Here is a 114,962-nt window from a genome sequence, read left to right on the forward strand (position 1 = left end):
TAGGTGGTGCATCAGCCAGTCATCTCGGTCATTTCAGTCAGTCGACCCGTCGCACCTGGGTCTGCCTCGTGACTTCCTGCCAGCGGGCGTTCGACACTTCACGTGGTCTCAAGGTGTGCATGGCCTGGCACAAGCGTTGTGGTGACGTCACCGCCACTTCGTGGCGAATGGCGGTTGTTGTTGTTGCATGTATGTGTGTGTATGTATGTGTGTGTATGTGTGATTGTGTATGTGTGTATGTGTCTGTGTGCATGTGTCTGTGTGTATGTATGTGTGTGTCTATGTGTGTGTATGTGTGTGTATGTGTCTATGTGTGTATGTATGTATGTGTGTATGTGTGTATGTGTGTGTGTATGTATGTGTGTGTCTGTGCGTATGTATGTGTATGTGTGTATGTATGTGTGTGTCTGTGTGTATGTGTGTGTGTATGTATGTGTATGTGCGTGTATGTGTATGTGTATATCTATGTATGTGTGTGTGTATGTGTGTCTGTGTGTGTGTATGTGTGTGTATGTGTGTTTATGTGTGTCTGTGTGTATGTCTGTGTGTATGTGTTTGTGTATGTATGTGTCTTTGTGTATGTGTGTGTATCTACGTATGTATGTGTGTATGTATATGTGTGTATGTGTGTGTGTGTATGTGTGTGTATATGTGTGTTTCTACGTATGTACGTGTCTGTGTTTGTGTATGTGTCTGTATGTATGTGTATGTATGTGTCTGTGTGTGTATGTATGTGTATGTATGTGTGTATCTGCGTGTATGAATGTCTCTCTGTGCGAGCGAGAGAGAAGGGGGGGGGGTAGAGACATTCCTGCGCGTTCTGTATTTACGTCTCTGTCTCTTTTCCTTCTTTGGACTCTTTCTACAGAGAGGCCACTCTCTCAAATCCATATTAGGGCAATCGCCTCTCTCTCCATTCCTACCACGAGTCTCTCTCTCTTCCCCCTCTCTCTATATACAGACTCTCCCCTCTCTAACCTCTCTCCCTCTATATATACAAACTCCCCCCCCTCCTCTCTCTCTATATACAAACTCTCTCTCCCTCTCTCCCCTCTCTTTATATAAACTCTCTCTCCCCCCCCCCTCTCTCTCTGCCTCTATAACACACACTCTCTCTCTCGTCACCCCCACACTCTCTCTCGATTTAAAAAAAAAACTCTCTCCCTCTCTCGATATAAAAATCTCTCTCTCCACCCACTCTCTCTCCCTCTCTTTGAAATACACTTTCTCTGCTGCCTCTCTCTAACTCACTCTCTCTCGCGCTCCCTCCCTGCCCCTCTCCTCTCTCTATATACAGGCTCTCTTTTTATTTTACGATCAGATGAAACAAGAAGATGCTCGGTGTAGTCGTCACTTTGCTTCGTTCATCATTTCGTTTTTTAATGCTTTGCTTTATGTAACCCTCCCCCCCTTTTTAAATGAAAGATTTCACAAAAGATGTCACGCTCTGCTCTCCTTACCCCTTCCCTCTCTCTCTACCCCCCCTCTCTCTACCCCCCCCTCTCTTTCTACCCCCTCTCTCTCGCCTCTCTTTAAATCTCTTTCTCCCCCCACTCTCTCTCACCCCACTCTCTCTCCCCCCCACTCTCTCTCTCTCTCCAAGCTCCGACTCTCTCTTAACAATAACAACAACATCATAATCACCATCTCATACGCATTCACTCTCCCATGTCCGACTCACTCACTCACTCCAAAGCCAAAGCTCCCCCGTGCAGCCTTGACAGACTATTGGGGCAAGTGCACTGAGGCCCGCAACCATGCCCGGCCGCCTTTGTCTCTCTCTCCTGGCGACCTTTCCTACACACCGTACCGGGTACTCATTTGAGGCTGAGTCGATCTAGGGGAGGCTCAGGACCGGTCTAGATAATCGCTGTTATTGGTGTTGGTGGCCGTGAGCGGTAATCGAACTCGGGTCGCCTCGTTCGATATGCACGTAGCGCTAACCGCTACCACCACCGCTCCTCACAGACACACAGACCCACACACACAATCATACACACACACTCACAAACACCCACACACAGTCATACACGCACACACATACTCACACACACCCGCACACACAATCATACACACACTCACACACACACCCACACACACAATCATACACACACTCACAAACACCCACACACAGTCATACACGCACACACATACTCACACACACCCACACACACAATCATACACACACTCACAAACACCCACACACAGTCATACACGCACACACATACTCGCACACACCCGCACACACAATCATACACACACTCACACACACACCCACACACACAATCATACACACACTCACAAACACCCACACACAGTCATACACGCACACACATACTCACACACACCCACACACACAATCATACACACACTCACAAACACCCACAAACAGTCATACACGCACCCACTCGGGTGGCCGGGTTCGTAGTGCAGCGTAGCGCTAACCGCTACCACCACCGCTCACCGACTTACCATCATCATGAGGATGAGGGGTGGGTGGTTGGGTGAAGTGGGCGGGTGTTTGGGTGAGTGGGTGGTTGAGTGGGTAGGTAGATGGATGGGTGAGTAGGTGAGTGAGTGGGTGGTTGAATGAGTAGGTGGATGAGTGGGTGGGTGAGTGGTAGGGTCGGTGGATGGGTGGTTGAATATGGTGGGTGTGTGAGTGAGTGGGTGAGTGAGTGGGTGGGTAAGTGAGTGGGTAAGTGAATGGGTGGGTGAGTAGGTGGGTGAGTGATTGGGTGAGTGAGTGGGTGGGTGAGTGAATGGGTGGGTAAGTAGGTGGGTGAGTGGGTGGGTGAGTATGTGGGTGAGTGGGTGAGTGAATGGGTGGGTGAGTAGGTGAGTGAGTTGGTGGGTGAGTAGGTAGGTGAGTGGGTGAGTGAATGGGTGGGTAGGTGAGTGAGTGGGTGAGTGAATGGGTGGGTGAGTAGGTGAGTGAGTGGGTGAGTGAGTGAGTGGGTGAGTGAGTAGGTGAGTGAGTGAGTGGGGGAGTGAGTAGGTGAGTGAGTGAGTAGGTGAGTGAGTGGGTGAGTGAGTCGATTCCGACTCGAATGAAGAATTTGCTGCGGTGCGTCGGAAACATCGCCACTGGGATGACAAAGGCGGCCACAGTGGCGCCCTTAATAGGAGCTCGCTGACAGCGCTGGCCCTCCGGGCATCGCCTCCGCTGCGGATCGTTGAGCGCGCGAGCGAGGGTGTTAAATGACCCACGTGACTCCACATTGACGAGTCGATCCTAATCACCAGTCCATTAATGGCGTCACTAATTACTGAACCCTGCAGCGCTGAAGGCGAAGCGCCTCTACTCACCGCCTCCCCCCCCCTACGTGTTGGCCTACAGATGCCCGCGGCCGTCTTTGTATCTCTCTCACGCTCCCCAGTGCTGTGATGGGGTGGGGTTATTTTTTTTCTTCCAGGGTACTTAGTTTAAGGCTGAGTCGACCTAGGGGGGGCAGGACCGGTTTAGACACACACACAGACGCACGTACACACACAGACAGACACACATACCCATGCTCACATACACAGATATAGACTCACAGACACACATACACACACACAGACACACACACATACACACACACACATACAGACTCACAGACACACACACGTACAGAGTCACATACACACACATACCCATAAACACACATACACACACATACACACACACACATACAACAACAACAACAACCGCCATTCGCCACTAAGTGGCGGTGACGTCACCACGACGCTTGTGCCAGGCCATGTGCACCCTGAGGCCACGTGAAGTGTCGAACGCCCGCTGGCAGGAGGTCACGGGGCAGACCCAGGTGCCACGGGTCGACTGACCGAGATGACCACATACACACACAGCATCACATACACATAGACACACAGACATACAGACTCACACACAGACTTACGTACATACACATACAGACTCACAGACACACAAACACACACATACATACCGATACACTCACACACATTCCCACACATACAGACTCACACACACATACCCATGCACTCACACACTCACACACACACTTACACACACTCGCACACAAACCCACACACAAACCCACACACACCCACACACACACTCGCACACAAACCCACACACAAACCCACACACACTCGCACACACACACCCACACACACTCGCACACAAACCGATACACACTCGCACACAAACCCACACACAAACCCACACACACTCGCACACAAACCCACACACACACCCACACACACTCGCACACAAACCCACACACACACACCCACACACACTCGCACACAAACCCACACACTCGCACACAAACCCACACACACACACTCGCACACAAACCCACACACAAACCCACACACACTCGCACACAAACCCACACACACGCACACACACACTCGCACACAAACCCACACACAAACCCACACACACTCGCACACAAACCCACACACAAACCCACACTCGCACACAAACCCACACACAAACCCACACACAAACCCACACACACTCGCACACAAACCCACACACAAAACCACACACACTCGCACACAAACACACACGCACACACACACACACTCGCACACACACACACACACTCGCACACAAACCCACACAAACCCACACACAAACCCACACACACTCGCACACAAACCCACACACACACCCACACACACTCGCACACAAACCCACACACACACCCATACAAACTCGCACACAAACCCACACACACGCACACGGACAATAATTCAATCGCCCACCCACTCTGACTGACGCACGCGCTTAGATCTGAACACAAACTGACGACTGCAGCGCACAGGGAAAGGTCCCCCGTGTAGCCTGTAACAGACTGTAGGGGCAAGTGCTGTTAGCGAGCACCTATGAAGGCCGGAACGGCACACGAGGGGGGTGGGTGACCAACACCACGCCCGGCCGCCTTTGTCTCCCCAGTGGCGATGTTTACATCGTACCAGGTACTCATTTAAGGCTGAGTCGACCTAGGGGAGGCCCGGGACCGGTTCCGATAATCGTCACTGGTCTTGGTCACCGTGAGCGGGAATCGAACTCGGGTCGCCAGGTTCGTAGCACAGCGCTCGCCGCAACACTACCACTCCCCACTCAGAAACACACAGACTCACACACACTCATACACAACAACAACCGCCATTCGCCACTAGGTGACGTCACCGCGACGCTTGTGCCAGGCTATGTGCACCTTGAGGCCACGTGAAGTGTCGAACGCCCGCTGGCAGGAGGTCACGGGGCAGACCCAGGTGCCACAGGTCGACTGACTGAGATGACTGGCCGATGCACCACCTGTGCCCCCTACTGTGCCAACTTGCTGTGCTTTAGCTATACGGCGCTCCGCTCGTTGTTGTGAGCGTCGCTTCCCGCCCTCCGTTGTTGTTGGATAGCGACTGCCTCCAACTGCCCAGTAGCGTCCTTCACGAGCCTCCTCCACAGAGGCCGATCTTGACACCGCTGGTACCAGTCATCAGCAAGTCCACTCAGCTCCACATCCTCCTGTACCACATTACTCCATCTTTTCTCTAGCCCGTGCCGCGCCCGTTTAGCCCCCTCGATCCGGCTGAACAAAAGCTGTTTAGGCATGCGGTGGCTGGGCATGCGGGCTACATGACCCAGCCAACGCAGCCTTGCCTGCCGGAGGAGCTCACCGATGGGACTTTGTCCAGATTTTTCAAGGATTTATGAGCTCCTCACACAATCCATCCTGGTTAAACCTAGGATGGATCGTTGGCAGGCCAGCCTAAATGTTTTTAACCAGCGAAGATGTTCCATTAGGGGGGGGTCCATGTTTCGCAAGCATAGATAAGGGAGGTAATGACTGTAGCCGAGAAGACCTGAAGCTTTGTGCGGAGCGACAGACCAGGTAGCTTCCATACAGCGTCATGCAACCGATTAAAAGAAAATGCCGCTCGACTGATTCAGAGTGAGACCTCTGCTGTTAAACCGGAGCCGGTCATGAGCACACTGCCCAGGTAAGGAAAACTCTCCACTCTCTCCACAACTTCCCTATCACCAATTGGGAGTTGTGGGGGTGGAGTGTCCGATGGTACAAAATACCCAGGCAGGTGCTTAGTTTTGGTGGGGCTGATGGTAAAGGCCCCACCTCTTTGTGGCAAGCTTCAGGTTCAGCAGCAGCGCCTCCAACTCCTCCTCTGAGTGAGCAGATATTACCAAATCATCGGCATACATAACGTGGTTGACTAATAGGGAGCCATCCCTTGATCGCACCCGGGCATCGATCAGCCCCTCATTGTATCTGTACCAGATATAAATTCCTCCGGTACAGCTAATGAAGGCTTCAGGAACTTCGTAGTCGAAATAGATGTTAAATAATGTGGGAGCCAGAGGACATCCCGGTCGGACCCAAAGGTGTACAGGGAATTGCTCCGACTCCCGGCAACGTAGTTTTACCCGGGCCCGCTCACCATCATGAAGTCCCTTAATGATCGTGAGCAGAGGGTCAAGGACTCCGAAAGCACGAAGGACAACCCAGAGGCCAGGCCGACTGATGGTGTCATAGGCCTTGACCAGGTCAATGAAACAGAGATGTATGTCTTGTTGGAATTCCCTACACATCTGTTGTAGCAGACGGACAGAAAATATGGCATCTGTGCAGGACTGCCCTTTCCTGAAACCGTATTGGGGCTCCGCAAGCCTCTGCTCAGCGTGCCTAGCAAGGCGATGTTGAATAATCCTTGCCAGGACCTTTCCCGACACACACTCATACACACACACACACTCATACAGACACACACTCATACACAGACACACACACACTCATACAGACAACAACAACAACCGCCATTCACCACTAAGTGGCGGTGACGTCACCACGACGCTTGTGCCAGGCCAGATGCACCTTGAGGCCACGTGAAGTGTCGAACGCCCGCTGGCAGGAGGTCACGGGGCAGACCCAAGTTGCCACGGGTCGACTGACACACAACCACACACACCCACACTCACACACACACTCATATACACACTCGTACAAAGGTCCCCCGTGTAGCCTCCAACAGGCTGTTGGGGCAAGTGGCTGTTAGTAGCGAGCATCAGCAGCGCCTAAGGTGTAGTAGCTACAACACGTGTAGTAGCTACACGTGTTGTAGCTGCACGTGTAGTAGCTGCACGTGTAGTAGCTACGAGCCCCGCACATTCAAGGGCCCCGCGCTAAATGCTCTCAAGCTATCAATTCCGGTTTCAGTGATTCTGCACTTGCTGTACTACTATAGTACTATACCGCCTTCAACTTTAACGAACGACCGGGTGTTTACGGTTGGCGATTCGTCATATTATCTGTTTACGTAGCAAATGCAATTGCTTTACTATGCAGGTAAAAAAATGTGCGTGTTTTTAATATTCACGTTTATATATTTAGTCAGGGCCCCTTTATAACATTGCTACAGGCCCTGGCACTTCATCCGACACTGGAAAAAAAGGGTGTTCGTAAATGCAGTGGCGGCGCTAACCGCAGCGCCACCGCTCCCCCCACCACATTCTGTCTCTCTCGCGCTCTCTCTCTACTCTCTCCCTCCGTCTCTCTCTATCTCCTCCCACACTCTCTCTCTCCTCCCACACACTCTCTCCTTCTCTCTCTCTCTCACCGAAGCTTCAAATCCTTCCCGCATTCTGAATCTCGCTGTGGTGGGTGATGGTGGTGATGATGATGGTGGTGCTGATGGTGATTTCAGTGTCTCTCAACGTGAGTCCGGCTTTCTCGCTCGCTCTCTGCGTGTACGATTCGTGTCCCTGTCACTCAATGCCTTGAGCCGTAATGAGGTGCCAACTGTTGATCCGCGACTGTAATAGTAGACGTGGTGTGTGTCTCTGTGTGTGGTGTCTCTGTGTGTGTGTGTGTCTGTGTGTGTCTCTGTGTCTGTGTGTGTGTCTGTGTGTATGTCTGTGTGTGTGTCTCTGTGTGGTGTCTGTGTGTTGTCTGTGTGTGTCTCTCACACACACACACAGACACTGTGTGTCTGTGTGTGTGTGTGTGTCTGTGTGTGTCTCTGTGTGTGTGTCTGTGCGTGTGTGTGCTTGTGTGTGCGTGTCTGTGTGTGTCTGTGTGTGTGTCTGTGCGTGTGTGTGCTTGTGTGTGCGTGTATCTGTGGGTGTCTGTGTGTGTGTCTCTGTGTGTGTCTCTGTGTGTGTCTCTGTGTGTGTCTGTGTGTATGTCTGTGTGTGTGTCTCTGTGTGTGGTGTCTGTGTGTTGTCTGTGTGTGTCTCTCACACACACACACAGACACTGTGTGTCTGTGTGACACTGTGTGTCTGTGTGTGTGTGTCTGTGTGTGTCTCTGTGTGTGTGTGTCTGTGCGTGTGTGTGCTTGTGTGTGCGTGTCTGTGTGTGTCTGTGTGTGTGTCTGTGCGTGTGTGTGCTTGTGTGTGCGTGTATCTGTGGGTGTCTGTGTGTGTGTCTCTGTGTGTGTCTCTGTGTGTGTCTCTGTGTGTGTCTCTGTGTGTCTGTGTGTGTCTGTGTGTCTCTGTGTCTGTGTGTTTGTCTCCGTGTGTGGTGTCTCTGTGTGTGTGTGACTCTGTGTGGTGTCTATGTGTGTCTCTGTGTGTGTCTGCGTATAATTGTCTAGGTGGTGTGTTTGTGTGTGTGTCTGTGCGTGTGTGTGCTTGTGTGTGCGTATCTGTGCGTGTCTGTGTGTGTCTGTGCGTGTGTGTGCTTGTGTGTGCTTGTCTGTGTGTTTGTCTGTGCGTGTGTGTGCTTGTATGTGCGTGTATCTGTGGGTGTCTGTGTGTGTGTCTGTGTGTGTCTGCGTATAATTGTCTAGGTGGTGTATCTGTGTGTGTCTGTGTGTGTGTCTGTGCGTGTGTGTGCTTGTATTTGCGTGCATCTGTGGGTGTCTGTGTGTGTGTCTGTGCGTGTGTGTGCTTGTGTGTGCGTGTCTGTGTGTGTATCTGTGGGTCTCTGTGCGTGTGTCTCTGTGTGTGTGTCACTGTGTGTGGTGTCTCTGTGTGTGTGTCTGTATGTGTGTGTGTTTGTGTGTCTGTGTGTGTGTCTCTGTGTGTGTATCTGTGTGTGTCTGTGTGTGTGTCTGTGGGTGTGTCTGTGTGTGTGTATGTGTGTGTGTCTGTGTGTGTGTATGTGTGTGTGTCTGTGTGTCTTTGTGTGTGTGTCTCTGTGTGTGGTGTATATGTGTGTGTCTGTGTGTGTCTGTGTGTGTGTGTCTAGGTGTGTGTCTAGGTGTGTGCCTCTGTGTGTATGTCTCTGTGTGTGGTGTCTCTATGTATGTGTATCTGTGTGTGTCTGTGTGTGTGTCTGGTGTGTGTCTGTGTGTGTGTATGTTTGTGTTGTGTGTCTGTGTGTGTGTCTCTGTGTGTGTCTGTGTGTGTCTGCGTATAATTGTCTAGGTGGTGTGTGTGTCTGTGCGTGTGTGTGTCTGTGCGTGTGTGTGTGCGCGTGCGTGCGTACGTGCGTACGTGCGTGCGTGCGTGTGTGTCTCTGTGTGTGTGACTCTGTGTGTGTGTCTCCGTGTGTGTGTCTCTGTGTGAGTGTCTCTGTGTGTGTGTCTCTGTGTGTGGTGTCTCTGTGTGTGTGTCTGCGTATAAATGTCTAGGTGGTGTGTGTGTGTCTGTGTGTCTCTGTGTGTGTGTCTCTGTGTGTGTGTGTATGTGTGTGTGTAGATATATATCTGTGTGTGTGTCTGTGTGTATCTGTGTCTGTCTCTGTGTGTGTGTCTCTGTGTGTGTGTCAATGTGTGTCTGTGTCTACGTATATCTGTCTATCTACGTGGTGTGTATATGTATATATCTCTTAATGTGATACGTGTGTGTGGGGAGCAGTAGTGTAGTGGTTAGCGCTACGCTGCTCCACAAAACCGGTGACCCGGGTTCGATTTCCGCTCACGGCCAACACCACCAGTGACGATTCTCTGAATAAAGCGTGGGCCTCCCCTCGGTCGACTCAGCCTCAAATGAGTGCCTGGCGCGGTGTGTAGTAAACATCGCCATGAGGGAGACAAAGGCGGCTGGGCGTGGTGCTGGCCACTCCCTCGTGTGCTGTGCCGGCCTTAATGGGTGCTCGCTAACAGCTCTTGGCCAGACAGTTTGTGTGTGTGTAGTGGTAGGTGTGTGTGTAGTGGTAGGTGTGTGTAGTGGTAGGTGTGTAGTGGTAGGTGTGTATGTAGTAGTAGGTGTGTGTGTAGTGGTAGGGGTGTGTCTAGTGGTAGGTGTGTGTGTAGTAGTAGGTGTGTAGTGGTAGGTGTGTGTGCAGTCGTATGTGTGTAGTGGTAGGTGTGTAGTGGTAGGTGTGTGTGTAGTTGTAGGTGTGTAGTTTTAGGTGTGTGTGGAGTGATAGGTGTGTGTATAATGATAGGTGTATGTAGTGGTATGTGTGTGTAGTGGTGTGTATAGTGGTAGGTGTGTGTGTAGTGGTAGTTGTGTATAGTGGTAGATGTGTGTGTAGTGGTTGGTGTGTGTGTAGTGGTAGGTGTGTGTATAGTGGTAGGTTTGTGTATAGTGGTAGGTGTGTGTGTAGTGGTAGGTGTGTGTAGGTGTGTGTGTTGTGGTAGGTGTATAGTGGCAGGTGTGTAGTGGTAGGTGGGTCTGTAGTGGTAGGTGTGTGTATAGTGGTAGGTGTGTGTAGGTGTGTGTGTGTACTGGTAGGTGTGTGTGTAGTGGTGTTTGTAGTGGTAGGTGTGTAGTGGTAGGTGTGTGTATAGTGGTAGGTGTGTGTAGGTGTGTGTGTAGTGGTGTGTGAAGTGGTAGGTGTGTGTGTAGTGGTGTGTGTAGTGTCCGTCTGCTACAGCAGAGGTGTAGGGAATTCCAAAAAGACCTACATCTCTGCTTTATTGACCTGGTCAAGGCCTATGATACCATCAGTAGGACTGGGCTCTGGGTTGTTCTTCGTGCTTTCGGAGTCCCTGACCCTCTGCTCACGATCATTAAGGACCTTCATGATGGTGAGCGGGCCCGGGTAAAACTACGTGGCCGGGAGTCGGAGCCTTTCACTGTACACCTTGGGGTGCGACAGGGATGTCCTCTGGCTCCCACATTATTTAACATCTATTTCGACTGCGTAGTTCGTGAAGCCTTCAATAGCTGTACCGGGGGAATTTCCATTTGGTACAGATATAATGGGAGGCTGATCGACGCCCGGGTGCGATCAAGGGATGGCTCCCTATTGGTCAACCACGTTATGTATGCCGATGATTTGGTAATAGCTGCTCATTCAGAAGAGGAGTTGGAGACGCTGCTGCTGAGACTGGAGCGTGCCACTAAGAGGTGGGGCCTTACCATCAGCCCCACCAAAACTAAGCACCTGCCTGGGTATTTTGTACCATCGGACACTCCACCCCCACAACTCCCAATTGGTGATGGGGCAGTTGTGGAGAGAGTGGAGAGTTTCCCATACCTGGGCAGTGTGCTTATGACCGGCTCCAGTTTATCAGCAGAGGTCTCACTCCGAATCAGTCGAGCGGCAATATCTTTTCATCGGTTGCGTAACGCTGTGTGGAAGCTACCTGGTCTGTCGCTCCGCACGAAGCTTCAGGTCTTTTCGGCCACGGTCATTCCCTCCCTTCTCTACGCTTGCGAAACGTGGACCCCCCTAGTGGAGCATCTTCGCCGGTTGGAAACATTTAGGCTGGCCTGCCTACGATCCATCCTGGGTTTAACCAGGCTGGATTGTGTGAGGAGCTCACAAGTCCTTGAAAGATCTGGGCAAAGTCCCATCAGTGAGCTCCTCCGGCAGGCAAGGCTGCGTTGGCTGGGTCATGTAGCCCGCATGCCCAGCCACCGCATGCCTAAGCAGCTTTTGTTCGGCCGGATCGAGGGGGCTAAACGGGCGCGGCACGGGCTAGAGAAGAGATGGAGTGATGTGGTACAGGAGGACGTGGAGCTGAGTGGACTTGCCGATGACTGGTACCAGCGGTGTCAAGATCGGCCTCAGTGGAGGAGGCTCGTGAAGGACGCTACTGGGCAGTTGGAGGCAGTCGCCCTCCAACAACAACGGAGGGCGGAGGAGCGACGCTCACAACAACGAGCAGAGCGCCGGGTAGCTAAAGCACAGCAAGTTGGCACAGTAGGGGGCACAGGTGGTGCATCAGTCAGTCATCTCGGTCATCTCGGTCAGTCGACCCGTGGCACCTGGGTCTGCCCCGTGACCTGCCAGCGGGCGTTCGACACTTCACGTGGCCTCAAGGTGCACATGGCCTGGCACAAGCGTCGTGGTGACGTCACCGCCACTTAGTGGCGAATGGCGGTTGTTGTTGTTGTTGTAGTGGTAGGTGTGTAGTGGTAGGTGTGTGTGTAGTGGTAGGTGTGTGTGTGTAGTGGTAGGTGTGTGTAGTGTAGTGGTAGGTGTGTGTGTATAGTAGTAGGTGTGTGCAGTGGTATGTGTGTATAGTGGTAGGTGTGTGTAGTGGTAGGTGTGTGTAGTGGTAGGTGTGTGTGTAGTGGTAGGTATGTGTTGGTGTGTGTGTAGTGGTGTGTGAAGTGGTAGGTGTGTGTGTAGTGGTGTGGGTAGTGGTAGGTGTGTAGTGGTAGGTGTGTGTGTAGTGGTAGGTGTGTGTGTAGTGTAGTGGTATGTGTGTGTAGTGGTAGGTGTGTGTAGTGGTAGGTGTGTGTAGTGGTAGGTGTGTGTGTAGTGGTAGGTGTGTGTAGGTGTGTGTAGTGGTAGGTGTGTGTATAGTGGTAGGTGTGTGTAGTGGTAGGTGTGTGTATAGTGGTAGGTGTGTGTGTAGTGGTAGGTGTCTGTAGGTGTGTGTGTAGTGGTAGGTGTGTTTGTAGTGGTAGGTGTGTGTGTAGTGGTAGGTGTGTTTGTCGTGGTAGTTGTGTGTGTAGGTGTGTGAGTAGTGGTAAGTGTGTATAGTGGTAGGTGTGTGTGTAGTGGTAGTTGTGTATAGTGGTAGATGTGTGTGTAGTGGTAGGTGTGTGTGTAGTGGTAGGTCTGTGTATAGTGGTAGGTGTGTGTGTAGTGGTAGGTGTGTGTAGGTCTGTGTGTCGTGGTAGGTGTGTAGTGGCAGATGTGTAGTGGTAGGTGTGTGTATAGTGGTAGGTGTGTGTAAAGTGGTAGGTGTGTGTAGTGGTAGGTGTGTGTGTAGTGGGGTGTGTAGTGGTAGGTGTGTGTGTGTAGTGGTGTGTGTAGTGGTAGGTGTGTAGTGGTAGGTGTGTGTATAGTGGTAGGTGTGTGTAGGTGTGTGTGTAGTTGTGTGTGTAGTGGTAGGTGTGTGTGTAGTGGTGTGTGTAAGTGGTGGCCGGGTGTGGTGCTGGCCACCCACCCCCTCATGTGCTACATTGTCGGTAGCTACTCGCTACTAACAGCCACTTGCCCCAACAGTCTGTTACAGGCTACACGGGGGATCTTTGTATGTGTGTATGTATGTATACGCGAGTGTGTATGTTTGTGTGTGTCTAAATGTGTATGTCTATACGTACAACGTACAGGTAGTCCTCGACTTACGATGGAGATGCGTTACGACGACCCCATCGTAAGTCAAAAATAGATGGCCTATAGCCTACCCAGGAGTCTTAAAGAATGGTGATAATTTAGCAAAACAGAGCAATTTACAGTACCGTACTGTATAAACTATATGCTGTATGTATTTATTAATTACAATACTGTATTGCACAGTAAAATATAAAGTAAAAACAAACAAGGTAAATTCTTAGCCTACCTATATGAACTGCAATTTAATAGAACGTTTTTTTCAGGAAACAATTCTATCTGCTATAAAAACGTTTAACATGCATTGAACGTATCATATCGTGGTAACCCTAAAATGAAATCGCTAAAGCTACGTATCATACATGCATTGCGTTTGCCTGCCGCGCGAAATTTTAAATAGTTTACAATTTTGTCATTTCGCTATCGCCATCGTAAGATATAAATATCGTAATTAGGACCATCGCAACTCGGGGACTGTCTGTACTTACGTAAGTACGTATGTACGTATGTACTTACGTAAGTACAGACAGTCCCCGAGTTCAAAGTACGTATGTACTTTGAACTTCTTTGGCACCGTGCGTAGCAATTGATTATACGACGTGAACGATAGTCGATGATCCGGCCACACGCGTGCCTCAACACGCTCCACCACTCGACCGGGCATGGCCTAAAGTAATTACGCGAGATTTGATGTTTCACGTCACCCACTCACTCATCCACTCACCCACCCAGTCACCCACTCACTCACCCAATCACTCATTCGCCTACCCACTCAACAACTCACCCACCAAGTCACCCACCCACTTTTATCACCTATTCACCCACCCACTCATTCATTCATCCACTCACTCACTGATTCACCGACCCACTCACTCACCCACCACCCACTCACCCACTCACTCACTCACTCACTCACCCACTACTCACCTACTTACTCACCCACTCACTAACTCACCTGCTTACTAACTCACACACCAACTCGCCCAATCACTCACCCACTCGCCAACTCACTCACCTACTCCTCCACTCATTCACTCAACCACCCACTCACTCAGTTACTCACTCGCTCACGCACCACTCAACCACACATCCACTCACTCACCCATACACCCAATGACCCACCCATTCACTCACCCACCTACTCTCTCTCACTCACTCACCCATTCACCTACTCACCCACCCACTCACCTACTTGCTCACCCATCCACTCATCCACTCCCCCACTCACTCACGCACTTACCTACCCACTCACTCATTCACCCACCCATCCACCCAATTACCCACCCCTTCACTCGCTCACCCACCCAATCAACGACTCACTCACCCACCCAATCAACGACTCATTCACCTACTAATCTACTTGCTCACCCACCCACTCACGCACTCACGTACTCACCCACTCACTCAGTCACCCACCAGTCACTCACTCACCCACGTATTCACTCAATCGCTCACCCACCCACACACCCACCCACTCATTCAACCACCCACCCACCACTCACTCACTCACCCACCCACCACTCACCCACCCACCCACCCACCACTCACCCACCCACCCACCACTCACCCACCCACCCACCCACCACTCACCCACCCACCCACCACTCACCCATCTATCCACCCACCCACCACTCACTCACCAAATTACCTACTCACTCTCCCACCCACTCACCCACCCGCCACTCACTCACCCACTCAGCCACTCACTCACCTACTCACCCACCCACTAACGAAATTACTCATGCACACCCTCTCACACACATCTTAATCACTCACTCACCCTCCCACCACTCACTCACCCAATTACCTACTCACTCTCCCACCCACTCACCCACCCGCCACTCACTCACCCACTCAGCCACTCACTCACCTACTCACCCACCCACTAACTAAATTACTCATGCACACCCTCTCACACACATCTCAATCATTCACTCACCCACCCACCCACCACTCACTCACCCACCCACCCACTCACTTACTCACCCACCCATTCACCTACTCACCCACTTACCCACTTACCCACTCACGCATCCACCCACCCACTCACCCACTCATCCATTCACCCATTAGCTCTGTCACTCTCTCACTCACTCAGTCACCCATTCACACACCCACTCACCGACTCACTTCTTTCCCAAATAATTCAGTCACCCATCCACTCATTCACTCACTCATTCACTCACTCATTCACTGGTTGAGTGATGAGGTGAGTTGTTGGGCGAGTAACTGCGCAAATCGGCGAGTGCTCATGCGCAACGTGACAATCCCATTTGTTGTGTGGCTGTGTCGGGTGGTGGAGTGGATCTCAGGACATAGATTTTCGGCCAGATCATTGCATTCCGTGGGCCTAACCCTAATGATGTAGATCTCCTCCGTCTCTCTCCTCTCTTTCTCTCTGTCTACATATCCAAAGTAAAATATAATCTACGCATCTGCTAATGAAGCCAGTGTCCAAAATAAATACATCTCTTCACGATATCATTTCCTGACAGAGCCATTAAACCGAAACACTTTGAATCCACGCGGGTTCAACCAGAAAAGCGACGGAAGTGGTGAGGAAGCAAGAAGAAGCGGAAGCGAATTTCCTAATCGACCGCTGGGTGGCCTCCATTTTGGATGTCTACTCTGCCGCCATCGCCTTCTTCTTCCTCTCAGCGGATTTAACGGTGGGGACGGGGGGGGAGAAGCACTGGAGAAGAGAGGAGTGCAGAACTCTTGCAAAAGTTTTAGGCAGTGCCTAAGAGGAGCGGACGAGGACGGCAAGCGGAGGTGGAGCGGATGGGAAGCCGGAAAGGGAAGCGAATGGAATCGCAGAAAGGAAGATAGAAGTTGAGCGGAAGCAAGTTGAAGTGCAGTGGAGGAGGGGGGCGGCGGTGTGGGGGGGGGCAAAGCCAAAGGGAAGCACAGGATAGCAGAGATTAGCGATGCAGAGCGAAGCGTCGAGAAGCAAGGTGGAGCAGACTGAAGCATCGAGGAGCACGGTGAAGCGAGCCGGAGCTTAACGAAAGCCGAGGTGGAGGCGGCGGGTTTCTGGAGGCGGCACCGAAAAGGCGACGCGGAATTTACATGAAGCGAAGCATCGGAAAGCGCCGAGAAGTGTTAGGGATCAAAGTGAAGCACAGAGAAGCACAGAGAAGCGTTGAGAGGTATACGGGTGTTAGACACCGCAGAGAAGGCTTAGTGAAGTGCTGGGAAGCATTGGAAAACAATCGGTCGCAACTAAAATCATTAAGGAAGCACACCGAAGCATAGCGGATTGGTACCAAGGGACACAAAGCACACAGAAAGCACCGAGAAAGCAAACGTGAAAGCAGCAGGGAGTTGAGTGAAGCAGGGATGCACATTTGTTGTAGGAAAACTCAGGAGAAGTGACGCAAGAAGCACCAGGAAGGAAGCAGCAGGGAAGCAAGGCAAAGGGCCTCAAAGGTAACAGGGTTCAAGGAAAAAGTCCGCTTTGAACCAGGCGACAGGTGGGAACAAATAGCGAGGGCAGTTGGAACACGCGGACAAGAGGAAGGAGGAACGTGCTGCGACGGGGCGACAGTTGGAACTAAAACGCGTGTCTCTTTAACGAAAGGGGCAAATTGGGAACCAAGAGAGTTTCTTTAACGAAAGGGGCAGTTGGAACAAAGTGGTTTATTTAACAAAAGGGGCATTGGAACAAAGGCAGTTTATTTAACAAAAGAGGCAGTTGGAATCAAGGCAGTTTATTTAACAAAAGAGGCAGTTGGAATCAAGGCAGTTTATTTAACAAAAGAGGCAGTTGGAATCAAGGCAGTTTCTATAACAAAAGGGGCATTGGAACAAAGGCAGTTTATTTAACAAAAGGGGAATTGGAACAAAGGCAGTTTATTTAACAAAAGAGGCAGTTGGAATCAAGGCAGTTTATTTAACAAAAGAGGCAGTTGGAATCAAGGCAGTTTCTTTAACAAAAGAGGCAGTTGGAATCAAGGCAGTTTCTTTAACAAAAGGGGCATTGGAACAAAGGAAGTTTATTTAACAAAAGAGGCAGTTGGAATCAAGGCAGTTTATTTAACAAAAGAGGCAGTTGGAATCAAGGCAGTTTCTTCAATGAAAGGGGCAGTTGGAACTTAGCCAGTTCGTTTAAGGGAAGAGGAAGTTGGAACAAAATCAATTTATTTAACAAAAGGTGGCAGTTGGAAGAAAGCAGTTTTCTTTAACAAAAGGTGGCAGTTGGGAACAAAGGCAGTTTCTTAAACGAAAGAGACAGTTGGGAACAAAGGCAGTTTCTTTAACGAAAGGGACAGTTGTAACGAAGCAGTTTTCTTTAACAAAAGGAGCAATTGGACAGGGGAAACCGTGGAACAAATAAACTGTTGCGAAGAAAAGGACTTTCTTTGACAATGGACGGTTGAAACAAATGAGCATTTGGAGCAAAGCGACAGTTGGAACAAGTCAATTGCTGGAACGAAACTAAAAATATTGAAGCAAGGTTAAACTGTTTGAACAATCTAGCTATCGGAACAAGCAAAACGAATTAACAGTTGGAACGATAGGAAACGCTTGGAACAAGGCACTAGTTCGTAGCAACTGTAAGAATATATCTGTTTGTGCACAGGAATAGATAAGGAAACAACGCGACAGTTTGGAACACGGCAACAGTTGGAACACGGCAACAGTTGGAACAAGGCAACAGTTGGAACAAGTCAGCAGTTTGATCAAGGCGACTATTCGATGAGAACATTAATTTGGGGGGTTATACGAATCTTCTTCTGGGCTTTTTGTAGCTAAAGAATATTTGGCAGGAAGGTGTCGTTGGAAAAGACATACAGCTGGAACATTCCAATAGTTTGGAACAAAGTCCGTTTTTGGAACAAGACAACTAACTGTTGGAACACGACGGCCGTTGGAATAAGACAGCCACACTCGTTGTATGAACACAAATATAGGATTTCGACCTTTGTGGGTCTCGTCAGCAAAGTCAGTATATTTTTATAAGCAATCGAACTGTGGACCGGTTATTGCACCTTTGCGGGTCTCATCAGTAGTTGCATCAGAGTCAGCCTCATATCGTTTGAGCAGGAGAGTGAACTGAACGACATTTTTATGCGGATTCAACCTCTGTGGGTTTCCACCAGCAGCATCGGTCAGTTTTGTTTTAAGCACGCAAAGTCTGTACCTGTTTAGAACATTCGTGGGCCTCTCGTCAGCGGCACCAGAGCTGGTGACATCTCGTCCAAGCGGGCAGAAACGAGTAAACTCTGGAGCAGCGTCACCTTCAGTCGGAGCTCGTCGGTGAAACCGTGCTCGACCGAGAGAAGCCTGAAACGGCTTCGACCTTCTGTGGGGGTCTCATCATCAGCGTCGTCTAAATCGTCAATCGAAGTCGGTCGGACCTCTTCCAAGCTCGCGGGCTTCGTTCCCCTCTCGCGCCGCTCATCGTCGTCGTCGTCATCGTCATCAGCGTGGTCGAACCGTCACCGGGCTAAGCAATGGGCACCCTGCGCGACCTGCAGTACGCACTCCAGGCCAAGATCGAGGAGCTGAGGCAACGCGACCAGCTCATCGACGAGCTGGAGCTGGAGCTCGACCAAAAGGACGAGCTCATCCAGAAGCTGCGCAACGAGCTCGACAAGTACCGCTCGGTGCTGCTAAGACCCAGCGGGCTCCACCACCATCACCACCATCATCAGCACCAGCAGCAGCATCAACAGCCTCATCAGCAGCCTCATCAGCAGCAGCAGCAGCAGCCTCTTCAACATCAGCAGCAGCATGATTGTGAAATTCAAAGTGCAAATCAGCTTCACGATATTCATCAGCTTGATCAGCAGCAACAGCAGCAGCAGATGCTTCTGAAGGATTTGAAGTTGGCTTGTGTTGCTGCTGCTGATGATGATGACGTTGACATTGGTGGTTGTGGCGGCGGTGGTGGCATTATTGGTGACCTTGGTAACATTGGAAGTGGTAGTGGTGGCGGCGGCGGCATTGTTGGTGGAGTGATGGGTGGGACACACGAGATGGTCGGGAGAGTCGGTGGAGGGAGTGGGGGAGTAGGACATGAGCCTCAGAGGAGCAAGAGGCAGGCCATCTCTGCCGAGCCCACGGCCATCAACGTCCAGGACATCGGAGGAGTCAAGCTGCCGTCGTTCCCCAAGAGCATTGAGTGAGTTTTATGGTGGCGAGGGTGACGGTGAGTTGGGTGGGTGAGTGACGGCGTCTAGGAGATGTTAACTACATCGCCTGGTATGCAGGAGGTCGTGGGTTCGAACACGACCATGATGCCTGCTGCTGTTTATTTGGAGTTTTCATGTTCTTACCATGGTTGTGTGGATTTAGCTCCGGGTTTTTTTCCTGCCACATTAAGAAACATGCGTTTCGAGTTATTTGGTTGTTGCTTTACATTTTGACGAGTTGATAAGCCATGTCGTAGTTTAACTTGTGATAGCCAGGTCCTTTCTGGCGATCCCGACACTGACGATGCCTGCTGCTGTATATTTGGAGTCTGCGTTTCTCTCTCTCCCTGTGGTCGCGTGGATTTTTATCCGGGTCCTCTGGTTTTTCCCTCCACATTTAGAATCAGAAAATGTATTCAGACTGGAGGAGGAATCCGATGAGCTATGAACATGATAGTCGTACAAAAACGTGAAAATCGCCATGCGTTTTAGAGTGTTTGACTGCTATAAAATTTCACTTGATAAGCTGCTTCATTGAGCTATCATTTGCGATTTCCAAATCACTTCTGAAGAAGATTTACATAGCTCAGTGGGCTTTCCCTAGTACAATAAAAACATAGTTTAGTTGTAAATTGTTTAGTTTGAGTGAGTGAATGAGAGGGTGGGTGAGTTGATGGGTCAGTGGCTATTGTAGAGATTAGCACGCTGCACTACCAACCCAGCCGCTCATGGCCAATATCGGTTGACGAAAGTCTGAACCAGTTCCGGGCCATCCCTAGATCGACTCAGCCTCAAATGAGAACCTGGTGCAGTGTGTAAACATTGCCACTAGGGAGACAAAAAGCAACCCAAGCGTGGTGCTAGCCACCCACCCCCTCGTGGTCTGTGCCCGTCTTCATAGGTGCTGCTACTCACCAACAGCACTTGCCCCAACAGCCATTTAAACCTATAAGGGGGGAATCTTTGTTTTTTTTTGTTATTGGGTGGGTGGGTGGCTTTGGATGGTTGCGAGGGGCTGTTAACCCTTAAACCTTTAAGTAAATTACCAAAGAACCACGTGGTAAAGATTCAACTAAGCTCGTGCCGGAGGCCCCAGGGGGACAGGCGTCTATGACGTCTCCTGGCCATTCCCCATTTGGCAGAGCCAGGAGGCTGACCCTGTACCATCGGGCTTCCTCCAGAAACATCAGGAAACCACTGCAAATGGTCAGGTGGAATGTTCGAACGCTCACTGCATACGAGAGGCTGCTATTCCTCTGTCGGGAGCTGGACTGGTACCGCATAGACCTTTGTCCAATACAGGATGTCTGATGGACTTGTTCTGGTGTGTGTGTAGAATAGAGGGTGGTATCCCTCTGTCGGGAACTGGACAGGTACTGCCTGGAACTCTGTGGAATACAAGAGGTCCGGTGGACTGGTTTTCATTCCAGTTGTTAGCGCACGGGGGTTGGCAGTCCTGCTCCACTCGGGGCAGGAAATTGGGAGGAAAAAAAATTGAGAGAGGGTGGTGTGGGAGCGAGGAGGAGAGGTGTGAGAAGCTGTGAGTCCTGAGGCTTATTGTTGGGCTCGCCTCCCTATCGACGGGAGATGAGGAATGGCGGTGGTGGTTTCCTTAAGCCCCACTCAAGATGAACATCAATGGTGGGATTCAGGCAAGGCTTATGAGTCAGATGCCTTCTACGGCCTCCTGTCACAGGTGCTTGCAAAATTGACCCCTCGGGATATAGCCATCCTGTTGGGCGACTTTAATTCCCGAGTGGGGTCATGACGCAGGCACCTGGGATGGAGTGATTGGAAGGCATGGCCCAGTTCTTCTGTACAGTCCGTGGGCTTGTGATTACCAACCACGGGTATTCCGGCATCGGCGCATCATCCACACAACATCATGGATGCACGCCCCGGTGGTCCAAGCAAGCGCATCTGCTGGACTATATATTGTGACGGATGGGTCAAATATTGGGGTGACCCCACCTGACCGATTGCCGTACCACCCACTGAGCCGATAATGTCGTTCGGGGTGCTGCAGTGGCTAGGAAATATAAACTACCTCAACCGGTATACAGGAGGTCGTGTGTTTCATCCGGATCCTGTGCGTGTCTCTCAATCTCTCTCCCGTGGTCACGTTGATTTTTCTCGAGGCCCTCAGGTTCCCCCCCACATTTAGAATCGACATCTCTACACATTGAGAGTGATTTGGCTGGCTGCCAGAAATTCCCACGCGATGACGATGATTAGCCACTTGGTTGAGTTGCTATCGTCTGCGATTAGCCAGGTCGCTTCTGAAAAAGAGTCACTTAGCTCAGTGGGGCCTAACCCTAACCCTAACCTGTCAAAATACAAAAAAAACGTGGTTTACAAAAAATACGTGGTGTACAAAAAAAACATGGTTTACAAAAAAACATGGTTTACAAAAAAACGTGGTTTACAAAAAAAACGTGGTTTACAAAAAAAACGTGGTTTACAAAAAAACGTGGTTTTCAAAAAAAACGTGATTTACAAAAAAAACGTGGTTTACAAAAAAAACGTGGTTTACAAAAAAAACGTGGTTTACAAAAAAAACATCTTATACCCACTAATCAGATGCCGGTGCCTCTCTATGAACGTTCTGTCCCTGTGTTCTGGCTGAAGTGACTTCTCTGGGGAGAATCGAGGAGTCATCCCCGTTGAGTCACCTTTTAACGACCCTCAGCCCAGAGAGCAATCCCCGAGGCGAAGTGCGGGGGGTGGGGGTGGTTGATTCTTGCCGGAACTTTGCTGCGCATCAAAGGTTGGAATAAGTATAACCCGTAAAAACAAAGTTTTTCACTATAAATCCTTCATATGCGTGGCAGCGAACTTAATATAAAGGATTTAAAAATATATTCGCTTGTGGAGGACGCGGGGATCGATCCCGCGACCTTTGGCATGGGAAGCGAGGGCGCTACCAACTGCGCTACTCCGCCACGGCCTGTGGAGGGGTTACGCTCTGGGCTCTTACACTCTGACGTTCAGCCAAAGCCATGAATGCGTTCTATTTGAATATATGTAAAATACATTTTTTTTGCCTAAAAAGTGTAAAATTTTGGGAATTTTTTTTCACGAACAATAATTGTCTGGCACAACAAGTCTGTGTGGAAAATGTCAGCTCGATTGGATCACGGGAAGTGGGTTAAAAAACGACCGAAAGATTTGCACGGTCCTAAGCAAGCAAGCAAGCACGCAAGCAAGCAAGCACGCGAACTTAATATAAAGGATTTAAAAACGCAGCCGGCCACTCCTCCCTGTGGGTGCAATGGAGCCGTGCCGGCTGATGTGGAGGGATGCGTTGAAGTGTGATCCGGAGTCTAAAACTAATCTATAAACATGTTTTTTTTTTTCAAAACTTAAATATGTTTTATTTTACCATGTAAGGCCCTCCACTGAGCTATATGGTTGCTATTTTCTTGAGAAGCGACCTGACCATCACAAATGATAGCCCAACGAAGTTGGCTCATCACCATCATCACGTGGATACTCGAAACGCGTGACGTTGATGCTAAATGTGGAGGGAAAAACCGGAGGACCCAGGGAAAAAAATCCACACGACCACCGGGGGAGAGAGACACCGCAAACTCCCCCAAATATACAGGCGCCAGGGCTGGGATCAAACCCACGACGTGTTGTATACCAGGCGAGGTAGTTAACCTTCTTGCGAGAGAGGCGTGTGTTTGAGTATGTGCATGTGGGGTGTGTTGGGGAGCGGTAGAGTAGCGGTTCTTTTTCTTCTCCATGTCTCCGATCCCAACCTCTACACGGGTTTTCCCCCCAACATTCTGCACAGGCCACCGCATCTGGTGTTGGCATCTGCCAAATCTTGAGGAGCGGTGGAGCAGAAGTTACCACAGCAGAGACCCGAGTTTGATTCCTGCTCACAGCCAACGGGGGGAGGGGTCGGTAGTGTAGTGGTTAGCGTGCTGCACTACCAACTCGACGATCCCAGTTCGATTCCCGCCCAATAATAATTAGAATAATATTCATTTGGACCGATCTCAACCGGTCCTGGGCCTCCCCTCGGTCGACTCGGCCTCAAATGAGTACTTCGTGAGTAAAAACATCCCTACTGGGGAAACAAAGGCGGCTGGGCGTGGTGTTGGTTACCCAACCCCCCTCCCCCTTGTGTGCCATACCGGCTTTCATAGGTGCTCGTTAACAGCACTTGCTCCAACAGTCTGTTACAGTCACAATATAGTTTTTTTTTTGGGTTAGATCGCGTAAATATATAAATGTTGTGTCGTTAAACCCGCCAACACCCGACACAACCAATTTGTAAGGTTTATTGTCACGTAAACAGAACGTGTGAATAATATTGGTCGCGAACGCCTGCTACGTGTTAAATCTCCATTTTCGTCTTCCTCTTCATCCTCTGTTCCCGATCCATCTCTCTTTGTATCTCACTCCATGTCTCTCCCTTCCCATCCCTCACCCCCCTCTCGACCATTTATATATCTCTCTCTCCATCCCACTGTTATAAAACTACAAACTTTTTTTATATTTTACCAGGTAAGGGCTCTGTAGTAACTCGGCCATCGCAAACGATAGTCCAATGAAGTGGCTGATGTCATCATCACGTGGAAATGTATAGCAGCAGGAAAATAACTCTCGAACGCGTGATCCTAAATGTGGAGGGGATAAACCGGAGGACTCGAAGAAAAATCCATGACGGGGAGGATCGAACCCACGACCTCCTGTATACCAGGCGAGGTAGTTAACATCTACTTAGCCTACCGCCACGCCCTGATCTCAACTCTCTCTCTATCTCTCTGTATCTCTTTTTGTATTGCTGTATGCAGAGGTGTGGACTCGAGTCATGTGACTTGGACTCGAGTCAGACTCGAGTCATGAATTTGATGACTTGCGACTCGACTTGGACTTGCATAACAATGACTTTGTCCCACCTATGAGATGTGGACTCGAGTCATGTGACTTGGACTCGAGTCAGACTCGAGTCATGAATTTGATGACTTGCGACTCGACTTGGACTTGCATAACAATGACTTTGTCCCACCTATGGCTGTATGCACCTCTAATCTGCATCTCTCTGTATCTGTTTGTATCTCTCTACGTATCTCTCGGTATCTCTATGTATATCTCTCTGTATATCTCTTTGTATATATCTTTGTATCTATCTCTGTATCTCTATGTGTGTATATCTCTCTGCGTCTATCTCTGTACCTCTCTCCCGTGCATGCTGGAAAGAGGGTGTGTCTCTCCGTGCTCCTAGAGATTACCTGCCAGTGAGGGCCTAGTTTCCTAGCCTCGCCTGACGTAGTTTTTTGCACTTTCCAACGCCCTCTTTCAATCTCCGAGCACCACCGAGTGCTCAGCTTCTATCCTCCACCTCTGTGAGTGCCTCCAACAACACAGGGTCGTGCTGTCTCCCACCTCTGCATTTCTTTCTCCTCTCAACACACTCGTTACTCGGCAAGCCTGCGGCCTGCTCACAGGCCTAGCTCCCACCACGCCGCCTCAGCATCCTCAGGGCAAGAGGAGCCACCAGCCGGTGCGGCGCCTGATGGCGCCACGCTGCATGAAGGCGATGAAGGCCGGCTCAACTCACCCAAAGTGAAAGCAAAAGACCCTCCACTACCAGAGGGTAGCCACCCTCTTCCCGATGGGGCGCTGCCATCACCATAGGCAAATGAGGTTTCTGCTGAGTCAGTTTTACGAGCTGGAGGACTCGGACGACGAGGTGTCAGAGACTGAAGGAGAGGGCATCGTGAGTGAGCTCAGCTACTCACAAGTCAACAGCGAATGCAATTACTTACCTGGGGACATCCACAGCTTCCTCAGGAAAACTTTCAGGAAGCGTCAAGTTAGGGTCAGGGCCGTTTTCCTTGACCTCACCGCTTTCCTCAAAGCATCCCAACAAATTTTCCGCAACAGCAACAGGTTTGGTTTCTTGACTTATGAATGCTACAGCCTAAAAGTGTTCATGCACAAGGTGAAGAAGGAGCTTACTTCTGCCCAGAAGTAACCCAGACCCCTGCAACTACTGTTAACACTACCACCACCACACAACTAAATGATGGATTGAGCTATTAAGGTTGCTAGTCTGAACTGTAACAGCGCTCGCAGTGACAAGAGGTGGGACCAGATCTGTCGCTTTGTTAGGGAACACAAAACAGATGTAACTCTCCTCCAGGAAACTCACCTCGACGCCACTCTGGAGGCCCAACGCCAGCCTTTTCTAGGCGGCCGGGCCTTCTTCAGCCATGCCGAGGACCACTTCGCCGGCATGGCGATTGTGCTCAGTTCGCAGTTTGCACCAGAGAATGTTTCCTTCAAAGAAATCGTCAAAAGTCACTTGATTTATGTCGAATTCGTCCTGAATAAATCCAGCCTCAGGTGCTTTAATGTGTACGTGCCGAGCAAGGCCCCCGAGAGGAAGCTCTTATTTGGTGTGCTGCGGGATTCACTCACGACAGACGACATGGACGACGTGCTCACCGTCGTGGCGGGAGACTTCAACTGCACCCTCGACCCGGCTCTCGACCGCAACACCGCAGAACCTCACCCTGAATCCACACGGCCGCTAGCTGACCTCGTGCGGAGACTGGATCTGCATGACGTGTGGTGACTACAGCATTCAGCCCAGTGGCAGTACTCTTGGTGCCGCTGTGGCTCTCAAGGCAGGATAAGCCTTGCCAGGGTCGACCGACTGTACTTCAACACCAGCAGCGTTCACTTGCTCACGGACTGTAAAATAGTGCCCTCCAGTTTTTCCGATCACTACCTGGTCTCTGTGCTGCTGCGAATTCCCAGAGCGGAGCAGCACAGCGCCTACGGAGACTTAACGTACAGCTGCTTGATGACACCGACTTCACATAAACCTTCAAAGCCTTTTGGGCTCAGTGGCTGCCTGCCAAAGGAAGCTTCAGCTCCCACCAGCTATATTGGGACAACACAAAGGCGCAAGACACAGCTCTCTATCAGCAGTTCATGAGCCAGCATGCCGCCGCCAAGAACGAGGTGGCGCGCCAACTGCAAAACGAGCTGCTGGCACGAGAGGCAGAGCTGAGCTCATCCCACGGCACACAGCAGGGTGAGACGCTACTGGAGAAGCAGTGGCGTTTAAGGTCCATCACGGATGAGCAGGCACATCGTGCTTTTGTGTGCAAAAAGATGCAGCACCTGTCGCAGATGGACTCTCCCTCTAAGTTTTTCTTCCTCTTAAACAAAGCACCGGCCAACACCACAAAAATGCCCAGTTTACGAACCACAGATGGACAAACAGCAACATCTGAGAGCGAGATCATCAAGACCGCCAGGGATTTCGACTCACGACTCTTTGCCACCGAAACTATACACGACGAGGCTGTCCAGGAGCTACTGGACGGGGGCCCCACCTTCGAAGTCCCCGAGCGGGATCGTCTGGACAGCCCCGTCACCCTGCAGGAGCTCCACACCACTGTGAAAGGGCTCGCAGCTGGTAACGTCCCAGGAATTGACGGCCTGGCGGTTGAGTTTGTGCGGCCTTCTGGGATGAGCTTGGCCCTCCACTCCTACAATTGTTGACAGAGAGCCTGCAGAAGGGTGAACTCCCACAGAGCTGCAGGAGAGCGGTCGTCTCCCTGCTACCCAAGAAGGGGTACCTGCGCCTCGTCGAGAATTGGCGACCCATGTCCCTCTTGTTGCGCTGACTACAAAATCTTCTCCAAGGTGCTGGCAAACCGTCTCAAGACAGTGCTGGGTCAGTTGATCCTGCCGGAACAGTCGTATTGCATCCCCGGACGGTGCATTTACGACAACATCGGTACAGTCAGAGACATAATCTCCCTTGAAGAAGCTCACAACATGGACTTAGGCCTCCTCTTCTTGGATCAGGAGAAGGCCTTTGACAGGGTGCGCCACGAGTACTTGGACAAACTCCTAACGTCGCTCGGCTTCGGCCAGGCCTTCATCTCGCACGTTAGGCTCCAGTACACGGGCACATCCAGCCTCTTGAAGATAAATCAGCGGCTCGGCGCCCCTTTCCCTGTGATGAGGGGGGTCAGACAGGGATGTCCCCTCTCAGGGCTGCTGTACACCCTGTACATTGAGCCACTGCTACGCCACCTGAGACGAAATCTGTCTGGCTTCAAAGTCCCGGGACCTGAGAACACAGTCGTCAAGCTCTCGGCTTATGCAGACGACATATGCGTCATGCTCAGCGATGCGCATGACATCTCCCCGCTCTGCCAGGGGGTTGCAATGTTCGAGAGGGCCTCCTCCGCCAGGGTCAACAGGGCAAGTGCGAGGCCCTGTGTTTGGGGTCGCGAGGCGGCGTTCTCTCTGTGCTCCTCCCAGGAGCAGTCAGTTGGTGGTACGACGGAGTTAAGTACCTGGGGGTTTACCTGGGGAAACCACATGTCGCTCTGAACAACTGGACCACGCTGGCCGACACAATCGAGTCTAAATTACTGACATGGGCACGCCTCGCTCTGCAGATGTCATTCAGGGGCTGAGTGCTCGTCGCTAACACCCTGGCAGCATCCGTGCTATGGCACAAGACCGAGGCCTTCCAGCCTCCTGCTTGGCTACTCACCAGAGTCAACCGCTCACTCGCGCACTTCGTCTGGCATGGGAAGCACTGGCTCAGACTGGTCATTCTCTGCCTGCCGATGGGAGAGGGCGGCCAGGGTCTGGTGGACGTCGCTGCCAGTGTCATGAGTTTCAGGCTCATGGCAGTCAGGCGGTCTGTACGACCGGGAGGAGCTACCCTGGAAGTCGCCGGCCCTTGCCCTGCTGAGGAATTCAGGGGGGTGCCTGGGGTACGGAAAGGAGCTCTTCCTGATGGACCTGAGCCTAGTCAACTACACGAGGCTGCCAGGCTATCACCAGAGCCTCTTGGACGCGTGGCGGAGCTTCGAGTGGAGTAGAACGCACGCGCCCTACGACCTCGCGCAGTTCCTGAACGAGCCCTTGGTCTGCAACGGCCTCTTCCAGGGGATCAGAGGAGAGAGGACCCTGGCTCTAGGCCTCACATCAGCAGGGCTGTGGAAAGTCTTCCACCTCGTGCAGACCCACCAGACCAAGTGGAAGACCGCAGCTGAGATCGCCAACACCGCAGGGCTCCGCTCCATGCTCGCTGGGGAGAAGCTGCTGCGGGACGTGCTCCGCGCCATGAAGGAGCTGCGCCTTAAGCTGGAAGCACCGGGGGATGGTGGCGGCCCCCCCCCACGCTCCTTCTCCTTCCCAGAGTGGTGCTTCTCCTGCCCCCTGGCCACAGCGACTCCGGCAAGCTACTGAAGCTCCGAGGCTGCAGGAACGTGCCCCTGAAGAGTGCCCTGAACACAGCGCTCTACACGTGACTGTGTCAAGGCGCTGCATTCCCGGGACCTGGCCGAGCTACCGGACACAAAATGGATAGACCATTTCTCTCCTCTCATTGCGGCCGCCCCTCAGTGGAAACAAATGTACAAGTCTCCCGTAGCTAAACGCTGCGGTGACCTCCAGTGGAGGTTGGCACACTGCACGTTGCCATCGGCCGTGTGGCTCAGCCGAATCTCGCCAGGGGTCAACAAACTTGTGCATTTCCTGCAGTGCCCGGGAGGATCTGCCCCACCAGTACTTACACTGCCAGCAGCTCAAACCAATGTTCCGCCTTTTGGGGGACATCTTCAGGAAACTGGGGGTATTCTTCTACAACAGCAGCTTCGTATATGGGGTGCCTTACCAGGCAGACAAGCGCCATGAGCTCGCCAACTTCGCCTGTGCTCTGGCGAAGATGGCGGTGTACAGAACGAGGAAAAAGATGCTGAAATTTCGATTTAGAGCTTTCGTGACTGCAGGGATTCATCTTCTTGGTTCTTTCGGTAAAGTCACATAGAAGGGAAATAATAAAACAATAAAAGTGAAACATAATAAAATAATTCTCACGACGTTTCGGCCACAACGCAAGCAGCCGTCCTCAGGTGAAGAACAGAACAGGTCAGACGCTGTCTTCCCGACAGACCTGTTCTTCACATGAGGACGGCTGCTTGCGTTGTGGCCGAAACGTCGTGAGAATTATTTTATTATGTTTTATTTTTATTATTTTATTATTTCCCTTCTACGTGACTTTACCGAAAGAACCAAGAAGATGCTGGAAGGTGACACTGACGGCTGCTCTGTGCTTCCAGTGTTCAGGGGCCTGCTTAAGGCACGGCTCCGGCTAGAGCACGCCATGTACCACACACATGTCGGTGATGTGCACGTCTTCTTCGAACGCTGGGGAGCCGGAAAAGCCCCTCTCTGTACCAGCGTGGACGGCACTCTCGTGTTCACCTTCTGAAGCTCTCGCTCGTCACCGTAGCGTGCGCGATGACCACCACAACCACGTGACTTTTATTTTGTGTTGTGCGCGGTGCATTTAGCACTACAGCGTGTGGATTTATAGCGTTTGTTTATTTGTTTGCTGGTGACTGTGTATTTCATATTGGAATCACCTACAGTGCTGTTGCTGCAATAAAAAGTTGTTTAAAAGTTAAAGTATGTATCTCTTTGTGTGTTTATCTCCGTGTCTGTCTCTGTATCTCTCTGTATCTCTCTGTATCTCTTTGTGTATATCTCGCTGCATCTCTTTGTGTATTTGTCTCCGTATCTGTCTCTGTATCTCTTTGTATCTCTCTGTAAATCTATGTGTACCTCTCTATGTATCTATTTGTGTATATCTCTGTGTATCTCTCTATGTATATATTTGTGTATATTTATCTGTATCTCTATGTGTATCTCTCTCTGTTTCTCTCTTTGTGTATACATGGGTTCCTATGTGTATCTCTATGGGAAAGAGGCTAATTTAGGATTCTCAGGATTCACTCTGAACACCCTCGGATCAATGCACCCGCGAGGAGATCGATCATCTGAGGGCATCCCCTCCCTGCACCGCTTCAACACCCACAGTCTTCATCAGGCACACACACCTGTACATACACGTACACATGCCTACACACACGTGCTGAAACACAAACATACATGCCTGTACACACGCACATGCCGATAAACACATATGCCTGTACAAACACACATGTGTCTACATATATACACACGCCAATACATACACACATTCCTATACATGCACACATGCCGATACATACACGTACATGCATGTATACACATGCCAATACATACACACAAAGATAGATAAAGATCCCCCGTATAGCGTTAACAGACTGTAGGGGCAAGTGCTGTTAGCGAGCACCTGAAGGCCAGAACGGTACACGAGGGGGTTGGTGGCCAGCACCACGCCTGCCCGCCTTTGTCTCCGATGTTTACACACCGCATCGGGTACTCATTTGAGGCTGAGTCGACCTAGGGGAGGCCCAGGACCGGTTCAGATAATCGTCACTGGTGTTGGCCGTGAGGGGGAATCGAACTCGGGTCGCCGGGTTCATAGCGCAGCGTGCTAACCGCTACCACCACCGCTCCCCACACACACATACAGATACACCAACAACAGCCACCATTCGCCACGAGGCTTTAGTTTTCTACTCATCATCAAGAGTCTCGGCACCCTGACTTAACCAGAATGTGTCGTTAGATCACCGCGTCGATATAGGAGTGAGACCTCTGCTGCCAAACCTGAGCCGGTCATGAGCACACTACCCAGCCACAGTTTGTTTATTTTTCTGCTGCCCCATCGCTAAAAGGGGGAGTGGAGAGAATGTTGAACATTCGATGGAACAAGATGGAATCATAAACTTTGACTGGGTCAATAAAGCGGAGACGTAGGTCCCGTTGGAATTCCCTAAGCCTCCGCTGCAGCAGACGGACAGAGTCTGGCGTCTGTGCAGGACCGCCCTGGCCTGAGACCACTTTCGAGCTCCACAAGCCTCTCCTCGGCGTGCTGCCTGGCAAGGGGCGATATTGAATCAAATCCTTAGCCAGGATCCTTAGGCAGGATGATTCAACTTTAGGAGGGAGATTCCGTGTAGTTGTAACAGTCTGTGCGGTCCCCCTTTGTAAAGAGGGGGGGCACCAGGGGATCCTTCCAATCCTGTGGAACCCATATGGTGGTCCAGACCGTTATTATAATGTCATGTAGGGCAGTCTATGTGTTGTGTGTATAACTAACTCCACGGAGACGTCTGGAGGCAACGCGTTTATTACAACATTCTCGACGGACACCAACTGTAACACGAAGGGATACGGCCCTTTCAACCCGATGGCCTAAGGGAGGTACAGCCTCCCTTCTAGTGTGTCCTACACACCCCGAGCTACTCTACACACAGGTCCCTTGCCACGGCCGCTAAGGGAGGCTAGACCAACCCGACCCTGCCAGAGTACGGGTCCCACCACTAGTCCGCTACAACCCGGCTCTGATCAGAGCCTCGGGTGAGGGTCCCAGGGTGCTGGTCCCACCACTGGTTGTGTTGGCCACCCATCCCCTCGTGTGCCACAGTGCCGGCCTTCATATGTGCTTGCTAACAGCACTTGCCCCAACAGTCTGTTGAGGCTAGACTGGGGGGTCTTTATCTTTGTATTTGTTTATATATGGGAAGCGGTTACCGTTACGCTGCGCTCCGAACCCGGCGACCCGAGATCGATTCCCGCTCATGGCCACCACCAACAGTGACAGCGATTATCCGAACAACCGGGCCTCCCCTCGGTCGAGTCAGCCTCAAATCAGTACCTGGTGGAAGTTGTGCGCGGTAAACATCGCCACTGGGGGAGACAAAGGCGGCCGGGCGTGGTGCTGGCACCCACCCCCTTTGCGTGTGCCACAGTGCCGGTAGCCTTCATTGGTGCTGCTGCTACTCGCTACTTGCGCTGGCAGTCTATACACGGGGGATCCTTTGTCTTTTGTATATGTAGTAGTACCGAATTAGGTGCACACACACGCAGCTTGGAGGCAACACTATTTATTAAACGGTAAGTAATATAACACTGTACATAAGGTGGTAACCACCTTCCTCAACTCACTAACACTCTGGAACACGACACAGACTGGACCAGGCAGGCAACGGCCTGCCTGGCCCAGGACGACGACTCGGGACTTGACGACCGATGATGTCTTCACTTTGGAGTACAGTACAACAGCAGCCTCGCTCTGCGTTCACACCACGCTTATATTTGGTTTGGCGTGGCTGGCTCCGCCCCGGCGTGGCTGGCTCTCTTCAGGCCACGCCTCCCTTCCCAGGACACGCCTCACTTCCCCCACCTCTGGGAGGGTCCGGATCCCTCCACCACGTGACCCCCCAGGCACCCCCTTGGGGCCCCCAGCCTTCGTACGGGCCGACACAGTAGTGACCTTTCTCTGTCACTACATCACCCCCCCCTGTATAAACACACAGCCGTCCCCGGCTGTAACACAACTGTGAAACATCGAAAAGGTGTGCCTCCGAACCAACAACATCAATAAATGACCGGCGACCGATAAGAAATACAATCACGTAATATATACAGAATCGACGAGGGTAAGAGGGAACCGCATAGAAAACGGGGAATTAACAACAAATATACATGAACACTGGCTAACCCACTTACGCTCCAGCACAGACCCCCCCCCCGTTAGAATCACGCATGCAATGACAGTCACCCGTTAGCACCCCCCCCGCCTTTCCGACGTGGCGTCACAACCAGTAGCACGCGTCGGCCATATCGGGGGGGATTTCCATGTTACCACCCCACCGCCTTTCCGACGCGGCGTCACAACCAGTAGCACGCGTCGGCCATATCGGGGGGGGGAATTTCCATGTTACCACCCCACCGCCTTTCCGACGCGGCGTCACAACCAGTAGCACGCGTCGGCCATATCGGGGGGATTTTAACCCAGTCTCTCTCCAAGACTCGCATCGCAGCATATAGCTGTACCGACCGAGCTGAGACGACCCAGTCTCTCTCCAAGACTCGCATCGCAGCATATAGCTGTACCGACCGAGCTGAGACGACCCAGTCTCTCTCCAAGACTCGCATCGCAGCATATAACTGTACCGACCGAGCTGAGACGACCCATCGTTCACTCATTGCACAACATGCACCCTAACAACTGAGGGATACAGTCTCAACGTAACAGGACAACTCCACCTGAACCTTACGAATCTCCAGCCCACTGTTTCAACGCGCCTCGGAGGGTCTCAACCTCCGAGCTGTCAGGTCAAGCTGTCAGCCATAGCATGACAGGACCACACTCCCCGAGCCATGTGAGCGCACAGCCCACAAGGCTAGACAAGCCACAGAGTGTCTCGATCTCCGGGCTGTCAGGTCAAGCCGTCAGACACAGCATGACGGGACCACACTCTCCGGGCCATGTGAGCGCACAGCCCACTAGGCTAGACAAGCCACGGAGTGTCTCGATCTCCGGGCTGTCAGGTCAAGCCGTCAGCCATTGCATGACGGGACCACACTCTCCGAGCCATGTGAGCGCACAGCCCACTAGGCTAGACATACCACGGAGTGTTTCAATCTCCGGGCTGTCAGGTCAAGCCGTCAGACACAGCATGACGGGACCACACTCTCCGAGCCCTGTGAGCGCACAGCCCACTAGGCTAGACATACCACGGAGTGTTTCAATCTCCGGGCTGTCAGGTCAAGCCGTCAGCCATTGCATGACGGGACCACACTCTCAAAGCCATGTGAGCGCACAGCCCACTAGGCTAGACATGCCACGGAGTGTTTCAATCTCCGGGCTGTCAGGTCAAGCCGTCAGCCATTGCATGACGGGACCACAACGTTCATGTTAGACACGCAACACTCACTGGGCCATCCTGGTCAGGACCTGCGCCCCAAGATAGGTGACAGCCAGCAGCACAATTCCAAATCCCTGGCAGCATGTCACCATCGCAATTTAACACCATCACAACACATACAATTTGAATTATGATCCCCCACAGAACTGATCCAATGCCGAACAGGTACGCACAATTTGTGACGATCCCGAATATTCAATGGTCACAACAATACACCTCACATCCCGTATCCGTACACATCATCTCCGAGACTCGCATTGCAGCCTGCAGCTGTACCAACCGAGTGGAGAGAGCAACGCAATTTGACGGCAATTAACGGAAACGCACCCTCGATCCATATAGAACACAAGGAGCATTCCCGCACAAAAGACATCATCTGTGCAACAACGGACAGGAACCAACCAGTGAGTTTGAAACAAACCGAACCTGTCATTTCAAAATCCCCTTCAACATTAACCATGGGACTCAGGGCATTCGAATTTTGAGAGCAAAAAAACTATACACAAACCCCAAGAATCGCCGAATTGATTAATACAGTATATGCAGTATACGAAGTTCGTACAGTAAATCGTTTGGCGCAATGCTCCATCCAGTCCCCACATGGCAACACACACAATCAATACTCCAGACAATCCGTACATAGTAAATAATCACAAGCAAGTACCCAACAGTCCCTACACTGTTAACAATTCCAAGCAAAGCTCCATACGGTCTGTACCTTGGCAACAATGACGATCAAAGTTTCCTACAGTTACACGTGACAATCACGAGCGAAACTCCATACAGTATACACAATAACAATGGCGATTTCGCAACAAAACGATGTAACAACACGAGTCATTATCACGGCAACATACAGGATATCAACGGAGCTCGGGACACTAACAACGAATTAATCATTAACTACACCCAGAAGATACCGATCTCGACGCCGTATTTAACCGTCCGCGAGGAACACAAAACCGGAGAGTCAAACTGAAAAAGTCCCTCCCAGCAGTGTCTCCAACGTCGAAACCCTCTCTTCAATCACGGGCCCCTCTCGCTCTCACCACCGATGCCCTCCCCCGCTCTTCTTACTTCAATGTGGGGAGGGAGGCCCGTAATCACAGGGCTGCAGCGGCGCGCCGCCAGGCCGGCGCAGCACACAAGGCGCAAAAGGCGGGAACGCCAACATGTTGAAATGGCGGGAACCGCCGGCATGGTGCAAATGGCGGGAACGCCGGCGCTGTGAAACTGGCGAGAACGCCGCCGCAGTGAAATGGCAGGAACGCCGGCACCGCCGAAATGGCGCGAACGCCACAGCTCCGTCATCTTGCAATTTCGCCATCACTCACCAACACCCGGCCACTCCCTTGCCACCAGCAGCTGGTCGAGTTGACGAGCGACGTCGCTCCAACTCGCCGTCGATGGCGACCAGCCCGGGCTCGCAGCCTCCTCCCATGCAGGCTGCAGTCGCCCATCCCCCGGGGCACATCACCGGGGCCCCAGACTCCGTGGTCGTCGCAGGGAGAGGCCAGGTGCAACCCACACCGTCCATCCGCACCTCCGGTTGGGTCTTGCACTCCACTGCCAGCTTTTACACCATGGCAGCGAAGGGTACAGCTTCTTCAAATTAATCAGCGAAAGTTCGATGACCACTTCTACACCAAATGTAGTAGTACCGAATTAGGTGCACACACACGCAGCTTGGAGGCAACACTATTTATTAAACGGTAAGTAATATAACACTGTACATAAGGTGGTAACCACCTTCCTCAACTCACTAACACTCTGGAACACGACACAGACTGGACCAGGCAGGCAACGGCCTGCCTGGCCCAGGACGACGACTCGGGACTTGACGACCGATGATGTCTTCACTTTGGAGTACAGTACAACAGCAGCCTCGCTCTGCGTTCACACCACGCTTATATTTGGTTTGGCGTGGCTGGCTCCGCCCCGGCGTGGCTGGCTCTCTTCAGGCCACGCCTCCCTTCCCAGGACACGCCTCACTTCCCCCACCTCTGGGAGGGTCCGGATCCCTCCACCACGTGACCCCCCAGGCACCCCCTTGGGGCCCCCAGCCTTCGTACGGGCCGACACAGTAGTGACCTTTCTCTGTCACTACATATATATGTGTAAGTTCTAGATTTGAAGCTTTCGTGACTGCAAGGATTCATACTCTTAGGTTTTTTCGGTAAAGTCACGTAGGTAAAAATAAATAATAAAAATGTACATTTTTATAATACAAATAAAATATTATTATTTGATAATAGAAATAAAATGGAAATAAAACATTATTTTATTTCTATTATCATTTTTATCATTTTTATTATTTATTATTATTTTGACCTACGTGACTTTACCGAAAAAACCTCAGAGTATGTGTAAGTTGGTAACTATTTGAGTGAGTGTGTATCGATGCATGTGTCTCTATACATGTCTAAGTTGGTAACTATTCAAGTGAGTGAATCTCTATGTATGTGTGTCTATGTATGGATGTGTGTCTATGTATGGATGTGTGTCTACGTATGGATGTGTGTCTATGCATGTCTAAGTGGGTAACGATTTGAGTGAGTGAGTGAGTGTGTCTCTATGTATCTCGATGTATCTCCAGCGAGTCTAATTGGCCTCTCTCTCTGTGCGTTCTCCCGTCACTCTGTGAGGGTTGAGATAAGAAGCCAAATCTATAACCTCCAATTACACAACAAGGATCAATGCGGCTTAGCCACACACACACATATTTACACACATACAGACACACATACAGACACACATACGGACACACATACAGACACACACACAGACACACATACAGACAAACATACACACACGCACGCACAGACACACATACAGACACACACACAGACACAGACACACACACAGACACACAGACACACACACACAGACACACACAGACACACAGACACACATACAGACACATATACAGAGACAAAGATCCCCCATATAGCCTTAACAGACTGTAGGAGCAAGTGTTGTTAGCGAGCACCTATGAAGGCCGGCACGGCACACGAGGGGGTGGGTGGCCAGCACCACGCCCGGCCGCCTTTGTCTCCCCCAGTGACGATGTTTACTACACACCGCACCAGGTAATCATTTGAGACTGAGTCGACCTAGTTGAGGCCCAGGACCGGTTCATATAATCGTCACCGGTGTTTGCCGCGCTAACCGCTACATTACCGCTCCCCACAACCCACACACACACACAGTGACACACAGACACACACAGGCACACGAACACACACACACAGTGACACACAGACACAGGCACATGAACACACACACAGTGCCACACAGACACACACAGACAGAGGCACACGAACACACACACAGTGACATACAGACACACACAGACACAGGCACACGAACAGTGACACACACACAGTGACACACACAGACACACATACACAGTGACACACAGACACACACAGTGACACACATACAGTGACACACACACAGTGACACACACACAACTCCTGTCAAAGCGATGACTCAAATTGGCCAATTAAGCTCTTAATTGGCTTCGTTTTAAGTCACAAAACTGTTTCCAAAATTCCAATTAGAGGCCTCCTCTCTCCTCCTTCTCTCGCTCTCATAATCCCAGCATTCGTGAGTGAATGAGGGTGAATGGGTGAGTGAGTGAGTGGGTGAGTGAATGAGTGGGTGAGTGGGTGGGTGGGTGAGTGGGTGAGTGAATGAGTGGGTGAGTGAGTGGATGAGTCGGTGACTGGGTGGGTGAGTGGGTTAGTGAGTGGGTGAGTGGGTTAGTGAGTGGGTGAGTGATTGAGTAGTGGGTGAGTCAGTGAGTGAGTGGGTGAGTGAGTGATTGAGTGGGTGAGTTAGCAGTGGGTGAGTGAGTGGGTGAGTGAGGGGGTGGGTGAGTGACTGGATGAGTGAGTGAGTGGGTGAGTGAGTTAGTGGGTGAGTGGGTGAGTGAGTGGATGAGTGAGTAGGTGAGTGGGTGAGTGAGTTAGTGGGTGAGTGAGTGGATGAGTGAGTGGATGAGTGGGTGAGTGGGTGGGTGGGTGAGTGGGTGAGTGAATGAGTGGGTGAGTGAGTGGATGAGTGGGTGACTGGGTGGGTGAGTGGGTTAGTGAGTGGGTGAGTGGGTTAGTGAGTGGGTGAGTGATTGAGTAGTTGGTGAGTCAGTGAGTGAGTGGGTGAGTGAGTGATTGAGTGGGTTAGTTAGCAGTGGGTGAGTGAGTGGGTGAGTGAGGGGGTGGGTGAGTGACTGGGTGAGTGAGTGAGTGGGTGAGAGAGTTAGTGGGTGAGTGAGTGGATGAGTGAGTGGATGAGTGAGTGGGTGAGTGAGTGAGTTAGTTGGTGAGTGAGTGAGTTGGTGAGTGAATGGGTGAGTTAGCAGTGGGTGAGTGGGTGAGTGAGTTAGTGGGTGAGTGAGTGAGTTAGTGAGTGGATGAGTGAGTAGGTGAGTGAGTAAGTGAGTTGGTGAGTGAGTTGGTGAGTGAGTGTGTGAGTGAGTGAGTGGGTGAGTTAGTGAGTGAATGGGTGAGTGAGTGAGTCGGTAAGTGAGTGAGTTGGTGAGTGAGTGGGTGAGTGAGTGCTACTCCCTATTAACACTACTTGTCCCCAACAGTCTGTTACAGGCTACGCGGGGGATGGTTGTCTGTGTGCGTGTGAATTCGTGATCCTATTTGACGGAAGAATCCGTTTGGCTTATCTCGCTCAGCCCTTACACTCATACATATTCACACTCATACAGAGACAAAGACAAATATCCCCCCTGAGGCCTGAAAGAGGCTGTTGGGGCAAGTGCTGTTAATAGCAAGTAGCACTCACTCACTGTCCTATTCACTCGCTCACCCACAAACTCACCCACTCAATTACTCACCCACTCACTCACTCCCCCACTCACTCATTCACTCACCCACTCACTCACTCACTCACCCACTCACACATACACTCACTCACTCACTGACCTACTCACTCGCTCACCCACTCACTCACCCACTCAATTACTCACCCACCCACTCACCCATGCACCCATTCACTCACCCACTCACTCATTCACTCACCCACCCACTCACCCACCCGTCACCCACCCACTCACATACTATAGATGCACACATACTTTAGATACACACATACTATAGATACACACACACTATACACACACACGTTATAGATACACACATACTATAGATACGCACACTATGGATATACACAAAGATATACACACATACTATACATACACACGCATATTTTAATACACACATAATATAGATACACACATACTATCGATACACACACATTCTAAAGAAACACACATATTATAGATACACACATACTTTAGATACACACATACTTTAGATACACACATACTTTAGATACACACATACTAAAGATACACACATACTAAAGATACACACATACTTAGATACACACATACTTTAGATACACACATACTATATATACACACATACTATAGACACACACATACTATAGATACATACTTTAGATATACACATACTATAGACACACACCTACTATAGATACACACATACTATATAAACACACAATATATATATACCCATACATACATTTATATAAGGAACGAAACAGTAAGACGTATCCACAAATCTGGCTGTCGCCTGATGAAGCTAGTTGTAATTACTGGCGAAACGTCGTACTCAGTTTGTAAATGTTGTGGCTTGGCTTTCCAACACACCAGCGTGCTGTGCTAGTGAAGAATTGGCCACGTTCTGTTTACGTAACAACCCTTACTAGTTGGCTGTGTCGGGTGGTGGCGGGTTTTAACGACACATTAAAAATGTACGCGATCCAGCCCAAAAACCTCTTATGGATGAAATTGGTTGCGAAATCCTACGTGTTAAACATACTATAGATTCACACATACTATAGATATACACATACCTAAAGACACACGTACATAAAGACACATACTATAGATACACACACTATATATACACACATACGTACAGACACATACTGTAGAGACACGTGCTTTACTTATATATGCGTAAACTTATGCAGGATAGGGCGCTATAAACTCGACGTGTCTCAGTATAGGGCGCCACGGTGGCTAGGAGATGTGAACTCCCTCGCCTGGTATGCAGGAGGTCGTGGGTTCGATCCCATCCCTGACGATGCCCGCTGCTGTATATTTGGATTCTGTGTCTCTCTCTCTCATCATCATCACTCTAGCTAGGAGAAGTTAACTACCTCGCCTGGTGTGCAGGAGGTCATGGGTTCGATCCCGACCCTGACGATGCCTGCTGCTGCTGCTGTATATTTGGATTCTGTGTCTCTCTCTCTCATCATCACGGTGGCTAGGAGATGCTAACTACCTCGCCTGGTGTGCAGGAGGTCGTGGGTTCGATCCCGACCCTGACGATGCCTGCTACTGCTGTATATTTGGAGTCTGCGTCTCTCTCTCATCATCATCACGGTGGCTAGGAGATGTTAACTACCTCGCCTGTTATACAGGAGGTCGTGGGTTCGATCCCGACCCTGACGATGCCTGCTGCTGCTCTATATTTGGAGTCTGCGTCTCTCTCTCTCATCATCATCATCACGGTGGCTAGGGGATGTTAACTACCTCGCCTGGTATACAGGAGGTCGTGGGTTCGATCTCGACCCTGACGATGCCTGCTGCTGCTATATATTTGGAGTCTGCGTCTCTCTCTCATCATCATCACGGTGGCTAGGAGATGTTAACTACCTCGCCTGGTATACAGGAGGTCGTGGGTTTGATCCCGACCCTGACGATGTCTGCTGCTGCTGTATAATTTGGAGTCTGCGTCTCTCTCTCTCCATGCGTGGATTTTTCTCCGGGTTTTCCGTTCTCCCCCCCCCCCTCCACATTTATAATGAACATTATGCATTTCGAGTGCGTGGCTGCTGCTATAAATTTCCCCGTGGTGATAACGATGTTGAGCTGCCATCATTGGCGATGGCCCAGGTCGCTTCTGACAAAAGGGCTACACAGCTCAGTGGGTGACTAACAACAGGTAAAACAAAATTAAAATTGTCAAAAAAAATGTTTTACTTACGCCCACTGATCAGATGCCAGTGCAATGCTACTACGAGGGCATTGAGAGTGGGCAGCTTCATCATGGGACTTCCTTTGCCAGAATCAATATAGGTCGTACTCTTTGGTTCTTTCGGTAAAGTCACGTAGATAGGTTAAAATAAATAATCATAAAAAACTACGAGTTTTTTTTCTCTCGCCACCTGATTACGACCTCTTGTGTTGCAATGGAAACGTCGTAATTTTTTAAATAATTCTTTCTTTGAACCGATCTACGTGACTTTACCGAACGACACAGAGAATATGAATTCCTGCCGTCACGAAAGCTTTTTGTCAAGATTTAATAGGCCATATGGGCCGTCCATAAATGACGTCTCGCACCTAGGGGGGGGGGAGTCAGACATTTGTGACGATGCGTGACGACGGGGGGGGGGGTTAGAAATGTGACGTCACATCAAAATGCGAAACTTTTAATAAATATAGACAACACGTTCTACTTAATTAAATTGACTTTTAATAAATATTTTCTCCTACAACATCAGAGTGCAGCGCCACATTAACGTCATATTTGAGAGGGGGGGGGGGGGTATGACTTTTTGTGACGCCGTGTGACTAGGGGAGGGGGGGGGTCAAAAATCGTCCAAAATTGCGTGACGTCATTTATGGACGGCCCCATACCCTTTCTGGCACTAAAACAGGAGTTTTGTTAAGATGTGAAAACACCAAACATAAACATTTTTCAAGGGATCGTGTTACTCGCATTAACCACACATGCGGTGAATTTCGATTTAAAGCTTTCGTGACTGCAGGGATTCATCTTCTTGGTTCTTTCGGTAAAGTCACGTAGAAGGGAAATAATAAAATAATAAAAATAAAACAATAAAATACAATTCTCACGACGTTTCGGCCACAACGCAAGCAGCCGTCCTCAGGTGAAGACGCTGTCTTTCCGACAGCCCTGTTATTATATTTTATTATTTTATTATTTCCCTTCTACGTAACTTTACCGAAAGAACCAAGAAGACACGCACACGGTGCTTTGAGTGAACATGCAAACAAAACCATGCTCCGGTAGTATTACGATGGCATTGTCTTTGAAACCGATTGGTCCACACCAGAGACGGCTTTCTTTAGACCCTAGTCTCAAACGGCGTTAAGACCAAAGGTCAACGCTAAGAAGGCGAACAGCGCAAAGACGAATGCCGCTTACATCGAGGTCCTTCTGCTGGTCTCTGCGTGCACACTGTGCCGTCTGTCGGGGTCTCCTACCATTCGCAGACAGCAATTGCAATGGGTGAACACCTAATTGTTATCTTTCATACTTTTGATGCTGGCAGAAAGGTATCCCATGGAAAAGCTGCTGCTCACCCCGAGCTATAAGTGCTCTGATAGTGACCTTTTGGCGTTGACCTCTGACCTCTGGTCCAACGCCGTTTGAGACTGGGCTCTAAAGAAAGCCGTCTCTGGTGTGGACCAATCGGTTTCAAAGACAATGCCATCGTAATGCTAGCAGAGCATGTTTTTTGTTTGCATGTTCACAAAACGTACCGTGTGTGTGGTTAATGCTGCGAGTAACCTGATTCGTTGCGAATGTTTTTTGCGTTTTGGTGTCTTAACAATCCGAACAGCACCCTCCCGTTTCACTGCCAGAAAAGGGTCAAAAGCACCTCTTCTTAGTTTTTAATATTGTCATCATCATCGTCATCGTCGTCGTGGTCGCGCGACGCTTTCAGATGTGAGCTGCTTCTGCGGCCGTCTGGATCGCGCTCCTCACCTTCCGATATTGGGAAGCCCCTGGGAGCTGTGATGCACTTTTAAATCATCGTCATGTAGACTGGCAAACTCATTTGTTTTGAAACTGCTTCTTTTTGTTGTTGTCTGTGTTTAGCTTGTTGTCCTTCCCCCGCACCTCCCATTCGTGCAGTTGGATACGTACGGTGCGAAAGAAGTTCAACGTACTTACATCAACAGCAGTAGCATCAGCAGCAGCATCAGCAGCATCATCAGCAGTAGTAACATCAACAGCATCATCAGCAGTAGCATCAGCAGCAGTAGTATCAGCAGCATCATCAGCAGCAGTAACATCAACAGCAGCAGTAGCATCAACAACATCATCAGCAACATCAGCAGCAGTAACATCAACAGCATCAGCAGCAGTAGCATCAACAACATCAGCAGCAGTAACATCAACAGCATCAACAGCAGTAGCATCAGCAGCATCAACATCATCATCAGAAGTAGCAGCAGTAACATTAACAGCATCATCAGCAGTAACATCAACAGCATCATCAGCAGTAACATCAACAGCATCAACAACATCAGCAGCAGTAACATCAACAGCATCAACAGCAGTAGCATTAGCAGCATCAACATCATCATCAGGAGTAGCAGCAGTAACATCAACAGCATCAGCAGCAGTAACATCAGCAGTAGTAGCATCAGCAGCATCAGCAGCAGTAGCATCAGCACCAGTAGCATCAACAGCATCATCAGCAGCGGTAACATCAAAAGCAGCATCATCAGCAGCAGTAACATCAACAGCATCATCAGCAGCAGTAACATCAGCAGCAGTAACATTACAAGGATGGTCCACGCATCGTCACCCCGTGCCGCTTTCAGATGCGCGCTGCTTTCAGATGCGCGCTGCTTCTGGGAGCTATGATGCACTTTTAAATCGTCGTCGTCACGTAGACTGAGAGACTCATTTCTTTGGTAGTATGTTTTGGGATTAAATCGCGTGAAAATGAACGTTGTGTCGTTCAACCCGCCACCACCCGACGCAGCCCCATGAGTCATGTTTAGTCGTCACGTGAACAGAACGTGGCCAATTCGTGACGAGTACAGCACTTACCGGTCGCGTTGGCCGTCGCCTGATAAAGCTGATTGTAATTACTGGCGAAATGTCACAGTACTTGGACTGTAAACGTTGTCGATTGGCTCTCCAGCACACCGGTTAGTGCTGGCCACGTTCTCTTTACGCGACAGACCCCTTACCAATTGGCCGTGTCGGGTGGTGGCGGGTTTAACCACGCCACATTGATATTTGTACGCGATCTAACCCAAGCAACCGGTATTACGGATGATAATATAATGGTCGCGATAGGCAAATAATTTATTTAGGACTTCTTCTTCCTGTTGTTGCGTCGAGTTTGTTGTCCTTCCCCCGCACCTACGATTAGCGCGGTTGGCTTCGTACGGTGCGAAAGAAGTTAAACATCCATAAAAATGCGTCTCTATGTATCCCTACGAGTCTCTGTGTATCTCTGTATGTCTCTATCTAACTCTATGTGTCTCCATGTATCTCGACGAGTCTATATGTGTTTCTCTGGGTCTCTTTGTATGTTTATATATAACTCTATGTGTCTCCATGTATCCCGAAGAATATCTACGTGATTCTAAGAGTATACAGTGAAGGAAAAAAGTATTTGATCCCCTGCTGATTTTGTACGTTTGCCCACTGACAAAGAAATGATCAGTCTATAATTTTAATGGTAGGTTTATTTGAACAGTGAGAGACAGAACAACAACAACAAAATCCAGAAAAACGCATGTCAAAAATGTTATAAATTTATTGGCATTTTAATGAGGGAAATAAGTATTTGACCCCCTCTCAATCATAACGATTTCTGGCTCCCAGGTGTCTTTTATACAGGTAACGAGCTGAGATTAGGAGCACTCCCTTTAAGAGTGTGCTCCTAATCTCAGCTCGTTACCTGTATAAAAGACACCTGGGAGCCAGAAATCTTTCTGATTGAGAGGGGGTCAAATACTTATTTCCCTCACTGTATGTGTCTCTGTATGGTATGTTTCTATGTGTAGTGAGTCCAATTGAGTCGCGACACTGTTTTATTACATCGACTCAACACAACACAACGTAACCTACACTCGGGTGTTGAACGCCCATCTAACTACGCTACGACAGAACGAGACCGGACCACGAGTTGGGTCCGGGACCGGGTGGCTAGAGTCTTCTTTAACCCGACGTGGATCTTCATCACCAGCAACACGAAGAACCCCGAGCCCCTCACGGGACCCCGTTAAATCGGCCTGGGCTGGGGCTGGCTCTGCCTCTCGCCCCGCCCACCTTCTAGATCTCTCTGGCTCTTTCCCGAAGGTTCCCGAGAGCTCCTCTATACCACGTGACCGCCCAGCGGCCCCCGTCCATCGGTGGCCCCCCTCCAACATCATCCGGTCACGTGTCGGCAGGTCAACCGGCATATCCTGCCCCAACGTAACCCTGGCTGGCTGACGCTCCCTCTCGCTCCCTCACCGGGAGCCCGCACCGCACACTGTACACGGTGCCTCCACGCTGACCAGCGCTCACCCAAGCCCCGCTAGGGCTGGTACTACGCCCAGTAAGCGGGCTGCACATGACAACACATTGTCCGCCGTGGCCTCGCAAGCCCGGCACCACACAGTGACATTCACAGTCACTACATATGTAACTCTACGTGTCTCCATGTATCTCTATGAGTCTCTATGTGTTCCTATGGGTCTCTACCTATCTCTATGATTCTGTATATCTCTACGAGTCTCTACGTATCTCGATGAGTATGTATATCTCTGAGTCTACGAATCTCTATGAGTCTGTATATCTCTATGAGTCACTATGTATCTCTATGAATTTCTACGTATCTCTATGAGTCTCTACGTATCTCTCTGTTGGTCTCGATGTATCACACACGCGCGTTGTTGGGGCAAGGGCATTGATAGAGCTTTGAAATCTACACGGGTCTCTCTCCCTCTCTCTCTCTCCCACTCATCTCACGCTGATCAAAGCTCCGGAAGGCGCCAAAGGAACAAAAGCATCGAAGGGTCGTGAGCTAGACAGACAGCGAGCGAGAGAGAGGAAGGGAGAGTGGAGGGAGTGTGTACGTATGAACATGGAGCAGTGGCGCTCTAGTTAGCGCCCTGCACGACGAACCCAGCTCACAACAACGAGCGGAGCACTGGGCGGATAAAAAACAGCAAATTGGCACAGCAGAGGGAATAGGTGGTGCATCTAGCCTGGCAGAGCAGTCAACCCATGGCACCTGCAGGGTCCGTCCAGTGAACTATTTCTCGTGCACCTAGCCTGGCACAGCGGTCAACCCATGGCACCTGCATGGTCAGACCGGTGGTGAATGGCGGCTGTTGTTTTTGGTTGAGTTGGGTGAGTGGGTGGGTAAGTGGGTGGGTGAGTGGGTGGGTGGGTGAGTGGGTAGGTGGGCGGGTCGGTTGGTGAGCGGGTGGGTGGGTGAGCAGGAGGGTGGGTGAGTAGGTCGATGAGTGAGTAGGTGGATGAGTGGGTGGGTGAGTAGGTGAGTGGGTGGATGATTAGGTGGGTGAGTGGGTGAGTGGGTTGGTTAGTGGGTGGGTGAGTGGGTGGGAGGATGAGTGGGTGGGTGAGTGGGTGGGAGGATGAGTGGGTGGGTGAGTGGGTGAGTGGGTGGGTTAGTGGGTGGGTGAGTGGGTGGGAGGATGAGTGGGTGGGTGATTGGGTGGGTGACTAAGTGGGTGGGTAGCAGTGAGCGGTGGCGCAGCGGTTAGCGCTACCTTGTGCTACGAGACCCGAGTTCGATTCTCGCTCACGGGAAACCACCAACGCCACCACTGACAGCGATTATCCGAACCGGTGCCTGGGCCTCCCCTAGGTCGACTCAGCCTCAATTGAGAACCTGGCGCGGTGCATAGTAAACATCGCCACTGGGGAGACAAAGGCGGCCGGGCGTGGTTGCTGGCCACCCATCCCCTCGGGTGCCAGAGTGCCGGTAGCCTTCATAGGCGCTGCTGCTGCTTGCTGCTAACAGCCACTTGCCCCTACAGCCTGTGACAGGCCACGCGGGAGATCTTTGTGTACCCACCATTGCAGATATTTCGCGGTTCGATTCAGGCGGCCCGCCCGGGTTAACACTGCGGCTTTTGTGTTAAACTGCGAACAACAAACTTAAGTTTGATTTTCACCGGGTAGTAAGAGCTGCTGCTGCGTGACTTTTTTGTTCAAAAGCGACCTGGGCCATCCCAAATCACAGCAGCTCATCCACGTGGCCGATATCATCAACATAATATATTTAAAGCAGCAGCCAAATACTCTCTAAATCCCGTGGATTTATCTCCGTGTCCTCCGCATTTAGAATCAACATCCAACGCGTCAAGAGTTGTTTGGCTTGTCCGCTGTACAATTCCACACTACGATGATGATGATGATGATACTAAGCCACTGCTTTCCCACCTGATGACGGACGCTTGTGTTGCGCCCGAAACGTCGTGATTTATTTTATTTTCTACCTACGTGACTTTACCGAAAGAACCAAAGAGTATGGATTCCTGCAGTCACGAAAGCTTCAAATCAAGATTAAGCCACTTGGTTGAACTGCTTTCATTTTGCGACGGCCAGGTAGCTTCTGACAAAGAGCTACACAGCAGCCCAGAGGGGCCTTACACTTGGCAAAATAAAAAAAATAGTTTAGTTTATAAGCATGGGACCTTTTTGCCAGTACCGAAGTAAATAAGTAATATTAAATTATTATTATTTTTAAACACGCTTTAATGAAAAGTACCGTGCTAGTAATGGCAGAACTCCACGACCCCAGGAAGTGGCCCCCAAGCGTGGCATAACGTAAGGGACCGTGGCCAATTACAGCCAACGTCAGTTGAGCGTGGATAATTAGACCCAAGCCGAAACATAATATATAAAAAATAATGTTTTAAAATATAGATTTTTTATGATAGAATATTGTATTGTCATCAGTATGACATAAGTATACCAAGTTTGCAGTCGATACCACATTGGGAAGTGGGTACATTTTGAGTTACAAGATTTGAGGGTATAACAACGACAAAAACGACAACAACAACAGACAGGGTAAGTTAATAAAAAGCGTGAAAAAAATATAAGAATAGGTTGTACCCCTTTCTCACAATAAAACAGGAGTTATATAAGATATTCAAACACCAAATAGAACCTTTTTGCATATATACAATGCCATAGATTAAATTATCAGAGCAATGTTTGTTTGCATGTTCACCACAAGTAGTGTGTGTTGCTAATGCAGTAACTTTACTCCTTGCTAAAGGTTTCTCTTTGGGGTTTGAACATCTTAACATAACGCCTGTTGTATTTCCAATTCTTATTTTTCATACTTTTGTAATGAGAGAGCGTCATCTAGGGGACGACGAGGGGTATCTGCATAAGCCACCACTGGGTAACTAACACCCAATGGGAAGTGTGGGATCCATCTAGGCCAAAGGTGATGGGCGGAGCTAGAGAGTACGTGCGAGAATAGTCGAGAAGGTTCTACGAGGGGGCGTGTCCGGAGGTGGAGCTTGCTCCACCGAGGAGAATATAAGGGGAGGCAGTGAGAGGACGTTTGGGTCGGTGTGGGAAGCCTGGAGTCCGGACTGCATTATCGCCACCGGCCACATAGCGGTCCTTCCAGCAAAGGCGTCTCTCCTCCCGGCACGCCGTTAGCCAGCGGTGGACAGGGAGGGAGAGGGAGAGACGCGCCGCGATGGTGGAGCAGAGAGGACGCACGTCACGGCAGAGGAAGAGAGAGAGAGCGGAGCAGTGAAGTCATATAATAAAGAAAGGCGCCAGTCAACAGTTGTCGTGGAAGTGCTTTGTTACGCTTTGATACTTCCAAAAAGGCATCCCATCATTTAGCTGCTGCTCACCCCGAGCAATAAATGCTCTGATACGCGTGGCATTGTCTTTGTACTGGTCGCCTTTTGGCGTTGTTCTCTTGTCTGATGCTGGTAGTGAGACTGGGTCATAAAGAAGGTTGCTGTCTTTGGTGTAAGCCAATTAGTTTTAATGACAATGCCCATATATTATCAGGGTTTTTGCATGTTCCACTACAAGTACTTTGTGTGGTCAATGCAGTACTTGATTCCTTGCAAAAAGGTTTATTCTTTTCGGTGTTTGACAGAGCACCTCCTTCTAGATTTTAAGCTTTCGTGACTGCAAGGATTCATACTCTTAGGTTTTTTCGGTAAAGTCACGTAGGTAAAAAATTAAAATAATAATAGCAATAAATTGATTTATTATCATTTTATTTCTATTATTATTTTTATTTTTATTTTTTACCTACGTGACTTTACTGAAACAAACTTAAGAGTATAGAGCACCCCCTGTTGCATTGCCAAACACGGCAAAACAACCTACTTTTTTTTATCTTTCACAGTGCACAGATTCGTTTAGAACGCCCTCGTCGCTTTGAGCCGACATGTGTAGCCTGACTCGTGAAAGTGAGCGCCCGGTCGCAGAAACGTTGGCTTGTCCCCTTGGGGGGGGGGAGGGGACTACATCCTGCTGAAACCTTTCCCATGCCGATGACGTGCATATACGTCATCAGTATATGTTTTATTCCTATTACGTTCCTATGTTGTAAGTGTACGTCATCCGTTTTTTCTTCCTATTACGTTCCTGTCAAAAAGTGTACGTCATCCCTTTTTTATTCCTATTGCGTTCCTATTATGAAAGTGTACGTTATCCGTTTTTCCCTACGATATAGGTGTACGTCATCTGTTTTTTCCCTATTACGTTCCTATGGCGTAAGTGTACCTCATCCGTTGTTTCTATTATGTTCCTATGGTGTAAGTGTACATCATACGTTTTCTACTCCTATTACGTCCCTATGACATAAGTGTACGTCATCCATTTTTTATTTCTATTATGTGCCTATGACGTAGGTGTACGTCATCCGTTTTTATTCCCATTACGTTCCTATGAGGTAAGTGCATGTCATCCGTTTTTATTCCTAATACGTTCCTATGACGTAAGTGTACATCATCCCTTTTTAATTCCTATTAGTTTCCTATGAAGTAAGTGTACATTTTCCGGTTTTTATATTCCCATTACATTACTATGACGTAAATGTACGTCATCCCTTTTTATTCCTATTACGTTCCTATGACGTAAGTGTACGTCATCCGATTTTCCCTATGACGTAGATGTATGTCATCAGTTTTTTTCCTATTACGTTCCTATGGTGTAAGTGTACCTCATCCGTTATTTATATTCCGTTCCTTTGATGTAAGTGTACGTCATCCATTTTTTATTCCTATTACGTTCCTATGACGTAAGTGTGTCATCCCTTTTTTTCCTATTAAGTTCCTATGACGTAAGTGTACATTATCCATTTTTCCCTATGACGTAAGTTTATATCATCCGTTTTGTTTATTACGTTCCTATGATGTAAGTGTACGTCATCCGTTTTTTATTCCTATTATGTTCCTATGACGTAAGTGTACGTTATTCGTTTTCCCTATTACGTAGGTGTATGTCATCCGTTTTTATTCCTATTACGTTCCTATGATTTAAGTGTTCCTCATTCGTTTTTTACTGCTATTACGCCCCTATGACGTAAGTGTACGTCATCTGTTTTTAATTCCTATTACGTTCCTATGACGTAAGTGTGTCATCGGTTTTTAATTCCTATTACGTTTTGATGATGTAAGTGTATGTCATCCGTTCTTTTATTCCTATTACGTTCCTATGACGTAAGTGTATGTCATCAGTTTTTTTTATTTATATTACATTCCTATGACGTAAGTGTGTCATCCCTGTTTTATTCCTATTACGTTCTGATGACGTAAGTGGACATTATCCATTTTTCCCTATGAGGTAGGTGTACATTATGAGTTTTTTTTTATTCCTTTTACGTCCCTATGACATATTTTTTATTCCTATTACGTCCCTATGATGTAAGTGTACGTCATCCGTTTTTATTCCTATTACGTTCTTATGACGTAGGTGTACGTCATCCATTTTTTATTCCTATTACTTTCCTAAGATGTAAGTGTACGTCATCAGTTTTTTTTCCATTTTCCGGGGGAAGGGGAGGGTGTGGATAATGCAGACTGGATGATGTCTCGCATCTCTCTCTCTCCATCCCTCTCTCCCAATACTAACAACTTTCCTCCTCTCTCCCCACATCTCCCTTCCTTCCTCCCTCAATCCCTCCCTCCCACTTTATCCCCCTGATCCACCACCACCCTCCACCCTCCTCTCTTACCCCGTAGGTCTCGGGAGTTGATTCGCGAGGCGATCCTGGACAACGACTTCATGAAGAACCTGGAGCTGTCACAGATCCTCGAGGTGGTCGACTCCATGCACCCGGTGGAGTTCACGCGCGGCAGCTGCATCATCCGCGAGGGCGATGTGGGGTCACTCGTCTACGTCATGGAGGGTGAGTGGGTGGCTGGGTGGGTGGGTGTGGGTGAGTGTACGTACGAGACAATGTCAGTCAACTAAGTGTACCTGTGTATACCTGTGTGTTTGATTCCCGCTCATAGCCAACACCACCGGTGACGATTATTTGAACTGGTCCTGGGCCTCCCCTAGGTCGACTCAAATAAGTACCTGGTGCGGTGCCTAGTTAACATCGCCACTGGGGAGACAAAGGCGGCCGGGCGTGGTGCTGGCCACCCACACCCTCGTGTGCTGTGCCAGCCTTCACAGGTGCTCGCTAACAGTACTTGCCCCAACAGTCTGTTCAGGCTATCCGGGGAATCTTTGTCTTGTATGAATGTGTGAGTGTCTAGCAGTGAGTGAGTGTGAGTGTTCACCAGCAAGAGAGTGAGTGTGAGTGGGTGTGAGTATTCACCAGGGAGTGAGTCAGTGTGAGTGTGGGCGAGTGAGTGTGAGTGGGTGAATGTGAGTGAGTGTGAGTGAGTGGGTCAGTCCACCATCAGTGTTTGTCTTTGTCTATCTAGTGGGTATTGGAAACATCGACCCCCTACCTCCTGGTTGGTTTGCAGGACGGTAAAGCTGTGGTGGCTGTGAGCAATGCCATGGAGGGAAGGCCAATTCCAATTGGCTGTTCCCCGCATGGCGATCGTAGCCACCACAGCAGCCATTGGGGGTCTTTGGAAGGCATGGGCCAGATCAGCTCAATAACAATGGTAGGAGGCTGCTAGATTTCTGTGCAGCCCATGGGCTTGTAATTACCAACACGCTGTTCCGGCATCGGCGCATACACACAACATCATGGATGCACGCCGTGTCCAAGCAAGAACATCTGCTGGGCTATATAGTGATGGAACAGCGGGCCTGTGTCCATGACAACAGGACCTATCATGGAGCTGATCAGCCCACTGACCATCGGCTTGTCATCTGTAATATGCGCCTGCCATTATTCCACTCCAGTGGTGGGTGTACACCCAGGACCCCATTCAAACCCACAAGTAGCTGAGGATAGTTGCAAGCGAGAATTCCATCATCGCTTGCAGCTGGGATTAGCATTGTGCCCCCTGCCCTCCCCTCCTCTTGATGCCGAGTGGGCGAGCTGCTATGGCTGCTGTTGTTGTTGTGTCTGTGTGTGCCCATCAATCTGCGCGTAACATCGGGTCAAGGCCATTCGTGCATAGTTGAAAACTCTCCTTCTCTCTCCCTCTCTCTTCCTCTCCTCCCTCCACTCCCTCCCTCCCCCTCTGTCCCTCTCCCCCCCTCTCTCTAGAGGGCCGAGTGGTCGTCACCAAGGAGGGGGTGAAGCTGTGCACCATGAGTCCAGGGAAGGTATTTGGCGAGCTCGCCATCCTCTACAACTGCACCCGCACGGCCACCGTCAAGGGTGAGGTTCACAATGGCCGGGTCACTGGGTTCACGATGGCCGGATCACTGGCATCACAATGGCCGGGTCGCTGGGTTCACGGTGGCTGGGTCCCTGGGTTAAATATGGGTGGGTCGCTGGGTTCAAGATGGGTGGGTCGCTTGGTTCAAGATGGCCGAGTCACTGGGTTCATGATGGACGGGTCGCTGGGTTCACGATGGGTGGGTCACTGGGTTCACGATGGACGGGTCGCTGGGTTCAAGATGGACAGGTCCCTGGGTGCATGATGGACGGGTTGCTGGGTTCAAGATGGCCGAGTCACTGGGTTCACGATGGACGGGTCACTGGGTTCACGATGGACAGGTTGCTGGGTTCAAGATGGATGTGTGAGTCTCACGATGGCCGGATCGCTGGGTTCACTATGGCCGCGTCGCTGGGTTCATGATGATCGTGTCAAAAACACTGAGATCCCTGGTCTGAGTGTATCTCTCTCTCTCTGAGTCTTAATTTGAAGAAAAAGAGAGAGAGAGAGGGAGAGATGGGTGCGAGAAAGGGAGAGGGAGGGGGAGAGGATGTATAGACAAATAGAATATAGAGGAAGATAGAATAGGAGAGACACGGAGGGAGAGAGGGAGGAGAGGGCTGTGAGTGGAGATGTCATTGCCCTCATTGCCATGTGAGTCACGTGCAGCTACCATCAACATAAACAGAGACACACAGAGTGGGTGAGTAGGTGGGTCAGTGGTTGATTGTTTGAGTGAGTAGATGAATGAGCGGGTGTGTGGGTAGGTCAGTGGATGGGTGAGTGTATGAGTTGGTGGGTTAGTTTGCGAGTGAGTGGGTGCACGTGCCAGTGCACGAGTGGGGTGGATGTGAGTGTGGGGAGACAAAGGCGGCCAAGCGTAGTGGTGGCCACCCACCCCCTCGTGGGCGGTGTCGGCCTTCATAGTTGGCGCTCGCTACTCTCAACAGAGATACAGAGTGGGTGAGTGAGTTGATTGAGCGTTTGAGTTGGTGAGTGGCCGAGTTGGTGAATTATTGGATGAGTAGGTAAATGAGTGGGTGAGTACATGGGTGATTGGGTGAGTTGGTAAATTAGTGGGTGAGTGTGCCTGTGAGTGGGTGGGTGATTGGCTGCGTGTGAGTTGGCAGGTTGGTGAGTGAGTGAATGATTGGACGGTTGAGTGAGTGCATGGGTGAATGTGTAAGTGAGTGGTTGGTGAGTGTTGCCTTCATGCGGAGACTATTAGGAAGGTAATTGTCTGTTTAAGAGCTCTACTGAGGGATGACGGAGAAGAGGAGAGGGGGGACCTCTGTCAATCTAAGGGAGGGAAAATGCCACTCTCCCTGTCAAACACGTCGATTCACACATGACGAGAAACACTCATACACTCATAGACTAATTTATAAACTCATATAATCGCAGACTCACTCACACACTCATACATCGAGACACGCTTAGGCTCACACACTTATCGACTCACTCACACACTCATACATTGAGACACTCATACACTCGTAGACTCACACTCATAGACTCACACTCACTCAGACTCACTCAGACACTCATAGACTTGTCACACACTCATAAACGCACACACACGCTCACATAGACTCAAACAAATCCATTGACTCACGCACACTGATACTCACTCATACACCCATGCATAACCTCACTCAGTCACCCATATACTCAACCACCCACTCGCCCACTCACCCAGGAACACAAACACACATATGCTCCACATACACACACTCATCCACTCACCCATACATTCACGCAAACCACTTACGTGAATATATAATAACACGCACACACACCCACGCACTCACCCACTGACTCATTCACTCACCTACTCACTGGCTCACCAAACTCACTCGCACAAACACCTATACATTTACTCATTCAATCACTCATTCACTCACCCAAACGCCCACCCACGCATTCACACACACACACACATATATACACAAATACACACTCACTCCGTATAGCCTGTAACAGACTGTTGGGGCAAGTGTTGTTAGTAGCGAGTAGCAGTCACTCACTCATTCACTCATCTATGCATTCACTAACACGTTCCGCCACTCACTCACTCACTCGCTCACCCACTCACACAACACCAATGCATTTACTCATTCAATCACTCACTCAATCACTCACTCACACGTTCCCCCATTTACTCGCTAACTCACCCACTCAATCGCTCACTCACCCACTCACTCATCCACACATCCATCCATTCACAGCAGCATAAATACCTAATCACTCATTCACCCACTGACCCACATAACCATACATACATAGAGCCTGTAACATACTGCAGGGACAAGTGCTCTTAGAGAGTAGCAGCAGCACCTATGAAGGCCGTCACTGTGGCACAAGAGGGGGTGGGTGTCCAGGACCGCGCCCGGCCGCCTTTGTCTCTCCCGAGTAGCGATATGTACTGCACACCGCACCAGGTACTCATTTGACGCTGAGTTGACTTAGGGGAGGCCCAGGACCGGTTCAGATAAATGCTATCACTGGGTCTTAGTCGCCGTGAGCTAACCGCTCCCCATAACGATGATAATTTCAATCATAGCAATAAATATCATACGCACACATACATACTGATCCACTCACTCGCCCACTCACACACTCACCCACTCACCCAAGCTCACTCACCCACACGCTCACTCACCCATCCATTCACACACTCACCCACTCACCCACGCTCACCCACCCACACGCTCACTCACCCATCCATTCACTCACTCACCCACACACCCATTTACTCACTCACTCACCCACCCACCAATTTACCCATTTATCTACACACACACTTTCAAAACTCACACACACACGCTCATTCACCCACGCTCACTCACCCACACGCTCACTCACCCATCCATTCACTCACTCACCCACACACCCATTGACTCACTCACCCACCCACCAATTCACCCATTCATCCACACACACACATTCAAAACTCACACACACACGCGCACGTGTGTGCTAGTGTGCATCCCTGGTTGCCATGGAGACTCGCTGCTCTGCCTCCCGTTGCTACCCATGGCGTTGGTTGCCATGGACACGCGGAGGCAAATCACAGGGTGTGTGCACACTCCCTTTAAACACTGGGTCTCCGACCCGCACACACACAAACAAAGACAAAGATCCCCCGTGTAGCCTCAACAGACTGTTGGGGCAAGTGCTGTTAGCGAGTAGCACCTGTGATGGCCGGTACGGCACACGAGGGGGTGGGTGGCCAGCACCACGCCCGGCCGCCTTTGTCTCCCCCAGTGGCGATGTTTACTACACACTGCACTAGGTAGCCATTTGAGGCTGAGTCGACCTAGGGGAGTCCCAGGACCGGTTCAAATAATCGTCACTGGGTGTTGGCCGTGAGGGGGAATCAAACTCGTGTCGCCAGGTTTGTCACGCAGCATAGAGCTAACCACTACACGACCATAATACCAACAACCGACATTCACCACGAAGTGGCGGTGACATCACCACGGCGCTTGTGCCAGGCTATGTGCACCTTGAGGCCACGTGAAGTGTCGAACGCCCGCTTGCAGGAGGTCACGGGGCAGACCCAGCAGGTGCCACGGGTCGACTGACTGAGATGAGTGGCCGATGCACCACCTGTGCCCCCTACTGTGCCAACTCGCTGTATTTTATCTGCCCGGCGCTTTGTTCATTGTTGTGAGCGTCGCTCCACCGCCCTCCGTTGTTGGAGGGCGACTGCCTCCAAATGCCCAGAAGCAGCGTCCTTCACGAGCCTCTTCCACAGAGGCCGATCTTGACACCGCTGGTACCCGTCATCGGCAAAGTCCACTCAGCTCCACGTCCTCCTTTACCACATCACTCCATCTCTTCTCTAGCCCGTGCCGCGCCCGTTTAGTCCCTATATCGGGCCGAACAAAAGCCCTTTAGGCATGCGGTGGCTGGGCATGCGGGCTACATGACCCAGCCAACGCAGCCTTGCCTGCCGGAGGAGGTCACCGATGGGACTTTGTCCAGATTTTTCAAGGATGTTTGAGCTACACACAATGCAGCCTGCAGGTTAAACCCAGGATGAATCGTAGGCAGGCCAGCCGAAATGTTTCTAACAGGCGAAGATGTTCCATTAGGGGGGTCCACACTACCACAAAGACAAAGATCCCCCGTGTAGCCTTAACAGACTGTAGGGGCAAGTGCTGTTAGCGAGCGCCTATGAAGGCCTGAACGGCGCACGAGGGGATGAGTGGCCAGCACCACACCCGGCCGCCTTTGTCTCCCCAGTGGCGATATTGACACACCACACCAGGTACTCATTTGAGGCTGAATCGACCTAGAGGAGGCCCAGGACCGGTTCAGTTAATCGTCACTGGTGTTGGCCGTAAGCGGGCATCGAACCCGGGTTGCCGGGTTCGTAGCGCAGCAGCGTAGCGCTAACCGCTGCGCCACCGCTCTCCACACAAACGCACACACCGATTCAGGTACCACAGTGCCAACATATCTGAACCCCGTCATGGGCCCCCCCTAGGTCGACTAAGCCTTAAATGAATATCGCTGAGTATATGGGCGCTTAGCTCAGTGAACATCGCTACAGGGGAGACAAAGGCGTGGTTCTGGCCACCCATCCCCTCGTGTGCCGTGCCGGCCTTCATAGGTGCTCGCTAAGAGCACTTGCCCCTACAGTCTGTTAAGGCTACACGGGGGAACTTTGTCTTTGCGTAAACGAGTGTGTGTGCGAGTGGCTGCTGCGTGTGTGTCATTGCGTGTGCGGGCTGAATGAATTGTGACAGGAGTGTGTGTTTGTGGTGCCCGCGTGTGTGCGATGTGATTTGTGAGCTAAATTGAACAGAGATTGCACTGCGTGAGTCTCTGTGTGTGTGAGTGTGTGTATGCGTCTATGTGTGAGTCTCTGTGCGTGTGTGTATGAGTCTCTGTGTGTGTGTGTATGAGTCTATGTGTGAGTCTCTGTGCGTGTGTGTATGAGTCTCTGTGTGAGTCTCTGTGAGTGTGGGTATGAGTCTCTGTGTGTGTGAGTGTGTGTGAGTCTGTGTGTGAGTCTCTGTGTGTGCGTGTGTATGTGTATGTGAGTCTCTGTGTGAGTCTCTGTGTTTGTGAGTGTGTGTATGAGTATCTGTGTGTGTGAGTGTGTGTATGAGTCTCTGTGTGAGTCTCTGTGTAAGTCTCTGTGTGTGTGAGTGTGTGTGTGAATCTCTGTGTGTGTGAGTGTGTGTATGAGTCTCTGTGTGAATCTCTGTGAGTGTGTGTCAGTGTATGTGTGGGAATGTGTGTATGAGTCTGTGTGAGAGTGTCTATGTGTGTGAGTTTGTGCATGAGTCTGTGTGTGAGTGGTGTGTGTGAGAGTGTGTGTCAATGTATGTGTGTGAGTCTGTGTGAGTGTGTGTGTGAGTGTGCATGTGTATGTGTGTGAGTGTGTGTGGGAGTGTGTGACATTGTCTATGTGTGAGTGTGTGGCTCCCTATTGCTCAACCACGTTACGTAGGCCGATGATATGGTAATTGCTGCTCACTCAGAGGAGGAGTTGGAGGCGCTGCTGCTGAACCTGGAGCATGCCACTAAGAGGTGGGGCCTTACCATCAACCCCACCAAAACTAAGCACCTGCCTGGGTATTTTGTACCATCAGACAATCCACCCCCACAGCTCCCAATTGGTGATGGGGCAATTGTGGAGAGAGTGGAGAGTGTCCCATACCTGGGCATGTGGGCTTCGGTTTAACAGCAGAGGTCTCACTCCGAATCAATCGAGCGGCAATATATTTTCATCGGTTGCGTAACACTGTGTGGAAGCTACCTGGTCTGTCGCTCCGCACAAAGCTTCAGGTCTTCTCGGTCACAGTCATTCCCTCCCTTCTGTACGCTTGTGAAACGTGGACCCCCCTAATGGAGCATATTCGCCGGTGATACATATTCAGGCTGGCCTGTCTACGATCCAGCCTGAGGAGCTCACAAATCCTTAAAAGATCTTGACAAAGTCCCATCGGTGAGCTCCTCTGGCAGGCAAGGCTGCATTTGCTGGGTCAAGTAGCCTGCACGCCCAAACAGCTTTGTTTGGACGGATAGAGGGGGTTAAACAGGCATGGCACAAGCTAGAGAAGAAATGGAGTGGAGGACGTGGAGCTGAGTGGACTTGGTGATGAATGGTACCAGCGGTGTCAAGATCGGTTTCTGTGGAGGAGGCTCATGAACGACGCTGCTACTGGGCAGTTCGAGCAAGTTGCCCTCCAGCAACAACGGAGGACAGAAGAGCGACGTTCACAACAACGAGCAGAGCGCTAGCTCGTTAAAGCACAGGAAGTTGGCACAGTAGGGGGCTCAGGTGGTGCATCGGCCAGTCATCTCAATCATCTCAGTCATTCGACCCGTGGCACCTGGGTCTGCCCTGTGACCTCCTGCCAGCGGGCGTTCGACACTTCACGTGGCCTCAAGGTGCACATAGCCTGGCACAGGTGTCGTGGTGATGTCTCCGCCACTTAGTGGCGAATGTCGGTTGTTGTTGTTGTGTGTGAGTCTGTGTGTGAGTATCTGTATCAGACACCACAATGGCGATCATCTGAACCGGATCCTGGGCCTTCCCTAGGTGAACTCAACATCAAATGCGTACCTGGTTCGGTGTATTAAATCATCACTACCAGGGAGACAAAGGCAACCAGGCGAGGTGCTGGCCACACATCCCCTCGTGTGCCTCAGTGCCTGTCTTCATAGGTGCTCGTTAACAGCACTTGTAAGTAGTGATTATCACGCTGCTCTACGAACCTGAATTCGATTCCAGCTCACAACCAACTTCAGTGATAACACTGTCACGCAATTTTTGTCCCTGGGTTGTAAGAGTTGTTTTTTAATTGCTTATGCCTAAAAAGTATTGAAAATGGCTACTATTCCCCACAAACTTTGCTTTTATGACCAGGACAGTGATATTTAGAAATTTACCTATTTTCAATGAGAAAACGGGCAAATTTGTGTCTTTTCGTTCACATAAAGTCAGAAAACAACAACATATGAATCGAAATTAACATGCATTTATACTAAAGTAATACAAAAATGACTACCAAAGATTTAGAAGTGAGTAGTTTTTCAAGATTTACGATTCTACTTTAAATCGCTTTCACGAATCAGCCTCCAAATGTAGTCTTCCATCATGTTATTGTTATACTATCCTTAGTAGCGGCGTTCAAAGTCCAATATATCCTGGTGGAAGCGCTCGCCTTGCTCCTCCGAGTAGGCTCCCATGTTCACCTTGAATTAATCAAGATGAGCATCAAGGATATGGACTTTGAGGGACAGCATATAGCCTATTGTGCCGTGGTTCTTCACCAGAGTCTCAACCAGCTCCACATAGTTTTCAACCTTGTGATTGTCCAGGAAGCCACGGACCATTGCCACAAACCTGTTCCAAGCCGCTTTCTCCTGACTAGTGAGCTTCTTGGGGAATTCATTGCACTCCAGGATCTTCTTCATATGTGGTTCGACGAAGACACCGGCTTTAACTTTTGCCTGAGACAGCTTAGGGAAGAATTCTTGAAGGTACGTGAAGGCTGCCGACTCCGTATCTACATATTATTGGTTCTTTCTGTACGTCGATAGGTTCAAAGAAAATAACAAAAATATAACACAAATCTTCGATATTTCGATCGCAACACAAGCGGTCATCATCAGGAAAAGGGGGGTTAGCTTCCAAGGCAATCTGTTTATAAGGGTTTGAAATGGGAGTAGCCCAAATGTCAGCAGCCATTGATAATTTAAGTGGTGGGCAGCCAACCCGACCGTGGTTGGTTTTCCACCAATCAAATGGCTGCCAGGTGGGCTTAAGGCCCCTGTATTTATACTACAATTTATATTACTGGAAAGTTCGAGAATGTTCTAGAAGTTACTCCAAGTTTACTCAGCACTGAATATATCTGGAATTCTCATTGAAAATAGGTGAATTTCTAAATATCACTGTCCTCTTCTTGGTTCTTTCGGTAAAGTCACGTAGAAGGGAAGTAATAAAATTATAAAAATAAAACATAATAAAATATTATATTTTTTTATTTTATTATGTTTTATTTTTATTATTTTATTACTTCCCTTCTACGTGAGTTTACCGAAAAAACCAAGAAGATGAATCTCTGCAGTCACGAAAGCTTTAAATCGAAATATCACTCTCCTGGTCACAAAAGCAAAGTTTTTGGGGAATAATATCCATTTTCTGTACTTTTGAGTCATAAGCAATTAGAAAATAATACTTACTACCCAGGGACAACATTTTTTTTTGTTACATAGTGTGATAATCTGAACCGGTCCTGGGCCTCCCTTACCCACACAGCCACTCACCCACCCACCTAATCACTCACTCACTGACTTTATTCACCCACCCATGCAATTGAATCAACCACTCTTACACCGACCGACCAACCCACCCACACATTCACCCACCAACCCACCCACTCACTCCGCACCCACTCAATCACCCATCCACTCACTAACTCACCCATCCACTCACTAACTCACCCATCCATCCACCCACCCACCCACTCACCCACCAACCCACCCACTTACCCATTCACCCCCCCCATTCACCCACCCACAAACTCATCCACTCACCCACCCACCACGCACCCACCCACTCACTCACTGACCCATTCACTCACCCACCCACTCACCCACCACCCACCAACCCACCCACTTACCCATTCACCCCCCCACCCATTCACCCACCCACCCATTCACCCACCCACCCATTCACCCACCCACCCATTCACCCACCCACCCATTCACCCACCCACTAACTCACCCACCACCCACTCACAACCCACCCACTCACCCACTTACCCAACCAATCACCACCCACCCACTCACCACCTATCCACCCACCCACTCACCCACCACCCACTCACCACCCACCTACTCACCCATTCACTCACCAACCCACTCACCACCCACCCACTCACCCACCACCCACTCACCACCCACCCACTCACCACCCACCCACGCACCCATTCGCTCACCCACCTATTCACTCACCCACCACCCATCAATCCACCCACCCACTCACCCACCCACCCACGCACCCACTGACGCACCGACGCACCCATTCACCCACCCACTAACTCACCCACTCACCCACCCACCCACGCACCCACCCACGCACCCACTCACCCATTCACCCACCCACTAACTCATCCACTCACCCACCCACCCACTCACCCACCACCCACCCACTCACCCATTCACCCACCCACTAACTCACCCACTCACCCACCCACCCACCCACCCACTCACCCACCCACCCACCCACCCACTCACCCACCACCCACCCACTCACCCATTCACCCACCCACTAACTCACTCACCCACCCACTCACCCACCACCCACCCACTATAGATGTGCAGCCGTGCGCTCATCACGGGAGTAAATATCAACTCAATGCCTCAATCAAGTCACTGCTGATCGAAATCTGCGGAAGCCGGTTGAAGGAAATCAAAATCCTTGGAATCCCGGCTCCGTGAATGTCAGCGACTAAAGCCGTGACCCAATCGAAGGGGAGCGGTGGTGCAGCGGTTAGCGCTGAACCACCGCTACGAATTCCCGGGACGGCGACCCGAGTTGGATTCCTGCGCTCACGGCCACCATCAGTGCCGTTGACGATTGTCTGGACCCGGTCCTGGGACTCCCTCCCCTAGGTCGACTCGGCCTAAAATGAGTACCCGGTGCAGTGGTGTCAACAACGTGTTGGAACTGGGGGAGACAAAGGCGGCCGGGCATGGTTGCTGGCCATCCACCCCCTCGTGTGCCACAGTGCCGGTAGCCTTCATAGGCGCTGCTACTCGCTACTCACAGCCACTTGCCCCAACAGTCTGTTGACTCCAATACGGGGGAGCTTTGTCTTTGTAGAGGGTGGGTGGGTGGGTAAGTGAGTAAGGAGGTGAGTGAGTGGGTCAGTGGGTGAGTGGGTGGGTGAGTAAGTAGGTGAGTGAGTGGGTGAGTGGGTTGGTGAGTACGTAGGTGAGTGGGTTAGTGGGTGAGTGGGTGGGTGAGTAAGTAGGTGAATGAGTGGGTGAGTGGGTGGGTGAGTGATTTAGTAGCTGAGTGAGTGCAACTCGCTAACAGCAATTGCCCAAACAGTCTGTTACAAGCTATAAGGGGGATCTTTGTCTTTGTAGAGGATGAGTGAGTGGGTGGGTGAGTGTGTGGGTGAGTGAGCGAGTAGGTGGGTGAGCGAGTGGGTGAGTGAGTCAGTGGGTGAGTGAGTGGGTGAGTGAGTGGGTGGGTGAGTGAGTAGGTGGGTAAGCGAGTGGGTGAGTGAGTCAGTGGGTGAGCGAGTGGGTGAGTATGTGGGTGAGTGAGCGAGTAGGTGGGTGAGCGAGTGGGTGAGTGAGTCAGTGGGTGAGCGAGTGGGTGAGTGAGTGGGTGGGTGAGTGTGTGGGTGAGTGAGCGAGTAGGTGAGTGAGCGAGTGGATGAGTGAGTCAGTGGGTGAGCGAGTGGGTGAGTGGGTGGGTGGGTGAGTGTGTGGGTGAGTGAGCGAGTAGGTGGGTGAGCGAGTGGGTGAGTGTGTCAGTGGGTGAGCGAGTGGGTGAGTGAGTCAGTGGGTGAGCGAGTGGATGAGTGACTCAGTGGGTGAGCGAGTGGGTGAGTGAGTCAGTGGGTTAGCGAGTGGGTGGGTGAGTGTGTGGGTGAGTGAGCATGGAGGTGGGTGAGCGAGTTGGTGAGCGAGTGGGTGAGTGAGTCAGTGGGTGAGCGAGTGGGTGAGTGTGTGGGTGAGTGAGCAAGTAGGTGAGTGAGCGAGTAGGTGAGTGAGTCAGTGGGTGAGTGAGTGGGTGAGTGAGTGGGTGGGTGAGCGAGTGGGTGAGTGGGTGAGTGAGTGAGTGAGTGGGTGAGTGAGTGAGTGAGTGGGTGGGTGGGTGAGTGAGTGGGTGAGTGCTGCTCGCTACTAACAGCACTTGCCCCAACAGTCTCTTGAAGGCTACACGGGGCGGCCTTTGCCTGTGTGATTTTGTGAGAGTGTTACTTTCATGGAGTGTGATAGGGCAGTCATCGTGCTGAAGAGGCTATCAAACGCAACCTTCAGAGGCGCGCGCACACTCACAACACAGAGCTGCCCCGGGTAGTCCACGTGGGCTGTTGGGGCAAGTGCCGGTGTGTGTCTGTGTGTGTGTCTGTGTGGTGTGTGTCTGCGTGTATCCCTGTGTGATGTGTGTGTGTGTCTGTGCGTGTCAGTGTGGTGTGTATCTGTGTGTGTCCGTGTGTGTCCGTGTGTATGGGGAGCGGTGGTGTAGCGGTTAGCGCGCTGCGCGATGAACCCGGCTACACGGGTTCAATTCCCGCTCATGGCCAACACCAGTGACGATTTATCTGAACCAGTCCCGGGCCTCCCCTAGGTCGACTCAGCCTCAAAATGAGTACCTGGTGCGGTGTGTAAACGTTGCCACTAGGGAGACAAAGGTGGTCGGGCGTGGTGCTGGCGACTCACCCCCTCGTGTACCGTTCCGGCCTTCATAGGTGTTCGCTAACAGCACTTGCCCCAACAGTCTGTTAAGGCTATATGGGAGATCTTTGTTTTTTGTCCGCGTGTGTCCCTGTGTATGTGTGTGTGCCATGTGACGTGTGTATGTCATGGAGAGCGGTGGTGTAGCGGTTAGCGCTATGCTGTGCTATGAACCAGGCGACCCGGGTTCGATTCCCGCTCACGGCCAACACCACCAGTGACGATTATCTGAACCGGACCTGGGCCTCGGCTAGATTTACTCCGCCTCAAATGAGTACCTGGTTCTGTGTGTAGTAAACATCGCCACTGGGGAGACAAAGGCGGCCGGGCGCGGTCCTGGCCACCCACCCCCTCGTGTGCCGTGCCGGCCTTCATAGGTGCTCGCTAACAGCATTTGCCCCAACAGTCTGTTAAGGCTACACGGGGGACCGTTCTCTTGACTTTGTGTGTGCCGTGTGATGTGTCCCTGTGTGTGATGTATGTGTCCGTGTGTGTGTGTGTGTTTCGGTGTGTGTGTCCCTGTGTGTGTTCGTGTTGGTCCCGGTGTATGTGTGTGTGCCGTCTGATGTGTGTGTCCGTGTGTGTGTGTGTCCCTGTGTGTGTGTCCGTGTGTGTGTGTCCCTGTGTGTGTTCGTGTTTGTCCCTGTGTGTGTGTCCGTATGTGCCGTCTAATGTGTGTGTGTGTCCGTGTGTGTGTGTCACTATATGTGTGTCCGTGTGTGCGTCCGTGTTTGTCCCTGTGTGTTTTTCCGTGTGTGTCCCTGTGTGTGTCCGTGTGTGTGTCACTATATGTGTGTCCGTGTGTGCGTCCGTGTTTGTCCCTGTGTGTGTCCGTGTGTGTGTCCCTGTGTGTGTCCGTGTGTGTGTCCGTGTGGGTGTCCCTGTGTGTGTGTGTCCGTGTGTGTCCTTGTGTGTGTGTGTCCGTGTGTGTGTCCGTGTGTGTGTCAGTGTATGTGTCCGTGTGTGTCCGTGTGTGTGTGTCCGTGTGTCCTCAGCCATCACGAACGTGCGCCTCTGGGCAATCGACCGCCAATGCTTCCAGACGATCATGATGAGGACTGGCCTCATCAAGCAGGCCGAGTACATGGACTTCCTGAAGAGGTGTGTCTCTCTGTGTGTCTCTGTGTGTCTCTGTGTGTCTCTCTGTGTCTCTCTGTGTGTGTATCTCTGTGTGTCTCTTTCTGTGTGTCTCTCTGTGTGTCTCTGCCTGTCTCTCTGTGTGTCTCTCTGTGTGTGTCTCTGTGTCTCTCTGTGGGTGTCTCTGCGTGTCTCTCTGTGGGTGTCTCTCTGCGTGTGTCTCTGTGTGTCTCTCTGCGTCTCTATGTGTGTGTCTCTCTCTGTGTGTCTCTCTGTGTGTCTCTCTGTGTGTGTCTCTGTGTCTCTCTGTGGGTGTCTCTCTGCGTGTCTCTCTGTGTGTATCTCTGTGTGTGTATCTGTGTCTCTCTATGGGTGTCTCTCTGCGTGTCTCTCTGTGGGTGTCTCTCTGCGTGTCTCTCTGTGTGTCTCTCTGTGTGTGTCTCTGTGTGCGTCTCTGTGTCTCTCTCTGCTTGTCTCTCTGTGTGTCTCTCTGTGTGTCTCTGTGTGTGTCTCTCTGTGTGTGCCTCTGTGTGTCTCTCTGTGTGTCTCTCTGCGTGTCTCTCTGTGTGTGTCTCTCTGAATGTATATCTGTGTGTGTCTCTCTGTGTGTCTCTGTGTGTCTCTCTGTGTGTCTCTCTGAGTGTGTCTTTGTGTGTCTCTCTGTTTGTGTCTCTCTCTGTGTGTCTCTCTGTGTGTCCCTGTGTGTCTCTGCGTGTCTCTCTGTGTGTCTCTCTGAGTGTCTCTCTGTGTCTCTCTGCGTGTGTCTCTGTGTGTGTGTCTCTGTGTGTCTCTCTCTGTGTGTCTCTGTGGGTGTCTCTCTGTGTGTGTCTCTCTGCGTGTCTCTCTCTGTGTGTGTCTCTGTGTGTCTCTCTCTGTGTGTGTCTCTCTGTGTGTTTCTCTGTGTCTCTCTCTGTGTGTCTCTCTCTGTGTGTCTCTCTGTGTCTCTCTGTGTGTCTCTATGTGTGTCTCTCTCTGTGTGTCTCTCTGTGTGTCTCTCTCTGTGTGTCTCTCTGTGTCTCTCTGTGTGTCTCTATGTGTGTCTCTCTCTGTGTGTCTCTCTGTGTCTCTATGTGTCTCTCTATGGGTGTCCTGGTGGCTAGGAGATGGTATCTTCCTCGCCAGATATGCAGGATGGTCGTTGGTTTGATCTGGACCCTGACGCCTTCTGCTGTATATTCGGAGTTGGCGTCTCTCTCCCCGTGGTCACTGCGTGGATGTCTACTCCATATTCAGAAACAAGCCCTTGGATTATTTGGCCGCTGCTATAAATTGATGACGATTGGCCACTTCATTTAGCTGCGATCATTTGTGACATTCAGACCCTGGAGGAATAAAATCCACACAGTGGCAAGGACGCGGGGAGAGAGAAACGCAAACTCCAAATATACAGCAGTACTCTTTGGTTCTTTCGGTTAAGTCACGTAGGTATAACATAAAATAAATCACGACGTTTCGGGCGCAACACAAGCGTCCATCATCAGGTGGGAAAGCATGGCCGGCTGCTGAGGCAGACTGGTTTTTTTTTCCATAGGCCTTCATGTCGCCAGAGACAATTATTTTGCGCCTTACGAGGTCAGCTGTAGGTTTTTCAGCACCTATAATGACTTAGTAGGCCAACCCTTGAGTGGCAATCCTTGCCACAGCAATTGCAAGTGAATGCGGTGGCAGCTCCAGAGGTGTTTGCTGCTTTATCTTTACGTCGCTCCCTCTTGGTCTGCCAAGCGGTGTATCTTTCCTCCTCGCCTCTCCTGAGGCCTGTTTTCACAGCCTACTGCCAGCTGAGTCAGTCGCCGGCAGTTTTCTCCCAGTCATTTGGGTTGATGTCGCAGCTCTTCATGTCCCGTTTACGGACATCTTTGAAGCGCAGGACTGGGCGACCAGTGACCCGTGTGCCTGATGCCAGCTCGCCGTACAAGACATCCTTGGGTATTCTGCCATCCTGCATGCGGCGCACGTGTCCAAGCCATCTCAGGCGCCTATGTCTGAGTAGAAAGTACATGCTGGGAATGTTGGCCAAGTTGAGGACTGAGGTGTAGGGAATGCGATCTTGCCATCTGATACCGAGGATGCGCCTGAGACATCGGAGGTGGAATGTGTTTAGTCGATGTTCTTGATGGGCGTATGTTGTCCAGGACTCAGACCCATAGAGGAGGGTGCTAAGGACGCAGGCCCGATACACCTGTACTTTGGTGTTGAGCGTTATAGATTTGTTCTCTCACACTCTTTTGGTCAACCTGAAGTTGTCAATCTCTGTGACAATGGAAAAATTACAGGTGATGGTGGAACCCAAGTAGGTGAAGTCCTGAACGACTTCCAGGGTGTAGCTGCCAATGTTTATGGAGGGGGTGTCTCTGACATCCTGGCCCATGACATTGGTCTTTTTCAGACTGATTGTCAGGCCAAAGTTGTTGCAGGCATTGACAAGGTGGTCGATGAGTGTCTGCAGACCTTGTTCTGTGTGAGCTGTCAACGCGGCATCATCAGCGAATAGGAGTTCTCTGATGAGGGCTTTGCGGACTTTGGTTTTGGATCTGAGACGGCCAAGATTGAAGAGTTTGCAATCAGATCTTGTATGGAGAAAGACTCCCTCTTTTGCTGTCCCAAAGGCATGTGTGAGCATATGTGAGAAAAAGATGCCAAACAGTGTTGGGGCAAGCACGCTGCCCTGCTTTACACCGCTGAGTATGGGAAATTCCTCTGAGGTGGTGCCGCTGTGCTGTGTTGTTCCTTTCATGTTGTCATGGAAAGAGGAGATGACTGCCAGCAGCTTCGGTGGGCAGCCGATCACTTTGAGGAGTTTAAAGAGGCCTTCCCTACTGATGAGGTCAAAGGCTTTTGCAAGATCAATGAATGCCAAGTACAGGGGCATTCTCTGTTCTCGGCATTTCTCCTGTAGCTGACGCAAGGAGAAGAGCATGTCAATTGTGGACCTTCCTGCTCTGAAGCCACACTGAGCCTCAGGATACGTCCTCTCAGCTAGTATCTGTAACCTGCTGAGGACCACACGGGCAAAGGTTTTCCCCACGATGCTCAGCAGGGAGATGCCACGGTAGTTATTGCAGTCTCTACGGTCACCCTTGTTTATATATAGGGTGATGATGTTGGCGTCTCTCATGTCTTGAGGCATTGCTCCTTCTTCCCAGCACTGGCAGATAAGTTCATGGAGTTTTGTGAGGACGGCGGGTTTCGCACATTTCAGTACCTCAGGTGTGATGCCGTCCTGTCCCGGGGACTTGCCGCTGGCTCGTGAGTTGGTGGCGTTGTCCTGTTCCTTCAAGGTTGGAACATTGTTCAGTTCGTGTATCGTTGGTAAGGGCTTTACAGCAGCAAGGGCAGCTTCTGACACACCGTTGTCTCGTGAGTAGAGCTCTGAGTAGTGTTCTACCCACCTGGCCATTTGCTCTTGTTTATCAGTGATGATGGCCCCTGTGCTGGATTTAAGGGGGGCAATCCTCCTGATGTTTGGACCAAAGGCTGTCTTGATGCCTTCATACGTGGCACGGATATTGCCAGTGTCAGAGGCGAGTTGGATCCTACTGCTGAGGTTCACCCAGTAGTTGTTGGCGCAGCGTCTGGCGGTCGTTTGAGCTGCACTGCGGGCAGCTTTCAGAGCCCTTAATGATCCTGTACTTGGGACCTGCTTGTATTTCAGGAGTGCCATGCGCTTGGCTTGGAGGATGGGTTCCAATATAGCCAGGTGTTCCTCAAACCAGTCTGTGTTCCGCCTTGTCTGCTTACCGAAGGTATTGATGGCTGCATTGAAGATGGCGTCTCTGATGTATGCCCACTTTGTCTCCACGCTTCCATCTGGTGTGTCGTATAGGGACTGCTCAAGGCTGTGTTGGAATGATTGAGTGAGCTCTGCGAGGGAGATCTTGGCAGAGTTGATGCCTAGGTAGCGCTTTTGTTTGAGGCGGTGTATCTTTTTTAAGCGTAGTCGGACCTTGCTGGATACCAGCGGGTGATCAGTGTCACAGACTGCACTGTGGTAGCTGCGTGTGATGAGTACTGAGTTGAGGTGGACTCGTCGGGTGATGACGAGGTCCAGTTTATGCCAATTAAGAGACCTTGGGTGTCTCCATGATACTTTATGGCATGGTTTAGAGAGTTTGTGATACAGAGATTGTTGTATGAACAAAGCTCCAGTAGTCTTTGGCCACTGGCATTCATCTTTCCGATGCCGTGATAGCCAAGGCATGTGGACCACGCGTTTTGGTCAGCCCCAACCCTTGCATTGAAGTCTCCAAACAGAAACATGTGCTCAGAGCTGGGGATTTTGCTAATAATATTGTGGCGCTCTTCATAGAACTGGTCATGAATCTCCGGAGGTGAGTAGAGTGTTGGGGCGTAGACACTCAGGATGGTTACATGGCCAGAAGCAGTGAGCAGTCTCATGAGCAGAATCTGCTCGGAGCCTGCGGTTGGTGGTTCCATCATGCCAAGGAGTGTGTTTTTGACGGCGAACCCAACACCGTGTTGCCTTGGTTCGTTCTGCTGTTTACCTTGCCAGTAGAAAGTGTAATGCCGTGATAACAACCTTTTAAAACAGTCTGCCTCAGCAGCAGACCATGCTTTCCCACCTGATGATGGACGCTTGTGTTGCTCCCGAAACGTCGTGATATATTTTATTTTATACCTACGTGACTTTACCGAAAGAACAAAAGAGTATGGATTCCTGCAGTCACGAAAGCTTCAAATAAAGATTATACAGCAGTAGTGGACATCGTCAGGTTCGGCATCAAACTTATGACCTCTTGCTTTCCAGGCGAGCGAGTTAACATCTCCTAAGGCTATACGGGTGATTTGCATATTTGATGTTTGTTCATGTTTGTGTTTGTTTGTGTTTGTTTGTTGTGTGGGTCAGTGTGCCATCTTTTCAGAATCTGGCAGAGGAGGTGATCAGCAAGCTGGCTGATGTTATTGAGGAGGTGAAACATCAAACACTCACTCGCACACGTATAGACACAGAGAGTCCCACAGACTCAAACATAGACCGACAAGCTCACACAAAGACCCACAGACTCACACGGAGACCCACACCGACTCGCACAGAGACCCGCACACTCACAGAGAGACCCACACGGAGACCCACACAGACTTACACAGAGATCCGCAGACTCACACAGAGACTCGCGGATTCACACAGGGACTCACACAGACACACACAGACCCAGACTCACGCAAAGACTCACACACAGACCCACAAACTCACACAGAGACCCACACAGACTCACACAGAGACCCACAGACTCACACAGAGACCCACAGACACCCAGACCCATAGAGACTCACAGAGACCCACAGACTCACTTGAGGCTGAGTCGACCCAGTATGGTGACGTCACCAATGGCACTTTGTGCCAGGCTCGGTAGGGGGCCCAGGTGGTGCATCGGCCACTCATCTCAGTCAGTCGACCCGTGGCACCTGGGTGTGCCCCGTGACCTCCTGCCAGCGGTCGTTCGACATTTCACGTGGCCTCAACGTGCACATAGCCTGGCACAAGCGCCGTGGTGACGTCACCGCCACTTAGTGGCAAATGGCGGTTGTTGATTGTGGAGGTGATGGTGAAGATGATGGTGGGTGTGGTGGCGTTGGTGGCTGTGATGATAGTCGAGGAAGCGGTGGTGATGGTGGTGTCCGTGTGTCCTCTCTCTCTTGGGGAGCGGTGGTGTAGCGGTGATCAATACGCTGCACTACGAACCTAGCGACCCGAGTTCGATTCTCGCTCATGGTCAACATCAGTGACGATTATTTGAACCGGTCCTGGGCCTCTCCTAGGTCAACCCAGCCTCAAATGAGGACCTGGTGTGCGGTGTGTAAACAGTCTGTTACAGACTACACGTGGGATCTTTGTCTTTGTATCCCCCACAGATGCACTATGATGCCGGAGACTACATCATCAGGCAAGGGGCGAGTGGAGACACCTTCTTCATCATCAGCAAAGGGCAGGTAACCTGGCTCACGATGGCCGTGTGGATGGGGTTCACGATGGCCATGTCGGTGGGGTTGACAAATGCCGTGTTGGTGGGTGGGCTCACAATGGCCGTCTGAGTGGGTGGGTTCACGATGGCCGTGTCGGTGGTTCACGATGGCCGTTTGGGTGGGGTTAACGATGGCCGTTTCGGTGGGGTTAACGATGGCCGTGTCAGTGGGGTTCACGATGGCCGTATCGGTGGGTGAGTTCTCAATGGCCGTGTCAGTGAGGTTCACGATGGCCGTGTCAGCTGGGTTCACGATGGCCGTGTCAGTGGGTGGGTTCACGATGGCCGTGTCGGTGGGTGAGTTCTCGATGGCCGTGTCAGTGAGGTTCACAATGGCCGTGTCAGTGGGTGGGTTCACAATGGCCGTGTCAGTAGGTGGGTTTACGACGGCCGTGTCAGTGAGGGTTCACAATGGCCGTGTCAGCGTGGATCACGATGGCTATGTCAGTGGGGTTCACGATGGCCGTGTTGGTGGGTGAGTTCTCAATGGCCGTGTCAGCGGGGTTCACGATGGCCGTGTCAGTGGGTGGGTTCACGATGGCCGTGTCAGTGGGTGGGTTCACGATGGCCATGTCAGTACGTGGGTTTACGATGGCCGTGTCGGTGAGTGGATTCACAATGGGCGTGTCAGTGGGGTTCACGATGGCCGCGTCGGTGGTTTCTGGATGTACTGATGATGTTGCTGTTGACAATGTTGCTGATGATGACATTGCTGGCCAGGTGAATGTAACGAGACAGGCCGAGGGGGTGAGTGACGAGCCTGAGCTTCTGAGGTCCCTGGGAAGGGGAGACTGGTTCGGAGAGATGGCGTTACAGGGGTGAGTCACTCACCCATACACTCACTCGACCACCAATCCATGAATCCACTTACTCAACCACTAACTCAACCACCCACCCACTCACTCAACAGACTGTAGGGGCAAGTGCTGTTAGCGAGCACCTCTAAAGGCCAGCACGGCACGCCAGGGGGTGGGCGGACAACACCACGCCCGGCCGTCTTTGTCTCCCTAGTGGCGATGTTTACACATCACACCAGGTACTCATTTGAGGCTGAGTCGACCTAAGGGAGGCCCAGGATCCGTTCAGATAATCGTCACTGGTGTTGCCCGTGAGCGAGAATCGAACCCGGGTCGCCGGGTTCGTAGTGCAGCGCGCTAACCGCTACACGACCGCTCCTACTCAACCTCTCACTCATACACACTCATACACACTCACCCAACCACCCACCCACTCATGCAGACATTCACCCACTTACTCACCCACTCACTCACTCAACCACTCACTAACTCACCCACATACTCACTCACCCACCCTCCCATTCATTCACTCACACTCTCTTCCACCCACTTACCCACCCTATCACGCACTCATGCATATTCTGCTGTTGCTCATAATGGTAATGATGATGGTAATGATGATAATAATGATGATAATGATGGTGGTAATGATGTTAATTATCATAGTGATGATGGTAATGATGTTGATGATAATGATGATGATAATAATGATGACGGTTATGATGGTGGTAATGATGATGGTAATTATTATGGTAATAGGAATGATGTTGATGATGGTAATGATAAACCTAATGATGATAATAATGATGATGATAATAATGATAATGATTATGATGGCCATGATGATCGCCATAATGGTGATAATGGTAATAATGATGATAGTCATGGTGATAATGATGATGGCAACGATGTTGATGGTCATGGTGATAATGATGACGACGAGCCTCTATTGCCACGTGTGTGTTCCTGCCCACAGGGAGGACGTGAGGACAGCCAACGTGATCGCAGTGGAGTCAGTCACGTGCCTGGTCATCGACAGAGAGTGAGTGAGTGGGCGCAGCGGTGGCTAGGAGATGTTAACTCTCTCGCTTTGTCTGTAGGAGGTTCGTGAGTTCGATCCCGGACCCTGCGATATGTTAACTCTCTCGCCTGGAAACCAGGAGGTCATCGGTTCAATCTCGACCCTGATGATGCCTTCTGCTATATATTTAGAGTCTGTCTCTCTCCCTCTCATCATAGTCACGGTGGCTAGGAGATGTTAACTACCTCGCCTGGTATGCAAGAGGTCGTGGGTTCGATCCCGGACCCTGCGAGATGTTAACTCCCTCGCCTGGAAACCAGGAGGTCATCGGTTCAATCTCGACCCTGATGATGCCTGCTGCTATATATTTAGAGTCTGTGTCTCTCTCCCTCTCATCATATTCACGGTGGCTAGGAGATGTTAACTACCTCGCCTGGTATGCAAGAGGTCGTGGGTTCGATCCCGTACCCTGCGAGATGTTAACGCTCTCGCTTGGTCTGTAGGAGGTTCGTGGGTTCGATCCCGGACCCTGCGAGATGTTAACGCCCTCGCCTGGAAACCAGAAGGTCATCGGTTCAATCTCGACCCTGACGATGCATGCTGCTGTATATTTTGAGTCTGCATCTCTTTCTCTCCCCATGGTGGTCGCGTGGATTTGTCTCCGGGTCCACCAGTTTTCCCCCTCCACATTTAGAAGCAACGTCGCACGTTTATAGTGATTTGGCTGCTGCTATACATTTCCACGTGATGACGATATCAGCCACTTCCGTTGAGTTATCGTTTGTGGTGGTCATGTCGCTTCTTAAAAAAAGATACATAGCTAAGTGGGCCTTATACCTGGTAACATTAAAAAAATAGTTGAGTTTTACTATGGGTCTCTATGAGTATGGGTCTCTATGAGTATGGGTCTCTGCGCGTCTCTGTGGGTTTCCATGGATCTCTGTGGGTTTTTATGGTTCTATATGGCTCTCTGGCTCTTTGTGGGTCTCTATGAGTATGGGCCTCTGTGAGTATGGGTCTCTATGAGTATGGGTGTCTGCGCGTCTCTGTGGGTTTCTATGGGTATCTGTGTGTTTCTATGGGTATATATGGCTCTCTGGATCTCTGTGGGTCTCTATGAGTATGGGTTTCTATGAGTATGGGTCTCTATGAGTATTAAGGTCACGCGCTTTAGAATATTTGACGGCTGCTCTGAATGTCCACGTGATGCTGTCAGCCAATTCGTTGAGCTGCCATCATTTGTGATGGCCAGGTCGCTTCTGATAAAAGAGATGCGTAGCTCGGTTGGGGCTTTACCCGGTAAATTCAAAAATAAAATAGTTTAGTTTAGAGCGTGGGGAGACAAAGGTGGCCGAGCAGGGGGGGGGAGATTGAATGTTGGTTCAGACCACCCCACCACCACCACAATCTATCGACTACTCGCCAACAGCACTGGACCCAGACAGCCTGCGTGGGCTACACGGGGGAGCTGTAACTGCTTCTGTGCATGATCTGTCTGCTTTGTGAGGGGGGCAGATGTGGGGCAGATGTGGAACAGAGTGGCTCATGATGGCCTGAGGGTGTGAGGAGAGAGGGGGGGGGAGAGTGGGGAGAGAAGGGGGGGAGAGTGGGGAGAGAGAGGGGGGGGGGAGAGAGGGAGAGTTGGGAGAGAGAGGGGGGGGGGGAGAGAGAGAGGGGGAGTCGGGAGAGAGAGGTGGGGAGAGTGGGGAGAGAGGGGGAAGAGAAAGAGGGGGGGGAGAGAGAGGGGGGGGAGATGGGGGGGGGAGAGAGAAGGGGGGGAGAGTGGGAAGAGAGGGGGGGGGTGAGAGGGTGGTAGAGAGAGGTGGGGGAGAGAGGGGGGGAGAGAGAGGTGGGGGGGGGAGAGAGGGGGGGGGAGTGGGGAGAGGGGGGGGGAGAGAGAAGGGGGGAGAGTGGGGAGAGAGAGGGGGGGGAAAGAGAAAGGGGGAGTCGGGAGAGAGAAGGGGGGAGAGTGGGGAAAGAGGGGGGGAGAAGAGAAGGGGGGGGGCAGTGGGGAGAGAGGGGGGGGAGTGGTGAGAGAGGGGGGGGGGAGACACTGACTGCTGTCTGTGTGTGTCTCTGTCTATGTACGTCTGCGGACAAAGACAAAGATCCCCCGTGTAGCCTGTAATAGACTGTTGGGGCAAGTGGCTGTTAGTAGCGAGTAGCAGCGCCAATGAAGGCTACCGGCACTGTGGCACACGAGAGTTGTGGGTGGCCAGCACCACGCCCGGCCGCCTTTGTTTCCCCAGTGCCGATGTTCTTTACACACCACCGCACCAGGTACTCAATTGAGGCTGAGTCGACCTAGGGGAGGCCCAGGACCGGTTCAGGTAATGACCACCAGGCGTTGGTGGTGGCCGTGAGCGGGAATCGAACTTGGGTCTCAGCCGGGTTTGTAGCGCAGCGTCAAGCTGGCCGCTGCACCACCGCTCCCCACTATCTTTGTGCGTGTGTGTGTGTTTGTGTCAGCTACACTACCGCTCGTGTAGCGGTTAGCGTGCTGCGCTACGAACCCGGCGATCTAGGTTCGATTCCAGCTCACGGCCAAAAACCAGTGACGATTATTTGAACCGGTCATGGGCCTCCCCTAGGTCGACTCAGCCTCCAATGAGTCCCTGGTACGGTGTGTAAACAAAGATGGCCGCGCTGGTAACGGTCATCAGCAAGTCCAATTAGCTCCACATCCTCTTGTACCACATCACTCCATCTCTTCTCTCGCCCGTGCCGCGCCCGTTTAGACCCCTCTGTCCGGCCGAACAAAAGCTATTTAGGCATGCGGTGGCTAGGCGTGCGGGTTAGATGACTCAGCCAACTGCCCAAGGAGGTTGATGATGGGACTGTGTCTAGATCTTTCAAGGATCTGAGCTTCTCACACAATCCAACCTGCAAGATAATCCCATAGGCAGGGCCAGTCTGAATGTTTCATTTCGGCGCAGATTTTCTGTTAGACAGGCTCCATGGTTCACAAGCATAGGGAAGGCAGGGCATGACTCTGCCTGAGAAGTCCTGACACTTCAATAACTAATCACTCACCGACTCACCCACCCACTCATTCACCCACCCACTCACTCACCCACCCACTCACTCACCCACACACTCACCTACTCACTTACCCACTCACTCACCCATTCACCCACTCACCCACCCACTCACCCACCGACCCACTCACCCACCTGCCACTCACCCACCGACTCACTCACCCACCCCCCCCTTCTCTTTGTCTCTCTGTGTCTCGACATCAGGTCGTTTAAACATCTGATCGGAGGCATCGAGGACATGTCCACCAAATGTTGCGAGGACACGGACTCCAAAGCGACGTGAGTCCCTAGCATTCGCAGTGTCACATAATCACACAGTCGTACAAGCTCACACAGAGACTCACACAGAGACTCATACAAACCCATACAGAGACTAACACAGACTCACACACAGACTCACACAGTGACTCACACACAAACTCACATGGAGGTACACACAGAGACTCGCAGAGACTCACACAGACTCACACAGATACTCACGCAGAGACTCACACAGACTCACACAGATACTCACACAGAGACTCACACAGACCCAGACGGACAATCACATAGAGTCGCACACAGAGACTCACGCAGAGACTCACGCAGAGACTCACACAGAGACTCGCACAGACCTATACAGAGACTCACACAGACTCACATAGACATACAACTTTTCATAGAGACAAAGACAGAGACTCACACAGAGACTAACACAGACACTAACACAGATTCACACAAACATACAACCTCAAGTAGAAACACACACACAGAGACTCACACAGAGACACACACACAGACTCACAGAGACACACAGAGACGCACACACTGACACTCACCCAGAGACTCACACAGAGACACACAGAGACACACAAACGCATAAATTCACACAAATAGCCACAGATTCACACGGACATACCAATACCAGCCATTCACATCATCACTATATAGTCCAGCAGATGTTCTTGTATGGACCCGGCGTGCATCCATGATGGTGTGTGGATGCGCCGATGCCGGAACAATGCGTTGGTAATTACAAGCCCATGAGCTGCACAGAAGACTAGCAGCCTCCTACCGTTGTTATTGAGTTGATCTGACCCACGCCTACCGATCACTCCAACCCAGGCATCATAACTCACTCAGGCATTAAAGTCACCCAACAGGATGATTCTATCCCGAGGGACCACTGACACACCTATGACAGGAAGTCATAGAAGGTCATCTGACTCATCGGCCTTGGCTGCATCCCTCTACTGATGTTCATCTTCGGTGGAGGCATAAGCAACCACGACCACCACTCCTCGCCTCTTGTTGATGGGGAGATGAGCCCTGAGTAGCATGGGGCTTACAGCTTTCCACACCTTACCGCCACACTCCCACACCCCCCTCATTCTTTTGTTCAAAAGAAGAGCCACTCCCTTTTGTTTGTCAGTTTCCTGCCTCGATTGGAGAACTGTCCACCTCTCATGTTAGCTGAAGCCAGAACCGGTCCACCGGACCTCCTGTATTCCACAGAGGTCCAGGCAGTACCGGTCCAGCTCCCGACAGTGGAGGGGCAGCCTCTCCTCCGCAACGAGATTCTGAGCATTCAACGTGGCCAATCGCAGTGTTCTCCTGTTTCTGGATGAACCCTGAAAGGCTGGGTTCAGTCTCCTGGCTCTGCCAGATGGAGTTTGGCTAGAAGGCGTGATGAGGGCCTGTCCCCCTGGGCTTATTTCGGTGTTTCCACCGTGGTGTTTGGTCGACAAAGTGCCGGGTGGAGAGTTTAGCGGCCCCTCGCAGATATACAACCTCACAAAGACGCACATGCTCACAAAGAGGGTCACAGATTCACGCAGCCATACAACCTCACATACTGGAGAGACACACTCGCACGGAGACTCATACGGAGACTCACACGGAGAGTGGGTAAGTGGGTGATTGAGTGAGTGAGTCCATGAGTGAGAACGTAGGTACAGGAGCAGGTGAATGGGTGAGTGCCTTAGAGGGCAACTGAATGGGTGAATGCTACTGACAGCTAACAGCACTTGCCCCTACAGTCTAGTTAAGGCTACACGGGATGGGGGGGGGGTTCTTTGTCTTTATCTGTAGGCGTGATAGAGGCCCGAGTGAAATTAAATTAATCCTGTCGGTATATCTATGCATATACGCATTCACCCACCGACTCACCCACCCATTCACCCACCGACTCACTCACCCACTCACTGACCCTATCACCCACCCACTCACCCACCTACTCACTCACCCACTCACTGACCCTCTCACCCGCCCGCTCACCAACTCACCCACCCACTCACCCACTCGCTCGCTCATTCACCCACCCACTCACAAACCCAACCCACCCACTCACCCACACACCCACTCACTCACTCACTCACCCACTCACCCACCCACCCACTCACTCACCTACTCACCCACTCACCCTCTCACCCATCCACTCAGCTCGGAGGTGGAAGGGTCGTTCTTCTCCAAGTTGTCTCTCTGCGACTTCACGGCGATCGACACCTTGGGTGTGGGTGGGTTTGGTCGCGTGGAATTGGTGAGGCTCGCAGACTCACCCACTCACTCACTGCCCCACCCACTCACCTACTCACTCACCTGCTCACCCACCCACACACTCACTCACTTACTCACTCACCAACCCACTCACACACTCACTCGCTCACCCACACCCCCCCCTCTCACTCACCCTCTCACTCACTCATGCACCTACTCTCTCACCTCACCAACTCACTCACCCACCCACTCACTCATTCACCAACTCACCCACTTACACACGCACTCACTGACTCACCCACCCACTCACCTTTGCACCCTCTCACTAACCCACTCACACACTAACCCTCTCACTCACCTAATCACCCACTCACTCACTCACCCACTCACCAAACCACATCCCCACCCTCTCACCATCCTACCCACACACCAAACCACCCAGTCACCAATCCACCCACCCACCCACTAACATACACACTCACTCACTCAACCACTCGCTCATCTACTCACTCGCCCAGTCACTCACCCACCCATTAACTCACCCACTTACTCACTCAACCACTCACCACACCACCCCGCCCACCGACTACACTCAACCACTCACGCATGCTTAGAGACTCTCTCACATGCACGCACATACACAGACTCACACCATTAACCTCCTCCCTCCCTCTACTCCTCCACCTCGTCCATCAGGTGCAGCTGAAAAGCGATGTGAGCCGCACCTTTGCCATGAAGATCCTCAAAAAGCGGCACATCGTGGAGACCCGCCAGCAGGAGCACATCCGCTCGGAGAAGTCCATCATGAGCGATTCGCACTGCGGATTCATCGTGCGGTGCGCGGCCCGCCCCTAGATCCGCTTTGACGAAAATCCCGGGGGGCCGTGTGGGATTTTGGGGGGTGGAGTGGAGGTGATGGTGGTGATGGGGGAGGTGATGGTGGTGGTAATGGGGGAGATGGTGGTGGAGGTGCTGGTGGTGGTGATGGTGAAGGTGGTGGCGATGGTGGTGGTGGTAATGGGGGAGGTGATGGTGGAGTTGGTTGTGATGGGGGAAGTGATGGTAATGGTGAAAGTGGTGGTGGTAATGGGGGAGGTGATGGTTGAGGTGGTGGTGGTGGTGATGGGGGAGGTGGTGGTGGTGGTGTTGGTTGATGTGGTGGTGCTGCTATTGGTTATAATGATGGTGATCATGGTTGATGATGATGAGTCTGTGTAAGTGTGTGGTCTTTGTGTGAGTCTGTGTGGGTCTCTATGTGAATCTGTGTGGTTCTGGGTGTGACTCTCTGACTCTCTGTGTCCCTACAGACTCTACAGGACATTCAGAGACAATAAGTATCTCTACATGCTGATGGAGGCGTGCCTGGGTGGAGAGCTATGGACCATACTGAGAGACAGGTGAGTGGGTCGGTGAGTGACTGAGTGGGTGGATGTTTGGGTGGGTTAGTGGACGGGTGAATGAGTGGGTGGGTGGTTGGGTGAGTGAGTGAGTGCGTGGATGGGTGAATGAGTGGGTGGGTGAGTGACTGAGTGGGTGGATGTTTGGGTGGGTAAGTGAGTGGGTAAGTGAGTGAGTGGTGGATAAGTAAGTTAGTAGGTTGGTGGGTGAGTGAGTGGGTCGGTGGATAAGTAAGTTAGTAGGTGGTTGGGTGAGTGAGTAAGTGGGACTGTGAGTATATATCTCTATGTATATATCTCTAGGTATACGTCTCTATGTGTGTGTGTCTCTATGTCTATGTGTGCATCTCTCTATGTGTGTCTGTGCGTCTCCGTGTAGGGGCTCGTTTGACGACGCCACGACGCGCTTCTACACGGGCTGCGTGCTGGAGGCGTTTTCCTACCTCCACTCCAAGGGCATCATCTACCGAGACCTCAAGCCTGAGAACCTCATCCTGGACACGCGTGGATACACCAAGCTGGTACTTTTTGGCGTGTGTAGTGTGTAGTGTAGTGTGTAATGATGTGTAGTGTGCAGTGTAGTGTATAGTAGTGTAGTGTGTAGTGTAGTGTATAGTGTAGTGTGTAGTGTGTAGTGATGTGTAGTGATGTGTAGTGTGTAGTGCAGTGTTGAGTTTAGTGTGCAGTGTATAGTTGTGTAGTGTATAGTGTAGTGTATAGTGTAGTGTGTAGTGTAGTGGTCCGGCAAAACATCCCCCTACCTCCTTGTGGTGCCGGACGGGCAATGCTGTCATGGGCAGTGTCGTGGAGGGAGGGCCAATTGTCCTTTCCCCTCATGGCATTTGTAAACACCACAGCGGCTACATGGGGGCTCTGGACGGGTGCGAGGTGCTGGTAACCCCTCCACCTTGAAATAATTACCACTAAACCACGACAACAACATTTAATAAATAAGCATGTGCCGGAGGCCCCGGAGGGACAGGCGTCTATGACGTCTCCTGGCCAAACCCCATTTGGCGGAGCCAGGAGACTGAATCCTTACCCTCGGGGGTCCTCGAGAAACAACAAAAAACACTAAGTGTAGCCAGGTGGAATGTTCGAATGCTCACTGTGGAGGAGAGTCTGCCACTCATCTGTCGGGAGCTGGACCGGTACCCGCCTGGATCTCTGTGATATTCAGGAGGTCCGGTGGACTGGCTCTGGCTCCTGCCACCATGAAGGGTGGACAGTCCTCCACTAGGGGCAGGAGACTGCTAAACAACAGGGAGTGGCTCTTCTTCTGAACAAGAGAGTGAAGGGGGCGTAGGAGCGTGGCGGTGAGGTGTGGGAAGCTGTAAGCCCCAGGCTATTTGGGCTTGCCTTCCCATCAACTAGAGGCGAGGAGTAGTGGTCGTGGTTACTTATGCCCCCACTGAAGACGAACATCCGTGGAGGGATGCAGGCAAGGCCGATGAGTCAGATGCTTTCTATGACCTCCTGTCACAGGTGCTAGCTAAAGTGGCCCCTCGGGATAAAGTCATCTTGTTGGGTGACTTCAATGCCCGAGTTGGTCATGATGCTGCCACCTGGTCTGGAGTAATTGGAAGGCATGGGCCAGATCAGCTCAATAACAACGTCAGGAGGCTGCTAGATTTTTGTGCAGCCCATGGGCTTGTAATTACCAACACGCTGTTCCAGCATTGGCGCATCCACACTACATCATGGATGCATGCCGGGTCCAAGCAAGAACATCTGCTGGACTACATAGTGACGGAACAGGGGATACGGGCCCATGTCCTTGACACCAGGACCTACCGTGAAGTTGATCTGCCCACTGACCATCGACTTGTCATCTGTAAGATGTGCCTGCCATTCTTCTACTCCGGTGGTGGGTGTACAGCCAGGACCCAATTCAAACCCTTAGGGACATGGTCCCAGCTAGCTGATGAAAGTTGCAAGCGAGAATTTCATCATCACTTGAGGCTGGGGTTGGCATCGTCCTCCACTCCTCCTGATGTCGAGGGGAAATGGTCGAGGTTTAGAACTGTGGCTCAATCAGCTGCAATGGCTGCTTTGGGTACACGGTCTAGACCTCCCCAGAGACCCTTGCTGACAGAGGAGGTGTTCAAGCTGGCTAAGAAAAAGCGACAGGCCCACTCTCATCGGCTACAGCATAAAGAGAATGAGGAGGCTTACCGCAGCCTTCGCTCGGAGGTACGGAGAGCTGTGAGGCACTGCAAGGATGTGTGGTGGTCGCGAGTTGCTGAGGAGATGGAGTCTGCCTTAGTGGCCCACAATCACAAATCGCTCTTTAATTCCATCAAAAAAGTAACCTGCAGCCCCACACCTATTTCCATCATTAGAGAAAAGAACGGTGATCCAATCTCCGACCCCCAGGAAAAGGTTTGCAGATTTGCTGAGCATTTATGTGAGGTCCTGGGGGAGGGGAAATCCCTCAGCCAGGAAAACAACGTGGGACGAAGTGGGGATGACCCTGCTTAGGCTGCGGTGCCTCAAATATTGGAGGAGGAAGTCACTCCCTATGAGTGGCTGGCTGAGGTGCCATCAGTTGAGGAAGTTACGAAGGCAATCCAGAGTCTGAGGCTAGGAAAGGCACCGGGCAGAGATGATCTCCCAAGCGAAATGCTGAGGGAGGGTGGCGTTTGTGCACAGACTGCCCTACATGACATCATAACAACAGTGTGGACCCTTGAACGGGTTCTGCAGAATTGGAAGGATGCCCTAGTGGTCCCCCTCTTTAAGAAGGGGGACCGCACAGACTGTAACACCAGGGACATCCCACTCCTCAGTGTGCCGGGAAAGGTCATGGCAAGGATTATTCAACATCGCCTTGCTAGGCACGCTGCGGAGAAGCTTGCGGAGCCCCACTGCGGTTTCAGGAAAGGGCAGTCCTGCACAGATGCCATCTTTTCTGTCCGTCTGCTACAGCAGAGGTGTAGGGAATTCCAACAAGACCTACATCTCTGCTTTATTGACCTGGTCAAGACCTATGATACCATCAGTAGGCCTGGGCTCTGGGTTGTTCTTCGTGCTTTCGGAGTCCCTGACCCTCTGTTCACGATCATTAAGGACCTTCATGATGGTGAGCGGGCTGCAGGTAAAACTACGTGGCCGAGAGTCAGAGCCATTCCCTGTACACCTTGGGGTGCGACAGGGATGTCCTCTGGCTCCCACATTATTTAACATCTATTTTTATCACGTAGTTCATGAAGCCTGCAATAGCTGTACCGGAGGAATTTCCAATTGGTACAGATACAATGGGATGCTGATCGATGCCCAGGAACGGTCAAGGGATGGCTCCCTATTGCTCAACCACGTTATGTATGCCGATGATCTGGTTATTGCTGCTCATTCAGAGGAGGAGTTGGACGCGCTGCTGCTAAACCTGGAGCTTGCCACCAAGAGGTGGGGTCTTACCATCAGCCCCACCAAAACTAAGCACCTGCCTGGGTATTTTGTACCATAGGACACTCCACCCCCACAACTCCCAATTGGTGATAGGGCAGTTGTGGAGATAGTGGGTGTGTTCTCATGTCCGGCTTCGGTTTAACAGCAGAGGTCTCACTCCGAATCAGTCGAGTGGCACTATTTTTTCATCGGTTGTGTAACGCTGTGTGGAAGCTACCTGGTCTATCACTCCGCACAAAGCTTCAGGTCTTCTCGGCCTCGGTCATTCCCTCCCTTCTCTGCGCTTGCGAAACGTGGACCCCCCTAATGGAACATCTTTATCGGTTAGAAACATTTAGTCTGGCCTGCCTCTGATTCATCCTGGGTTTAACCAGGCTGGATTGTGTGAGGAGCTCACAAATCCTTGAAAGATTTGGACAAAGTCCCATCGGTGATCTCCTCCGGCAGGCAAGGCTGCTTTGGCTGGGCCATGTAGCCCACATGCCCAGCCACCGCATGCCTAAACAGCTTTTGTTCGGCCGGATCGAGGGAGCTAAATGGGCACGGCACGGGCTAGAGAGAGATGGAGTGATGTGGTACAGGAGGACTTGGAGCTGAGTGGACTTGCCGATGACTGGTTCCAGCGGTGTCAAGATCGGCCTCTGTGGAGGAGGCTCGTGAAGGACGCTACTGGGCAGTTGGAGGCAGTCGCGCTCCAACAACAACGGAGGGCGGAGGAGTGACGCTCACAACAACGAGCGGAGCACCGGGTGGCTAAAGCACAGCAAGCTGGCAAAGTAGGGGGCACAGGTGGTGCATCAGCCAGTCGTCTCGGTCAGTTTACCTGTGGCATCTGGGTCTGCCCTCCTGCCAACGGGCGTTTGACACTTCACATGGCCTCAAGGTGCACATAGCCTGGCACAAGCATCGTGGTGACATCACAGCCACTTAGTGGAGAATGGCGGTTGTTGTTGTTGTAGTGTAGTGTATAGTATAGTGGGTATTGTATAGTGTAGTGTATAGTGTGTAGTGTAGTGTGTAGTGTTATTTATAGTGTAGTGGATAGTGTAGCACGTAGTCGTATAGTGTGTGTGGTGTATAGTAGTGTATAGTGTAGTGTGTAGTATAGTGTATAGTAGTGTAAGGGAACTGCGAGCCACCCTCACGCACATGCACCACGTGGACATGAAATCTCCGCACTCAGTATAACATGCACCAATCACACGCACGGGAATACACTCGACCGGGGTCAAAGGTTAAAGGGCATTGACGTCACTCGGACCAGGTGTACGAGACGAGGGTGTGTATTGGGAACGAGGGCGGAGATGGAGGGGTTAAAAGGGGCTGTGATCCGCGTGTTCGGTTGGTTTTGGAACGAGTGTGGCTGTGGGGTTAAGAATAAACCAGTGCGTAAACCAGTCTCCGACTCCTCTTCAGTAGTATAGTGTAGTACATAGTAGTGTAGTGTGGTGGATGGTGCAATGTGTGTAGTCTATAGTAGTGTATAGTAGCGTAGTGTATTGTAGTACATAGGGCATAATCGTCTAGTGTGTGTAGTGTATAGTGGAGTGTATAGTTTAGTGTATATTAGTGTAGTGTACAGTGGAGTGTATTGCAGATTATAGTTTAGTATGTAGTGTATAGTGTACTGTGTGTAGTCTATAGTAGTGTGTAGTGTATAGTATCACCACCATCACCACTATCAATCACCCACTACACCACCGATCCGACCACTCACCCACCCACGTACCCACCCACCCATACACGCACCCACTCACCCACCCACCCACCCACGTACCATCCACCCACTCACTCACCCGCCCACTCACCTACTCACCCACCCATTCACTAACCCACGTACCCACCCACCCACCCACTCATCCAGGTTGACTTTGGGTTCGCCAAGCGAATCGGCCTGGGCCGTAAGACTTGGACGTTCTGCGGCACTCCGGAGTACGTCGCTCCCGAGGTGATCCTCAACCGGGGCCACGACGTCTCCGCAGACTACTGGTCGCTCGGCATCCTCATGTACGAGCTGCTCACGGGCAGGTGAGTCTACAACCTCCACCATCACCACCTCCACCACCATCACCACCACCATCACCACCTCCACTATGACCACCACCACCACCTCCACCATGACCACCACCACCACCACCTCCACCACCACTTCCATCACCACCTCCATCAACACCTCCACAAACACCACCTCCACCATCACTTCCACGACCACCATCACCTGTACCACCTCCACTACCCCCATAATCTCCACCACCTCTTCCACCACAACCTTTACTACCTCCACCATGAAGACAGATGTACACACCCAAGGATACACGCAGATACACACACACACAATCACAGATATACACACCCACAAATACAAACGCACGTAGATATACAAACACAGGTACACACACCGATACGCACAGATACATAATGACAAGCCCTTTATACACACTCTCTCTCTGTGTCCGTGTGGCAAACCCGGTTGTGTGGCTCGGACCCCATGAAGACTTACAGATACACACACATACATACACACACACACATACACACATACGTAGATACACACACACAGACACATACATACGTAGATACACGCAGACACATACATACACATACAGATACACACACACATACACACACACACATACACACACATACACACACATACACACACACAGACACACACATACACACAAAGACACACACACAGACACATACACACACATACACACACAGACACACACATACACACACAGACACACACACACATACACACACACACATACACGCAGATACACACACATACATACAACAACAATCGCCATTCCCCACTAAGTTGCGGTGACATCACCACCCCACTTGTGCCAGGCTATGTGCATATTAAGGCCACGTGAAGTGTCGAAAGCCTGCTGGCAGGAGGTCACGGGATAGACCCAGGTGCCATGGGTTGACTGACGGAGATGACTTGGCCGATGCACCACCTGTGCCCCCTACTGTGCCAACTTGCTGTGCGTTAGCCACCCAGCGCTCCGCTCGTTGTTGTGAACGCCGTTCCTCTGCCCTCCATTGTTGCTGGAGGGCGACTGCCTACAACTGCCCAGTAGCGTCCTTCACGAGCCTCCTCCATAGAGGCCGATCTTGACACCGCTGGTACCAGTCATCGGCAAGTCCACTCAGCTCCACATCCTCCTGTACCACATCACTCGAATCTCTTCTCTAGCCCGTGCCGCGCCCGTTTACCCCTCTTTATCTGGCTGAACAAAAGCTGTTTAGGCATGCAGTGGCTGGGCATGCGGGCTACATGACCCAGCCAACGCAGCCTTGCCTGCCGGAGGAGCTCACTCATGGGACAATGTCCAGATCTTTCAAGGATATGTCAGCTCCTGACACAATCCAGCCTGGTTAAACCTAAGATGATCGTAGGCAGGCTAGCCTAAATGTTTTTAATCGGCGAAGATGTTCCATTAGGGGGGTCCACGTTTCGCAAGCGTAGAGAAGGGAGGGCATGATCGTGGCAAATACACACAGACAAAGATCCTCCGTATAGCCTGTAACAGACTGTTGGGTCAAGTGCTGTTAGCGAGCACCTACAAAGGCCAGAACGGCGCACGAGGGGGTCGGTGGCCAGTACCACGCCCGCCCGCCTTTGTCTCCTGTTGTATATGTTGGTTATCAAAATTTGTTATGTTGTATGCGTGCGTGGGTGAAATTATTATGTTGTATATGTGGGTTATGAATATTCAGTGAAAATAATAATAATCAAATGAAATTTGGCCAAATGTGTAATTATCCGGAAATATGTTAATTTATGTAATAATGCACATTTAATTATGCCAATTCGAGAGGTAATCGTAGTAATTATGCGAGTGGGTGTAATTATGATAATGCAAGTCGTTATGATAACCAGACCCCGCCTCGGTGACGAGGGTGGGTTATCGATCGGAATAAGGCAATTAATCGTATGCAGTTATGCAGGTGTGGTGTAAGTATGCAAGATTAACTTAGATTAACTCGGCATCGTTGTCTAGGTTCGTCTCATTCTCGCTTATGTTTCAGGTCCCCGGTTCACCCCGTTATCGCTTTAACATTTACTGAGTATGTATTAGTGTGTTTATTAAGGTCACCAAGTTCAGATCTCAACGCAGAAGCAGATCTTATGCATAGATTTCAGGAAAGAATCACACAACCACTTCTGTATTAATCAATTTATTACTAATTCAACCTCAACTATGATATAGTATGCGAACTCTCAATCCCGGAACGTCAACACGGCATCAATACAGTATCATCAACGATTGTCTGATTTCACTTTGACAACGGCACATGGATCCCGCATAACGCGATGGTTGTTAGTGAGAGAGAGAGTCGTTAAAACATGCAAATACTAGGCTAAGAAAAACCTTAACGTTAATGAATGATTATGCTCAATATTGTTCACGCAGTACCGTACTCCTTATTGATCATACGCAACCCTTATCACGTTGTTAGCACCTTGGGTCACGGGACAGTTGAATATTCTGTAGAGGATGCGAGTACGTGCGGCGATTATGACTGAAAGATACTTGAAAGATTATACGGCGATAAAAAAAACACAATCAAAAACAGTTATTATTCTTAAAGGCACCAATCTCAACAGATACATCGGCAGGTTATCTGACAACAGAATGGCTCGGAGTAAGGGCCTGCGACGGTGCTCCTTTCCCGAAGATCGTTATCTTGTACCAAGTTTACTAATTGGGGACCAGATCACCTGATAAGGATCTGGTGGGCCACCACTCCCCACGTGAGCGTGGCTCGGCGGAAGGAGGTGCCAAGAATCAATTCGTATTGATGGATCTGTTGAGAATTTATGCGATCAAGAGTACAGCCCACTAAATATTAAAGATAAAAATTACGAATACTCTTCTAAACGACGGATGGCCATCACTCGGTCTCGTTGTGAAGCCTTCACAGCCACGGATGGCTTATGGGTTTGAGTGTTTTTGAGTGGTAAGAGTTGTCTTGAATCGTCAGTGTTCGGAGTCGGTTCTTTATGTCAAACAGACGCCTGGTGGTCGTGTGGTGAGGGGGCGGTGCGCGTCATACGTATCAGTCGCTCCCCTGTCACCGTGGTGCCCGTTGATACGCTGTCGCCGTTCGGACCCCGGTCGGTAGGTGGCGCCCACAGCTCGCTCGCAGCGTGCAGTGTTGGGTCGTCGACCAAGGGTGAGCACGAAGCCTCGTCGCCAAACCGCGATCGTCACCACTCTGGCGGCAGCAGAGACCTCCGACTCAGCAGAGGTTGACCCACGCAGGCCGAGTTGAGCTGTCAAGCGGGTCTTGCCCGCCTGCAGAGGAGATGGGGAGCCGCTTGAGTCGAGCCCCGAGAGCCGGCTCCGGTGAGCCGATCGAACTCGGCTGAGTCCCAGACGAGCTGAAGATGAGTCGAGCCGACCCGCTGGTCGCAGCTCGCTCCTGAGTCGACCCTCCCGGTCGAACTGAAGATGAGTCGAGCCGACCCGCTGGTCGCAGCTCGCTCCTGAGTCGACCCTCCCGGTCGAGCTGAAGATGAGTCGAGCCGACCCGCTGGTCGCAGCTCGCTCCTGAGTCGACCCTCCCGGTCGAGCTGAAGATGAGTCGAGCCGACCCGCTGGTCGCAGCTCGCTCCTGAGTCGACCCTCCCGGTCGAGCTGAAGATGAGTCGAGCCGACCCGCTGGTCGCAGCTCGCTCCTGAGTCGACCCTCCCGGTCGAGCTGGTTTCCAATGCTCAAGGTCCTTTCTTTTATGCCGAAAAATCCCTTTTGGGTCCTGCCCACAAGGCGGGGTTTCTTTCGATTTTTGCTGTGTCAGGATCTGTCCGTAGGTAGGTGTGTCCATGTGTGTGTCCGTATGTCCTTGTCCTTGTGTGCATCACCCACGGTATATTCCGTTGTCATACTCCCTCCATAAAATCCACGAGCAAACAATCAGATGTTACAAATTGCCTCGAAGTCGTCTCTCTGTCTGGGTGCAATATTATCTCTTGTCTGGCCTTCTTCATGAACCAAAACACAGACGTTACAAATCGTCTCACAAGCGTCTCTGTCCGTGTTGCACGACTTGGAGGGAGGGCAACACTCCCTCCGACCCTCACCGATGCACAAAGAAATGGTTAAAAAGTTTTAACATTTGTCCCTTACCATTTCACAGTTATGATTCTGTATGTAACCTAAGGTCTGCCGTTTCCCATCGTGGTGCTTGACCCAAGTGGAGGTGCCTCCCCGAGCGTATACACACTCTTATCCCGCGCTGCGGGGATACAAAGACGGCCGGGATCTCCCTTTCTCTCCGACCCTGGGTTTAACATCGCTCTTTTATTATGTATTTTATATTCGACCTGGTGGTGATTCATCCCGTTATCCTGGCTTTTCATAAGTTTTACTTTTGTCTTTTCATGCATAGGCTTATTATTAATTTATTTCCGATATCTTAGGTTAAGGGGTAAGTTTCTTGATCCTAGGAATTCGTATTCCTTGGTGTCTGCATGGTTATATAAGCGGAATATAGTTTACGGTGAATAGCGTTAACATTGATGTTATGTACGATATTATGTATTGTGATGTCTTTAACTTAACTTGTTGGTCAGGGCTTTACTGACATGAAGTTGCATTTCATAGCCTCGCAGTCTTTGCCTCACCCTGTCTCTGCTCACCGTTGTTGTTGCTGTCCAGCTGACGCCGTTAACTCAAGGCCTCATTAATTTCCGTCACTCCTTGTAGGTGAGGGCGGTTGAACCTTGGAGTCAGTTCTGGTTTTTGTCTGCCTGCTTCTTCTGATGTCCCCTGACCCCGGGAGTTATTATTTCTACTTTTATGGCCTGTCGAAGCCCGACTCGCTGTTGTTGGGCTGGTGGGTCACTGGGTTGGTGTCGTTCCCGGCTTTTTTGCTTACGTTTGCAGTTCGCCGTGCTCTTAATTTCCTTCCCTCTTCAACCTTATATCGACTATTCGCTCCTGTCTGGGTGCGATTCAATTTTGACTTAGGAAGGTTCTGATTGTCATATGCTTCGGGTTGAGTTGTATAGATGGAAATAACATTTCATATTGACTTAATGATGGTGATGGTTCAGTAGGCGTAACTTGTGGCCTGGTTTAATTGGAGTGGGTGTGAATATCAATAACTTTAGCCTATCCTGTTGTTAAATTCCGACTTTGACGTTACTTTAATAGCAATACAGAATAATTGAGCTTTTCGTCTTAACTAGGTGAACGCGAACTTCTGGTGACCCCCGCAGCCTTGTTATTCAGCTGAGTCTGCATCCTTGAGATATACAACGCTCTTATTCGTCTCACTGTGGCCATCCAACCTTCTGCTCTGGGAGTGTTATTCTTAATTTTAGGTCAAAGGCCCCCTCACGTTCAGACGTGCAGGGTTGTTTACATCAGCTCCCTCCCCTGTGCACAGCCTTGAGCTGACCCACTTATTTAATAATTTAATTCCTTGGCCTTTTTGGGTATCTTTGCTCCCTCCAGTTCATTACTTAACAACCCCTGGTGTTTTGCAGTTTGCTGCGCTTTGGTGTGTTTTCATTCATTATATAACAAGTAAAAAGATAATATATAAAAAATATCAATTTTGGAAGAAGGCTAGTACACAACATTCCGCCCTTTTAAAAATGACCAGTGGTCAAATGGCCACGGGTTATTTAAAAAAAAAAAATATACCCTTCTTCCATCATGAACCATCGATTGTCCTCAAGTTTTGCTGCTATTTCCTTACAACGCGCGCGTACGTGTCACAACTTAACATGGTTATATGTGACAAGAGAGAGGGAAAAAAATATATATTCTAAAGGAAGGTAAAACGATAAGGGAGGGAGAAATTATTCTATTGACTACGTGTTATAGGAGATATCGTTAAAAAGATAGTTTCTACGGTTATTCTTGGGTGGCATCATCAGGCCTTGGCTCCCTTCTAGCTTGGCAAAGTACGTTAGCAGGAGCGTGAGCAGGAGGGCTGCCATTTCCTGGAAAACATGTTACACATTATTGTAGTGTGATATGCCCATTAGTTTAGTTCCCCCCCCCCCTTTTTCCACCTTTATTCCTCATCTGGCTCCACCAGCACAGGGTACGGTTTGATTTGGTTGATGTGCACCCACTTGTATTGCTGCTCTCTTCCTGTCTTTGTGATTTTTAGCTGATATACTACTGGGGACATTTTGTCAACAACCTCGTGTGGTCCTGTCCAGGAAGGTAGGAATTTCCTGCACTTCTGTTTTCTTTTCTCGTAATTGAGGTACCACACCTGGTCTCCTAGCTGGTATTCTGCGTGGCTGGCTTTTTGGTCATAGTATGCTTTGCTCCCCTGAGCCTCTACTTGCAACTGGTCCCTGACCATAGCGAATGTGCTCTGTAGGTGACTATTGAGTCCCGTCAGGTATTCAGTTGGCGTCATTGCCGTCGGGGTCTCGTCCTCCGCTGGGACATATAACAGGTGTACTGGGAGGGTCATTAGCCTCCCTGTCATGATCTCGAAGGGTGTCCTGCCTGTAGCTCGGTTGGGTGTGGCTCGCATGGCCATCAAGACTAGGGGTAGTTTCGTATCCCAGTCGCGGCCCGTGGTAGACACATATTTCTTTAGGAGGCTCACGATGGTCCTGTTGGCTCTCTCCACCTGTCCTGAGGATTGTGGATGGTATGCGACATGTAATTGTCTTTTTACTCCCAACATCTTCCACACTTCTGTGATGACCTCGGCTGTGAAGTGGCTTCCTTTGTCTGAATCGATCGTTGACGGTAGGCCCCATCTACTGAATATTTGGTTGATCAGTAGGATAGCGGTCGTTTCCGCGGTGTTGTTGGGTGCTGGTAAACACTCTGTCCATTTAGAGAATGCACAGGTCACAGTTAGCATGTACTTGTTCCCTTTGGTTGATCGGTTGACAGGTCCTATCCAGTCGATTTGTAGGTTGGACCAAGGATAATCTGTTCCCCTCCTCTGTAGGGGTGCCCTATGCTGTGAGGTCGTTGGCTGGTACTTACAACACACGAGACAGTTGGACACATGTTTGTGTATGTCTTCCCCCATTTTTGGCCAGTAGGCCACCTGTCGCAGCATCTGTCCCGTATTCACCTCGAATCGGTGGCCGCTGCACGGTTCATTGTGGGCGTGTTGTAACATTATTTCCCGATATTGAGAGGGGACTACCCATCTAGGTCGACCGTCTTTTTCGTTTGTGTATACCAGTAGCCCTTTCCGCATTGAGAACCTTTTGATTTGGCTATGCATGATCTCGAGCTCTTTGTTGTCATTCAAGTTGTCAGTAGTGATTGGTTTTCCTGCTGGATCTTGGATATGATCGGCGAGTGTCTTTAGTGTTTCGTCCTCTTGTTGCATCCTGATCAGGTCTTCGGAAGGCTGGGCACTGTTCAATTGGGCTCTGGTTCCAGCTTCTGCCGGGTTCTTCCCACTTCTTGTGACCAGTCTTATCACGGCGATGTCTTGGTTCGTCGACTCTTGTTGTCCGTCTCTGTCGGTTTGGTCTTCTAGCTTCCACGGGGTGCCTTCCAGGCTTGGTCGTTCCCAGTTTTCTCTTGGCCAGGTATCTTGGAGTGCCCTTTGACTTTCTTCCAAAATATCTTCATATCCTTGTTCTGAACCATCTTATCTATGGCCTCGAATAGTTCTCGATGGTGAATTGGTGTATTCCTATGGTTCTTCATCTCGTTTTTTTCCATATGGGTAGGTGGTGCAGGAAGCTGTGCTGTACGTAGTTGGAATCAGTGCACACCACCATGGTCCGTATTTGGTTATCGGATGCCATTTGGACAGCGATGTGTACCCCGACCAACTCTGCATACTGGTTTGACTTTGGTCCCAGCTGAAATCCCTCTTGAATCCCTGTGAGTGGGCCAGTTTCCCAAATGACTCCTGACCCAGCGTGAAGCTTGTTCTCCCTCATCTGGGAGCATCCATCGATGTATACCACTGGTAGGTCGGCACATGTCTCCTTCCTGAAGGGCAGGTACCTGTTGTCCTCCGGAGGTATCTTTTCGTCCTCTGCTTCTACGCTGTCAAAGGTACAATCATGTAAATCGGCAAGACCTTGGGCCATTGGACTTTTCTTGTTTTTTGCGTATTTCACTGTGATTGGTAGGCCTTGGAGTGTCAGTGCCCAGCTGGCTATTCGGCTGCTGGTTACGCGGCCCTCTCGAATCTTCGTACTGTTGAGGTATGCCAAGGATTCATGATTCGTTTCCAGGATGATCTTCTCTCCGTTCAACAAGTTCCGAAAATGTTGTATGGCCCAGATGTTTCCAAATATCGCCTTCTCACACTCGGAGAACTTCATCTCCACTCCCCGGAGGGCTTTGCTGGCATAGGCAATAACTCGTTTCTCTGCTTCCTGTCTCTGGTACAGTACCGAGCTGATACTATGATCTGAGTATGCGGTCTCCAGGTAGTATTCTTTCCCTTTCTCTGGGTATGCTAGGCAGGATGCCTCTGTGATCTGTCGTTTTAATTCTTTTTCTGCGGCTTCCTGTTCCTGTCCCCACTCCCATGGTTCGTCTTTTTGCAGTAGTTTGACTAAGGGTCGAACGATTCCTGCGTAGTCGTCCACGAACTGTCGAAGGTAGTTGCAAATCCCTAAGAAGCTCCGAAGGGTCGTGACTGTGGTGGGCGATTTGAGTGCGAGGAGGGCTCCAAGTCTTTTGGTTTGGGGTAACATTCCCTCAGTGCCGACCTGGAGCCCGAGGTAGTCCACCCTCTTGCGTGCCCACTGTCCTTTTTGTATTGAAATCTTTGCGCCTGCTTCCTTTAACTGCTCGAGGGTATGCTGGAGGCTCTCGAGGTGTTCTTCCCAGGAGGAGTCCTTGACCAGTATATCGTCGACATAGACGATGGTACCTCGCTCTTTTGCGTCGTCCATTGCCTTGTGTAGGAATATGTTAAAGTCCGCAGGTGAATTTGAGTATCCAAATGGACATCGGTTCCAAGTATACTGTATTCCATTGAATGTAAATGCCAACTTGTATTGATCCGCTTCTTTCACGGGCATGGTCCAGAAGCCATTTGATAGATCCATGGTGGTGAGAATTTTTGCGCCTTTTATTTGGTTGAGATTCTGGTCGATCTCTGCCATTGGCCATCGAGATAGGGGAACCGTTTTGTTGAGTTGCCTATAGTCGATGGTGAGTCGCCACTTGCCTGTGGGTTTCAATACAGGCCAAATCGGTGAGTTGTAGGTTGAGTTGCATTCTCGAATTATATTCTTCTTGAGTAGGTTCTCCAAGGTTTCTTGGATTGATTCGTAGGCAGCCAGTGGAATCTTGTATTGTTTCACATATACCGCTGGCGCTCCTTCCAGTGTGGGAATAGATACCACGTGTAGGTCGGTTTTGCCGCAATCATAGGGGTCTTCTGAGAACAGGAAGTGGTATTTGTGGAGCAGTTGACGAAGCTCATTTCGTTGAGTGTCGTTCTCGAGGGCGTCTGCTGCTTCAATTTGTTGTTCGATTTGTTCTTCTATTATGGAGACTCCTTGTCCTGGGTCTGGGTCCAAGGCCTTCGTGGTTTCGGGCGGCTCGGTTGAAAGTTCCTTTTGCGTTACTATCGGTTGAGTTGCCTTGGCTTCATCCGAGGGTAATACGCTCTTGCCCTTGTGTTCTCCTTCATCGGTTTGCAGTTCGTCGGTTTGGCCTCCAGGGGGCGGTATATACTCCATGAGGGGACGGTCATTTGGTGATACTGACTCTAAGTCGGCTTCCTTTCGGTCTTCTCTCAGTCTGTTAGTCATTAGCTGAGTGATTCGAATTCCTGCTGGGAGCTCGTCTTCGTTCCTGATTGTCGTTGATAGGTCGTTGAGCTCTTGTGTTATCACTTGGATTCCCGTGGAGTCTCTCATAACGTCTTCATCTTCTGAGTCCCTTTGTTGCTCCAGCATTGACTGTGCCCAAATTTGTCGGGATTCAAGGTTCATAATGGGTTTCAGGCGATTCAGTAGTTCTATCCCAATGATCAGCTCTTTTCCGGGGTTCCGTACGACATATAGGGGATGGTTCATGTTGATTTTGTTGAACGTCAACTTCGTCATAACTTTGCCCAATGGTCGCATGTGGGTCCCTTCACATCCTGAGTAGGTAAGTTTACTTGGCATCATCTGTAGTGTTTCATTCTTCCTCTGGAGGGCAGTCTGGAGTTCGTCAAATAATTCTCTGGATATCATGGATATTTCTGCTCCAGTATCACAAAGGCCCTGGCTGGTCATGGTGTCTTGCAGTATTACTTCCACGTGGACTCGTCCGACTGGTCCTACGGGAATCAATTCCCCCAGATGGTACCCTTTTTCCTCTGGTACCACTTCGGTGATTGCTTCGGGGCTTCTTGTCTTCCCTACGTTCACTTGGGCTACCTTTGCTCTGGGTGTGTCCTCCTCCTGTGTGGGTATAGTTGGTATTCTTCCCTTCGCTATTTGCATGGGAGTCTTCATACTCCCTAGGATCTCTTTTTCCATCCTAATGTGGTGAGCATATCGATTCCTGTTAGCTAACGGTGGTCTATGCTCTATTGTTAGTGGAGGCGGCAGTGGGGGACGATATGGTGACTGGTTTGGTGGGCGTCGGCCTCCGCGGGGTAGGTATGGCCCGTCACTCGCTTTTCCTCCTCCATAATTCCAGCCTCCGCCCTCTCCTGCATTCCATGGTGGTGGCGGCTGTGGGTGCCAGGTTCCTTTGGTCTCGTTCCTCCCCCCACGTGGAACGTTATTCAGCGTGTTGTGGACGGGTGTTGATTCTATTGGGTTAGGCGCCCTCTCCTGGGGGAATTCATGTCCACCCCGTGTGGCGCTAATATTATTCCTTGGAGATTCGCTTCCCTCCAGATCGAGGCATTCTTTATCTCTGGTGACGATGTGGGTTTTGGCTATGCTAGTGGTTTTCCGTCCGTTCACCCAGGCCGTGTGGGCCTTGCTTTCAATCTGGCGTAGGGAGGCAGTCTCGGGGTCCAACATCATTCCTACTATTCTCACTATTTCGGGTCTCAATGATTCGAAGAACATCACTTTTAAGACTGTCTTATCTCCCTGGGCATTGTCCACGTCCCCTGCGTAATATGCTTTCTTAAGGCGTAGGAGATAATCTCGTGGGTCTTCGTCTACACGCTGGGTCATCAACTTTGCCGCGTTCAATCCTTCGGATAGTGTGGAGTATTCCCCAAATCTCTTAACTACTGCTCGGCTCAATTGTTTAAAGTCACTCTTCACCCTATTTGGCAGGGAGGCTACCCATGGTCTGGCGGGTTCATGTAGGCTCCTTGATAATAAACATGCCTTTTCTGCTGATTTACCCAGACCCCGGATCTTAGCCTCCTGTTCTACGGTAGCTATGTGAGTGTGTATGTCCCTGTTCTTGTTATGTGGATCGAAATAGGGAATTCTCACGAGTGCTTTGTCCATTAGTTTTAGTGTCTTACTGTTAAAAGTGTGTTGTTCGTCATCAGTGGTGTCGGTTCCTGAGGAGTGCTCACTTGAGCTACCCTTGTCTCTACTATCACTGTTGTCATGTTTCCCGTGTCTGTGTCGTGATCTCCCTCTGTCCGAGGATTCGTATCTGTCCCGTTGCTTGTGTCTCTTGTTTTCCTTACGTGGGTCTTGTGATTCGTGCTTGTGGGTTGGTGTGCGTGATCTCCTTGAGCGGTGTCTATGTGGTGAGTGTTTTTGTCCTTGACCTTCATGCTGCCTACTACGTGTGTGGTGCCTGCTAGGTGAGGTGTTGTATTTATGTTTGTCTCGTGCTTCATGGTTATCGGGATTCCTGTCTCTGTCATCTGTGGTGTGGGTGGTTTTGCGTGGGTGATTTTTACGGGTCATGCGTCCCTCTGGTGAGCTCTCTCTGTTACCCATGTCGTGTTGATAATGTTTACGTGAGGTGCGTCTCTCTGGTGAGCTGTGTCTGTCATCTGCATCATGTCGGTCATGTTTGCGTGAGGTGTGTTCCTCTGGTGAGCTCTCTCTGTTACCCATGTCGTGTTGATAATGTTTACGTGAGGTGCGTCTCTCTGGTGAGCTCCTGTTACCCGTGTCGTGTTGGTCGTGTTTGTGCGAGGTGCGTTTCTCTGGTGAGCTCTCTCTGTTACCCGTGTCGTGTTGGTCATCGTCAGAGGAGTCAGTGTCAGATGAGCCGTCACCATCACGGTGGCTCTGCTTAACATAACTTTTGTAGTGCCTTTTGCACCTGTAACGTGGGTCAACTTGGCTCGGTGATTTCTGCTTATCCCATGGCTCATGCTTGTGTGATGTGCGTCTCTCCGGTGAGCTCCTGTTACCCGTGTCGTATTGGTCGTGTTTGTGCGAGGTGCGTTTCTCTGGTGAGCCGTCTCTGTCATCTGCATCATGTCGGTCATACTTGCGTAGCGTGCGTCTGCCTGGTGTGCTGTTTATGTCATGTTTCCCGTCTTGCACCAGCTCCGCCCTTTTCCGCCCTATCATTACAGTGTATCCTGATGACTTAGGGTTAATTATTTGTCTCTCTCTAACGTTGGGGTGGTCGGCCTCATGTTTTCCCGTTTGTATTATTATTTCCTCTTCTCTCTCCTCGACTTGCGAGGGTGTTTCTTTATCAAAATTGCTTTGCACAGTAGCCATACTCATTGTGGGATCTGGCCCTGGGCTACGTCCACGTGGCTCGGAGTGTGGTAAATTGTTACTCCCGTATGTGTTCTGTGTATCAGCGTCTGGGTGTTTCACTGGTGCATTTAGTGCGGATTCTTTCTCTCTCACGAGGGCGTGCAGACGCTCTACCTGCTCCATTAAGGACAGTTTCTCTTGTCTTTCCCTTTCAAATTTTTCCTCATTCCATAATCTTTCTCTGTCTGTCTGTGCGAGGAGATACCAGTCTACCCTCGCTATTTCTGCAATTTTTACGTCACGTTTGGCTTTGCCACATTTCATCACGTCCTTAAGTAGTTTCCTTCTATGGGCCTTAACATCTTCTGTATGGCACCCCTCCCATATATCTCTCTGCTCCGTCTGCTGGCTAGCAGTCCGTCCAGTACGTTTTAACACAAATTCCCGATACTGTTTTTCCATAGATTCCATCTCCTCCTCAGAGGTCCACTCTGTATCAGTGTTATGCGTTGGTGTGTCAAACTCAGAACGTTGTGGATCCTGTGCCATCTCTATTACGTAGTGTGGTTAATAGACTTAAGAGTGTATCTTAATTCTAACATCTCATGTGCGGCGTGAGTTACTCTAGAATTCCCCTTCAGAGCACATATAAACAATTGTATCACAGGATGCGTCAGTTCAACTCGAGCAAATAATCTCAGCACAGCTGTCTTTGTTATACTCTGCTACTCTGGTATTTCCCTTCAGAGCGCGTGTATACCCCCGTTTATAATCACAAGGCAACGTTAGTTCACAACACTTTGATTAACACAACAGTGATTCGTTCCTGAATTCATGCATAAACTGTCTGCGAGAAATCCCGGACGAGCCCCCATTATGTTGTATATGTTGGTTATCAAATTTTGTTATGTTGTATGCGTGCGTGGGTGAAATTATTATGTTGTATATGTGGGTTATGAATATTCAGTGAAAATAATAATAATCAAATGAAATTTGGCCAAATGTGTAATTATCCGGAAATATGTTAATTTATGTAATAATGCACATTTAATTATGCCAATTTGAGAGGTAATCGTAGTAATTATGCGAGTGGGTGTAATTATGATAATGCAAGTCGTTATGATAACCAGACCCCGCCTCGGTGACGAGGGTGGGTTATCGATCGGAATAAGGCAATTAATTGTATGCAGTTATGCAGGTGTGGTGTAAGTATGCAAGATTAACTTAGATTAACTCGGCATCGTTGTCTAGGTTCGTCTCATTCTCGCTTATGTTTTAGGTCCCCGGTTCACCCCGTTATCGCTTTAACATTTACTGAGTATGTATTAGTGTGTTTATTAAGGTCACCAAGTTCAGATCTCAACGCAGAAGCAGATATTATGCATAGATTTCAGGAAAAAATCACACAACCACTTCTGTATTAATCAATTTATTACTAATTCAACCTCAACTATGATATAGTATGCGAACTCTCAATCCCGGAACGTCAACACGGCATCAATACAGTATCATCAACGATTGTCTGATTTCACTTTGACAACGGCACATGGATCCCGCATAACGCGATGGTTGTTAGTGAGAGAGAGAGTCGTTAAAACATGCAAATACTAGGCTAAGAAAAACCTTAACGTTAATGAATGATTATGCTCAATATTGTTCACGCAGTACCGTACTACTTATTGATCATACGCAACCCTTATCACGTTGTTAGCACCTTGGGTCACGGGACAGTTGAATATTCTGTAGAGGATGCGAGTACGTGCGGCGATTATGACTGAAAGATACTACTGAAAGATTATACGGCGATAAAAAAACACAATCAAAAACAGTTATTATTCTTAAAGGCACCAATCTCAACAGATACATCGGCAGGTTATCTGACAACAGAATGGCTCGGAGTAAGGGCCTGCGAAGGTGCTCCTTTCCCGAAGATCGTTATCTTGTACCAAGTTTACTAATTGGGGACCAGATCACCTGATAAGGATCTGGTGGGCCACCACTCCCCACGTGAGCGTGGCTCGGCGGAAGGAGGTGCCAAGAATCAATTCGTATTGATGGATCTGTTGGGAATTTATGCGATCAAGAGTACAGCCCACTAAATATTAAAGATAAAAATTACGAATACTCTTCTAAACGACGGATGGCCATCACTCGGTCTCGTTGTGAAGCCTTCACAGCCACGGATGGCTTATGGGTTCGAGTGTTTTTGAGTGGTAAGAGTTGTCTTGAATCGTCAGTGTTCGGAGTCGGTTCTTTATGTCAAACAGACGCCTGGTGGTCGTGTGGTGAGGGGGCGGTGCGCGTCATACGTATCAGTCGCTCCCCTGTCACCGTGGTGCCCGTTGATACGCTGTCGCCGTTCGGACCCCGGTCGGTAGGTGGCGCCCACAGCTCGCTCGCAGCGTGCAGTGTTGGGTCATCGACCAAGGGTGAGCACGAAGCCTCGTCGCCAAACCGCGATCGTCACCACTCTGGCGGCAGCAGAGACCTCCGACTCAGCAGAGGTTGACCCACGCAGGCCGAGTTGAGCTGTCAAGCGGGTCTTGCCCGCCTGCAGAGGAGATGGGGAGCCGCTTGAGTCGAGCCCCGAGAGCCGGCTCCTGTGAGCCGATCGAACTCGGCTGAGTCCCAGACGAGCTGAAGAGTCGAGCCGACCCGCTGGTCGCAGCTCGCTCCTGAGTCGACCCTCCCGGTCGAGCTGAAGATGAGTCGAGCCGACCCGCTGGTCGCAGCTCGCTCCTGAGTCGACCCTCCCGGTCGAACTGAAGATGAGTCGAGCCGACCCGCTGGTCGCAGCTCGCTCCTGAGTCGACCCTCCCGGTCGAGCTGAAGATGAGTCGAGCCGACCCGCTGGTCGCAGCTCGCTCCTGAGTCGACCCTCCCGGTCGAGCTGAAGATGAGTCGAGCCGACCCGCTGGTCGCAGCTCGCTCCTGAGTCGACCCTCCCGGTCGAACTGAAGATGAGTCGAGCCGACCCGCTGGTCGCAGCTCACTCCTGAGTCGACCCTCCCGGTCGAGCTGAAGATGAGTCGAGCCGACCCGCTGGTCGCAGCTCGCTCCTGAGTCGACCCTCCCGGTCGAGCTGAAGATGAGTCGAGCCGACCCGCTGGTCGCAGCTCGCTCCTGAGTCGACCCTCCCGGTCGAGCTGAAGATGAGTCGAGCCGACCCGCTGGTCGCAGCTCGCTCCTGAGTCGACCATCCCGGTCGAGCTGGTTTCCAATGCTCAGGGTCCTTTCTTTTATGCCGAAAAATCCCTTTTGGGTCCTGCCCACAAGGCGGGGTTTCTTTCGATTTTTGCTGTGTCAGGATCTGTCCGTAGGTAGGTGTGTCCATGTGTGTGTCCGTATGTCCTTGTCCTTGTGTGCATCACCCACGGTATATTCCGTTGTCATACTCCCTCCATAAAATCCACGAGCAAACAATCAGATGTTACAAATTGCCTCGAAGTCGTCTCTCTGTCTGGGTGCAATATTATCTCTTGTCTGGCCTTCTTCATGAACCAAAACACAGACGTTACAAATCGTCTCACAAGCGTCTCTGTCCGTGTTGCACGACCTGGAGGGAGGGCAACACTCCCTCCGACCCTCACCGATGCACAAAGAAATGGTTAAAAAGTTTTAACATTTGTCCCTTACCATTTCACAGTTATGATTCTGTATGTAACCTAAGGTCTGCCGTTTCCCATCGTGGTGCTTGACCCAAGTGGAGGTGCCTCCCCGAGCGTATACACACTCTTATCCCGCGCTGCGGGGATACAAAGACGGCCGGGATCTCCCTTTCTCTCCGACCCTGGGTTTAACATCGCTCTTTTATTATGTATTTTATATTCGACCTGGTGGTGATTCATCCCGTTATCCTGGCTTTTCATAAGTTTTACTTTTTTCTTTTCATGCATAGGCTTATTATTATTAATTTATTTCCGATATCTTAGGTTAAGGGGTAAGTTTCTTGATCCTAGGAATTCGTATTCCTTGGTGTCTGCATGGTTATATAAGCGGAATATAGTTTACGGTGAATAGCGTTAACATTGATGTTATGTACGATATTATGTATTGTGATGTCTTTAACTTAACTTGTTGGTCAGGGCTTTACTGACATGAAGTTGCATTTCATAGCCTCGCAGTCTTTGCCTCACCCTGTCTCTGCTCGCCGTTGTTGTTGCTGTCCAGCTGACGCCGTTAACTCAAGGCCTCATTAATTTCCGTCACTCCTTGTAGGTGAGGGCGGTTGAACCTTGGAGTCAGTTCTGGTTTTTGTCTGCCTGCTTCTTCTGATGTCCCCTGACCCCGGGAGTTATTATTTCTACTTTTATGGCCTGTCGAAGCCCGACTCGCTGTTGTTGGGCTGGTGGGTCACTGGGTTGGTGTCGTTCCCGGCTTTTTTGCTTACGTTTGCAGTTCGCCGTGCTCTTAATTTCCTTCCCTCTTCAACCTTATATCGACTATTCGCTCCTGTCTGGGTGCGATTCAATTTTGACTTAGGAAGGTTCTGATTGTCATATGCTTCGGGTTGAGTTGTATAGATGGAAATAACATTTCATATTGACTTAATGATGGTGATGGTTCAGTAGGCGTAACTTGTGGCCTGGTTTATTTGGAGTGGGTGTGAATATCAATAACTTTAGCCTATCCTGTTGTTAAATTCCGACTTTGACGTTACTTTAATAGCAATACAGAATAATTGAGCTTTTCGTCTTAACTAGGCGAACGCGAACTTCTGGTGACCCCCGCAGCCTTGTTATTCAGCTGAGTCTGCATCCTTGAGATATACAACGCTCTTATTCGTCTCACTGTGGCCATCCAACCTTCTGCTCTGGGAGTGTTATTCTTAATTTCAGGTCAAAGGCCCCCTCACGTTCAGACGTGCAGGGTTGTTTACATCAGCTCCCTCCCCTGTGCACAGCCTTGAGCTGACCCACTTATTTAATAATTTAATTCCTTGGCCTTTCTGGGTATCTTTGCTCCCTCCAGTTCATTACTTAACAACCCCTGGTGTTTTGCAGTTTGCTGCGCTTTGGTGTGTTTTCATTCATTATATAACAAGTAAAAAGATAATATATAAAAAATATCAATTTTGGAAGAAGGCTAGTACACAACACTCCCCAGTAGCGATGTTTACTACACACCACACCAGGTACTCATAATACAGATACACACACACAGAGACACATACACACAGATACACAAAGATACACACACAGATACATACACACAGATGAACACACACAGAAACACACACACAGACACACATACAGTCACAGATATACACACACACATACACACACAGATACGCACACACAGATACACACAGATGAACACACACAGATACACACACACACACATTCACTCTCTCTGTGTCCGTGCGTCAGCCCCCCGTTCTCTGGCGCGGACCCCATGAAGACTTACAACATCATCCTCAGGGGAATCGACATGGTGGAGTTCCCCAAACGCATCCCCAAGAACGCAGCCATCCTCATCAAGAAGCTCTGCCGGTACGGGGTAGGCGGAAGTGGAGGTGGGGGCATGGGGGAGGGAGGGAGAGGGTGGGTGGGGGAGGGGGGTGGGGAGGGGTGGGAAGTGGAGGTGGGGGCATGGGGGAGGGAGGGGAGTTGGGGAGGGAGGGGGAGAGGGAGGGGGCGAGGGAGATCGAGGAGGCGAGGGAGGGAGCGAGGGAGGGGGCGAGGGAGAGGGCGAGGGAGGGGGGCGAGGGAGGGGGCGACGGAGGGGGCGACGGAGGGGGTGAGGGAGGGAGGGAGTTGCGGAGTGGATGGATGGGGGAGTGAGGGGGAGAGTGGGGGGATGGGGAGAGGGAGGGGGATTGGGGAGTGGATTGGGGGAGGGAGGGAAGAGTGGGGGGGGAGGTGGGAAGGGGAAGTGGTGGGGATGGAGGCGGAATGGGGGGCGAAGGGTGGGGGAGGGGAGGTGAGTTGGACATCTGTGATAAAGAGCTTTGCAGCTCATTGGATTCCTCCTGTGCAGATGCTGATTCTGATTGGGAAAGATTGGGGGAGGATGGGGGAGTGGGTGGTGGCTAGTGGGGTAGTTGTGTGTACGTGCAAGAGGATGCTAGTCATCTAATTGTACATCTGTGTACCTGTGTGTGTACCTGTGTGTGTACCTGTGAGTGTAGATGTATGTGTACCTGTGCGTATTTGTATATGTGCCTGTGTGTGGGAGCTGTAGTGTGGCGGTTAGCGCTATGCTGCACTACGAACCCGGCGACCCAAGTTCGATTCCCACTCACGGTCAACACCACCAGTGACGATTTTCTGAACCGGCCCTGGGCCTTATCTAGGTCGTCTCAGCCTCAAATGAGTACCTGGTGCGGTGTGTAAAACATCACCACTAGGGAGACAAAGGCGGCCAGCTGTGGTGCTGGCCACCCACCCCTCGTGTGGCGTTCCGGCCTTCATAGGTGCTCGCTAACAGCACTTGCCTTAGTCTATGCGGGGGATCTTTATCTTTTGTAGAAGTGTGTGTATCTGTGTGTATCTTCACCTGTGTGTACGTGTGTGTGGCCTCAAGGTGCACATGGCCTGGCACAAGCGTCGTGGTGACGTCACCGCCCTTAGTGGCGAATGGCGGTTGTTGTGATTGTGTCTTTACCGGTGTGTGTGTGTCCACAGGGACAATCCCACGGAGAGGCTTGGGAACATGAAGAACGGAGTGAGGGACATTCAGAAACACAAGTGAGTGTCAGAGGCAGCCATAAGGCAGGTTGTTGGATCATACACGGACGGGGCCAAACTCCTTTTTCTTCTGCCCCGTGAGTGCGTGGGCATCTAGGAGGTGAACTACCCCCTGGCTCTAGCCAGAAGGCAGTACAGCAAGCTGTGTGAACTATTCCCCATCTGTGCCATCTCACTCTGTGTGGACTATTCACTGTCTGTCCCATCTTACTCCCTTCAAAGTGTGCACTAATCCCCATCTGTCCCATCTCACTTTCTTCAAAGTGTGTGGACTAATCCCCATCTGTCCCATCTCACTTCCTTCAAAGTATGTGGACGAATCCCCATCTGTCCCATCTCACTCCCTTCAAAGTGTGTGTATCTACGTGTCTTTCTGTGTATGTCTATGGGTCTCCATGTATCTCTATGTATATCTCTGTGTATCTCTATGAACAGGTGGTTTGAAGGCTTCAATTGGGAAGGTCTCAGGAAGGGCACTCTCACTCCCCCCATCATCCCCAAGGTGAGTCAAGGGCTATCCTGTACCTGGTCTACAGGAGGTCGTGGGTTCGATCTCGACCCTGCCGATGCCTGCTGCTATATATTTGGAGTCTGCGTTTCTCTTCCCGTGGTGGTCACTGCATATATTTTTCTCCGGGTCCTCCTTTTTCTTTTTCCCCTCGACATTTAGAATGGACATCACCACGCATTTAGAGAGTGATTTGGCTGCTGCTATGAATGTCGACGTGATTATGATGATGGTGATGATATCAGCCATTTGCTTGAGCTGCTTTCATTTGTGATGGCTCAGGTTGCTTCTGATGAAATAGCTACGAAGCTTAGTGGGGCCTTACACCTGGTAACATAGAAAACAATGTTTTATACTCTTTCGTTCTTTCGGTAAAGTCACGTAGGCATAAAATAAAATAAATACATTAAATGTATTTTATTTTATACCTACGTGACTTTACCGAAAGAACAAAAGAGTATGGATCTCTGCATTCACGAGAACTTCAAATCTAAAAATGTTTTATCTATGGGAAAAGTATTCAAGTATGTGGCAATTAATCAGGAGTTCTGTTAAGATGTTCAAACACCAAATAGATTAAACATTTTGTAAGGGCTAGCTACTAACATCACTTTCCCCAACAGTCTATCTGTTACAGCCTACACGGGAGATCGTTGTAGAGGGTGGGTCAGTGAGTGGGTGGGTGAGTGTGTGAGTAGGTGAGTAAATGAATGCGTGAGTGAATGAGTGAGTGGGTGAGTGAATGCGTGGGTGAGTGTGAATGAGTAAATGAATGGGTGAGTGAGTGGGTGAGTCACTGAGTGAGGGTGTCAGTGAATGGGTGAGTGAATGAGTGGGTGAGTAAGTAATTGAGTGGGTGAGTGAGTGGGTAAGTTAGTGAATGAGTGGGTGAGTAGTAATTGAGGGGGTGAGTGGGTGAGTGAGTGGGTGAGTGAGTGAATGGGTCAATGAGTGGGTGAGTAAGTGGGTAAGTGAGTGAGTGAGTGAGTGAATGAGTGGGTGAGTGAAGGAGTGGGTGAGTATGTGAATGAGTGGGTGAGTAGGTGAGTGGGCGAGTGGGTGAGTAAGTAATTGAGTGGGTGAGTGAGTGGGTGGGTGAGTGAGTGAGTGAGTGGGAGGGTGAGTGAGTGGGTGAGTGAGTGAATGGGTCAATGAGTGGGTGAGTACGTGGGTGAGTGAGTGAGTGAGTGAATGAGTGGGTGAGTGAAGGAGTGGGTGAGTATGTGCATGAGTGGGTGAGTAGGTGAGTGGGCGAGTGGGTGAGTAAGTAATTCAGTGGGTGAGTGAGTGGGTGGGTGAGTGAGTGAGTGAGTGGGAGGGTGAGTGAGTGGGTGGATTATTGAGTAAGTGGGTGAGTGAGTGGGTGCAAATTCACTAACAGCAATGGCCCCAACAGTCTGTTAGGGGCTACACGGGGGGATCTGTTTCTGTACCCTTGTGTTTGTGTGTGTCCCACCTGTCCCCAGGTGAGCTCCCCCACGGACACGAGCAACTTCGACAGCTTCCCCGAGGACACAGAGAGCCCTCCCCCAGACGACGACTCGGGCTGGGACAAAGACTTCTGATGGCTCGCCACGCCGCCTGCCGCCGGTCGGGGTAGTGGCGGCGGTGGCAGTGGCGTTAGCGGTGGTAGTGGCTGTGGTTGTGGTGGTGGTGGTGACAGTGGTGGTAGTGGTGGTGGCAGTGGTAGTAGCTGTGGCAGTGGTGGTAGTGGCTTTGGTGGTAGCAGTGGTGGTGGTGGTGAAAATGGTAGTGGCGGTGTTGGCAGTGGTGGTGGCAGTGGTGGTAGTGGTGGTGGTAGTGGTGGTGGTTGTGATGGTGCTGCTGGTGGGAGTGGTGGCAGTGGTGGTATCAGTGGTGGTAGTGGTGGGGGTGTCTCGCGTGTATGAGGGGTGGGTGAGCATAGGGGCAGTGCAGTACAAAACCCGCCCCCACCCTATCTCTCTCGTCGGTGTGTTGGGCGAGTTGGTTATGGCTCGATCGTGTGAACATTTGTAGCAACTCAACAGTTACCAAAGCTGTAAGACGGTGCTGTATGTCGTGGGTCGGACGAGTGAATGGCTCGTGAGGCTCAGAGGAGCCGTTGAAGCCCTCCTGGCCCTTAGCATAGGGAGGTTGTGAAGTTCACGATGGCCGTGTCGGTGAGGTTCAAGATGGCCGTGTCGGTGAGGTTCAAGATGGCTGTGTCGGTGAGTTTCACAATGGCCGTGTCGGTGAGTTTCACAATTGCCGTGTCGGTGAGGTTCACAATGGCCGTGTCGGTGAGGTTCACAATGGCCGTGTCAGTGAGGTTCACAATGGCCGTGTCAGTGAGGTTCACAATGGCCGTGTCAGTGAGGTTCACAATGGCCAAGTCGGTGAGGTTCACGATGGCCGTGTCGGTGAGGTTCACAATGGGGCAAGTGTTGTTAGCGAGCACCTATGGAGGCCGGCACTGTCGTACACGAGGGGGTGGGTGACCAGCACCACGCCCACCCGGCCGCCTTTGTCTCCCCAGTGGCGATGTTTACTGCACAACGCACCGGGTACTCATTTGAGGCTGAGCTGACATAGGGGAGGCCCAGGACCGGTTCAGATAATCGTCACTTAGTGTTGGTGGCCGTGAGCGGGAATCGAACTCGGGTTTCCGAGTTCGTAGTGCAGCGTAGCGCTAACTGCTCTCGCCACCGCTCCCGTCCACACACAGACACATGCGCGCGCGAGAGTACGTTTTTTCAGCTTTCAGTTTTAAGTTTCATTTATTAGGTATAACCCTGTGAGTCATGCGGCTCTTGACTCGGGTGCAACCGCAACAAAACAAAAACATGAACAAGAAACATCTTGAATTGGCTACACGCAACGGAAAAGTAATCGGTCACCTCTAAAACCAACGATGCAGACCACCTTGCTCCTCACCACCCCCAATGCGATCGCCGATAAGACCACTGCCTTAGCGAGTGAGAGTTGTGAGTGTGCGTTCGTCACGCGTAAACTAATTCGGATCATCGCCACCGCATCAGCAGCAGCAGCTGTAGAAGCAGAAGAAGTAGCAGCAACAGCTGTAGCATCAACAGCAGCTGTAGAAGCGGAAGTAGCAGCAGCAACAGCTGTAGCATCAGCAGCAGCTGTAGAAGCGGAAGTAGCAGCAACAGCTGTAGCAGCAGCAGCTGTAAAAGCGGAAGTAGCAGCAGCGTGCAACATAATCGTGAACGACTGCCCCAAATCGGATCATTCAGATCGACGATATGAAACAAATCAATTCGGCTACTCCTGAAGCTGTAGCAGTTAAAGCATCAGTTGCAGCAGAAGTAGCAGCTGTAGCAGCAGAAGTAGTTGCAACGGTAGCTGTAGCATCAGCTGTAGCAGCAGCAGAAGTAGCAGCATGAGCAGCCGAAGTAGCTGCAACAGCATGAGCATCAGCAGCAGAAGCAGGATTTAGCATCAACCATAGCATCAGCTGTAGCAGCAGCAGAAGTAGCAGTTGAAGCATCAGCTTTAGCAGCAGCAGAAGTATCAGCAGTGGCAGCAGTTGCAGCAGAAGCAACAACACTAGTAGCAGCTGCTGTTGGGCGCGATTGTACGACGTTTCGGGGGGGGGCGGGGATGTGTGTGGGTAGTGGGCTGAGCCGTCCGCTATCGACGCCTCTGATGGCGCTGCTTGTTGCTGGCCGCTCGCCATTCTTTGGAAGTGGGGAGGGGGGAGACTGGGCACGCTGCTGCTGTTGTAGGATAAATTAACGAAGGAACGAATAATTTTAGAAAAATGTGTGGGCGCTCCTGAAGAATCTCCCGGCAGGTGGAGCAGAACGTCGGACATCAACGGCACGTGGGAGAAAATGACGTGAAACTCACCGCGTTCACTATCAATAGCTGCCTTCTCTCTCAACTCTCTCTCTCCTGACTTCTCTTCCCCTCTCAACCTATCCTCCCTCTCTCTCCCTCCTCTCTTTCCTCGCTCTCCCTCTCTTCATTCCCCCCTCCTCTCCCCCTTTCCCTCGTCCACCTATCTCCCTCTCTCAATCTTCTCTGTCTTGACCTGTCCCTCTCTTCTCTCTCTCCTGACCCCTCTTCCTCTCTCCCTCTCTTCATTCTCCCCTCCTCTCATCTCCCTCGTCCCACTCTCTCCCTCTCTCTTTTTTTTACGATCAATCTTATCTACCTTGACCTCTCGCTCCCTCATCCCCTCTCTCGTCCATCTCACTCCGTCTCTTTCCTCCCTCTCCTCCTGTCTCCCCATTTCTCTCATTGTCATCATCTCTCTCCTCCACCACCTCTTTCTCTCACTCGCTCTCTCATTCCTCCTTATCTTTCGTCCCTCTCTCTTCCCTCTACCCCTCTGCTATCTTTCTTCCCCTTTCATCCTTGTCTCTCCCCCCCTCTCACTCGCTATCTCTCCACCTTATCTCGCTCTCTCGTCTCTCTACTCCTCTCTCCTCTCACTCCTTATCTAACGTACCTCTCTCTACCCCTATCTCTCTCACTCATCTCCCCCTCTCACTCCTATCTCCTCGATCTCTCTCGCTCCTCCCTTTCTCTCGTCCCTCTTTTTTCCTCTCCCTCTCTCTCCCAACCGGCTCTTATCTCCCTTGTGGGGTGCAAAAAGTGCCTTATGTAATCTGCATGAAACGTAACACAAACCGCCGGGTGAACGCAACTCCACACACACACAAAACAATGATACATAGAGACAAAGTTCCCCCGTATAGCCTTTAGCAGACTATTGGGGGCAAGTGCTGTTAGCGAGTAGCATCTGTGAAGGCCTGCACGGCACACGAGGGGGTGGGTGGCCAACCCCACCCCTGGCCGCCTTTGTCTCCCTAGTGGCAATGTTTTTACACATAGTACCAGGTACTCAATTGAGGCAGAGTCGACCTAGGAGAGGCCTAGGACCGGCTCAAATAATCGTAACTGGTGTTGGCCTTGAGCGAGAATCGAACTCGGGATGCCTGGTTCATAGCGCAGTGTAGCACTAACCGCTACACTACCGCTCCCCACACACACTACATACAACACGTAGGTCCACGCGGCCTTCATGATGTCGTGAGGTGTTTCCGGCGCCGGTTCCGTCGTTGCCATTGTTGAGTCCACGTCAAGTTGTTGTGCGCGATGGGTGGGGCGGGGTGGGGGTGGGGCGAGGTGAGGGGGCGGGGCGGGGCGAGGCGAGGCGAGGAAGGCGGGGCGAAGGGGCCATCGTCACAAAGGAGAGGGGGGGAGGGCGCTGCTGCGTGACAGAACTTGTCCCGTGGAGACAAAAAAAAAGATGGAGGGATTTTTGTCGTCGTTTTTGTTGTTTGTACCCCGTGCGTGAAGCCGACGGTGCACACCAATGGGAAGCGATGCCAAGCAAAGTGAACGACCTAATGGGCTCATGATGGGTTTGAGCATGCTATCAAATAAACTAAACAATTTTTTATTTTTTTACCAGGTAAGGCCCCACTGAACTATATAGCCGTTTTTCAGCTCAACGAAGTGGCTTATAATCACTTGGACATTTATAACAGAAGATAAATACTCTAAACGCGTGATATTGATTATACAAACTCAGAGACCCATACTTATAGAGACCGTAAATCATAGAGGCCCATACAAATGCAGAGACCGAAGATTGTTTGCATGTTTCTGCCACAAGTATCTGTGCAGACTTAAACGAAACAAAAAAACGAAACCATTTATTATTTTACCAGGTAAGACTCACCGAGCGAAATTGCTTTTTTCATAAGCGACTTGGCAATCACAAACGATAGCAGCTGAACGAAGTGGCTGCTTTTCATCATCATGTGGACATTTATAAGCGGCAGCCAACTAACCGGAAAAAACGCATGCCGAACCTACTTCCCGTTATCATAAATCCATCCCTGCACACTTCACGGGCTCGTTCTATCGCTTCTGCAGCGCCGCTGTGTTTCCCAGCAGACACAGAATACGGTGGTTTTATTTCCGCGGTAGGGGAGGCCACCCACTGCAGGCTTCTGCGAACGATTCCAAGAACCTCGCCAATCAACAGCGGAAAGGGAACTTTGGGACGATTTTCGTTTAATTCGCGAAATTTGTGCAGTAAACGGATCCCATCGACGGGATCGACTGCGTGGGAGTGTGACGTCGCTAATATGGTGGAATAGCATGTGGCACGTGGGGGTGGCATCACTTAGCAAAGCAGTCGTCCCCCCCCCACCGAGGCACCAGTCGGCCTCTATCATTCTGCCGATTTTTGGAAATTCTCGAAATATAGTTAAAACACCCCACCGACGCGCTCGTTGGCGTGGGAATATGACGTCACTAAGATGGCGGAGTGTCACGTGGCACGTGGGGTGGCGTCACTTAACAGAACAGTCCTCTTCCCCACCAAGGCACCAGTCGGCCTCTGTGCGAACCCCCCATTCCCTCTTCCCTCACTCACTGCCGCTCGCCTTTCTCTTATCTCTTTCTTATCTCTTTGTCTCTCTCTCCCACGATCGATTCCCGGGCTATCAGTATTCACGCAATGATTAGTATTAACATCATCCTTATTGTTATTATTGCAAAATTGTGTTGATTTGTATCTGTCTCGTTTAATTTATATTCGTTTGGTCGTAAAATGGGGAAACCCTGATTATTATGATTATTATAAAGATTCTTCTTCTTGAGGGAATAAATCGCGAGATGTTTAAAGCAGATTTCCTAAGTGTACTTTTTTACACAACGGTTTCAAATTAAGGGTTAAGGCGTTGAAGTCTGTCTCTCCGTCCATCTGTAAGTAACCAAATAAACTAGCCTTTTAAACTACGTTTTTATTTGACCAGATACTGGCCTATGTAGCTCTTTTTCAGAAGCGACCTGGCTATCACAAATGAAATCAGTTCAACGAAGTGGCTGATATCATTATCAGGTGGAAATAGCAGACGCATAGAGACCCACATAGATACATAGAGACCCGTAGGAATACGTAGAGACCCATAGACTGAACAAAAAAATAAACTAAGCTAAGGCCCCACTCAGCGATGTAGTGGCTCTTTTTCAGAAGTGACCTGTCTATCACAAATGATAGAAGCACAACGAATTGGCTGATAGCATCATCACATGGGTATAGTTGTCATATAATATAAATACTCTAAACGCATGTTTCTAAATGAAGGCCGGCACGGTGCACTATAGTGTCGGAGGGCAGCACCACAGCTGGCTCCCTTTGACTCCCCAGTGCTGATGTTATACACTGAACAAAACTATTTAGATTTTACCAGGTAAGGCCCACTATTAAGCTATGTTACTCTTTTTCAGAAGCCACATGGCACACATGACAGCAGCTTATCATCAAGTTGAACTAGAAACGCATAGAAGACCAATAGCGATACATAGAGACCCAAAGAGATCCATAGACGAAACTAAAACTAAGCAATCTTTTTTATTGGACGAGGTCAAGCCCCACTGGGCTATGTAGCTCTTTTTCAGAAGGGACTTGGCTGCACGTAATAATAGCTCAACTAAGTGCCTTATCATGTGAACATGTATAGCAGCAGTCAAATCACTCTAAAACGCGTGATGTTCATTCAAAATGTGGAGGGAAAAACCGGAGGACTGGGAGAGAAAAATCCACGAGACCGCAGGGAGAGAGAGACCCAAACTCCAAATATACAGCAGGTGTCCGGATCGCGATCGAACCCACTACCGCCTGCATAACAGGCGAGGTAGTTAACATCTCCTATCCACGGTGGGATTCGATGTAGAATAGGAACCTTCTCTAGCAGCAGCTAATATGTAGGAGCAGCAGCTTGTTCAAAATATACAGCAGGTGTCAGGGTCACAATCGAACCGACAATCTTCTGCACACCAGGCGAGGGAGATAACATCTCACCACCGTGTCGCCAAGTGGGGGGGGGGGGTATAACTCTCGTTTATGTTATTTTTCCCGATCTTAATGCAACTTTAACGTTACATTGTGTGTCGCTATCATGGACTCGCCCTATTGACTCGCCCTATTGAAAATAAGAAGTCATCCTCTCACACACACTAACACACCCTCGGTAGCAGCAGCAGCAGCAGCAGCGGTTTTTAGCTCAAACATCGAAAAGAGACGGGGGTCACCCCATCATCATCACGTGGCGATTTCAAATATACTTCTGCGGTTGTCTGGAACGCTCCTTCCGATATTAGGAAATCACTGGGAGCTATGCACTTTTAAATCATGATCTAGATTGATAACTAATTTCTTTAGAACAGTTTGTTGTGTTTTTTCCCTTCCCCTGCACCATAGATTCGCACGGTTGCCTATGTACGGTGTGAAATCAGTTCAACATACCCACAAAAGATACAGACAAAGATCCCCCGTGTAGACTTAACCAACTGTTGGGGCAAGTGTTGTTAGCGAGCACCTATGAAGGCCGGCACTGTGGGACACGAGGGGGTGGGTGGCCAACACCAGGCCCGGCCACATTTGCCTCTCCAGTGGCAAGTTTTACTACAGACCGCATCAGGCACTCATTTGGGGCTGAGTCGACCTAGTTGAGGCCCAGGAGCAGTTCATATAATCGTCACTGGTGTTGACCGTGATTGCACTCAGGTGAGCGGGTTCGTAGTGTGGCGCGCTAACCGCTACAAATATACAAAGATCCTCCATATAGACTTGAACAGACTGTTAAGGCAAATGCTGTTAGTGAGTAAATATGAAGGCCGGAACAGTAAACGAGGGGGGTGGGTGGCCAGCACCACGCCCGACCGCCTTTGTCTCCCTAGTGGCAATGTTTTTTACACATAGCACCAGGTACTCAATTGAGACTAAGTCGACTTAGGGGAGGCTCAGGACTGGTGTTGGCCGTGAAAGGAAATCGAACTCGGGTCGCCGGGTTTGGAGCGCAGCATAGCCTTAACCACTACAATACACACAATCACGAACATGCACCATCACGCTCGGCAGAAGAGGCGAAGAACGTACAAACTCGACGGAGAACTGTTTACCCGAGGTCACGAATCGAACCCAGGCGCTTCAACCTGCGGGGCACAAGCGCGTTACACCACCGACCAAACTACATTGGCGCGTAACCCCTAGAATGGCAGAACGAATGGCTCGTTCTCCCGCTGCAAGTTTCACGTTTGCTGTGAACCGACTTCATTGAGCTCATTGGATTTGCCTTTTGCTCAACAATTGCCGTCTCGGTTTTGCGTTCATTTGGCTTGGTTACACGGATGGTTCGTTCGATCAGTTGCCTCCCCCCGCAGCAAAAAAACACAAAAGACAACAAAAAATATCGTTAAATATCCCAGTTAACGTGGATCAACGTGGAGAGGATCACCGGGTTGGTAGAGGCGTTATGGTTGGTGATGGTGGTTGTGATGGTCTCGACATAGCCACCATACCAAACACACCAAGGACAAGGTAAGTGTGCTGTTGCCTTCATCATTACACTATAAACACTTTTTTCATTTTGTGATTTCGTTAGTCGCATGGTGTTGAAGTTCCGCACTTTAAATCTTGTTCATTTAGCTGGTGGGAAATAATTTCAAAATGCATACATCCACAGAGATCCACAGAGTCCCACAGACACCCAGACCCATAGAGACCCACAGAGACACCCATAGAGATACCCATAGAGACCTAGAGAGACCCACATATTAGCATGGTTGGCTAAAGAAGTTCAACATACATACACAGAGACCCACAGACACCCACAGACACCCAGACTCACAGAGACCCACAGAGACACCCATAGCGATACCCATGTTCTGTATACGTGACAGCCCTTACTAGTTGGCTGTGTCGGGTGGTGGTGAGTTTAACGACACATTGATATATTTACACGATCTGAACCAAAAAAACTCTATTATCGATATACTGTATTTAC

General features: G+C 50.6%; 1 protein-coding gene across 2 annotated transcripts; it reads left to right on the forward strand.

Moving 5' to 3' along the window:
• The first annotated feature begins 7,573 nt into the window (after positions 1–7,573).
• Positions 7,574–109,776, forward strand: LOC144733017 (cGMP-dependent protein kinase 1-like). Of its 2 annotated transcripts, XM_078614732.1 has the most exons (19): positions 7,574–7,706; positions 15,893–19,524; positions 51,209–51,375; positions 52,645–52,758; positions 65,203–65,308; positions 70,149–70,212; positions 71,156–71,233; positions 71,986–72,083; positions 73,039–73,104; positions 76,326–76,400; positions 78,543–78,639; positions 79,293–79,432; positions 79,904–79,993; positions 80,373–80,514; positions 85,266–85,429; positions 103,344–103,466; positions 104,601–104,663; positions 105,099–105,165; positions 106,638–109,776. In XM_078614732.1, the coding sequence occupies exons 2-19, from the start codon at positions 18,854–18,856 to the stop codon at positions 106,734–106,736; spliced, it is 2,424 nt and encodes an 807-aa protein (XP_078470858.1). In that variant the 5' UTR covers positions 7,574–7,706; positions 15,893–18,853; the 3' UTR covers positions 106,737–109,776. The 2 variants fall into 2 exon arrangements, with proteins under 2 accessions (XP_078470858.1, XP_078470857.1); XM_078614731.1 differs by lacking the exon at positions 106,638–109,776 and having other exon boundaries at positions 105,099–105,527.
• Positions 109,777–114,962: the final 5,186 nt, after the last annotated feature.

The sequence above is a fragment of the Lampetra planeri genome, chromosome 45, assembly GCF_965212315.1.
Source record: "Lampetra planeri chromosome 45, kcLamPlan1.2.h2, whole genome shotgun sequence".
Lineage (NCBI taxonomy): Eukaryota > Metazoa > Chordata > Hyperoartia > Petromyzontiformes > Petromyzontidae > Lampetra > Lampetra planeri.

Excerpts from the sequence above, each read along its gene's own strand:
- LOC144733017 (XM_078614731.1), top strand. The coding sequence starts at position 18,854 with ATGGGCACCCTGCGCGACCTGCAGTACGCACTCCAGGCCAAGATCGAG. Across the intron at positions 70,213-71,155 it reads TGGCTGATGTTATTGAGGAG|ATGCACTATGATGCCGGAGA; the intron begins GTGAAACATCAA and ends TATCCCCCACAG. Across the intron at positions 76,401-78,542 it reads GACACGGACTCCAAAGCGAC|CTCGGAGGTGGAAGGGTCGT; the intron begins GTGAGTCCCTAG and ends CCATCCACTCAG.